The 144,179-nt window shown below is 39.5% G+C and overlaps 1 protein-coding gene and 1 non-coding gene across 2 annotated transcripts; one reads left to right on the top strand and one right to left on the bottom strand.

Moving 5' to 3' along the window:
• Positions 1-37,324: 37,324 nt before the first annotated feature.
• Positions 37,325-117,833, bottom strand: SCIN (scinderin). The gene is made up of 16 exons (XM_043872620.1): positions 117,529-117,833; positions 108,570-108,724; positions 103,766-103,927; positions 91,974-92,123; positions 66,336-66,428; positions 62,980-63,112; positions 62,488-62,576; positions 60,925-61,140; positions 58,722-58,843; positions 53,518-53,608; positions 50,967-51,137; positions 44,405-44,582; positions 43,988-44,109; positions 41,330-41,407; positions 38,771-38,831; positions 37,325-38,154 (listed from the first exon to the last, which is right to left on the bottom strand). Exons 1-16 carry the CDS (start codon positions 117,725-117,727, stop codon positions 38,027-38,029), a joined length of 2,148 nt encoding a protein of 715 aa, XP_043728555.1. The 5' UTR covers positions 117,728-117,833; the 3' UTR covers positions 37,325-38,026.
• On the top strand, positions 115,821-115,893 carry TRNAE-UUC. The gene has a single exon. It is a non-coding gene; the product is annotated as a tRNA-Glu (tRNA).
• Positions 117,834-144,179: the final 26,346 nt, after the last annotated feature.

Below are 144,179 nucleotides of genomic sequence, written 5' to 3'. Positions count from 1 at the left end.
GCATTTCCTCTCATGATTCCAAATATCGTCTCAATAATGACGACTCTAAAACCTACATCTTCTCCCTCATCTTCTAAGCTTCTCAGCTCGAGACCCACATTTCTGACACCTCATCTCACACAGCCTCCTGGAAATCCCACAGGAATCACCGACTCAGAATGCTCAAAACTGAGCTCCCACTTCCTCCCTCAAAGCCTGCCTGTTTCCACAGCTGGATCTCTTCCTTATGGAATGTCACAGCATCGTCCCAGCTGACCGAGCCAGAAAACTGTCATTACCCTTCACTCATCAAGTTTTTCTCACTCCTCATATCCAGCCATTCGTGAAGCTCTTCCTGCTGATTTACCACTTCAGTATCACTCAGGACTGTTCATCTCTCCATCCCTAAAGTTTTACTCCAGTTTATGCCATGACTGTCTCATGTCTGCGTCTGGATGGCCACCCAGCTTCAGCATTTCCCCTGCCTCCAATCCCACCCACTCCAGTACATTGTCTACACTGCAGCCAAGGGGGGCTTTCTAGTATCCAAATATGCCTGCTGGCTTCTTTGTCTAACATCTTTTACTGCTACCCCACAGGCTCCAAGGATAAAGTCTAAACTCGCTAGTATGTTTTAAGATCTTTTGCAGACCTTGCTCCTGCTTGCTCCTTGAGCCTTACTAGTTACTCACAGTGCTCCAGGCACTGTAGCACTGTTTCTGTTGGCCGTCACACCCGGCCACGTGTAAACAGTGACCCAAATAACTGAACGGGGTAGGAGGAGGGACGTCATTACAGTAAGTCCTCTACACTGAAAACTTCAAGCTGCAAACTTGCAAAGATGTAAATGTGCATTTGCATGTCCAGCTGGGTAAGTTAGTTCACGTGCCTGGCGTATATTTTCATTGCATGCATCCTCTACAAGCAGATCTGCTTTTGTGAACTTTACTGTACTGTATGGAGTACATAGTCCAGTATTTTTATCCCAAGTCCAGGATGTCTGAAAGGAAGCGTAAAGGCAGAGGTGATGTAGCTGGTATTGATAAGAAGCACCAGCTGTTGTACTCTATGACTGTACTTTTCAAGGTACTGTATTCCAAAATGAAAATATATTTTTATTTTTTGTATTTGTTTATGTATTATTTGTATGGAAAGTATTATAAATCTAATACAGTACAGTACTATATAGCCAATTGAGTTAATTGGGTATGAAGGCTAACTTTGTTGGACTTACAGATAAAGTGGACTTGAGAAATGGAATATTTCCTGCCATATAGGGGGCTTGCCTGGTGGCTCAGACAGTAAAGAATCTGCCTGCAATGCAGGAGGCCCAAGTTCAATCCTTGAGTAGGGAAGATCCCCTGGAGAAGGAAATGGCTATCCACTCCAGTATTCTTGCCTGGAAAATCCTATGGACAGAGGAGTCTAGTAGGCTATAGTCCATGGGGTTGCAAAGAGTTGGACACAACTGGGCGACTAACATATGTTACCTGCCATAGCAGTAAACAAGGATGTCACAGTCATCAGGGATTGTAGCCTTCCTACATGAGCTGATGAGCCCTAAGAGGACTCAGAAAGGAGAAGAATATCTGCTCTCTAGCAGCCATCAGACTACTGCCATTTCCTAAAGTAAGCCCTGAAGAAACGAAGCTGAGGATGTGAAAATATGGGATAATGGCTCCAGGATACCTGAGATGCATATGAAGGGGATGATTTCATTGAGCCCAGATTCTTGCATCTTCCCATACATAGAAAAGCACTGAATTCCTTAACTTGGGTTTAATCTGGTTTTCTTTCATTAACAATAATTTTTTAATGTTCAGACTACCTGCCCTTTGTTGCAAAACTTCTATATAACTGGCTCCTCCCTTCACCTTCTCAGAGCAGTTCTCTCAGGGTTACTTGAGATGCTGTCTCCTGGGCTTGAAGTCCCAAAATTCCTATAATATACAACATAACTCTCAACTTGCAGGTTGTGAATTTTTTTTTTAATTTCCCCCACTTATTTTATTTTTTATTTGGGTATAGTAGGTTTACAATATTGGATTAGTTTCTGCTGTTCAATGAAGTGAATCAGTTTTCTGTATGCATATACCTCCTCCTTCTTGGACCTCCCTCCCCCTCTCCATCACACCTCTCTAGGTCATCACAGAGCCCTGAGCTGGGCTTCCTGTAATATACAGCAGCTTCCCATTAACTCTCTATTTTACGTTGACAGATTTATGAAAGCGCTCTTGAAATGGAACTCATTTGTATGTAGGTGACTTACTGTATCAGGAAATCCAGAGGGATATGGTTCAGGGTTACAACTGTAGCTCCTTGATATCATCCACCTCCCAGTCTCCTTCTTATATCCTTTTATGCTACCACCCACAGGCTGTATATTGTCACCCTGCTTATTTAATTTATATGCAGAGTACATCCTGCACAATGTTGGGATGGATGAAGCACAAGCTGGAATCAGGATTGCCAGGAGAAATATCAAGAACCTCAGAGGCAGATGACACAACCCTAATGGCAGAAAGTGAAGAGGAACTAAAGAACCTCTTGATGAAAGTGAAAGAGGAGAGTGAAAAAGCTGCCTTTAAACTCAACATACAAAAAACGAAGATCATGGCATTCAGTCCCATGTTTTAATGACAAATAGATGGGGAAACAGTGGAAACAGTGACAGACTTGATTTTCTTGGGCGCCAAAATCACTGTAGGTGATGACTGCAGCCATGAAATCAAAAGACAGTTGCTCCTTGGAAGAAAAACTATGATGAACCTAGACAGCATATCCAAAAGCAGAGACAACACTTTGCCGACAAAGATCCCTAGAGTCAAAGTAATGGTTTTTCTAATAGTCACGTTCAGATATGAGAGTTGGACCCTAAAGAAGGTTGAGCCCCAAAGAAATGATGCTTTTGAACTGTGGTGTTGGAGAAGACTCTTGAGAATCCCTTGGACTACAAGGAGATCAAACCAGTCAATCATAAAGGAAATCAACCCTTGGAAAGACTGATGGTCAAGCTGAAGCTCCAATCCTTTGGCCACCTGATGTGAAGAGCCGATTTATTGGAAAAGATCCTGATGCTGGGAAAGATTGGAGGCAAGAGGAGAAGGGGACAACAGAGGTAGGGGACAATGAGATAGTTGGATGTCAACTATTGACTCAATGGACATGAGTTTGAGCAAACTCTAGGAGACAGGGAAGGACAGGGAAGCCTGGCACACTACAGTTCACGGGTCACAAAGAGTCCAACACGACTGAGTGACTGAACAATGTTACCACCTACAGCTTTCCTCCTTATGGTCACCTCCCAGTAACAAGATGACTGCTTCACCTTGAACAATACATTCTCTTTACAGATAGCAGATGAGACAGGAAGCAACAACTCTCTCTTTATCAAGAGAGTGTTGCAAGGAAAAGCCAATTCTGACTCCATGTTGGAAACTGTTTCTTGGACTTGCTTTTCATTGCTTTTGTTATTACAATCATACTTATTAGCTTTCCTTAGAGGACCCTGCCCCTCTGCCTAACTGTAAACTAAAGTGCCTTTGTTTAGTTCACAGAGAGATAATCTGACCCTGCCCACCCGTGAACAGAAGAGCCCTTCCAGAGGCTGGTCATTCCCTTGGAGATGTTTTACAAGACTGAAGACCCTTTCACTTCAATGCCCCACTGCCTCTCCCTCTCTATTCTGCCTTTTGACTTTAGTTCCTCATTGCTTCTTTCTCTCTGACTCTCCAAAAGCACCTAGCATACAGACCCCACAAGATAGTTATTCTGAGGCACTAGCCTGCATCTGGAAAAGGACTGGGGAAACAGTCTCTTGGAGGGCACAAACAAGACCTTGTGCACACCAGGTCCCAGGAGAAAGGAGCAGTGACCCCACAAGAGACTGACCCAGACTTGCCTGTGAGTGTCCAGGAGTCTCTGGCGGAGGTGTGGGTCAGCGGTGGCCTGCTGCAGGGTTGGGGGCACTGAGTGCAGCAGTGTGTGCATGGGACAGTTTAAAGGAGGTCCCCATTATCTTCACTACCTCCACCATAGTTTGGTCTCAGGTAAAATAACAGGGAGGGAACACAGCCTTGCCCATCAACAGAAAATTGGATTAAAGATTTACTGAACATGGGCCCCCCAATCAGAACAAGGCCCAGTTTCCCCCTCAGTCAGTCTCTCCCATCAGGAAGCTTCCATAAGCCTCTTATCCTTCTCCATCAGCAGGCAGACAGAATGAAAACCACAATCACAGAAAATTAACCAATCTGATCACATGGACCAGAGCCTTGTCTAACTCAATGAAACTATGAGCCATGCTGTGTAGGGTCACTCAAGATGGACAGGTCATGGTGGGGAGTTCTAACAAAACGTGGTCCACTGGAGAAGGGAATGGCAAACCATTTCGGTATTCTAGCCTTGAGAACCCCACGAGAAGGCAAAAAGATAGGACACTGAAAGATGAACTCCCCAGGTTGGTAGGTACCCAATATGCTACTGGTGATCAGTGGAGAGCCAACTCCAGAAAGAATGAAGGGATGGAGCCAAAGCAAAAACAACACCCAGTTGTGGATGTGACTGGTGATGGAAGTAAAGTCTGGTGCTGTAAGAGCAATATTGCACAGGAACCAGAATGTTAGGTCCATGGATCAAGGCAAATTGGAAGTGGTCAAACAGGAGATGGAAAGAGTGAGCATCAACATTTTAGGAATCAGCGAAATAAAATGGACTGGAATGGGTGAATTTAACTCAGATGACCATTATATCTTCTACTGTGGGCAAGAATCCCTTAGAACAAATGAAGTAGTCATCATAGCCAACAAAAGAGTCTGAAATGCAGTACTTGGATGCAATCTCAAAAATGACAGAAAGATCTCTGTTCATTTCCAAGGCAAACCATTCAATATCACCGTAATCCAAGTCTGTGCCCTGACAAGTAATGCTAAAGAATAGGAAGTTGAATGGTTCTATGAAGACCTACAATACCTTCTAGAACTAACACCCAAAAAAGATGTCCTTTTCATTATAGGGGACTGGAATGCAAAAGTAAGAAGTCAAGAAATATCAGGAGTAACAGGTAAATTTGGCCTTGGAGTACGGAATGAAGCAGGGCAAAGGCTAACAGAGTTTTGCCAAGAAAACGCACTGGTCATAGCAAATACCCTCTTCCAACAACAGAAGAGAAGACTCTACATATGGACATCACCAGATGGTCAGTACTGAAACCAGACTGATTATATTCTTTGCAGCCAAAGATGGAAAATTTCTATAGAGTCAGCAAAAACAAGACAAGGAGCTGACTGTGGCTCAGATCATGAACTCCTTGTTAGCAAATTCAGACTTAAATTAAATGGTCTAGGGAAAACCACTAGACCATCCAGGTATGACCTAAATCAAATCCCTTACAACTATACAGTGGAAGTGACAAATAGCAAGAGATTAGATCTGATAGCCAGAATGCCTGAAAAACTATGGACGGAGGTTCATGACATTGTGCAGGAGGCAGTGATCAAGACCATCCCCAAGGAAAAGAAAGGCAAAATGGTTGTCTGAGGAGGCCTTACAAAGAGCTATGATAAGAAGAGAAGTGAAAGGCAAAGGAGAAAAGGAAAGATATTCCCATTTGAATGCAGAGTTCCAAAGAATAGCAAGAAGAGATAAGAAAGCCTTCTTTAGGGATCAGTGCAAAGAAAGAAGAAAACAATAGAATGGGAAAGCCTAGAGATTTCTTTAAGAAAATTAGAGATACCAAGGGAACATTTCATGCAATAATGGGCTCAATAAAGGACAGAAATGGCATGGACCTAACAGAAGCAGAAGATATTAAGAAGAGGTAGCAAGAATACACAAAAGAACTATACGAAAAAAGATCTTCATGACGCAGATAACCACGATGGTATGATCACTCACCTAGAGCCAGATATCCTGGAATGCAAAGTCAAGTGGGCTTTAGGAAGCATCACTATGAACAAAGCTAGTGGAGGTGATGGAATTCCAGTTGAGCTATTGAAATAGGATTTGAAAATTAGGATTTGAAAATCCTAAAATATGATGCTGGGAAAGTGCTGCACTCAATATGCCAGCAAATTTGGGTAACTCAGCAGTGGCCACAGGACTGGAAGAGGTCAGTTTTCATTCCAATCCCAAAGAAAGGCAATGCCAAAGAATGTTCTAACTACCGCACAACTGCACTCATCTCACAGGCTAGTAAGGTAATGCTCAAAATTCTCCAAGCCAGGCATCAATGGTACATGAACCATGAACTTCCAAATGTTCAAGCTGGATTTAGAAAAGGCAGAGGAACCAGAGATCAAATTGCCAACATCTTTTGGATCACTGAAAAAGCAAGACAGTTCCAGAAAAACATCTACTTCTGTTTTATTGACTATGCCAAAGTCTTTGACTGTGTGGATCACAACAAAATGGAAAATTCTTAAAGAGATGGAAATACCACACCACCTGACCTGCCCCTTGAGAAATCTGTATGCAGGTCAGGAAGCAACAGTTAGAACTGGACATGGAACACCAGACTGGTTCCAAATAGGAAAGGGAGTAAGTCAAGGCTGTATATTGTCACCCTGCTTATTTAACTTATATGCACAGTACGTCATGAGAAATGCTGGGCTGAATGAAGCACAAATTGGGATCAAGATTGCCGGGAGAAATATCAATAACCTCAGATATGCAGATGACACCACCCTTATGGCAGAAAGTGAAGAAGAACTAAAGAGCCTCTTGATGAAAGTGAAAGAGGAGAGTGAAAAAGTTGGCTTAAAGCTTAACATTCAGAAAACTAATATCATGGCATCTGGTCCCATCACTTCATGACAAATAGATGGGGAGACAGTGGAAACAGTGTCAGACTTTATTTTTTGGGGCTCCAAAATCACTGCAGATGGTGATTGCAGCCATGAAATTAAAAGATGCTTGCTCCTTGGAAGAAAAGTTATGACCAACCTAGACAGCATATTAAAAAGCAGAGACATTACTTTGCCAACAAAGGTTCTACTAGTGAAAGCTATGTTTTTTCCAGTAGTCATGTATGGATGTGAGAGTTGGACTATAAAGAAAGCTGAGCACTGAAGAATTGATGCTTTTGAACTGTGGTGTTGGAGAAGACTCTTGAGAATCCCTTGGACAGCAAGAAGATCCAACCAGTCCACTCTAAATGAAATCAGTCCTGAATATTCATTAGAAGGACTGATGCTGAAGCTGAAGCTCCAATATTTGGGCCACCTGATGTGAAGAACTGACTCATTGGAAAAGACCCTGATGCTTGGAAGGATTGGGGGCAGGAGGAGAAGGGGACGACAGAGGATGAGATGGCTGGATGGCATCACTGACTCTATGGACATGAGTTTGAGTAAACTCCAGGAGCTGGTGATGGACAGGGAGGCCTGGCATGCTGCGATTCATAGGGTCGCAAAGAGTCGGACATGACTGAGTGACTGAACTGAACTGAACAAGAATACCCGTATCAGGAAGGCTAAACCTAGTCATAAATTTCCTGAATATCTACTTATGTATTGGGCAGAGCTCTGTCACGCGGCCCTTAACTCTAAGTCAAACAAGAACAAGTAGCTTTCTGTCTGTTTTTATACGTCTTTTAACCTAGGTGTTTTGCTACTTTGAACAAAATGAGAGCTCTGTTAATAAGAGAGAACTAAAAATGCCATTTTGACTAAATAACAGAATTTACCACAGGAAATTTTATGAACCCCTGAAATATGAAAACATTCTCTGTCAGGTCCTTTTCTCATTGTCCCTTGCTGCTGTTTTCACCTGGAATGATTTTTCGTAACTCTGAAGTGCCTGGCTAACTTCTACCTATACTTCAGGTCTACCCTAAATATCACTTCTTTCAGAATGTCTGCTTGGAACCACTCCTATTCCCCCTTCCCTAAGATTCCAAACCAACACTTCCTGTGTACTCTCATGGTGTTTGGATTTTTAAACTCTGACATAATTTTTTTTTTTACTCCCCATGCTTTCCCACAAGACTGTCTATTTTGCTCACCACTGTATGTTCAGAGTATGCAGTATACACACTCAGTATAACTTGTTGAATGAATATGAAATACACATGACTATGTTAGTGATTGAAAGGATATATATAACATATATATACTATTTATATACTTTATACATCTATTTAACACACTATACAGATGTTAGTAGTTAGAATAGGGAAAGGAGTCCAAAATGGCAGTGGCTAAAAGACAAAGAAAGGGAAAAGCCCTCGAAAATGGAACAAAAGAAAATCCAGGGACTGGAGTGAGAACCTTAGGAGAAACAAATACGCCCCCTTCCTGGCTAGGCCAATCTGCCGTAGGGCAACCTGGTTGGGGGTGCGGGGGCGGAGGAGGAGAAAAAACGTATAAAAAGAGGAAGCTAAGAGGGATTGCTTCAGCAATACATTGACCAAGAACTTCCAGATGTTCAAGCTGGTTTTAGAAAGGGCCGAGGAACCAGAGATCAAATTGCCAATATCCGCTGGATCATCGAAAAAGCAAGAGAATTCCAGAAAAACATCTATTTCTGCTTTATTGACTACGCCAAAGCCTTTGACTGTGTGGATAACAATAAACTGTGGAAAATTCTGAAATAGATGGGAATACCAGACCACCTGACCTGCCTCTTCAGAACCCTGTATGCAGGTCAGGAAGCAACAGTTAGAACTGGACATGGAACACCAGACTGGTTCCAAATAGGAAAAGGAGTACGTCAAGGCTGTATATTGTCACCCTGCTTATTTAACTTATATGGAGAGTACATCATGAGAACCGCTGGGCTGGAAAAAACACAGGCTGGAATCAAGATTGCTGGGAGACATATCAATAACTTCAGATATGCAGATGACACCACCCTTATGGCAGAAAGTGAAGAGGAACTAAAAAGTCTCTTGATGAAAGTGAAAGAGGAGAGCAAAAAAGTTGGCTTAAAGCTCAACATTCAGAAAACTAAGATCATGGCATCTGGTCCCATCACCTCATGGGAAATAGGTGAGGAGACAGTGGAAACAGTGTCAGGCATCATTTTTGGGGGCTCCAAAATCACTCAGATGGTGATTGCAGCCATGAAATTAAAAGACGCTTACTCCTTGGAAGGAAAGTTATGACCAACCTAGACAGCATATTAAAAAGCAGAGACATTACTTTGTCAGCAAAGGTCCGTCTGGTCAAGGCTATGGTTTTTCCAGTGGTCATGTATGGATGTGAGAGTTGGACTGTGAGGAAAGCTGAGTGCCAAAGAATTGATGCTTTTGAACTGTGGTGTTGGAGAAGACTCTTGAGGGTCCCTTGGACTGCAAGGAGATCCAACCAGTCCATCCTAAAGGAGATCAGTCCTGGGTCAGTCATTGGAAGGACAGATGCTGAAGGTGAAACTCCAGTACTTTGGCCACCTCATGCGAAGAGCTGACTCATTGGAAAAGACCCTGATGCTGGCAGGGATTGGGGGCAGGAGGAGAAGGGGACGACAGAGGATGAGATGGCTGGATGGCATCACCGGCTCGATAGGCATGAGTTTGAGTAAACTCCGGGAGTTGGTGATAGACAGGGAGGCCTGGCGTGCTGCAATTCATGGGGTCGCAAAGAGTTGGACATGACTGAGCAACTGAACTGAACTGAACTGAAGAGGGATCGAGGCCTCTCCTTTGGGGCCAGCCTGCCCTCACACCTCCAGGGTTTACTATCCTTTGTTTGCCAAATAAAACTCAGAGCTGTAACCAAGCTATAACCCTGGCTCGCCATTTTAAAACTTTGTTGTGGCAAGACAGAACCAAGGAAATTACACACTCCCCCAACACAGAGAGCCAAGGAATTAGAACATACTTAGAGAAAAATATGGGCTGAATCATGTGGGGTGGATCAGTTTTACTCAAAATTAATAATATGTGCTCCCTATCCCCCACCACCACCCCTATAATGTTACTGGCCACTTGCTTGGATGTGTCATTTTTAAGATGTTAGCATATGTTAGACAGATCAATGAGATTCAAAAAAGCTAGCTACTTTGAAGAAATGAATGACTAGAATAAAGATCAGGATTAAAGAATATACCAGATGATGAATCAAAGGAGAGATTCTAATATTTCTCTCTCTCTTTCTCTCATCTTGGCAATGAAAGCTTTCTAATTGGAACATAATAGTTTTATTATCACTTTATGAAGCCTTACTCATGTTTTAAACTATCATCATCAACTTTCAAATGTTATTACACATCTTCTCCCACTTCCCAATGCCTTAGCATTTAGCAGAGAGTAAACAAAATTCTGTTGGATAAAAATGTGCCAGGAAAGTGGCTGGATATGTCAAGAAGCAACAGTTAGAACCAGAAATGTAACAATAGACCTCTTCCAAATTGGGAAAGGAGTATGTCAAGTCTTGATGTAGTCACCCTGCTTATTTAACTTATATGCAGAGTACATCATGCAAATGCTGGACTGGATGAATCATAAGCTAGAATTAAGATTGCCAGGAGTTAAAAGCTATATATGACAAACCCACAGCAAGCATTACCCTCAATGGTGAAAAATTGAAAGCATTTCCCCTGAAATCAGGAACGAGACAAGGGTGCCCACTCTCACCACTACTATTCAGCATAGTGTTGGAAGTTTTGGCCACAGCAATCAGAGCAGAAAAAGAAGTAAAAGGAATCCAGATAGGAAAAGAAGAAGTGAAACTCTCACTGTTTGCAGATGACATGATCCTCTACATAGAAAACCCTAAAGACTCTTCCAGAAAATTACTAGAGCTAATCAATGAATATAGTAAAGTTGCAGGATATAAAATTAACACACAGAAATCCCTTGCATTCCTATATACTAACAATGAAAAAACAGAAAGAGAAATTAAGGAAACAATACCATTCACCATTGCAACAAAAAGAATAAAATACTTAGGAGTATATCTACCTAAAGAAACAAAAGACCTATACATAGAAAACTATAAAACACTGATGAAAGAAATCAAAGAGGACACAAATAGATGGAGAAACATACCGTGTTCATGGATTGGAAGAATCAATATTGTCAAAATGGCTATTCTACCCAAAGCAATCTATAGATTCAATGCAATCCCTATCAAGCTACCAACAGTATTTTTCACAGAACTAGAACAAATAACTTCACAATTTGTATGGAAATACAAAAAACCTCGAATAGCCAAAGTAATCTTGAGAAAGAAGAATGGAACTGGAGGAATCAACCTGCCTGACTTCAGACTCTACTACAAAGTCACAGTCATCAAGACAGTATGGTACTGGCACAAAGACAGAAATATAGATCAATGGAACAGAATAGAAAGCCCAGAGATAAATCCACGAACCTATGGACACCTTATCTTTGACAAAGGAGGCAAGGATATACAATGGAAAAAAGACAACCTCTTTAACAAGTGGTGCTGGGAAAACTGGTCAACCACTTGTAAAAGAATGAAACTAGAATACTTTCTAACACCATACACAAAAATAAACTCAAAATGGATTAAAGATCTAAATGTAAGACCAGAAACTATAAAACTCCTAGAGGAGAACATAGGCAAAACACTCTCCGACATAAATCACAGCAAGATCCTCTATGACCCACCTCCCAGAATATTGGAAATAAAAGCAAGACTAAACAAATGGGACCTAATGAAACTTAAAAGCTTTTGCACTACAAAGGAAACTATAAGCAAGGTGAAAAGACAACCTTCAGATTGGGAGAAAATAATAGCAAATGAAGAAACAGACAAAGGATTAATCTCAAAAATATACAAGCAACTCCTGAAGCTCAATTCCAGAAAAATAAATGACCCAATCAAAAAATGGGCCAAAGAACTAAACAGACATTTCTCCAAAGAAGACATACAGATGGCTAACAAACACATGAAAAGATGCTCAACATCACTCATTATCAGAGAAATGCAAATCAAAACCACAATGAGGTACCGTTACACGCCAGTCAGGATGGCTGCTATCCAAAAGTCTACAAGCAATAAATGCTGGAGAGGGTGTGGAGAAAAGGGAACCCTCTTACACTGTTGGTGGGAATGGAAACTAGTACAGCCACTATGGAAAACAGTGTGGAGATTTCTTAAAAAACTGGAAATAGAACTGCCGTATGACCCAGCAATCCCACTTCTGGGCATACACACTGAGGAAACCAGATCTGAAAGAGACACGTGCACCCCAATGTTCATCGCAGCACTGTTTATAATAGCCAGGACATGGAAGCAACCTAGATGTCCATCAGCAGATGAATGGATAAGAAAGCTGTGGTACATATGGAATATTACTCAGCCATTAAAAAGAATTCATTTGAATCAGTTCTAATGAGATGGATGAAACTGGAGCCCATTATACAGAGTGAAGTAAGCCAGAAAGATAAAGAACATTACAGCATACTAACACATATATATGGAATTTAGAAAGATGGTAACGATAACCCTATATGCAAAACAGAAAAAGAGACACAGAAGTACAGAACAGACTTTTGAACTCTGTGGGAGAAGGTGAGGGTGGGATGTTTCGAAAGAACAGCATGTATATTATCTATGGTGAAACAGATCACCAGCCCAGGTTGGATGCATGAGACAAGTGCTCGGGCCTGGTGCACTGGGAAGACCCAGAGGAATCGGGTGGAGAGGGAGGTAGGAGGGGGGATCAGGATGGAGAATATGTGTAACTCTATGGCTGATTCATATCAAGGTATGACAAAACCCACTGAAATGTTGTGAAGTAATTAGCGTCCAAGTTAAAAAAAAAAAAATAAAGAAAAACAGTTATCTCGGAAAAAAAAAAAAAAAAAGATTGCCAGGAGAAATATCAACAACTTCAGATATGCAGATGATACCACTCTAATGGCAGAAAGTGAACAAGAACTAAAAAGTCTCTTGATGAGGGTTAAAGAGGACAGTGAAAAAGCTGGTTTAAAACTCAACTGTCAAAAAACTAAGATCTGGCCCCTTCACTTCATGACAAATAGAAGGGGGAAAAGCAGAAGCAGTGACAGACTTTATTTTCTTGGGCTCCAAAATCACTGTGGATGGTGACTGCAAAGATGAAATTAAAAGATAGTTGCTCCTTGTAAGGAAAGCTATTAAAAATACAGCATATTAAAAAGAGAAGACATCACTCTGCCGACCAAGGTTCATATAGTCAATGCTATGGTTTTTCCAGTAGTCATATATGGATGTAAGAGTTGAACCATAAAGAGGGCTAAGCACTGAAGAACTGATGCTGGAGAAGACTCTTGAGAGTCCCTTGGACTGCAAAGAGATCAAACCAAGTCAACCCTAAAGGGAATCAACCCTGAATATTCATTGGAAGGACCGATGCTGAAGCTCCAATACTTTGGCCACCCGATATGAAGAGCCGACTCATTGGGGAAAAAACCTGATGCTGGCAAAGACTGAAGGCAAAAGAAGAAGGGGCTGGCAGAGGATGAGATGGTTAGAAAGCATCACTGACTCAACTGATATAAACTTGAGCAAATTTGGGGAGATAATGGAGCACAGAGAAGCCTGGTGTCCTGCAGTTAATGGGGTCACAAAGAGTTGGACATGACTTAGCGACCGAACAACAACAACAGCATCAAAATGTCATTATTCTTCATATAAGGAGAAAAATGGCAAAACTTAGCTTAGAAATTGTTGTCTAAGGATTTCCATATTGTATTTTGCAGAAGAATAAGACTCCATGCAGGTTTCTCAGGCCTAATTTTTCTTCTATGTAGAATTCTGTATCTTTTTATTAATCCTTATGACATGTATTGATAATTTAGCACATCCATCTTCCCTCTTAGGTAAACCTGGACTCCAAAATCTATATGAATTATTTATGAATTAATGCTTTCTGAAAACTGAAGAAAAATTGAAGTGTAAACTAAAAATTAAGATTGAAGAAGAGTTAATGTTTGCTAACCTCATTCTGATGCTGGGAAAGATTGAAGGCAGGAGGAAAAGGGGATGACAGAGGATGAGATGGTTGGATGGCATCACCGACACAATGGACAAGAGTTTGAGTAAACTCCAGGAGCTGGTGATGGACAGGGAGGCCTGGCGTGCTGTAGTCCCTGGGGTCGCAGAGAGTCAGACACAACTGAGTGACTGAACTGAACTGAACCTCATTCTGAGTGGGACAGTCATCAGAGAATATGCTTTGGGAAAACAAGCCATATCTCTGAATGAAATAAATACTTTAACTTCCACATTTCACTAACATGAATAATGTAAAACATTACAATGTAATACATCAAGTGATGACATTTATATTTTCAGTGAGCTGACATAATTTATAAAAACATTACTAAAAAATTAAAGAACTTCAAGGCATAAGTGAAGTTAAAAGTCTACTTGTAAATAAGCCATTACTTATTCATTCTTTCTATCTTCATCCAAATTAATCACCTGCTATGATACAAGGGAGGTCTCGATTGGGCAAATGTTTGCTTTCAAACCTAGAACCAATATTTTTCTTCTTTTCTCCCTCTAATATTACTTCTTCTCAGATTTACTGAGATATAATTGACATATAACATTGTAAAAGTTAAAGATACATTAGCCTCTTGACTTGATACACTTGAATATTGCAAACGATACCCCTTATAGCCTTAGCTAACACTCCCATGCCATCACATAATTACCATTTCTTTTCTGTAGTTAGAACATTTAAGCTGCTATTCTCTTACCAACTCTCAGTGTACAATGCAGTATCATTACCATAATCACCATGCTCTATGTCAGACCCGCAGAACTTGTTGATCTTATGACCAGAAGTTCGTACCATTTAACCGTTTTCTCCCTATTCCCTCTACCCAGACCTGGTAACCACCATTCTACGCTCTGTTTCTCTGAGTCTACTGTTTTTTTAGATTCTATATTTAAGAGCAACCATGCAGTATTTGTCTTTCTTTGTCTAACTTATTTCACTTAACATAATGTTTTCAAGATAAAACCAACATTTCTTAATTAATCATTTTGTGCACTCTCTAGGGAATAACTTTCACTTCATAATTTTGCTGGATTTCCCCCAAAGGATGATGAGGAAAGCAGCTTTTCTGATTCATACACGGCTAATACATCCTGTTTCACATTTCTATTTGATTCATCAGAAACTGAATGAGTGTCCAAAAAAACTGGGGGAAAGTAAACTCCTACATAATAGAGAGCTGCCAAACAGAAGTTTACATAATTTAAAAAGGAAGAAAGAGAAAAAGGAAGGAAGAAGGAAAGGAAGAGAGGAAGGAAGGAGGCCTCTGTGTCTCCAGTGCTTTTCCCCAAAATGTTTTTCTTTTACCTTGGCCTTTCATCTGTCTCTGAAGACCTTACTATTCAATTCATCTCTAGAATTTATCGATTAGCTGAGTCTGAGTCTGTGTTTGGAAAGATTGTAAGAGGAGTTTAAGTGAGAACAAGTTCTAAACAGCTGCAGGAAACTACTGAGAAAATCCACAAGCATTAATAGTAGCTACGTAGATTGATTCCTATTTGTTTCCTCATAAAAATCTATCCATTCTAATAGTGTTTAGCTTTTCTTTGTTGTTGAGTCATTTCAGTGGGCTATCTCCACACTAGCTCAGAGTCACTGCCAGCTCCACTGGCCGTGGACAGTCCACGCGTGTCATTGCTTTCCCACAGAACTTACTAGACCCTAGACCCTACTAGCTGAATGCATTTTGTTGTGCCTTTCTTGCTCTTTAATCAACTCTTTGTTTTGAATTCTGTTCTTTCTCTTAGTCTGTTTCCCATAAATTGAATGTGAAAGCCGTTCCCTCACCCCCTCTAACTCGGGCCTCATAAGATGACACTTCCAACTCACCTCTCATGCCAGAATGTACTTCCAACTGTGACCAATCTTCCACCAGGGGATGCAGTGCTTCTTTGTTTGTTTCCCCATCCTCACACCATCATGCTGCTTCTATGAAAGGGAGGAGAGGCTAGCAGAACCTTGCCCCACATTTGGTTTTTTCTTTTTTGTTTTTTTGCCACATTGTAAGGCATGTGGGATCTTAGTTCCCTGAAAAGGGATCTAACCTGTGCCCCATGCAGTTTTGTTTTGTTTTTAATTTATTTATTTTTTAATTGGCTCTCTAAAAAGATAGTATTTGTTTTTTTAAGGATGTATTATGACACTGAGATCAGAGACAACTGGTAAGGAACATTTAAGTGAGATTTTTATAAGCAGGAAATAAAGGCAATTTCTCTGACAAGACAGGACATGCGTATGGGTGTGTATACGTATACCAGGCTACTCATGATAGCTCATATTCAGAGATGGTTATAGATGTTCAGGAAAAGAAAAGATTTCTTCTGACCTGACCAGAGTCACTGAAGCCCTCCAGACTGATGCTGTCAGGACTTTCAATTCTAGCTGGACAACAGATGTCCTCTCCTCGTCTTCAGAACTTCGTTCCCTGAACGATGTGCCTGGGAAACTAATTCCCAAAATATTACCTTCTCGTTATCATATTGCCTTCTGGACTGTGCTGCGCTAATCCAGTTATAATCCACTGCAGCCTGGAGCAACTGCAGGTAAGCCTGGGACCCTGCCTTCTCTGGCCCCAGAGCCTGCATATTTTAGCACTACAAACGTGTCAGAGTTCATAACCCAGGACACCTCCCAAAACAACAGCAGCAGCAATGTTGTGAAACCCTCTGGAGCCCTAGCAGCCCGTGTGAAAGAAAGTGGAAGTGTCAATCGCTCAGTCATGTCTGACTCTCTGCACCCCCATGGATTGTAGCCTGCCATGATTTCTCTGTCCATGGAATTCTCCAGGTAAGAATACTGGAGTGGGTAACCATTACCTTCTCCAGGGGATATTCCCAACTCAGGGATCAAACCCAAGTCTCCTGCTGCCAGTTTACCAGGGACTAATAGACATAGCCAATACAGAACAATACCTGTACTCTGAAAACTTTGCTTTTGTTGAGTTCCATTTGATACTGAATGAGTGAAGCCATCACGAGCATCAAATACCCTCAAGTAGCGGTCTACATATGTGAAAATTCCAAGGCCGCCTATGGGATGCTCTGTGTAAAGTGGGGACTATATATTTGGGGGAGCAGCCCATGGCCAGGGTTTGCCACTGTGGCATTTTAGCCGGCCATTGTGGCTCTCTTAACATATTAAATATGGTTTAGAAGAGGGATAGTGATTTGTATTGTGACATCTATCTCCAATTAAGTAGTAGTCTAATGCATTATTTAAGCCATTTTCTTCTTCTGGATGACCATGTAGATACTTTTTCTGGATTTTTATCTCCTTCTTAATGTGTGGTGGTGTTTTGTATCCACACCAAAATGACACATGATCTCTAGCATGTCTTGTCTTATCGCCACTCCAGGCATCACCAGTTAAGGTAATCTTCTGACCCCATTGACAGGTCTGGCTCCCTGATTTATTGCTTCTAAATTTTAAAGATTGTGTTCAAATACAGCGAAGTCTGCATTACCTTTCCACTGGGTACTGTCCATACAGAAGTAGACCAATCCATAGACAAATGCAAGATCAAATGTGCTCTCAAAGAGGATAAACAGTTATGTAGCTGCCTATTTTCACCCCACTAAATGAAAAACTACAACAGCCCTGTCCAGAACACTTCATACTCTATAGCAATTACAATTCCTGTTTCTCATATTCCATGAGTTCGCCAACTTCACGGATACACTTGAGGCAAACTGTACCTAAAAGAAAAGATGTGTGCTGTGTGCTCAGTCATGTCACATGACTCTTTGGGATCCCATGGACTGTAGCCCACCAGGCTCTTCTGTCCCTGGAATTCTCTAGGCAAGAATATTGGAGTAGGTTGCCATTTCCTTCTCCAGAGGATCTTCCTGACCCAGGGATCAAAAACATGTTTCCTGAATCTCCTGTATTGGCAGGTGGATTCTTTTACCACTGAGCCACTTGGGAAGCCCGAAAAGAAAAGATAGGGTGGTTAAAAATACCTCCAGGATGGCATTTTACCCATAGGCAAAAGGCAGGACACAGCACCAAGCTATAGAGAGATCACATAAGGAGTCTTAGCCTCACCTCTCATCACAACCACTCTTTACAATCACATGTCTCCTCTAAAATGATGGAGACAATGAACCTTACTTCAGTTGTCTCCTTTCCTTATTTATCTTAACCCCAAAACTCTATCCACTATGAGCTCCATTAAGCTTAGCCATGCGAAGCAAGACTTTCCAGAAGGTATTGCATTACTGAGAGCTCCATACTCAACTGCTATTTCTAGTTCATTGGAAAGGGAAAGTATCAGGAGAAATTTTTATCTCCATAGCATCTATGATGGGTCAAAAGTCCAGCAAAAACCTACCCACATTCATCTAATCCTCTGACCTTTCTAAGGAGTTAAGAACTATTCTTGGTCATTCTCACTTCACCCCACCCAGGGCTCATCAGTCTCGTGGTGAAGAAAGATCTAACAAAATATATTCCAGTTATAGATCTGGCACAAGCTAATGCCAGTGTCAGATAATTAGAAAAACTGAAATTAGTTCATTCCTGTTTACTTGTTTACCAAGGAGTTGGCATTAGCCAGAATGATTAGGATAACATCAACATTAATCTTAATTCATGAATTATTAAAACCTTAGACTGAGTTACAGTAAATATGCAGGAATAATATTTTAATTTGGTTCTGTCTGCAATCAGTGCTGAAATGATGGAAAAGCATCTTATGATTAAGTATTGGCAATAAAGGTGTCGTTTTCATTATAATAACATTAAAGATAATCCCCCTAAATAAGATGAACTTTGTCAGGTTACCTAAAAGACCCATTTTTCACCAGAAACAGAAAATATCATGACTCCTGAATTCTTATTCTTGCACCAGGAGAAAAATATGTTAGAAATCATCATTCTGAACAACTAGAGACCAGATAAAATATATGCAAATATCACAGCCAATTATATATTGAAAATGATATCTTAATAGGAGACTTATGTTGTCAAATAATAGTCAGTTGCTTTTCATATCAGTATGAAAGAAACACAAGTTGCAAAGCAGGGGAAACAATATTTCCAATTTGTCTTCCAGTGACTGCATTAGACAAGGAAATTACTAATCAGTATCTTCAATTTTTTGCCAATGCAAAAAAGAAACTTATCACGTAAAAATTCAGTTATATTCCTTGGTGCACTTTTATACGCATTTCTGTTGGGTTTATTCCATGGAGTAGAATTTCTAGGTTACAGGGTGTGTCTGTCTGTGTGTGTGTATGTGTGTGTGTGTGTGTGTGTGTGTGTATTCAGTCAGTCAGTCTTGACCAAATCTTTTGTGACCCCATGGACTGTAGTCTGCTAGGCTGCTCTGTCCATGTAATTATTCAGGTAAGACTACTGGAGTCAGTTGCCATTTCCTTCTCCAGGGATATGTGTATGTTCATTTTAATGGAAAGTGAAAGTTTTTCAAAACCAATGTATCCTTTCATACTTTCACCAGCCATGGATGAGAGTTCCAGTAGCACCACAACCTCTTTAGTATTTTTACTTTGTACTGACAAGTAAAATATTTGATTTTAGCCATTCCCTAATGAATACTTGGTTTGAACCACTTTCTATAAGTCTAATGGCTTTTGTATGTCATTCTTGGTGAAGTGCATGTATAAGCCTCAAGTTGTCTTTTCAGGGACAACAGCAAGCTGGAATGAATGGTCATTCTACATGTTTTGACCTATGCAGCTTTAAAATTCAAACCCAGTTCAAATACATAATAAATTCTTATCATTTTCTTCCTCTTAGTTCAGTACATCTCAACTTATTATTATTTTGGTAGAAAAACTGGTTTCTTTACACAGTGATATATGCTCCCAGTGTATAGCTTTGGAAAATGACTAATATGAAAACTGCTGCCTGACTGAGTATTGAGCCCAATGGACAGATGCTTAATCTTTAAAGTTATCGTGTGTTCCTAACCATTACTGGAGGCCAAATATTAGAAAAATACAATATGGAGACAACTCTATTTACCAGGACTGTTAGAAATAGGTGGTGTGAAAATCTACTTGATAAGCTACATGAGCTAGGAGATGAGAATACCAAGAATTATGCTTGTATAAATACTGGTGATCGCAATAAATGACTCTTCAAGGTAAGGGTTGTTGTCGCTGTTCTTGTTCAGCTGCTAAGTCCTGTCCGACTCTTTGTGACCCCACGGACTACAGCACGCCAGGCTTCCCTGTCCGTCCCTAGCTCCCAGAGCGTGCTCAAACTCATGTCCTTTGAGTCAGTGATGCTACCCAACCATCTCATCCTTGCTGCCCCGTTCCCCTGCCCTCAATCTTTCCCAGAATCAAGGTCTTTTCCAATGAGTCACTGATATAATAGAGTATGTACTCTGAGCATCAGAATGACAAAATGGGAGTGGTTTCTACTAATAATAGATCTGCATCCCTGCTGAATCCAGAAAAAGGAACTTCCTTTCCTTGCACGTGATTATTTATTAGGTAAATATGCCAAAATATCACTTCCAAGGGATGTCAAAATACTAGCCTACTCAAGAACATACATTTCTCTCTCTTCCATCAGTACCCAGTGAAATGTCTTTGATTTTAGATCAGTGCCTATGTTTGATAAAAATAAAATGTTTTGGATGTATTTTTTAAAATATTACTGCACTACATATCAAAAGTTTTGAGCAACTGGTACAGCCATTAAGAGTGTATTTGTGTATCTGTGTCCCTATACTCTGATGACCACTAATGTGGTCATTGATATTTTAACATTTGCCAGTTTGGTAGATAGACAAAAAATATGTTTCTTCTGTTTAATTTTGATTTCATTAAATTATGAGTGTCATAGAACATCTTTTCCATATTGATTGGTCATTTTCATTTTTTTCTGTGGACTACCTCTTCATATCTTTTGACTGTTTCTCTATTGGACTGCTGACTATAAAGACAGCCTTCAGAATGGGAGAAAATAATAGCAAATGAAGAAACAGACAAAGGATTAATCTCAAAAACATACAAGCAACTCCTGCAGCTCAATTCCAGAAAAATAAATGACCCAATCAAAAAATGGGCCAAAGAACTAAACAGACATTTCTCCAAAGAAGACATACAGATGGCTAACAAACACATGAAAAGATGCTCAACACCACTCATTATCAGAGAAATGCAAATCAAAACCTCAATGAGGTACCATTACACGCCAGTCAGGATGGCTGCTATCCAAAAGTCTACAAGCAATAAATGCTGGAGAGGGTGTGGAGAAAAGGGAACCCTCTTATACTGCTGGTGGGAATGCAAACTAGTACAGCCGCTATGGAGTCCTTAAAAAACTGGAAATAGAACTGCCGTATGACCCAGCAATCCCACTTCTGGGCATACACACGGAGGAAACCAGATCTGAAAGAGACACGTGCACTCCAGTGTTCATCGCAGCACTGTTTATAATAGCCAGGACATGGAAGCAACCTAGATGCCCATCAGCAGATGAATGGATAAGAAAGCTGTGGTACATATACACAATGACTATTGATTTTTAAGAGTTCCATTTCAATGACAAAAATTAGTACTTTGTAGCAATAATGTTAACTGTATGTATTACACATTAATTTCTAAGTTTTTTGATTTTGGATACTATGTATGTCACAGTTTCATCTAATATATAGCACACTGTATTTTTCTTTTAATGCCTTCTGAGAGCATATGCTTTTGCTGTGATGCATACAGAAATTGTTTGTACAGCTGTGGTTTTTTCTCTTTCCTTTGGGCAGGTTAAAACTTTTGCAACAGGATTAAGTAATCATTTTAGGCTCTAAAATCATTCCACTTTATCATCTTGCCCAGATCCCATTTTTGAGATTGCCATTCAATGAATATTAACTGAGACCCAGCTATTTGCCTAGGCCTATGCTGAAATTTGAGTAAACTCCGGGAGTCGGTGATAAACAGGGAGGCTTGGTGTGCTGCAATTCATGGGGTCGCAAAGAGTCAGACACGACTGAGCAACTGAACTGAACTGAACTGAACATGCTGAAATTTGGGATGAGAAAAGCCATTAGCTAAACTACAGAAACTTAAATACAACTTACACTGAACCAGTAACCTTGTTCCTTAGTAATTTCATGAAAAAGTCTTCTTCAGACATTTTCTTCTCACTAGTCTTGAAATATACAATTAAGCTTGCAGGAGGAGAAGGGGACACAGAGGATGAGATGGTTGGATGGCATCACCGACTCAATGGACATGAGTTTGAGCAAGCCTGGGGAGATGGTGGAGGACAGGGAAGCCTGGTGTGCTGCACTCCATGGGGTCACAGAGAGCAGGACACGACTGAGCAAATGAACGACATAAGATATTAATACTTATAAATATATATATGTATATTTGTTTTGCACTCCATTATTATTCCTAGAAGTAGCTAGACGGCTTCCTATAGCATTCTTGGAGAGTGCAGGGGAAGTGCTATCATTATTAGTGCTCAGGTTAAACTGCTGTAGCAAGACTAATTTAAAAGAAAAAAAATTTTTATTTATTTATTTTTGGCTGCACTGGATCTTGGTAGCTTTATGAAGGTTTTCTCTAGTTGCAGTGAGTGGGGGCTACTCTTTGTTGCAATTTGCGGTGGCTTCTCTTGTTGTGGATCACAGGCTCTAGGAACTCGGGCCCTAGAGCACAGGCTCCGTAGTCGTGGTGCATGGGTTGCTCTGTAGCACGTGGATCTTCCCAGACCAGGGATCCAAACTGTGTCCCCTGCATCGGCAGGCAGATTCTTAACCACTACACCACAAGGGAAGTCCACAAGATGACTTCTTAGGCAAATGTCTTATTAGGTAAATGTCAGTACTGAGTCACATGGCCACAGTCAACTCCAAGTGAGGCTGCGAAATTTCATTTCTACTTGGACCACCATACATTTGCTAAAATTCTGGTGGCTTCTACGATTAGAAGGAATTAAGAGATATTGATACTAGGGACACTTGGCAGCTTTTGCCATAACCCATTTGGATGTAACTCAACTTTTTTTTTTGCTTCTTTTACCCCATGTGGACACACCTCTTTTCCAAAGGTGAACAATGTAGAGTCCAACCCAGTTCAGCTCAAAATCTAGAATTCCTATGTGATATGAAGTTCTTTCCATGAGTCCTGAGGAGGCTTCATCTGGTTCTGTGATTGACTAACTAGTAGATAACTTACCTGCCACTTCCCACAGCCCCCACATTCCCATGAAAACACGATCTACAGTAGTGCAATCGAACCAGGACAATTGCAATAAAAATTCCTACTTGGAAAAGAGAAGGATATAAATGACACAGAGAAGCTGGTCTCTAGGAATGCGGAAATCTCACTGGGCAGCAATTGCAGACTCCCCTCACTAGCCCTGGAGTGAGCTCCCTGATTACATCCTGGCTCTGCCTTCTTGGAAACCCCCAATCCACTGTCCTTTCAGTCTCTTGGCTTTGTCCTTTAGGAAATTCCTCTTTATCCATCATCCCCTGGGACACTTCTACAGAGCACACTGGAAAGCATATTCTCATTTCACTTTAGATGTGATGATAGACAAGGAGTTTCAGGGCTTAAATTGAATGCAGCCCAAGTTTCTCAGTTCCCTGCAGATACAGGGTTAGAATCTCAGGAGGCGTTTTCTTATCAGACTTTTACACACTAGACTTGCAAGTTCTTTGGCACTATAATTTGCTCAAAAAATAGTTGAGTTCTTGTCTACTCCAGGTAGATGTATGTGAAAGAAAACACAGCCAAACGCCTTATCTGTATATAACCCCGATGATGCTATATTCTCTCTCTCCCTTGAATTAACAGCAGTTACCCTGGGTTTGGAAACCACATCCTTAATCAGATTTTGGACTGGCTCACATTCATGGAGAAACCTTAAGAGAGGGCTCTAGAGCAAGGTCCTGGGTGACAAGTTTTATCTGCTGTGATTTTGTTTACAGAACCAGTTGTCTTTTCCAAGTTACTAATCCCTCAGTCAATTTAGATTAAAGGCCACCTGCTGAGAATAGAAAGGGAGTTTTACTCCCTTTTCAGCTCTGCGTCACACTGATTAATTCTTGCCTGACTCATCTCTCTCCTAGTGCATTGCTAAAAGCTGCAAGGGACAGCCAAGGCACATTAATATTCTGCAACTTTCTGAGCCCTGTTCCAGGAGATACAGAATTGGTAGGCACATGATCTGCCTTCTTAGTTACCACGGGTAACAGTTTTATTTAATGTTTACCATAAAAAGGATTACTGGCTCTTCAGTCTGAAGTATCTGTTTACTCATGCTCAGCAAGTCTGTCATCAAGGATGGGCCACGTGTGTTAGAATAGTTTTACAGTGTAAAACTCCATGTATGGTATCAATTTTTGTACTAATTAGGGTTGAAGCTGAACTGCTTTAAAAAGAGACTTCAATGGCTCTAATGAGAAGAACATTCTTTTTATCTATTCATCTTAAACAAGATTGTAACAGGCAAGCTCTGTCAGCAGCTACATGTGGCTTCCATCTCTGAGTCCAAGGTGGCTATTTGAGCTCTTGCTGTTTCACAGCCAGTGGAAAAGAGAATAGAAAAGTGGAGGACAAAGAGCTTTCTTTTCAAGGAAGTGACTAGACACCTGTCTTCATAACTCGAGAAACTTTAGCTTACATCATTAGCCTGAATTTATTCAGATGACCTTGCTGCTAGAGACACAAAGAACATGACCTGCTAAGTCACTCAGGGGGGTTTCTGTTACTAACAAGAACGGAAGAATGGATAACAGACATCAGTGGATACAGATAACACACTAACATATTTTACAAACAAACATATTGCTTGATTTTTTGACATCATTTTGCGGGAATGGTATGCATAGTTACAAACGCAGTTTTTAGCTTCCAAGTTACGAAATTATATGTTTTCAATCTACATTTCATATCTTTTGAATATTCAGGCTGTTTATCAATACCAAGTCACTATTTTTTATCTCTGTTACTTTCTGCTTTTCTTTTTCTCCTTCAAGTTACACATAGTTTTTTTTTCAAAGCTCTCTAAACTTCTACCCTCTACTTTCTGAAATGTTCAATAAAACCAAAACTTCTCACTAATGTGTTTGATGGTAGGAGACTACATACGCTAATGCAAAAGGTGAGTGAATACATAAAACAGCTGATGATATTCTTATAAGAGGTGTTTTCTTCCTTCCAACAAAGGAGGAATTCTCCCTACCACCTGAACAGGTATTGTTCATCTTATTTAGCTTAACCTGGGGCAGCAGCTCAACAGCCTTGTGCGGACTCCCACCAGCTTGGCTGCATTTTTGACCCCAGCACCCAGCTGACCACCGAAGGTCACTGAGCACGTGGATTTGAAGAAGAGTAGGCAGGCAGATGCATGCTTAACCTTGAGAGAAACTGAGGTTAAAAAACAAATGATGCTCAACATCACTCATTATTAGAGAAATGCAAATCAAAACCACAATGAGGTACCATTACACGCCAGTCAGGATGGCTGCTATCCAAAAGTCTACAAGCAATAAATGCTGGAGAGGGTGTGGAGAAAAGGGAACCCTCTTACACTGTTGGTGGGAATGCAAACTAGTACAGCCGCTATGGAAAACAGTGTGGAGATTTCTTAAAAAACTGGAAATAGAACTGCCATATGACCCAGCAATCCCACTTCTGGGCATACACACTGAGGAAACCAGATCTGAAAGAGACACGTGCACCCCAATGTTCATCGCAGCACTGTTTACAATAGCCAGGACATGGAAGCAACCTAGATGCCCATCAGCAGATGAATGGATAAGGAAGCTGTGGTACATATACACCATGGAATATTACTCAGCCATTAAAAAGAATTCATTTGAACCAGTTCTAATGAGATGGATGAAACTGGAGCCCCTTATACAGAGTGAAGTAAGCCAGAAAGATAAAGAACATTACAGCATACTAACGCATATATATGGAATTTAGAAAGATGGTAATGATAACCCTATATGCAAAACAGAAAAAGAGACACAGAAATACAGAACAGACTATTGAACTCTGTGGGAGAATGTGAGGGTGGGATACTTCAAAAGAACAGCATGTATACTATCTATGGTGAAACAGATCCCCAGCCCAGGTGGGATGCATGAGACAAGTGCTCGGGCCTGGTGCACTGGGAAGACCCAGAGGAATCGGGTGGAGAGGGAGGTGGGGTAGGGGGATCGGGATGGGGAATACGTGTAAATCTATGGCTGATTCATATCAATGTATGACAAAACCCACTGAAATGTTGTGAAGTAATTAGCCTCCAACTAATAAAAAATTAAAAAAAAACAAAAACAAAAACAAATGATTTCCCTAATATACTTAGTTCAACCAGCAGTGGTGGAATTAGGATTCTTCCCAAGAATCCTGACATCCTTTCGATTAGAGGATTAATTAAAAGACTTCTCAGGATATCATGCAGTGTTCTTTACCATTGCACTGCTATGTGTAAACAACCACACTGCTTTTAGACAAAGCAACGGAAGTCCAACAGCCTCAGTAATCTGTCAGTTACATTTGACTATTAGGGATGATCCAGGGGAGGGTCAGGAAGGGATCTGGTTCTGCCAAGGCTGAGTAATTTACCTTCTGGAAGAAAAACCATGCCCAGAAAATTGAATGAAATTACACCCATTTCTTTTGGGTCTCACTTAAAAATTATGTTAAAAGCTAACAAGTACAAAATACATTTAAAAAACCTATAAAACTAGAAATTTTAGGATCACAGAATATTTTAACAAACTGTAGGGTACTTGTAATCCTTGTTGGGAAATAGAACAAAAACTTCCATACTTTTTGTTAACTATTTTTTTCATTAAAAATTGGGGAATCATTATTCTATTGCATTTTTTCCCCAACACATTCTTCTAAGTTTGTGTTCATTTTAGTGCTAGAATATGGAATGATTTGCTCCTATGTATCATTTGTGAAATTCCCTGAGAAATATATTGTGGTTGGCAGAAACCTCTTCTCTTAAGGAATATCATCACGGGAACATAAAGAGGCTTATGTGGATTCTACAGGAGTAGTTCACCATTATATAAATTTTCTGCTTTGAGTAATTAATGACCTCTTGGGACCTGAAACATTACAAAGAAAAGAACAAAACTATAGTCTATTCAACTGTAGCTGAAAAAAACAAGATGTTATCTTTGGTGCCTTAAATAAAAGTTCATGTAAAATAATTGTTGTTGTTGAGTTACCAAGTCATGTCCGATTCTTTACAACACCATGAACTGTATCCAGCCAGGCTCCTCTGTCTCTGGGATTTCCCAGGCAAAAATACTGGAGTGGATTGCCATTTCCTTCCCAAGGGGATCTTCCCAGACCAGGGATCCAATCTGTGTCTCCTGCACTGGCAGGCGGATACTTAACCACCTAGCCACCAGGGAAGCCCCATGTAAAATACTACGTGACATTATAAAAACATGACCTTTTTGAAACACTTTAATATTCAGAAGTTATGATGTCAAATAATAATTATTCTCACTCAAATCTGGGTTGAATATTATATACCATTAGAAGCCTGTTGGCTAACCTCTCTGATGACTCACTGAGAATATTACCATTCTAGCAATGTTACTACTGGCTCTTCAAATACATAAAATTTACTACTCTCAAAAACCAAAGCTCAGGGTTCCTATGGTGGCTTAGTGGTAGAATATCCGCCTGCCAATGCAGGAGACACACGTTCAATCCCTGGTCTGGGAAGATCCCAGCTCCTGCCGGGCAACTAAAGCCGTGCACTGCAACTACTTAGCCTGTGCTCTAGAGCCCGAGAGATGCAACTAAGAAGCCTGTGTGCCTTGAGCCTAGCTCTGCAACAAGAGAAGCCACTGCAACGAGAAGGATGTGCAACTAGAGAGCAGCCACCACTCACCATCGGAACTAGAGAAAAAGTCCATGCAGCAACAAAGACCCAGAACAGCCAAATAAGTAAATATTTTTTAAAAAAACTCCAAAGCTCAAAAACGATCTTACTAAGTTAGGTGTTTAATTGTTCAAACTATTTTACTGTTGGTTAGACCCTAAAAAATTGTCATACCCACTCCCTTGTCTCCAAAGTGTCTCACCATAGGATATTTAGCAGTGTTACTCTAATTGTGAAGATAGCAAATGCCTTATGTGAACCTAGTATGAGAAATTTCATTCTGCATCTATTTGTAAGAGGGTCAGGTTGAAACCAGGTTGAAACTCTCTTGCAAGGATTAGGAAAGAGATGAAATATTGACTAGATTTTCCCCTAACTACAATTATATTTATTTTCTGTTTTAGAAATTGGAGTCCAAGCTGAAGGACAGAAGACAGTAGGAAAATGTACTGGCTTCCCAGGTTATCAGCTTTTATCCACTATGCCAACCAACTAGAATCCTGGCTTCACTGTATATCTTTCTACCCAGTGGGGCAGTGGAGGAACAACCCCCAAAGATGACCACATCTTGTCCTGAACCTGTGAATGTATTACCTTACAAGGCAAAGGGACATTACAAATGTGATTAACTGAAAGATCTTGAGAAGGGGAGATTATCTAAGATTATTCAAGAGGGTCCAAGAAAATATAAGGATCCTTATAAGTGAAGGAAGGGGCAAGAAAGAGTCAGGGAAGGAGAAATGACTGATGGTCACATGGCAGAGGGCAGATAGGGAAACAGAGATCTTTGAAGATGCTACACTGCTAGCTTTAAAGACTGAAGAGGTGACCACAAGCCAAGGAATGCAGGAGGGAGGCCACTAGAACCCAGAAAAGGCAAGGAATGGAATTTTCCCCCCAAAGCCCCCAGAAGGAATGTAACTCTTCAGCCCAATTTAGAATGCTGAACTCCAGAACTGGAAGATGATGTATTTATGCTGTTTTAAGCCACTGTATTTGGGATAATTTGTCACAGTAGCAATAGGAAATAAATATACCATGATTCAACAATATCAATTTTAAATATAGAATATCAAAGAATAGTGGAGTGAATTGCCATGACTTTCTTCAGGGGATCTTCCCAACCCAGGGATTGAACCCAGGTCTCCTGCCCTGCAGGTGGATTCTTTACCTGTATCCATATAACTTATCTTATTTTATTCTATTTTATTTATTTATTTATTTTGGCTGCACTGGTGCAGTTTGTGGGATCTTAGTTCCCTGACCAGGGATTGAATCTGTGCCCTTGGCAGTGAAAGCATGGAGTCCTAACCACTGGACAGCCAGGGAATCCCCTATCCATCTGCTAAATAATTAAATCTCGGGTACAGGGTTTCTCTGGAGAAGGCAATGGCACCCCACTCAAGTACTCTTGCCTGGAAGATCCCATGGACGGAGAAGCCTGGTGGGCTGCAGTCCGTGGGGTCGCAAGGAGTCGGACACCACTGAGCGACTTAGCAGCAGCAGCAGCAGCAGAGTTTCTCTGCCATGATGACAAGAACATATAGCAAATTTAGTTAATTAATTAAGAGCTCGCATTTAGTCCTTCATGTGAAACAACACGTTAAAAAAAAAAAAGAGGCCGTTGTCCTACCATGTGGTAGTATCTCATTTTAGCTTGTTCCCTTAAAGTTTCTCTGAAGTAACAGCGCATTTTAATTTTGCACTGTAACGACTCTACGTTAGGGATTCGCAGTCTTGACTCTACTGACATTTTAGACTAGATAGGCCTTTGTTGGGAAAGACCTTCCTGTGCATCCCTGACTTCTACCCTCTAGGTGCCGGCAGTGCTAGATGTCCCCCAGCTGTGGCAACCAAAATGCCATCAGACATTGCCAAATACCCCCAGGGGGGCATGATCGACACTGGTGAAAATCACTACTTAGGTAACACATTATTTGGGGATACATACCCCACAAGTACCCACTAGAATATTCACAAGAACACTTGGTTATGCTATTAGGAAACAGGGCTTCCCAGGTGGGGCTAGTGGTAAAGAACCCACCTGCCAATACAAAGGACATAAGAGAGGCGGGTTCGATCCCTGAATCAGGAAGATCCCCTGGAGGAGGGCATGGCAACCCACTCCAGTAGGCTTGCCTGGAGAATCCCATGGACAGAGGAGCCTGGCAGGCTACAGTCCATATAGTCGCTAGGAGTTGGACACGACTGAAGCGACTTAGCACACGCTAGGAAATGATCAGAAAGACAAAGGCTGCTGTGTCTTTGAAATCCATGTTTGTAACTAAAGGAGATGGAGAACCTCAACAAGGCAGTCTCTCGTGGACTCTCTTGGTTTTCTTCTTGCCCCACCAGGATCTTCTCATCCTCTTTGCTGCCTCTCCCTCACCTCTACATGCTGGAACATCCCAAGACTCAAGTTATCTACTCAGAGGTCTTCTTTATTAACACACACCCTAGGTCATCACATTCGCTCTTAAGCCCCCAAATGTGTCTACACACTGATTCACAGCAAATATACGTCCCCGGCCATGAATTCTCTACTGAACTAGAACAGCTAGTCAACAACTTCAATTAACTGTCCAATAGGATGAGCATCTCAAAAATAAACACATTCAGCTCCTGTTTCCCCACTCAAACCTTCTCCTTCCACTTTCCCAGCTCAGTAAATGACAGCGCCTCTGATACTCAATTCCTCACATCCTCTATCAAATCCACTATCCTCTCACTGGCTCCATATCCAGAACACATAGGAATCCAATCCTTCTTTGCCACCAGCACGATCAGCTCTGTCTGGGATTAGAATCAGTGCCTCCTAACTGGCCTCTTTTTCTGTCTTCTCATCCTGCAGTCTCTTCTCAACTCAACAGCCAGAGTGTTGCTCTGAAAATGTCAGACAAATCACATCATTCCACTAAATCCCATCCAGAGGGAAAATGAAAATGCCACGAGTTGTATATGATCTAATCTTTCTGATTTCGCTTCCCACACTCCTCCACCTCTCCATCACTCTAGTCACACTGACTTCCTCACAATTCCTTGAGCAAAGCAAGTAGCTTCTTATCCCTCTGCATAGAAAGGCCCCAACCAGAGATGTGCCCAAGGCTGTGTGTTAGTCACTAGTCATGGTTCTCCACGGAACAAAACCAACAGGACAGACAGACAGATACAGATCTCAGTATCTACTTACATCTATCTAGACAAAAAAAAAGATTTATTGTAAGTTATTGGCTCACGTGAGTACGAAGGCAGAGAAGTTCCACAGTATGCCATCTGCAAGCTGGAGACCCAGGAAAGCCGGTGGGATAAATTTCCAGTCCGAGTCCAAAGGCCTGAGAACAGGAATTCTGATGATGTAAGTCAGCCCAAGCGCAGAAGACTGACGTCTCACCTCAAGCAGTCAGGCAGAGAGAGCCAATCCGAACTTCCCCCACCTTTGTGTTCCATTCAGGCCCTCAGTAGGCGGAATGATGCCTGCCCACATTGGGAAGGCTGTCTGCTTTACCCAGTCCGTCAATTCAAATACTAGTCTCTCCAGGAAACACCTTCACAGATGCACCCAGAAATAATGTTTAACCCGATAACTGGGCATCCCATAGCCCAGTCAAGATGACACATACCATTAACCCTCACAGTTCATTCCTCACTTACTCCAGGTCTCTGTCCATATATCACCCTGGAGAGACCTCTCCTGTTCACTCTATCTAAAACAGAATTGCTCATCTCACGATCCCTGGCCTTGTTTTCCTTCATAACATGACTAATTGACAGAATACGGATTTTAACATTTGCATCTTTCTGTTTCCACCCACTAGATTGTAGCTTCACTGAGGGAAGGTATCCTTAACTCTCTACCCTCTGCTATATTGCCAGCACTAGGCTATAGACCAGGATATACAGAATGAGATAGATATATATTCATATGTATCTATCTCAGAAAGATATATATATATATATATATATAGATGTGTGTGTATATATACACTCACACACACACACACACACACACACTTCAGGATATACATGCCAGGATAGCCTAGCAAGTAGCAAATATATTTTAAAAGCAATATAGGGTTGCACTCTGTTAGGCTTCCCTGGTAGCTCAGATGGTCAAGAATCCACCTGCAATGCAGGAGATCCAGGTTCAATCCCTGGGTCAGGAAGATCCCTTGGGAAAGTGCATGCCTCAGGATATACATGCCAGGAGAGCCTAGTAGGTAGCAAATATATTATAAAAGCAATATATGACCACACTCCACTGAACTTCAAAATTGGAAAACAGTATAAAATACTTCCACAGCCACATCCGAATTGCTTTGAAAGTCACTCAGTTGTGTCCGACCTGCTTAGAAGTACTCTTCATTTCCAATCTAAAATAAAAGTAAGTATTGACTGTATTTTTCAGTGTTTTCAAGATCTAGCAAAATCTTTTTTTATTAAAATGAACATAGAGTGCCCTCTACTGTGCTATACAGATGCATGCATCTCTGAAGGGTTTTTTGGCTTTTTAAAAAATTATTTATTTATTACTGGCTGTGCTGGATCTTCATTGCTCTGCGTGTTTCTCCAGTTGTGGCTACCAGGGGCTTCTCTTGACAGGCTCCAGGGGCACAGACTTCAGTAGTTGTGGTAATATGGACTTGGCTGGTCTACGACATGTGGAACTTTCCTGGACCAGGGATTGAACCTGTCCCCTGCACTGTCAGGCAGATTCTTATCTGCTATACCACCAGAGAAGTCCTGAAGGTATCTTTTTTTTCTTAATTTTTGCTTTAGTCAGGGAGAGAACACCGTTTGAAGAGGTTTACAAAGAGATAATTTTCATCTTTGATGCTATTAGTATTTCTAGAGTAAACAGAAAAATCTTACGCTGCTGGGGTGTAGATTTTTCTTTAATGGCTATTTACCACCTCACACTGGATTTGAGGCAAGAGTAGAACATAAACAGAGTTTTTTAAGTCAGGGATGTTTTGCCGGTTATCAGATACCATGTAGGCTAAACAGCTACAGTTTTGCTGCTTCTTGCATCTGAATGAATATAAGAAGTCTCCCTGGATAACGAAGCCAGAAGAGAACTGTATTGATCTGCAGAAGGCTCTAGTAGGTATTTATCCTGGCTGCATATTGTGTTCACCTGGGAGCAGTTAAAACTATTAACACCCAGATCACTTTCAGCAGCAATACTCAAGTCTTCCTTGCCAGTCTGTGAGCCTTTTAGTTCTTTCTCTTGCCACGCTGAAGTGGTTTTCCGCTGGGGGCAATTTGGCTTCTCTCTCCCCGCAAGGATATTTGTAATGTCTGGAGACAGTTTTAATTAGTACACTGGCAGGAGGAGGAGGAGAGGAAGGGGTTACTGGTCTCTGCTAAGCAGAAGCCAGTGATGATACCCGTCATCCTGTAACACCCAAGCTCCCAGAGCAAGAATTATCAAAATGTCCACAGTGTCAAGACTGAGAAACCCTGCCTTCTCAGCCTGGGTAGGAGCTCCAGAAATGGAAACAAACTTCTGGACTTCATACCAGTCTTAGTGGGAAAACACTTGGTCTTCTGCTCTTAAATACGATGTTGCTTGGTGGTGCTCAGTCATGTCCCACTCTGTGACTCTGCGTACTATAGACCCATCAGGCTCCTCCATGGGATTTCCCAGGCAAGAATACTGGAGTGGGCTGCCATTTCCTTCTCCAGAGGATATTCCCAACCCAGGGATCAAACCCACATCTCCTACATTTGCAGGCAGATTTTCTAGTGCTGAGCCTCCTGTACATACGATGTTAGCTATAATTTTTTTTTTTTATAGATTCCCTTTTTCACATCAAGGAACTTCCATTCTATGCCTGGTTTGCCCACTTTTCATTATCAGTGATTGATGAATTTTATCAACTACTTTTCTGCACCTATCCAGATATTCATACGATTTTTTTCTTTTTAGTCTGGAAATATGGAGATTAATTTTTAAATGTTAAAATGGGTTCCTGGGATAAAACCCATTCAATGTAGATTCAACGTGATACATTTTAAAGACTTTTACATCTATGTATGGAGGAATACTGGCATATAGCATTCCTTTCTTATAATTCTTTGTTTAGCTTTGATATTAGGGTAGTACTGGCCTCATAAATGGGTCAGAAAATGTTCTCTCATCTTCTATTGTTGGGAACAGTTTGCACAGAATTGGTATAATTGTTTTTTCAAATGCTTGACAGAAGTCACCAGTGAAGCCCAATTAGACCTAGGCCTTTTTCTGCCAGAGAAGTTTTAACTATGAGTTGTTTTCAAATGTTTGATAGAAGTCACCAGGGAAGCCCAATGAGACCTAGGCCTTTTTCTGCCAGACATTTAACAATGACTTCAATTTCTTTAGTGAGAGAGAGAGAGAGAGAGAGAGAGAGAGAGAGAGAGAGAGAGAGTGTGTGTGTGTGTGTGTGTGTGTGTGTGTGTGTGTGTGTGTGTGTGTGTGTGTGTGTGTGTGTGTGTGTGGCTCAGCGTAAAGAATCTGTGTGTGTGGCTCAGCGTAAAGAATCTGCACAGCAATGCAGGAGACTGGGGTTCGATCCCTGATCTGGGTATTCTTGTCTGGGAAACCCCATGGACATAGCGGACTGGCGGGCTATAGTCCATGGGGTCTCAAAGAGTAGGATACAACTCAGCGACTGAACAACAATAATGTGTTGCTACTTAAGTTCTGTTTCTTCCTGAGTTAACTTAGTTTCTGTCTTCCAAAGAATTTGCCCATTTCATCACTGTCAGATTTATAAGCATAAAATTATGTTTCTTATTTTCTTTTCCGTGTCCACAGTTTCTGTGCTGTAACCCCTCTTTTATTCCTGATATTAGTATATATAAATATAAATTTATATTTCCCTCCACTTTCTAATAGTCTGCATTGTTTTCTTCTGTTTCCTTTAGATTTAATTCACTCAGTTTAAGGTGGAAGCTTACATCATTGAGGCCTATTTATCTAATATTAGCATTTAGTGCTATAAATTTCCTTTTAAACCCAGAGTTAGCTGTATCCCACACATTTTAATAGGCTGTATTTCAATTTTCATTGAGATAAAAATAATTTGTTTCCCTTGTTATTTTTTCATTTATCTGAACATTTGCAGATTAGAAAGATATCTGCCTGTTATTTCTATTTTAATTCCATTGTAATTAGAGAACACAGTTTGTATGACTTCAATACTTAACATTTGTTGAAATTTGTTGTATGATCCAGAATATTTTCTCTCTTGGCAAATAATTTAAGTGCCCTTAAAAACCAGTTATGTGTACTGCCAGTGTTGGTGGGGGCTTCCCTGGTGGCTCAGATGGTAAAGAATCCACCTGCAATGCAGGAGACTTGGGTTCAATCCCTGGATTGGGAAGATCTCCCGGAGGAAAGCCTGGCAACCTACTCCAGTGTTCTTGCCTGGAGAATCCCCATGGACAAAGGAGCCTAGCAGGCTACAGTCCATAGGGTTGCAAAGAGTTGGACACAACTGAGCGACTAAGCACTTTATTGGTGAAGTGGTCACTACACATTAATTAGGTTAAAGTGGCTGAGAAAGCTGTTCAAATCTCTAGGTTCTTACTGATTTTCTTATTCTATCAGTTCTTGAGAGATTATCTCCCCATTACAATGGAATTCCATGTTTTAGTCTATTATTTTCAGTTTCATTTTCACATTAAAATTTTTGGACCATATGGATTTATCCAGGCATACACAATAAAATGTGGATCCAACCTTTTCTTTTTCTTCTTTTATCACTAAAGTATTTCATTATTAATATTTTAGGTAGTACAATAAGGATGGTATTCAGGAGAGACTGTTTTAGAAAATATACAAAATACATAACATACTTTTAAAGTATCTAACATGTATTTAAAACTAAAAAGGGAGAAATCACAATGGGAAAAAAATCTAAAAATAGAGCAAGAAAAAACATTTTGAAAATACAGTTTTTAAACTTCAAGATGTGCTTCCTTATATGCAATGAACACTACTATTCTTTTCTTTCTTTTGACTAGAATTTAATCTCTCTGAGTACTGTATCCAGCACAGAAACTATTTTGAAGCCAATTCTAGGACATTCTTGCAAAACAAACAAACAATGCTCAGACACAAAACAATAGTTCACTTTACATAGGTTCTTTGTTTCCTGGTCTTTTGTTCAAAGTTAATGCCATGATCCGATTGCTTATTTGAAATTTCTGAGCAAGCTACTTCAGAAGTAGTAAATAAGAAATACTTATTTCTGGCTAGTACTTGACTTTCCTGGATTCACTAATGTTCTTTCCGGTCACAAATTTCACACAAAGACCAGCTTGCTATATTTTTTGAAGCAAAGAAAGGTCTGTAAAGCATTAGCTGAGAGCTAAATTTGTTACAGTTTTTCAACCCAAAAATCTTTGAGGAAAATCAGAGACAATAAAGCAATCTAACCTTTCATATTAAACATTAATAAGCAATGGCTTCATTCTAGAAAAATAGAAAATATATCATGTAACTTTTATATTTATTAATTCGGCTGTATGAAATTGCATTTCAAATCCAAAAGACTAATTTCCATATGTGTTTACGTGTAATAGGAGTTTTAAGGCTGCACAATGTCACAGATCGACGGCCCTGCTATAATCCACCAAATGTTCTTTTTAGAAATAGACTGGTTCCCCTGCCCTAGGCTGACTTCACACGTGTTGCAGGCGTTTCTTCTCCCCGCCACATCAGTTTTGGGTGTGAAATGCAAAAAGGAATTCCCTAGCTCACCTTTTTCAGGTAATTTTTACAAATCCTCTTTATCCCCGCTGTCCACCAGCAGCCCTTCAATTGACTACCGCAGGACTGATGATACCGCAGCTGATTTTGCTGGTAATTTCTGTGACCTCCCAGGGTTTTGTCCTTCCCTCAGGGCTTGCGTCGATGACCCACCTGCCTCCTCACGAATTGCCATCCCTGCCTCCGAGTGCTTGCGTTTGGGATTTGCAAAGTCATGTTTTCACAGTGCAGGCTTAAACAGCTGGGTCTGTTAAGGGGAATGTTTTGTAGTCCAGTGGTGACCGGAGAGAACCCCGAGGAATCTCCCCGCTTTTTCAGGCTTCAGACCCACCGTTTAGGGAAAGCTCCCACCTCCGGAAGCAAACCAAGCTCTAAGCCTGTAAATGCCTCACAGGTTAGGAAATCCAAACCTAAGGACAGCCAATCACAATCAACCAGGCTCCAAGCTGTAGCCAATCAGCAGTCATTTCCTTGCTTTCTTGCCACCTTTTCTCCATGAAAATCTCTCCCCAGTGCTCGGTTTGGCACTGATGGATCCAAGAAGGTTTTTGCGCAAAAAATATTCTTAAAATGGTTAATACCCTTCTATTTATCTTTTAACAGGGCCTGGGTTTCATTTGCACTAAGATATTTAACTCTGTAACGATGGAAAAGTTTAATTCTAACTACTTAATGAGTTTTTAAAAATTAAATTCATATTTATTTATATATAAAAGTATTTTAACCTTAAAGTTGACCGTGTAATTAACTCACACATCACACTTGAATAAAATGTCACAACATGTCACCGTTTTAAAGATACGTATTTTAATGATAAAAGACAGTATTAGTGAAGCCTTTTTGTATATATCTTTTGTGACGTTAAACATGTACTGTCAGATATATAGATGTATATAAAAGTGGTTAAGAATATAAATCATTTTGTCAAGAAAGAGCTGTGCTTTCAAAGCCTTCTTAAAAGGCCATAAAGGTAAAGTTTCTCTTAGGAAATGACGCTTAGGAGTTAATAGTATCACAGTTACATCAGCTAAAGAAGGAAAATAACAAACTTTTAAAACCATCTTAACAGAAATCTTACTGCAAATAGGTGATTCTTTTCAACACAACACATAGAAAGAAGAATAATCTCAAAGGCAGGTATAAACTTTCTTCCACGGTGTATTAAAAAGTAGGAGTTTGGCTAATGGCTCCTGAATTGTAAAAGTTGCTGACAAACTCCCCTAGACTGTGTAGTTTTTCCTTTTTAAAAAGTCATATAAAAAGATACGTCAGCATCCAGCAGAGCTAATATTGGTCCATAAGAAAAGTTATAAAAATATTAACATAAGAAAATTCCAGTTTAAAAGAAATTTCAAACCAATTCTAAGCATGGAAAAATAGCCATATGGCTGAGGTTAATTTTATAAAGTCAAACAAGCTCCTCCCCCCCCCAAAACAGCAATGGGACAGCTGCCCCATTATATTTGGTTTTTTCCTACAAAAATCAGTTTACCACCTGCTGGAATCCCAGCCCAGGAACCAGCCTGTGAAAGTAGGTGGCTCATGACCCTGTTTTATGATGACAATTGGCGTCCTCTTGTCTCTTCCAGAAGGATCAGTCTCAAGGTATAATTTGGCTAAAAAGAGGTTAAAAAACAAATTCGGTTAGTTTCAACTAAAGTAAAATAACTAAAGAATGAAAAAAGCCTTCCAATAAAAGTAGTAAATTTTCATGGGCCCAAAGTAGCCAATGCTACTCCATTTGAACAATTCCTTATTATTTTATCACATCTGGAATGTGCATGTCTCATTATTGCCTGAAAAAAATTCCAAACTTTATGGAATTATCCTTACAGCATAATTATTCTTTACTTTGCAATAATGAAAAAAAAAAAAAAAGCACTGCCAGAAAGAACAGCATTCCTCAAAAGGAATTTATAAAAATCTAGATTATCAGAGTTATGGAACTTTTACTATTTCCATAATTTAAAAAAATGAATTTAAAAGTCTCCAAATAAATTGATATAATTATATCCTAAACTAGATAACAAAATATAATTTTCTTGTTCCTATCCTGAAATTCTTCAGTTTTAAAAAAATTCCATTACTCTTTAGTTCTGAAGGTGAAAGCTAAGATTCTTCTGATTCTTCTCAGTTTTGATATCTGGTTTTGGAGGATGTGGTGCAAAGAGAAATCAGGATCTTAACAACTGTTCAGAATTATGTCCTAATTGCCCACGGGATCCAGCTTACCAGACTTCAAAGATTCTGCTTTCTCAACTTCATTGGCATCTTTTCCAATCCAAATAAAAATCTGCAAAATGAAGCAATAACAATACTCATAATTTTGGGAGTATAGAGGCAGTGTGAGCCTTATTCAATGTGCTTCTCATACCATCTCCCTTAATCTTCGCAACAGCCCCAAAGTCAGGCTTGTGGAGATGCAGGTGCAGAGAAGTTCCGTTGCTCTCCTAATGTCTACACTTATTAAGAGGGACTTCCCTGGTGGCTCAGACGGTAAAGTGTGTGCCTACAATGTGAGAGGCCCGGGTTCAATCCCTGGGTCGGGAAGATCCTCTGGAGAAGGAAATAGTCAACCCACTCCAGTACTCTTGCCTGGAAAATCCCATGGACAGAGGAGCCTGGTAGGCTACAATCCATGGGGTCGCAAAGAGTCGGACACGACTGAGCGGCTAAACTTTCACTTCAAACTTTCACACTTATTAAGAGATTCCTGGAAAAAAAAAAAAAAGAGATGCCTGAATTTGTATCCAGCCAGTTTGACTCCAGATAGCACATTCTGGTATTTTATGTTTACATAGTATTTTTCTAGTGTATAAAGTGAGCCTTCCTGAAAATAACATACTGGCTGGTTTCTTTGCACACACGCTCCTGGGGTGTGTAAAGCAGGCATTATTCCCATACTTTATCCTGAGGGAGCCACATGTAGCTTGTTCACGGGCAATCCACACTCCCTTTAGGAACCCCTAACTTAAACCTAGTCTTCTCCTATGTTACGGTATCCGGTCACACTTTGGTAAAAGCGTTATGTGTGTGTGAGCTTAGTCGCTCTTTGCAACCCCATGGACTACAGCTTGCCAGACTCTTCTGTCCGTGGGGATTCTCCAGGCAAGAATACTGGAGTGGGTTGCCATGCCCTCCTCCAGGTGATCTTCCCAACCCAGGGATCGAACCCACATCTCCCACGTTGCAGGCAGATTCTTTACTGTCTGAGCCACCAGGAAAGCCCAAATATTGTTTAGTATTTAAATACTGATTCTTTAAAACCTGATATAAACTCTGCATGCATCCTTCTTGTCAAATGTAGGTTGTGTACTTCAATGATGAAAAATTCTCCTGAATTCCCTTATATTTAAATCACTTTAAGATCACTTGTTGGCAGAGAAATTTTGGTCAAGTTGGTTTTGATTATATTCTAATTCGTACTGAAAGTGCCGGAATATTTGCCTGCAGGCACAGAACAAACCATGACCGCACAGCTGAGTAAATAAATAGTTTAAAAAAAAGTGAAGGGGAGTACAGGAAATATTCTAAAGCATCCTTGATTATGCAAGCAACAGAGCCGACTACAAATGGAAAAGATTAAATTCTTCTGAATAACAAAACTTTCTTATTTTGTAATTCTTAAATACACAAAGGTGTTTTATTGACATGAGGTTTTACATTTCATATCTAGAAGTGGTCCATTCACTTAGGGAGAATCTATGACCAGATCCCAAATTCAAATATGCTAATTCAAGACCAAGAAGCTAAAGTATAATATAACTGAATGATTTAGTGAGTAAGAACAGACCTAAGGATAACAAATCTCTGTGGTTGACTAAAGACTAGGCCTAATTCAGGGACGTGCTTTATATTTGTTCTATATTTATGTTGCTCCTAACAAATTTAATTTTCCTTGTCACTATTCTTAATTTGCTGCTCTTTAGTTGATAAATCATGTCTGACTCTTTTGCGAACCCATAGACTGTAGCCCTCCAGACTCCTCTGTCCATGTGATTTTCCAGGCAAGAATACCAACGTGGGTTGCCATTTCCTTCTCTAGGGGATCTTCCCAACTCAGGGATCGAACCTGTGTCTTCTGCATTGTCAGGCAGATTCTTTACCAGTGAACCACCAAAGAAGCCATTATTAGTTTACATAGAGGTTAAAAGAAAACGACTCTCAGGTATGATTTCCCTGGTGGCTCGGACAATACAGAATCTGTACAAAGAATCAGACGTGACTGAGCAACTAACACATAACACATCGATGTGACATACAAAATCACCATTAATTTGCTACAAACAAAGATATATATATTAACAGTAACGTATTTTAGTGTGTAGATTCAAAAGTATTCTGTTTGTTTCTTCTCCAGGGGAGAGGTCTCCTATGACTTCTTGTCGGACTTCAAGAGAAATTCTGAATATTTCAGTCTCCCTGAGGCATTGCAACCCACTAATGCGTTTATTACTTAAATGTATGAATAAATAAGAATGAATGAATGTCTGAATAAATAAGGAACAAATGGATCTCACAAATAAATGAAAAACAGTTTTTTGTTGTTGTTTGTTGTTTTCACCTAAAACTAGACAGCCAAAGATGGATAGCCATGGAATTATTTCCAGCTTAAGAAAACAACTTGCCATATGCATTAGTTTTATTTTTGCCAAACTGTGGAAAGTTTCTTATAAACATAGCCTAAATCCATGGGTCTATTTATTATTAAACTTGCCATTTCTCAAAGAAGGTTGTATCAGCTCCCAACTATAAGCACACTCTCTCGCTATGAACAAAATACAGTTTTACCTGTTCCCAAGCATCTAACAGCATGACATCATCTTCTGCTAAATCATCCTGAGTGAATTCTCCTGGAACCTCTTCAATCTGAAATAAAAATAAAAAAGCTTTATAACCCAACAGTCAAGCAGTGATTTTTCTAATATAAAGGATACAAATGCTTTGTATTATCTGGATCATAGAGGAAAAAAAAGTTTGTTAGTCATTTTTTCCCTTCCCTTCGGGCAATAAAGACTTCAATAATTGTTTATCTATTTAATCATGTATCACAAACTGAGGCTATCTTATTTAGGGAGGAGAGCACTTAACATGAAAATTGCGTATGGCTTTAGAGAGGCCATGCACAAGCAACACAGCCGTAGTTTCCTCTACTTTCAGATCCTAGTGACCAGTTGCTCCGCTGGTTTCTGTTGCCTTCCTAGTTCCTAAAGACATTTAAGTTTATGATGCAGGTATTAAATCTTCTTTCATTTTGTAGGTAGGTCAATATTATTTTAATAATATCAACAGGTCTGGTCATGTTTAAAAATCAATCATTTTCAATAAAATATTACAACAATATTCCATAAGCAAAGTGTCATTATTTTTATTTTAAATGGGTTAAATTGTGCTCTCCAGAGCTAACATTAAAGGGTAATGGGCTAGTTTAACAACCCAATACCAGCAGGCATTCATTAAAGTTCAAATTTTTGAAAGAATTCTGCCTGAGACTCCCCCTAATCATTAGGAAGGTGGTGATAGATTGGATTAGGGTTTGCAGTTCTTCACGTCTCCCCTCTGCGTGTGACTCCGCAGGTGAAGCTCTGTGGCCTTGGCCGAGTCACATTAGCCAACGGGACTCAGCAGGGCCTCCTGTGCTCCGGGGCCCTGTCCACGGATAAACAGGCATGAACCTAACCTGCGGCCCCTTGAGCATGACAATACCTGTTTGTTGTAATCTGATGGTATTCTGAGATTGCTACACAAAAAACAAACACTAGCCATTTACAGAGGGCAGGATGTGTTTATATGTCTTTTTACAGAAGATACCATGCCAGGCACCGCTCTAATTCTTTATATGCAACAACCAAGATAATATTCACAACAACTCTCAGAAGTCGGTACTAGGATCAGCCCCATTTTTCAGATGAGAACATTATAACACAGAGAAGATAAGTGACCAGCCTAAGATCACACGGCCAGGAAGAAATATCACCAAGTAAGTGATATCGAACAGGCACACTGGTTCTAAAAGCTGTGCTGTGGACCAACAGACTCTGCTGTCTTGTATGAATCTACACGTCCAAAGCCTGTTTTCTGATGATGGTAATAAGATCAAACACTGGTTAGCAACACCGCTTTTCCTTAAAATGTTAAGAATTAGAGTTCCAAATATCAAACAAGAAAATGAATAGGTGTAAAGAAAAAAGTGTATTTCTCTTAAATAGGTGAATGACAAAAGCCAAAAACTAATAGATTTTTTTTAACCTAAGAAAAAAGCCTAGGAATTATATTTGTAAGTATATATTTGCATATTCATTTTTGTAAAATATATCTTCATTGGAAACAAGCATGATATTTATAGCAATATTAGCAAATAATACTCTTAAGAAATTCGAGAGGCTCACACTGAAGAAGATGTTATTTGGATGTGATACCAAATAACAGTCAAAAGAGTAAAACAGATTTCCTGACAACAGATTTATAAAATACAGGGATTTCCTGCAAAGTAGATGAACAATTGTGGTGCCTAACAACCTAATATTTATCACAATTCACCATTTAAATCTTTAATCTTTAGGTCGAATCACTTGTAAGCTTCAAGTGTGTTTCACATATGAGCAGTTTCTTCTTCAAAGCGTTTTATTTCAAGTATGCAATGTACCTGGAAAAATATTAATTTTCATGTGTGTGCTCAAAAGTAAAGCTTGTATTTACCAAGACATGGTAACCAAATCTTTAGTTCAAATTTTATCAGCAAAGAATTTGTTCCTTAAATGAAAAATTTACAGAAAAACCTAGTATGTCAAATGGAGAAAGCAGAATTTTTGTGATTAAACTGAGATGAGAGGCTCAGCCCAGGATATTTCAGAGACCCACAGAAAATCACTCTTATACACAGATACTTTTACTTCGAATTGCCTTGAATTCAAAGCTTGTGAATGTGACATAAAATATTCCTGTTGATTTCAGCTCACTTGCAGGTGTGTGCAGAGCGTTCTGTGATTTTGCTCAATGATCATAATATTTTCATAATGTTTTTCATTCCATCAACATGGTGAGACTTTTTACTCCCCTGGGAAACTGAAGTGTAAAATTTTCCGTAGTTTGATCAGAGAAACCACGGTTGCTGCCCACCAAAAGTGCCAAATTATTAAATTAACAAATCCAGCTATGTGCATATGCATACAGCAATAACCACATGCTGAGACAGGTGCAAAGTAGCTGGTATTTTTAAGAGCCACTTGATTTATATGGTACATGGCAGCATTCCCATGCTTTCCCATCCATTATCATTGGCTTTTAAATCAACCCTGTGTGGAGCAAAGATTGTCATCTGTGGTTTGCAAGTAAACCAAAACTGGGAATGGGAATAGGGATGTCACTGGAAAGAATCAGAGCAGGATCAGAATGCCTCCCCTTCCCCCTATTGTTCGGTTCTACCCCATAGTTTCTCGGGACACTTACAATGAATCTTCCAGTTTTGTTGGAGCAGCCGTAAAGCCGAGGGGGATGGTCTTCAGCCTGGGATTCGAGCAGAGGGGAGGTCTGGTAGTCTTTTTTCCCTCCAAGGGAATTCCAAAACTCCTCTGTGGAAAACACACTGAGTTAACCTGTGCATTTTCAGGAGCATGTGGTCAGTATTGCTGCATAGAAACGAATAACTGCATCTCACCTCAAGTTCATTCTTAAGTTACTTAAATATAGCAGGAGAGGTTACACAAATATAGCAGGTACCATCACCCATAATTGCAACGAGTGAACGGGTTTTTAATGCCCTATAACCATTACAAAGTTCCTATTTATAAAAAAGATAAATTACGTGATAAGCAAGTACACCAAATGTAAGTTCTGGCTCGTGTCCTTGGCCCCATCTGTACACACCTGGTTCCTCGCCTTCCTGAATCGTTGCAGTTTTGCATTTGAGGACACTTGCCACGTACTCTGCTCCTTTCTCCTCCTCCTGTGTGGCGCCTTTTCCTACCCAGATGTAGCCATTATTTTGTCGCAGTTTCAGGACAAAAACATCATTGGAATTCAGTGAATTTGCATCAACATCTACCTAGAGTATGAAGAAAAATAACACGATTTAAATTCATGGCTGGTCCCTCAGTAAAGATGCCCAAGAAGCTGTGCTGGTGCCAAACCACCTACAGACTTCTGTCTTGATCCAGGAATTAATTCAAGGGGCACTAGGACACCGCATGTTATTGTTGTTCAGTTGCTAAGTTGTGTCCAACTCTTTACGACTCCATGGACTGCAGCACACCAGCCTTCCCTGTCATTCACTACCACTGGGAACTTGCTTAAACTCATGTCCACTGAGTTGGTGATGCCATCCAACCATCTCACCCTCTGTTGCCCCTTCCTCCTCCTGCCTTCAATCTTTCCCAGCATCAGGGTCTTTTCCAGTGATTTGGCTCTTCACATCAGGTGGCCAAAGAACTGGAGCTTCAGCTTCAGCATCAGTCCTTCCAATGAACACCCAGGACTGATTTCCTTTAGGTTTGACTGGTGTGATCTCCTTGCAGTCCAAGGGACTCTCAAGAGTCTTCTCTAGCATCACAGTTGAAAAGCATCAATTCTTCAGCACTCAACCTTCTTTACAGTCCATCTCTCACATCCATATATGACTACTAGAAAAACCATAGCTTTGACTAGACAGACCTCTGTTGGCAAAGTGATGTTTCTGGCTTTTAATACGTTGTTTAGGTACAAAAAACTTTTCAGAGCCAGGCTTCAACACTACATAAACCGTGAACTTCCAGATGTTCAAACTGGATTTAGAAAAGCCAGAGGAACCAGAGATCAAATTGCCAACATCCACTGGATCATCGAAAAAGCAAGAGTTCCAGAAAACCATCTACTTCTGCTTTATTGACTACGCCAAAGCCTTTGACTGCATGGATCACAGTGGAAAATTCTGTGTGGAAAATTCTGAAACAGACAGGAATACCAGACCACCTGACCTGCCTCTTGAGAAATCTGTATGCAGGTCAGGAAGCAACAGTTAGAACTGGACATGGAACAACAGACTGGTTCCAAATAGGCAAAGGAGTACATCAAGGCTGTATACTGTCACCATGCTAATTTAACTTATTTGAAGAGTACATCATGAGAAACACTGGGCTGGAAGAAGCACAAACTGGAATCAAAATTGCTAGGAGAAATATCAATAACCTCAGATATGCAGATGACACCACCCTTATGGCAGAAAGAAAGAAGAACTGAAGAGCCTCTTGATGAAAGTCAAAGAGAGTGAAAAAGTTGGCTTAAAGCTCAACATTCAGAAAACTAAGATCATGGCATCCCATCATTTCATGGCAAATAGATAGGGAAACAATGGAAAACAGTGAGAGACTTTATTTTTCTGGGCTCCAAAATAATTGCAGATGGTGACTGCAGCCATGAAATTAAAAGACGGTTGCTCCTTGGAAGAAAAGCCATGACCATCCTAGACAGCATATTAAAAAGCAGAGACATTATTTTGCCAACAAAGGTCCATCAAGTCAAAGCTATGGTTTTTCCAGTAGTCATGCATAGATGTGAGAGTTGGACTGTAAAGAAAGCTGAGCATCAAAGAATTGATACTTTTGAACTGTGGTGTTGGAGAAGACTCTTGAGAGTCTCTTGGACTGCAAGGAGATCCAACCAGTCCATCCTGAAGGAAATCACCCTGAATATTCATTGGAAAGACTGAGGCTGGAGGTGAAACTCCAATACTTTGGGCACCTCATGCGAAGAACTGACTCATCTGAAAAGACCCTGATGCTGGGAAAGATTGAAGGCGGGAGGAGAAGGGGACGACAGAGGATGAGATGGTTGGATGACATCACCAACTCAATGGACATGAGTTTGAATAAGGTCCTGGAGCTGGTGATGGACAGGTAAACCTGGTGGGCTGCAGTCCATGGGGTTGCAAAGAGTCGGACACGACTGAGCGGTTGAAGTGAGCTCACCTAGGTACCACTAGGTAACTGCTAGGGGTTTAGAAACATTAGAACAGGAGCATATATTGCTGGGTCACTGTAAGGCTCACCTGCCTGCATAATCCTCTGAGAATAAAATGAGGCACATTCAAGTGATACATAACAAGGATAATATTCAAAGAGACCGCAAAAAGGATGATGGCCTATAACTGATATTTGGAAAGAGGATGTAATATTCCCAAATGACACACATAAAGCACAGTGTTCAGATTTTCTCTCCCCTACTAAAGAGGTTTGTCAAATAATCAATGGGACATCTAAAAATCATAAAACAGGGAGTGAGATTTAATGTAAGAAAATACTGTACCAGAGGTTGACGAAAAGCTTCTCCAGGCTCAGACAGAAAAAGAATATTTAGAAGGGGTTAAAAGCATAGCACTGACAAACCCCCTTCCTTTTAACCAAGATGCTGTGGACACCGTCTGGGATGAGCCACGTGAGCACAGTTCTGGTCCGTGTGGCCCAGAGTGAGTGAGAGACGCCTGGTTGAGACCAGACTCCAGGCTGAGGATGAGCCTGAAGGTGGAGCCTCGGGGCAGCAACAAGGCACGTGCAGTCTCAGGCTCGGGAGGGAGCCTGCGGTCCTCGGATGGGCTTGTGTCTGTAAGCTCGTCATTTCGTGTCTCTGCCTGGTCTGAGGCCCTCTGGACACACGTCTGTGTGACCGTGTATGTGTGACTTTCCACAGGACTCCATGTGACGTGTGCTAGCAGGGAGATGAAGAAGGACGAGGAAGCAAGACTGCGATAGGGCAGCCACGAGGGAGGAGGGGTTCCAGCGTGTGGTGTCCTGAGGCCAAGTGCAGACAGCCCATCGGGAAGCTGCTCCTGATGCCGCTTGGCCAACCGTGTGGAGTGGCCAGAGGGAAGCATCAGCGTGTGGAACGCTGGTCTTGCCCAGGTTCATCAGACCCCTGTCCCCAGAGACAGCACTGGAGGAGCAAGGAAGCACTGTTGGAAGTTTTCAAGATGTGTCCCAGGTATTGGTCACACCCAGGGGAATGGTTATCATCCTCTTTCAGTAAGACGTTGGCCCCATGGACCAAGCTCGAAGGGATCCATCAGATGTGATGATGAAAACTGATAGGAATTGTGACTCCCAATTCCTAATCCAAATGTCTCCTTGTTTTGTGTGTGTGTCTGCTTTCAGTCACTCAGGCATGTCCAACTCTTTTTGACCCCATGGACTGTAGCCCACCAGGCTCCTCTGTCCATGGAATTTTCCAGATAAGAATACTGGAAAGGATTCCCACATTCTACTCCAGGGGATCTTCCTGACCCAGGGAATGAAGCTGCATCTCTTGCTCTCCTGCACAGAAAGGTGAGCTCTTTACCAACTGCATCACCTGCGGAGCCCAAATGCCTCCTTGCTGGTATAGAGGAAAGAGCGTAGATGATGGAGAGACAGGTGATAAAAGGCCCATGCCCAGACTGTGTGAGGTCAGCGTGGAAGTTCCACAAAAGAACCTTAGAAAGCTTTAGCCTCCCAGGAGATGAAAACAGAAAGCCTTATCAATAGTGTTTTGACTGGTGCATTTCAGAGAGGCTAGGAATGCAAAGGTTCGTTTGAGAGGCTGCAAGAAAAGAAAGAATCTGCATCACAAGCAGCTCACGATGCCTCATAAAGAAGTGTCCACTGGGAAGAGACCAGGACTGTTCTGATTCTTCTTGACTCTTCCCTCTGAAATCAGATGAGAGGGCCTGGAGATGAAAACTTCACTTTCAATTTGACAGATTAAAAAATCAGTCATAATTGAACACATGAGAATCTAGGCACAGAATGTCGTGGATGAGTCAATACAGAACGGCATTTAAATTATACGACTAAATGAGATCACTCTGAAGAAGGCCAAGACAGTCCTGGAGAGCTCAAGAGCTTCGAGGACAAGCAGAGAAGGAGAAGTCAGCAACTGGGTGGGAGTGAAAACAACCTTCAGAAGGGTGACCCTCAAGTGTGGCAGAAATCCTGGTAAGTGTGGGGTTTCAGAAGCCTAGTTAAAAAATTGTGTTTTGAGAAGACAGAAAAGAGCAACTGAGTCAAATGCTAGAAAGAGGTTGAAAACAACAGCATCACAGAAGAGAATTTTAATGGCAAAAGGTAGGTCATTGACAAACCAGATAAAACCCATGTGGGTGGTGTGGCGGGAAGGGACGGCTGAGCGGAGTGGCTTTTGACAAAGGAGGCTTAGCATAGCAGGGACAGTGAGGGGGCGAAGATGACTCAGAATAAGGAGTGCAGAGAAAGGATGTGGTAGCCGGGAGGGTCAGAGTCAAGAGAGTTTTTAAAGAAAGGATGGAAGTGTTTTCAAGGCATGTTTGTGCTGCAGAGTAAGTAATCCAGAAGAGAAGAATAAATCAGTGATATGAAGAGAAAGGAGATGACTGCCTGCAAGAATGATGAACTAGAGTTAGGATGAGAGCATCGGACAGAGAAATCCAGGGAAGTCCTCAGAAAAACCCAGGACAGGGGACCCAGGACAGAAGTCAGTGGCGGGGGATGGGGGCAGATGGAATTTGGCCTGAGACAGGAGTCATTTTATTTATGTAATAAATATGTATTCATTTATTTACCAGTGTATTAGTTTATACAAACATTATTATTTTTATTAATGTATGGATAGCAATATATCAATATTAATGTGTACCTTAGTGTTTATATGTAAATTACTACTATGTTTATTAACTGTTAGCTATCAATAAATTAACAACTGAAATTGATTTCGCAAAATAGGCAAGAAGGAGAATTCTATATACAGACGCAGACAAGCTGGTGATATTGGAGGGGAGTAGATAAGGTAATCGGGCTTCCCACGTGGCTCCAGTGATAAAGCTCACTCGCCAATGCAGGCGATGTAAGAGATGTGGGTTCGATCCCTGGGTCAGAGGGCATGGCAACCCACTCCAGTATCCTTGCCTGGAGAATCCCTCGGACAGAGGAGCCTGGTGAGCTACAATCCATAGAGTCACAAAGAGTCGGACACGACTGAATCAACTTAGCACACACGCGTGCAGATAAGGTGGATCTTCTGGGATTATTTTTATATTCTCTGTGAACTCAGAATCCACTATCAGTAGAGAACTGGGATGTTGGAGATGTGGGGTGCGGGGGTTGTGATGGGTGCAAAGGGTTCGTGGATTCAGCCGTGAGACTGGAGAATTGCTGGAAGAAATGGGGGCTAAAGGGCAGGAGACATTTGTCACACATTAGATGCTTGAGGTGCTAAAGCTATCGCCAAGGACAAGGTCTAGTACAGGACCACAAGTGTGAGATGAAGTGGGGTCAAGATAAGACTGCTAGATGAGAGGAGCCAGCGATGGGGACAGTGAGACAAGAAAGCCATCAAAGAAGAAAGAAGAAGGGGGCAGGACCCTCGGCTCAGCGGACACAGGAAAGAGGATGGAGGAGGGAGACGGATAAGAAGGAATGAAGTCAATGGGGCAAAAGTGAGCAAGGAGGGGAGTCTGCCGTCCCATCCCTGCTCAGTCGGCATCAGGGAAAAACACAACTTCCACTCGAGAGGGCTGTATGGGCCTCTGTGACCTCAGAACACAGAACAAGAAAGGGGGCAGCTCAGAGGAGAGGCTCCAAGGGGAGGGACGCTGTGACCCACCTGCTTTTAAGGGCTCATCTGAACAACTTGGCAGAGCGGTCCAGGTTTGCGGACATACAGAGAGCACAGGGCAATTAGGAGATTTGGGAGACCCGGCTTTCAATAATGGCTGAGGGGATGGGGTGAGGAACTGTGAGGAATCCTCCTTGAAGTCAAAGTACTCAGCCATCCAAAACCCTGGGCCCACTGGCCTTGCCCCACACCTGGCGGGCTTGGGGCCTGACACCGCGATCTGGGGCTTGACTTCTTTCATAGCTGCCACTCATAGCAGCTCGTTCGGCCAGCTGAACTATGCCTCTGGTCCAGGGTGGCAAAGCTTGCTTTCCATGTTCGCTTACATTCGTGCAAATAAGGGCCTTCTCTCTTAACTTCCCCAGTGTGGTCACCGGACCATCACCTATGATCCATCCTCCCCCAGGCCTTTCAAGACAGAGCTTAAGCTGTCTTATGCCTTCAACAACTTGATTTGTTACATTCTTCTTCTTCTGTATATAATTCAATTTATTTTTAACTGAAGGATAATTGCTTTACAGTACTGTGTTGGTTTCTGCCAAACATCAACATGAATCAGTCATAGGTATACCTGTGTCCCCTCCCCATTATTCTTAAATCCATTTGTTTTGTTACAATGTGGCTGAAAAATACGAGAGGCCTGGTATCTGATTAACTTTTTAACTTTTTACTTGATTCTCCTGCTTTTAGTATTTTTAATGGTGAACACTGGATAAATTATAGCAATGAAAGGGGTTTACTTGCCACTTTTTTTTAAAGACTAATATTGGCTGATGGCTCGGGTCCACTGGGAAGTCCATGAGCAGGGCAGGTTTTATAGACTGCGTGACATTACCTCCACAATTCTGGTGATCGAAGCCAGGTTTCTTCGGACTTGAAAGAAGCGTGTAGGGGGGGCTGGCGCCTGACCTTCTTTCTTTGATGTTCCGTTCTTGTAAATAATGAGCGGTTTGTCTTTGAACAAACTCAGCAGGTGAGCAGGTTCTTTGCCTTGGGAGACTCGAATCTGGGGGCAGAGGGGATAAAGAAATGTAATAAAGAGGGCAATGAAAGAAGGCTGTATTTCCAAAGACGTCCTTACTTTTCTTTTCGAAAACAAAATTAAAAGTAAATAAAAAGTCAAATGCAGGAGGAATGATGATTAACAGAAAACATAGGTTAATAATAACCAAGCACAGCTTCCTTGCTGACTTAGGAACCATTCGTTATTCCAGATACAGCACACTGGGGCGGGGGGAGGTGGGTACAATACCACATTGCACTGTTTTCTGCTTCTACACTGCACCACTTGCATCTTAGCACAAAGATGTAAAAAAAAAAAAAGAGTAATTTGTATAAAAGATGACAAGGATAGCACTTCGTTGTTTTTCACTTTTGGAGATGTAGATGAACACGTGTGAACATGTTAGTCACTCAGTTGTGTCTGACTCTTTGTGACCCCATGGACTATAGCCTGCCGGGCTCCTCTATCCATGGGATTCTTCAGCAAGAACAGTGGAGTGGGTTGCCATTCCCTTCTCCAAGGGAACTTCCCAACCCAGGGATCGAACCCAGGTCTCCTGCATTGCAGATATATTCTTTACCATCTGGGCCACCATCATAATCTAGGAGTGAACAAAGATTTCAATCCAAACATCAAATGCTGGCAAAATAAACAGAATAGACTTTTACTTTTTAACTTACCTATGGAAATGGTAATAGTAGATTTACTTAATATAATCATTTGTCAGGATAAGGAAATTGAAGAAAATAAATGGTAAATGACTTAATTTCATCTATTAGTTTAACAGTCAGATACTGGATTAGACATGAATTGCCTATATTTTGCATAAACTATTGATGCATTTATTTACATGAAGAGTTCAAATTTTGTGTCAGTCTCCTATTTTTTTCAATTACCTTGCCTTTTGCAAAAATTGAACCACCTCCCCTACCTTGGTCTGGTTTTTTTTTTTTTTTCCAGAAACCAAGTGAATGAGAATGCTGAAGTACACACCATCGTGGGGAGGCCTACGGAGCAGTGAAAGTAACTCCACAGATAACCTGCAGTTAGCAGACATTTATTTAAATAAGCAAGTAGCCAATTATGAAACTGTGTTTTGAGTCACAACCCCAAAGCTTGGGGCAAGGTTAGCTAAGAGTACCTAAAACTCCTGTTGGCTTAGCATTTCCCATACCACTGAGAAAACCTCAATTACCGGATGGAGAGAAAGAGGGCTACTGATTAAAACCCATTCTCCACTGTGAATGAAAACAAGAAAGAAAAAGGGGAATTCCCTGGCAGTTCATGCTTAGGACTGCACTTCCACTGCAGGGAATTCAGGTTCGATCCCTGATCAGGGAACTAAGATCCCGCAAGCGACACAGCAAGGACAAAGACAGAGAAAGAGAGAAAGGTAAATTGAAAACTTTTCAGTACTGTTAATAACTGTATGAAGGAATGTTTAAAATAGCGATTTTATTTATTGTAAAACTCTGCCATCTAGTGGTAAAACGAGGCATTATGATTTCATTGTTAATTCAGGATTCAAATGGTTGACAAATTCATTCATTGGGTGTATTAAATATTAGTAATTAACTGTGAAATTTAGAATTTATAAGGCACAATGCATATCTTCAAAGTTTTGTGTCACTTGGTAAGAACAGTTGAAAGATTGATTAAATGACATTGATGATGTCAGTTCTTAGATATATTTCATTCAGGAAATGAATGTAATAAATAGTTCATGGGGAAGTTCACAGATAGTTAAGTATATTTAAAGAATTTAATAATCTTGTTAACTTGTTAATTGACAATTAACAATGCTAGTTTGTTTTTAAAAATTAATATGCATCTTTAAATTTAAGTCTAACTTGCTTTATTTAGGAACTAAAAACCAAGATGGAAAGAAAACCAGCTAGAAGACCAGATTGGACCTCCACATCTTACATATTATGCACTAAAGTATCAGACTTGCTTTTCTAATTAATTATTACCTTTGAACCAGGTAATAATTTAGATAGAGATTTGATTTATAAAGATCTGAAATGTATAAATATTTGAAAACTGGAAAGTGATCAGCTGGAAGTGATAACTCAGGTAGAACGGTTTTAATACTTAGTAACAAGAGGCTGCCATTGATCTCATATGATTCTAAAGGAAAGATTCTTTCGGGCTCTAAATCTGTTAATAGCCAATTTTTGTTTCTATTTTTAAAAATTTGTCCCTCTTTTCCAGAATCTGAGAGAACAAGTATGGCATGAGAGTAGGAATATTTAAATTCTGAAATGAAAAAAAGGAAATATTTAGAAAGTGTCAAATCTGCATCTCGACGTGGGAAAAGGGTTTTAACAAGACATTGGGCTTGCAAAACTTGTATGAGTTTAGGGGGTAACAATATCCCAACCTGCACAGCCTGTCCCCCAAGGGATCTATCCAGCTGAACAGTCAGGAATGCGGAGGTTGTCAGCTCATCCCGCGTGGCATTTGCTCCTTGCCTGGAGGAACCAAAGTAAAACAAATTAGCTTGTATTTAAGTTTTAAGATCTTCTAAGGTAGGCATTTCAAACAGAAACTTGAGTTATTATGAAAGATCAAGAAGAAACCTTGATGTTTTGACATTAAAAAGCCATAGATGCTATTGTTTTTTAAAGTACTAACACTGAGCCATGATCTCGCCTATGTATTGTTTAGAACAACATATCACAGATATTTTTAATCTCCATTTCAAGGGTCCATTTTTAGTTCCATAATAACTTAGCTAAGTTGTCTATTCTGTCTGATTTCAACTTGGAGCTGCCTATTTTGGGAAACAATCTCAACAGTGAAAATAATCCATTTGAGTAGTATATGAGCCACATCTATTGGGCTGGATACTAGAGGCACTTTATTTTTCCATGACTATTTGGTGAGCATAGTAACAAATGTGTGGACCCAGCAATGGAGGGGCTTTCCAATTGGCTCAGTGGGTAAAGAATCTGTCTACAATGCAGGAGACACGGGAGACGCAGGTTCAATCTGTTGGTCAGGAAGATCCCCTGGAGGAGGGCATGGCAACCCACTCCAATACTCTTGCCTGGAGAATCCCATCAACAGAGGAGCCTGGCGGGCAGTCTATAGTGTCGCAAAGAGTTGGACACGATTGAATCAAGTGAGCACACACACACACACACAGGCAATGGAGAGGCCCCCATTTTGTCATTCTGGTCATTCTTTAAAGGAATTATGAATAAAATGGTAAGAGAAGCTAAAGTATCAGTGACCAGAGAGGAGTCAATAAATCAGTTCATCGAGTTCATTGGTAACTTCTCTTTCTAGGATAACTTATGGCTCTAACTCCAAACACTGGCTTCACCTACACAACAGCCGCCTCTGGGAGATCTGCTTGTTCGATGACTGTGGGAGGGAAAAGCCAGTGAAAGCAATGAGCATTGTTTGTACCCAATCCTCCTGTCTCTATATGACTGCAACCTAGCAGGAAGAACACCAATCTTGGAAACGGATTTCGACAATTAATTCTATTCTTTCTTCTGAAGGTTTGAGAGTGACCTACCTATTCCATACCCAGAACCAGATGAACAATAGGCTCCCAACCTGGACAACACACACACACCACACATACATACATACATACACACCACACATGCACACATGCACACACATACCTCCCAGCACTGAATGTAGGAAGCATGTCTCATTTATCTCAGAATATTTCATTGAACCAACAGAGTCAAATGGTTGATATGAAAATGTACAGTGGGGTGAAAAAAAAAGGACATGCTCATGTCAGACATACATTTAAAAAAATAGAAAATGCTTTCCATAATAAGGGCACACATGAAGATATAGTCTTTTAGTGCAAGTAGCTGAAATGCTTCATGAGCCTGTCACACTAGCAAACACTTCTGGGAGCCGCTGGAAGCACCAGGTGGGGAGGAACACAGCTGAGGAAGCAGCAGGGTCTGTTATCACCTGTCCTTTATTCCCTAGCTCAGCAATTTCTTGGATATTTCTTCATTTTCTTTTTTTTCTTCAGGAAAACACCAGCTAACAGACAACATCACTAAACTTTTGTCATCATTTTATTTATTTATTTTCTTTCCTGGAGTATTTCAATCAGCAACAGTGAAAACCCTCAGCAAACTTCTGCCTTCTGACACTCTTAATAAATATTTCACTGTTTATCTCAAACCCTTCTTCCTCTTCCTGTCAAAGTGACCACGCTTCCACCCACACAGATTCAAACTAATTTGCTTTATGGATCCGTGACCCAGGCAGTCAAGGACTGCACTGCAATCAAGACCATAAGAAAATTGCTCTTTGCCTCTAACTTTGAAATCCTGTGCTTAGAGGGAGAAAAGAAGCTATCTACTTTGATATGATTTCTTTATAAATCGGTGGTACTTGTTACTCATTAAAAATAAATGCTGCATGAAAATGGAATTTACTGCTTTAAGAGACTCATTATCACTACTGATCAAAGTTTGTTTAATTTCAATTACTTGACATTTCAGAGAAAAGATCACCGCTGAAGTTAGTTTTCTCTTGTCATTTTAGAGTATCAGTAGTTTCAGAAATAAAAAGACAAATTTGTGTATTCAGCAGTGATTTCATTCAAGTTTGTCACCTTTAACTCTGCCTCTTGGACTTAATCTATTCATATCCCATGACTGAAATGACCACATAAACTGAAAAGTTGTTTAGTTTGAAGCTAGTCTTCAGGAGGCATTTTCTAAATGCCTCCTCACTATGTTTATGGAAGGTTTCAAAGTTCTGCAAACTATACATCAACAAAACTGACAAATTTAACATCTGTGCTATTAAACGACCCCATGGATTGTAGCCCGCCAGGCTCCTCTTGTCCATGAGATTTCCCAGGCAAGAATACTGGAGTGGGCTGCCATGCCCTCCTCCAGGGGATCTTCCCGACCCAGGGATCAAACCCAGGTCTCTGGCAATGCAGGCAGATTCTTTACTGTCTGCATTCACTAGGGAAGCCCAACTAATCACTTGGCTGCTTCTCATTCACTGGTTTTATCTTTTGCTTCCTAACTTTGCTCATGCCATACACCATTACTGATAGATTAGAGCTAGGAACACCTTCCTATTTGCTCTCATTTCTGCTCCCACTTAGAGGTCACTTTTAGGAGTCCTTCACCAATAACCTAGCAGTGAGCTTGAGTGTCTCTTCCAGAGATCATTCAGCCTCGTTTTATCTTAAGCCTTCATACTTCATTGAAATGGCTGATAACCATCCTTCTCTCTTTAAGTATAATTCTTGGGGAATGTTTTTTTCACCATTGTATCTTTAGTATCTAGCTCAGTGCTTGGCATACAGAAAGTGCTCAATGGACACTTTCAAATGATTTAAAGAATAGCTTTTACATTCAAAATTTATAACCTGATTTAATCTGTCTTATCTATATCCACATAGTTATTTATGTGGATTGCAAATTGCTCATTCCTCAAAACATTCTCTTGAATTACTTATTTAATCTTTCCTGTTTGATCTAAGTGCCACAATTATTAACTATATTTTTTACATACCAAAAAGAATTTAGAGGAAGACCAAGAAACAGAATGTAAAAGAAAAGCTTACTCAGAATGTAAGTAATGTAAATTCATTATGTACTTACAATGAATTTATCCCTACAGATGCCATGCTTTGCACAGATACTTTTCTGAATTAAAACTTTAGAAAAGGAAATTGCTTCTACCAGGGGATAGCTGCAGACAGGCCTTAAAGACAGCTGCAGGTCAGGGTGTGAAATGTCGCTTCACCCGTTACAAGAGTTGTGACTTTGCGTTAAATTATTTACTCTATCTGATTCCCCCTCCTTTTATATCTTTTGAAAATTACCTGATTGTGAGGAAGAGAGATAATACATGGAAACATCTAGCATTTTGCTAGCACAAAAAAACTGGTTGCTATGAAGATGGCATCTTAAACACAGAGCTAAAGAGCTAAATATATTCATCTTTGACAGGATATGATGCGACTGTGGGGTCAGAAATGTCTCTGAACACAGGGGTTCTCATTAATGCCATGGTGTACATAAGAAACTCATGAGTCCCGCCAACTGGGGGTCTGATTTATTTGGTATAAAAAGGGCACCAGGTATTCAGCTTTGGGAAAAATTATCCGGGTTAGTATGTGCAGCTAGTGTTCGGAGCTATTGCCTAAGGCAGTGCCTGTCAATCATTAAAGTGATTCTGAATCATCCTGAGAACTTGTTAAAACACAGGTTCCGCTTTAGTAGGTCAAAGGTGGGGCCTGATATTCTCTATTTCTAACCAGCTCCCCTGTGACGCTGACAACCCTGGTTTCCAGACCACCCTCGGGGTACCAAGAACCCATGGGGTGGGGACAATCATCTCATCTCCTGATCTTGGTTAAGCTCAAGGCACTGGCCAGTATAAGGGGGAAGTGGTCACACTGTGAGGACAGATGACTCTGTCATCCGGTGGGACACTCACCATAGAGAAAAGTCAGCTTATCAGCAGACACCTGAGTCCCTGTCTATTCAGTATCCTCACTGAAGACAGCTACCACCACGTAGGCAAAGGCAGGATCCTGCGTCATCCTCACAACTTCAACCTACACCTCTCAGCTTTAATATCTTTTTGGAAAATTCTTTTCTTTTCCTCAGTCTTCTCAGCAATATTCCACTTTATCTGATCTCACTTCATAAATAGTCTGAAAATCCAGCATCACGTGATTTGCTGCAGAATCCCGTCCCTTTGGACTAGTCCAGCATGCTCTGTGTACTTCACTTACTCGGTTGGACGTTCCCATTGGCACTGACTCTAAGTCAACTTGAAGGCGAAGGTGTTAGTTACTCAGTCATGTCCTGAGGCTTTGCGACCCTATGGACCATAGCCCACCAGGCGCCTCTGTCCATGGATTCCCCAGGCAAGAATACTGGAGTTGCCATTTTCTTCTCCAGGGGACCTTCCTGACCTGAAGATCAAACCCAGGTCTCCTGCATTGCAGGCAGATTCTATACCATCCGAGCCACCAGGGAAATAAACTTAACCTTCAATTAACTCAAATCATTATGCAAAAAAAGGATAAGAAATGGAAGCAATAGTATTTTTTATTTAGTACTGCTATGAATTTCATGAGGACAAAGAATAAGGATGAATCAGTTTGAGATCTCCAGAGTCTGAAATAGAACCATAAATTATATACATGCCTTAGAGTATCTGATTCATTGAAATGTTGCAACTCCAATCAGGATGAGCCTCTGTGAATTTTAACTTATTGTTAAAATGTACCTGATGCTGGCCAGTTGGAGTGTTGTTAGCTTTCAAAGGAGAAAAGTTATTCAACTACATCTCCACTAAATGAACACTCCCCTTCAGCTATCAAAACCTTTCTCCTAAATTAGTAAGGATGACTGTTATCTAAACTGCTCATGGACAGCAGCTACAAAAACATAGCCAAAATCATACTAGAAGAAAATACGACATTCTTGTTATACAAAGCTCACTAGGCTAAATTATAGGATAATTTTTTATCCCACATTGCATGGAATTTAATGAAATTTAACTCTGGAGCAAAATGTCGCCTCTACAAAACTTGAGATTTTATGAAAGAGGGAAACTTACCAGGTGTAGATAATCTGTCCTCTGGGATAAGTGTAAAGTATAATGTAGCAGTCACCACCATAGAATTCACCATAGGAGTTTCGGTCAATTTCAACCCTACCGTTGTTTTCTACACGCCAAATCTAAAAGGAATAAATATGTGTCTCAAAATAAAAATCTTCTTTATCTAATAATACTTCTCTAAGGTTTAAAAAAACATTTTGGTTTAGATCTGTCATTAAAAACCTTTTACTTTTCTAACTAGTTACAAATCAAGCAACAGGAAGACATTTTTGTCAATCTGGTTATTGACTTCTTACACGCTTATAGTTCTTTTATACTTTTTTCTTTTACACCCTTTGTAGTATTTATCTCAGTTGTGAGCCTGTTGGTTAATAAATAACTATTGTTTGATTGATCAGTGAAAATAACATGACACTCGAGTGAAACAACAAACCGAAATAGTCATCTCAGAAATACATCTCTTAACTTATGTAAATTTTTCATCAGTTGGGAGGCAATTTTTTAAAACTTCTCCTTCCCTGTGCTTTAAGGCATGAGACTGTTTTTTTCCCAGGTAAGAGTGGCAGATTGTGACCAAACAATAAAAATGCCAACTTGCATGACTTCTATTTTCAAAATGTGCCATAAGACTGACTAAGATAGAAGCAGGCAGAACTAGTTACTTTCTATTTCCTCCTCCTCATCACAAGCTAAAGATACTTTTAACTAAAGGTTAAAAGTTGGAGAGAGGAGAGTTGTAAATGAAATGGGAAAGTAACACATGAGTGAGAGATCGCAGACACTGCCTGCATCCCGGGGAGGCTCAGGATAGATCCTCTGTTTTGAAATTGAAGATGAGCAAGTGGAGTGGAGCAGAGCAGTGCTTTCAGAGAGCAGCCTTCCTGCTCCATCCCAGAGGAACAACGGCAGCATGGCTCGGCTAAACCCAAAATCCTAGAGAAAACCCTGGATGTCAGCTTCCCAGGGTGGCATGGGAGGACATCTCAGAACACTACGCTCTGATGCAGCCAGGACACATTTGGAGCTGGGCATCCATGTCCACCACGGGGCTCTCTGGCTGCGCTGAGCTCCAGAAAAGGATGTCTGAGCAGGACACAGACTCGGGCCCCAAAGCTGATAACCCTCTGACAGCGGCCACAGGAGGCACTTCTCTCTTTGCAGTCCCCATAAGCCCTGCCCAGCTTAGACTCACACCTGAAGCCTTTGAAAAGGGGAAAAACACCTTCTTAAATCTCTTACTATAGACTTTGGTCTGAGCAGTGTGTGATAAGCTCTGGGAATGAAGAGATAGATTATTCAATTTCTTCCCTCAAGGAACGACAAGAGGTCTGGGAGGAGAAATCTCTAAGTAAGTGAACAATCCTGTGGTACTTCTGCAATGAATCTGTGAAGAACATGACTTCTGGCTTGAGAACAGAGAGAGACATTTCAGTGCAGAGAGAAGTCTCTTCAGAAGAGATGAAGCTTGTGACTTAACTGAGTTACAGAGGAGGAGTGGGAATGTCACCCAGATGGCGGAGGGGAGGAGCCCTCGAGGCTGTGGAAGGCCTGGGAGGCCCAGCTAAGGATGGATGTTCTCAGGAAGACTGTGGAGAGCCACCAGCATTCTCTAGGACAGAAGCGATCTTACACAGTTCCCCTTAAGTTAGACGACTCAACGGTAGACCAAACATGAAGAGATTTTAGTTAGGCAGAATTCTTAGGTGGGTTTCAACAGTTTTTGTCAGAAAATGGCAATAATCAACAAATTCATTTTGAATACTCCAGAAACATCTGTGAGGTTGGCATGTAACACAGAATTTGCCTTTCTGAACATCCCGAAGGTGCAAGGGAAGGACAGACTTAAGTCCGTGGAGCTTTCGGAGCAATGTACCCACACTGGCCAAGTCTATTCTGCAGGCTTGGACCAGGAAACAAGATGGAGGCAGCTGGGTTCCTTGGAGGCCTCTAAGGTGATTAGGTGATCTCACACAAATTACCTGGCTTCTTAGAATCTCAGCAAACGCACTATACACCAGGACTGAAGGTCAGACAACGTCGTCTTCCAACTTTCAACTACCTGGTTTAATATACAGTCTTGGATAATCTTTATTAATCATTAAAATGCACATTTTACAATGTGTAGCTTCCTGAAGTTATATTTCCACATAAACTGGCATAAATGGGCTTGACAAACAAATAAAGAGAAATATGTAAGTACCTCCACTTTGCCAGAACCATCATCCACCATATGATGCTGGGCTGCCATCTGTGGAGAACTGTGCAATTTTGAGGCATCAAATGGAATTTGTTTTATTTGGGCCACTTTTTCTGTGACATACACTTTCCCGAAGCCATCACTCTGATCTCTATCTCTCCAGTCCTTAAAGAACTGTTTGAAGATTGGTGTTTCACCTCCTTCTGGAAGAACTTGAATCTGAAATGTAAAAAATTATTACTATTATTAGTTCAGTGGGTAAAGCATCAGACTTTTAATCCAAGGGTCCAGGGCTCATGTCTCTGTTCAGCTGCTCTGGTTTGGGCTTCCCTTGTGGCGCAGTGGTAAAGAATCTGCCAATGCAGGAGACATGGGTTTGATCTCTGGGTCAGGAAGATCCCCTGGAAAAGGAAATGGCAACCACTCCAGTATCCTTGCCTGGGAAATTCCATGTAAAGAAGAGCCTGGCAGGATATAGTCTGTGGGATCGCAAGTAGTTGAACATGACTAGTGACTAAACAATAATAATTATAAACAGAAAAATAAGAGGCCAAAGAAAAACATTAATCTAGTTGTGGAGAAAAAACTAAGGAAATGCAAGGAGGATCCTTTTTTTTAAAGATGACAAATGCAAACTTAGAAACTGGAATCCTTATATGAATGCAAAAGGAAAAGTATCATATATGAAGCTAAAACAATTCAACCCTGCTTTTTTTCTTATAGCTAAAGTAATCGCCAATGAATGTGGATGTTTGAGAGAAGAATCAAGTCATTTCATATGTTACCATTACAGTCAAATAAGTTTGACTGTTTTTCTATATTATGTTCATAGGAGGCCCATGACCTGAAAGAAATTATCTCCTTGAGCTACTTTTGCCGGGACATAAAAATGAAGAAAAAAGATGAAGCTAGGAGATTCAGAAAAGAAGAGCAACTAGTCAGTGTCTAAGTTAATCTCCATGAAGGCAACTATTTTCCGGGCATTCAGTTCAGTTCAGCTGCTCAGTCGTGTCCGACTCTTTGCGACCCCATGAATCGCAGCACGCCAGGCCTCCCTGTCCATCACCAACTCCCGGAGTCCACCCAAACCCACGTCCATCGAGTCGGTGATGCCATCCAGCCATCTCATCCTCTGTCGTCCCCTTCTCCTCCTGCCCCCAATCCCTCCCAGCATCAGGGTCTTTTCCAATGAGTTAACTCTTGGCATGAGGTGGCCAGAGTATTGGAGTTAGTCCCTGTTTATACAACTTGCTCTAAGGAATAACTGATATATGCTCTCAGTTAATTCAACTGTGCTTGACCATCTGGACTTAAAGCCTGTGCAGTTAGTGAATGGGCTTTTTATTCTAATCACAGAGTCCCATGGAAAGTCTAATCTCCTATTTCTGCAAAATTCCATCCTCCACAGAGAGTTCTAGGCGCACAGCACATAACCCTGCACGCACATAGGTAAGAATGACGTCTGTGTGTGCTTTTTTGAACTAAATTCGCTCATAAGTTTTGTGGTGATGTCATGAGCTCCCAAATTTAAAAATTTTTTCCTAGCTAGTTCATTTCCATACGTACTTGGGTATTCGTAGAATAATTCATTTGCCCTAGGAATTCCTCAGCAGTCTTCATGGCAGCCTTTCTCTCCTGGGGATTAGCATCTTTACCTAACATGCAACATAAATGAAAGAGAATTTTAGAGGCAAGATATTACATCATTAAGAGATACTTGTGCACCAAAAATTAAACATAATTAGAATTTAATTTAACTACAATACTGAAAAATGACAAAAACTTCCTAGTATACTAAATATGTTTAACAATATTATAATATACAATATATAAAAAAATTCTATTTCTAGTGCCCAAAGACTTTCTTTTACCCCATCATCCCTGGTAAACAAGGCTAATAGTAAGAAAATATGGTTTTGATGTCTGTATTGTATAGATCATGCAGAGAGGTAAGCAATTTTTTAAGTCAGAAAAGATGTTTTATTTATCTTTCTGAAGAAATACATATAAATCTGAAGTATGTCAACAATGCCAATGGCATTTTTTTTTTTTTTTTACCTTTCCATACAAAAATCTGTTTTGCAGCACCATGGTCCAAAATGAAGCATTCTTCAGACAGAAGCATCGCCATGGAGAAGGGGTTTTCTTCTGCCACCAGACTCACTTTCATGGAGCCACTGGCATCTGAAACCTGACATGAAAACCATGAGCTTACTTGAGGATGATCAGTGAGTTCTAAACTGTGATCGTGGTGACAGTTGCCAACACTGTACATGTAATAAAAACCACTGAACTGCACACTTTAAATGGATAAACTATATCATATGTAAGTTATATCTCAACAAAGCTATTTCAAAGAAAACAAAGACAAAAAAAATCCCTCATGAACCCAGTTATACCTTGGAAAAGATTTTCTCAAAGCCCTTTAGCATAAAAGTACTACTAATAAAAAGCTAAGTTTCAACACAGAAAATAATAGTGATAATAATCATGGATAAAGTTTGTTTCAGTTTTTCACATATACCAGGCGCCACACAATGAACTTTACATGATTATTTCTTAGTCTTTATAAAAATCTTTGAAATAGATAACCTTGTACTCATCACACACACAGAAAGCTGAAGCTTAAACGTTCATTCATTCAATATTCACTGAGTACTACCATAGGCCAGACACTGTGGTAAGGAAGGCATTGATGCATTATAGCTTATGCTTACAGACTTTTTCAACATGGAGCCTGTAATCTCCTTAAATACTTTGTATAAATTATCAAAGTAAATCTCATGTCACAAATAAAACATCGTAAAATAAAACTTGTGACATCTATGTCACAAGTAAACTTACCGAGACTTCCGAAGTTTAGAAACGGCTACAGAACCTTTTTTTTTTTTTTTTTTTAAAGCTGGAGACTTACAGCTTACAAAGTCTTAACAAAATTTCCTAGGTTAGAACTCAGTTTTTTCAAGGCCTGGTAGGCTGCAAGGTAATCCACCTGGGCACTTGTTAAATATGCAGATTTGAGGGTCCTCCCTAGATGAGTGGTGGGGTTTTACAGCACTGCGGTGGGGTTTGAATTCTGTATTTTTAGAAACCACCCTAGGTGACTCAGCTTCCTAGCCCTGTGTTGTGGCGTTAAGTCATTTCAGTCGTGTCCAACTCTTTGAGATCCTATGGACTGTAACCTGCCAGGCTCCTCTGTCCATGGAATTCTCTAGGCAAGAATACTGGAGTGGGTTGCCACGCTCTTTGCCAGGGGATCTTCCCTAGCCAGGGATCGAACCTGAGTCTCTGATGTCTCCTGCATTGTCAGGAAGGCTCTTTACCACTAGCGCCACCTGGGAAGCCCTGTTCAGCTAGTCCTAATTATTTTCAGGACAGAAATAGAAGTATGCAATACATGATACACCCACTAGAGAGAGCATTGACTCAAGATTAACATGTGTGTGTTAGTCGCTCAGTTGTATCTGACTCTCTGAGACCCTATGGACTGTAACCTGCCAGGCTCCTCTGTCCATGGGATTCTCCAGGCAAGAAATGTGGAATGGGTTGCCATTCCCTTCTCCAAGGGATCTTCCCGACCCAGAGGTTGAACCCTGGTCTCCTGCATTGCAGGCAGATTATTTATCAACTGAGCCACCAGGGAAGCCCCAAGATTAACATGTTCATGCTTATTTCTTTACTCTCATGATGCTATCTGAGGGGAGAACAGCTTTATTTAACGAGGTGACATAAAAGGTGTTTGTTAAACTCTTGAAATTGGGTTTTAGAAACCCAATTCTAATTATAAAAATAATAAATATAAATTAAAATAAATTTGTTTTTAAAAATAAATAAATAATTTAATTAAAAATAAATAAATATAATAAAAATGAAACCCAATAATAAAAAATAAGCAGTCACAAAATCTTTAGAATAACAATTTCTGTGTGGCTTATATTAAAATTATCAGCATTTAGGAGTGGTAAAGACATTTTCCTTTGCCGTCTAGAAGAAAAGAATCTATTTCTCCTTTCTTTCTACAAAAAAGGAAGTTATTCTACACAAGACAGTAACTTGAACTTCATTTAAAAATCAGTGTGTCTGAGCTAGCCCATTCGTTTAAAGAGCAGAGACTAGAAGTCCTTCTTGTCAGAGATGAGAAAGGGACTCAGTTCCACAGGGAGACTGTGGTCTGCTCCAGATCATGTGCTTGGAAAGTTACAAAGGGAGGGAATGCCTAACGGATGCCATGTGACCAGTCTCCTCACCTGGTACATCGTGTGGATTTTGTTATCCTCACCAGCAATAAAATCATAAAACTGTGGGTTGGAAGGAACCTAGGTAGTCTTCCAATTTAATCTCTCTTTCTTCAGATAAGAAAACTAAGGCCCAGAATGGCCGTGTCTTGGCCAAGGTCACCCAGGCAGTCCTTCCCACAGAGTTAACATGGAACTAAGTCTGCCAACACCCAGGACAGTTTTTACCTTTTTTCCTTCCAGCTGTTTGATTTGATAGCCTTGCCCTCTTATAAAAATAAAGACTTCATGATAGCTAAACAGGATATTTCAAGTAAGGTCACAATTTTATAGCTCATTAGGATTTCATAAGAAAAAGCTTACCGTCTTTTTACTCTATGAAGGAAACACTTTATTGACTGCATTGTACTGAATGTAAAATATCAGGATATATTATTGCTGGAGCGATGAGCAGCGGCTGCAAGGAGCTGGAGCGGCAAGCGGCCAAGAGAGCTACCCCACGTCCAAGGTAAGGAGCAGCAGCTGCGCTTTGCACCAAAGAATTGATGCTTTTGAACTGTGGTGTTGGAGAAGACTCTTGAGAGTCCCTTGGACTGCAAGGAGATCCAACCAATCCATCCTAAAGGAAATCAGTCCTGAGTGTTCATTGGAAGGACTGATGTTGAAGCTGAAACTCCAATACTTCGGCCACCTGATGCAAAGAGCTGACTCATTTGAAAAGACCCTGACGCTGGGAAAGATTGAGGGCAGGAGGAGAAGGGGACGACAGAGGATGAGATGGCTGGATGGCATCACTGACTCAGTGGACATGAGTTTGAGTGGACTCCGGGAGCTGGTGACGGACAGGGAGGCCTGGCGTGCTGTGGTCCATGGGGTCGCAGAGTCGGACACAACTGAGGACTGAGCGGAACTGATGCAAACTAGTACAGCAACAGTATGTATAATTTTTTAATTTAAATCACAGCAAATTATTTGTTATTTTTAATAAAAAATTTTAAAGTAATAGAAATAGGAGTTTTAAATAACTGTGTTAAAGCACAGAACAAATTCTTCCCACACACTTCTCTTTGAGGGCAACGAGGAGCATTGTCATCTGTGGTAAACAGTCCCTCCCCAGCAGGTCTCCCCAGCACCAACCTGTCCAATAAAAACAACAGAACTTCCTACCAGTGAACTCACCATGTAGAGTTTAGCCATTTTCCTATTAGTTATATCTGCTTTGATGTCATCATCATCTTCTCCATCCCTAAGCTCTGGCTTTTTCCCTAATACCTGGAAAAAAGTGTACAGATAAAAAGATAAAGACCTCTCATTAATGGTGCAAAGTTTTAAAAAAAGATTCTAAAGTCATAGATTATAAAATATTAGCAACTGCAATGACGAGGCTCAGACATTTCTCACCAATCACACTAAACTGGCCTTCTCCCACAGGTCAAATCAATTTATAGCATTAAGTAAACAAACACTGCGTTTGCTGGTGATGTGAACTTTCAAGAAAGAGAAATCCCAAACTTGAAAGTGTAGGTCTCCGTAATTTTGAAAACTAGTAGCAATTAATTAAAATATGAGTTCTAAGTTCAGCTGTGCAACAAAATATCTTCCATAACCTCTGCTTCTACAAGCAATCTATAGGTTTTATTAATTTATTATAACAAGTCTTGGTCAAAATTACTCTTTGAGGGTAGGGTACTATTATTATTATTGATATAGGCCAGGCTAGATAAAATGTCAGTTAATCATATCATGCTTTGCTTCCTGCTGCATTTTTGACACAGAACAAACGAACATCAAATGAATGAATGTGCTTATGTACTCTTCGCACACCTGATGCAATCCAAAAGTTTAAGGAAAACACTTGGTAGAAAATACATTTGGATCTGCTCTGAATTTCTGTACACTAAAATATCCCCCAAAATGCCTATAAAGATGTTAATTAATGAATTTAATTAATTGACATAAATATCATAGTATGTTAAGAACAGGAATCAAATATAAATTTATTCAAAACAATGAGTTTTATAACACAAAGATATAAATTCAAGTTTAAAAATGCAAAGATGCTACTCATTTAGATTTAATAAATATTTAATACACAATGAGATTCCATGCATAATGTGTTTTACAGTCAGTATTCTTTACAAATATACTGTATGAAAATACATACTACTGAATATCAGACAACAATAAAAATTTATATGAATTCTAATCTATGCATGAGTATGGCACAGTCTCGAGTTTAGAAATCTACTAAAGACTTATTTTCCTCTGGGACTACGCCCATCTTTTTGCTTACACAATGATGCATAAAATCCTTTAATTATTGGACATACTAAATGATTGCAATATAGTTTTTCTTTTTTTGCTAAAAGTAGGATCAAGACAAAAGTTAAAATGCAACCAAATTTGCTTTTTTTTATAACAATTTTATCTTGGTTAGAAATATGTATCCCTTATAAGAGCAGTGAAAGATGTCATATACCCTTTTGAAGTTCTACTCCAATGAAGACAGTCGTTTGGAATCAATAGTTTGGGATAAGGACATATTTAACACTGAGACATCTCCCAGTGGACTAAGTAAGTCTGAGATTTGGGGCATACTCTTAACTTTTCATTTTCAGACCACAGTTCCATATTAGCTAAGGATCTGTTTTATTTTTATTTATTTTTTATTGAAGGATAATTGCTTTACAGAATTTTGTTGTTTTCTGTCAAACCTCAACGTGAATCAGCCATAGGTATACATATATACCCTCCCTTTTGAACCTCCCTCCCATCCACCTCCCCAACCCATCCCTCTAGGTTGATAGAGTCTCTGTTTAAGTTTTCCTGAGCGATACAGCAAATTCCCGTTGGCTATCTATTTTATATATGGTAATGTAAGTTTCCGTGTTATCTTTCCATACCTCTCACCCTCTCCTCCCCTCTGCCCATGTCCATAAGTCTATTTGCTATGTTTATTTCTCCACAGTTGCCCAATAAATAAATTCTTCAGTACCGTTTTTCTAGATTCTGTATCTATGTATTAGAATATGGTATTTATCTTGCTCTTTCTGACTTACTTCTCTGTATAATAGGTTCTAGGTTCATCCACATCATTAGATCTGACTCAAAGGTGTTCCTTTTTATGGCTGAGTAATATTCCATTGTGTATATATACAACAACTTTTTATCCATTCATCTGTTGATAGACATCTAGGTTGCTTCCATGTTCTAGCTATTGTAAATACTGCTGCAATGAACAATGGGATACACGTGTGTTTTTCAGTTTTGGTTTCCACAGGATATATGCCTAGGAATGGGATTGCTGTGTCATATGGTGGCTTTATTCCTAATTTTTAAGGAATCTCCATACCGTCTTTCATAGCGGCTGTATCAATTTACATTCCACTAACAGTGCAAGAGTGTTCCCTTTTCTCCACACCCTCTCCAGCATTCATTGTTTGGAGACTTTTGATGATAGCCATGATGATGGCCTAACCCTAACCCTAACTCTAACCCAACCCTAACCCTAACCCTTAACCCTAATCCTAGCCCTAACCCTAACCCTAATGATGATGGCCATTCTGAGTGGTATGAGGTGATATCTCATTGTAGTCTTGATTTGCATTTCTCTAATAATGAGCAATGTTAGCATCTTTTCATGTGTTTGTTAGCCATCTGTATGTCTTCTTTGGAGAAATGTCTGCTTAGGTCTTTTCCCACTTTTTGATTGGGTTGTTTGGTTGTTTTTGTTTTGTTTTTTTTTTTTTGGTATTGAGTTGTATGAGCTGCTTGTATATTTTGCAAATTAATCCTTTGTCAGTTGTTTCATTTGCTATTATTTTCTCCCATTCTGAGGGGTCTTTTCACCTTGCTTACAGTTTTCTTTCCTGTGCAAAAGTTTTTAAGTTTGATCAGGTCCCACTTATTTACTTTTGCTTTTATTTCCATTACTCTAGGAGGTGGATCTTAGAGGATCTTGCTTTGATTTATGTCATAGAGAGTCCTAGCTACAGCAATCAGAGAAGAAAAAGAAATAAAAGGAATCCAGATCAGAAAAGAAGTAGTAAAGCTCTCACTGTTTGCAGATGACATGACACTGTATATAGAAAACCCTAAGGATAGTATCAGAAAATTACTAGAGCTAATCAGTGAATTTAGCAAAGTTGCAGGATACAAAATCAATACACAGAAATCACATGCATTTCTATATACGAACAACGAAAAATCAGAGAAATTAAGGAATCAATCCCATTCACCACTGCAACAAAAAGAATTAAATATCTAGGAATAAACTTAGCTAAGGAGACAAAAGAACTCAACACAGAAAATTATAAGACACTAATGAAAGAAATAAAAGATGACATAAACAGATGGCGAGATATTCCATGTTCCTGGGTAGGAAGAATCAATATTGTGAAAATGATTATACAACCAAACACAATCTACAGATTCAATGTGATCCCTATCAAATTACCAATGGCATTTTTCACAGAACTAGAACAAAAAATTTCACAGTTCATGTGGAAACACAAAAGACCCCGAATAGCCAAAGCAGTCTTGAGAAAGAAGAATGGAGCTGGAGGAATCAACCTTCCTGACTTCAGATTATACTACATAGCTAAGGATCTTCATTAGCCTCTCAAAGGACTAGAGGGCCTCCCAGGTGGTGCTAGTCGTAAAGAATCCACCTGTCAATGCAGAAGACACAAGACACACGGGTTCAATTCCTGGCTGGGGAAGATCCCCTGTAGGAGGGCATGGCAACCCACTCCAGTATTGTTGCCTGGAGAATCCCAGACAGAGGAGTCTGGCAGGCTACAGTCCATAGGGTCACACACACACAGTCGGACATGACTGAAGCAACTTAGCATACACTCATGCACAGACTGTAACATAGTTGGAAATTGAGTCCAGGAATTTACCAGAAACAGGCTTAACTCCAGAGGTACAGAGAGGCTATCTGTTGTCCAGTATCATTTTAAAATTCAGTTCAATAACCAAGCATTTTGCCCAATATCTGACTGGGACGAATTTCCAACTGCCTGAATTGAAGTGAAGTGAAAGTTGCTCAGTCATGTCTGACTCTTTGTGACCCCATCAACTGTAGCGACCAGGCTCCTCTGTCCATGGAATTCTGCAAGTAAAAATACTGAAGTAGGTTTCCATTCCCTTCTCCAGGGGATCTTCCCAACCCAGAGATGCAACCTGAGTCTCCTACACTGCAGGCAGATGCTTTACCATCTGAGCCAACAGGATTCCCTAATGACTCAAATTGTAAAAAAATCCAATTGCCTGCATAACCCTTAAAAACTTTACATCTTTCCTAGAAAGAAAAAAATACTATGTTCACTTTATCAACGAGGCCATACATTTTGATCTCTGAAATAACCTGTAAATACAGCTTTTCTTTTTCTCAATAGGTAAGATAATGTCTAAATTTAAAACACTCATTTTAGGTTTCTCAATTGATGAGCATTTAGCTTGTGTAACTCTTTGTGTGTGAAATAACATGTATCAACAATCTAAAGAGGAAGTGAAACAGAGAAATCTTATCTGAGAATGCTCCTTGAAAGTTTCACCTAAACCAAGATCTGCCATTCCAGCTTGGAGTCCCCACTTTCCTTCAATTATTTCCTGTAAGTTTCCACTTAAAAGTACCACCATCCTCTAACATGCTCCAAACTTAACTTTATCTTTCCACAAAACTGACCATTCTCCACCCGTGTCAGTGAATCTCTATTCCTCTCTCCACCTGGACTTAAAATCATGACATCAGTTTTGAATACCTGCTGTCTTTCATTTTGAATCTCTTAGCAGCTTAGTCATTAAATTCTCCCTCTTTACCGATGATGTTGAAAGTCTCTGATTCCTGTCTATATTAACCTCCACCCTAGTTAAGTTCTTCATCACTCAAGTCACAGGTTAGGCCTACTCCTGTCAATTCCCTCCTTCCTTCAGTGCCCCATTCATCTTTTCATCCAGAAAGTTATTCTTTACAGTGGCTGGAAGACTCCCTATTTCACTTTACTTCAGTGTTTCAAGAAGATGACTCCAAATACGATTTACATCTTTTATCTGCAGTAGTGATTCTTTTTGTTTGTTTGCTTTATTTATTTATTTATGGCTGTGCTGGGTCTTCACTGATGCCCAGGCTTTTCTCTAGTTGCAGAGAGCAAGGGGCTACTCTCTAGTCATGGTACACAGACTTCTCTTGTGGCTTCTCTCATTGTGGAGCACAGCTCTAGGGCATGTGGACTTCAGTAGTTGCAGCTCCCAGACGCTAGAGCACAGGCTCAGTAGTTGTGGCACACTGGCTTAGCTGCCTCAAAGCATGTGGAATCTTCCTGGAGCAGGGATGGAACCCATGTCCCCTTCATTGGCAGGGGGGATTTTTTATCATTGAGCCATCAGGGAAGCGGGGCAGTAGTGATTCTTAAGCTTCAATGTGCTCAAGCAGCATCTGGGTAACTTGATAAAATACAGATTCCCAACTGCCAGCTATTACAGTGAATTTGAGGTGAAACCCAGGAATCTGCAGGATTCCCAGGTGGCACTAGTGGTAAAGAACCTGCCTGCCAGTACTGGAGCCATAAGAGAAGTGGGTTCTATCCATGGGTTGGGAAGATCCCCTGGAGGAGGGCATGGCAGCCCACTCCAGTATTCTTGGCTAGAGAATCCCATGGACAGAGGAGCCTGGTGAGCTATAGTCCATGTGGTTGCAAAGAGTCAGACACAATGGAAGCGAATTAGCACACGGGCATGCACCAGAAATCTGCAGATGATTCTGAATTGGATGCTACTGACAGAGCCCCAACTCCTCTGAGATGATTCTGAGTTGGATGCTACTGACAGAGCCCCCAACTCCTCTGCTCGGATTCCAAGGCACCTCCAGAGGCTGGATGTAACGTACTCAGCATTATTTCCCAGCATCTACCAAGTAACCTCCTCTAATCAGGCTGATATTTTTCCATGTTCCCTGGCAGCTGTGCACTTTCCTTCCCCAGGGCTGTACTTAATGCTGCATGTAACTCACCTAGGTTGACTGGGTGTGGCAGAAGCAAAACCAAACAACTACTCTTTGGTTGATTCAGCTAATTATAATTAGCACAATACTGTTCAGCATAGTAATAGCTACCACTTACTGAATGTCTCCTATGAGGCACACATAGACACATGTTAATTTCAACTTTATAAGAGCTCCTGTGAACCAGATACTGTTATTTTACAGAAAAGGTCACTGATACCCAATGAAGCAAAGGGATTGTTTTACACACTGCTACGTGTTGAGGCTGAGATTCTGGTTGTTGTTCAGTTGCTCAGTCATGTCTGACTCTTTGTGACTCAATGGACTGCAGCACACCAGGCTTCCCTGTCCTTCACCATCTCCCAAAGTTTACTCAAACTCATGTCCACTGAGTCAGTGATGCCATCCAACCATCTCATCCTCTGTAGTTCCCTTCTCCTCCCACCTTCAATCTTTCCCAGCATCAGGGTCTTTTCTTATTTATTTATTTTTTTATTAGTTGGAGGCTAATTACATCACAACATTTCAGTGGGTTTTGTCATACATTGATATTGAGTTGGCTCTTCGCACCAGGTGGCCAAAGGATTGGAGTTTCAGCTTCAGCATCAGTCCTTCCAATGAATATTCAAGGTTGGTTTTCTTTAGGGTTGACTGGTTGGATCGTCTTGCAGTCCAAGGGACTCTCAAGAGTCTTCTCCAACACTACAGTTCAAGAACGTCAATGCTTCAGTGCTCAGCTTTCTTTATGGTCCAACCTTCATAACCATACATGACTGCTGGAAAAACCGTAGCTTTGACTATACAGACTTTTGTTGACAAAGTGATATCTCTGCTTTTTAATACATTGTCTAGGTTTGTCATAGCTTTACTTCCAAGGAGCAAGTGTCTTTTAATTTCATGGCTGCAGTCACCGTCCACAGTAATTTTGGAGTCCAGGAAAGTAAAATCTTTTATAAGGTTTCTCAGGAGAAAGGTAAGGTGGTCTGGCATTCCCATCTGTTTAAGAATTTTCCACAGTTTGTGATGATCCATACAGTCAAAGGCTTTCAAGTAATCAGTGAAGCAGAAGTAGATATTTTTCTGGAATTCCCTTGCTTTTTCTATAATCCAACAAATGTTGGCAATTTGATCTCTGGTTCCTCTGCCTTTTCAAAACCCTGCTTGTACATCTGGAAGTTTTCAGTTCACATACTGCTGAAGCCTAGCTTGAAGGCTTTTGAGCATAACCTTCCTAGAAGGTACAATGAGCACAATTGTGTGGTACTTTGAACATCCTTTGGCATTGCCCTTTTGGGGGGACTGGAATGAAATCCGACCTTTTCCAGTCCTGTGGTCACTGTTGAGTTTTCCAAATTTGCTGACATATTGAGTCACTTTCATAGCATCATCTTTCAGGATTTGAAATAGCTCAACTGGAAATCCATCACCTCCACTAGCCTTGTTCGTAGTTAACACTTCCTAAGGCCCACCTGACATCAGACTCCATGATGTCCGGCTCTAGGTGAGTGACCACACCGTCATGGTTATCTAGGTCATCAAGACTTTTTTGGTACAGTTTTTCTGTGTATTCTTGCCACCTCTTCTTAACCTCTTCTGCTTCTGTTAGGTCCTTACTGTTTCTGTCCTTTATCATGCCCATCCTTACATGAAATACTCCCTTGATACCTCCAATTTTCTTGACATGGGATATTTTATACTTGTCTGAGACTGATGATTTTATTTCTTTGAAAATTATCCATTAATGATAGTACCCCCACTTGTCTAAACACCATGTAGTGGAATGCATTTATATATTTATTGCTTTTTATTATGTTGCATGTATTCAACTAAAACTTTTCAAGTGCCTTAATGTGCCACACTTAATATAACCAACGGTTATACATCAGTGTGTACCAGACACCTTTCTAAGCACTTTACATTTATTACATTGTTTCAGATTCATAACAAGCTATGAGGTGGCACTTTCAATATCCCATTTTATGCTTGAAGAAACAAGTTCATGCAGCTAGTAAATGACAAAGTCCAGATTTGAACTCTGACTCCAGAGTATGTGTTCTTAACTAACAGGCTGTGCTGACTCTCCTAGCGATGTCAAAAAGTCTTCACTTAACTGTTTAGGACTTGTCGTTGGAGATGAAGCAGAAGGAGTTTCATAGCAGAGATTGTATATTTCTATTTACTGTCATGTTTACTTCTCCCATTCTGATCAGAACAATGCCAGCAAATACACCGTGCAGCACTCATGCTATGCACAGTGGGTATGGTACGCTCCCTTCCTCTCCACAGAGCTTCCATTTTTCTCCAAGTCCTATCTGTCTACTCCCCTTTCCTCTTGATTCTGCCTATGCTGTGGGCATTAAAGGCTGAAGGAGAGAAGTTCTTCCATCTATCAGTGTTGTGGGAGCAAACAGCCCTTAAAAAAAGATAAACAAGCATGAAAGAGCTACTAAAAAATGTAAAATAGTAAAACTATGATTTTTTTTATTCACATAATCATCAGAGGTTAGGAAAGAACTGACAATATCCAGTGTTGGGAAAAATTCAGTATTCTAAAAGTATTCCTGAGAAGGAACATTCTTCAGAGTGATGAACAGTAACAAAAGCCTTAAAAGCATGGCCTATCCAGCCTACTCTGTTGACCATATGTCTCAAGATATGTGAAAAGTCCACTAAACACATATCCTAACACAAAAAACCCATCTGTTCACCTTCTGAAAGTCACAGCCACCCATAATTCCACAGCATGTTTCTCTGTATATATATAGTTTAACCAGGTATGCTACTAAATTATTAAAAGCAAACTTTATAAATTAAACTATGAATGGTGGCCACTTCTTTTATAATTATATTTTAAGGATATGGAAGAATATTTAATAAATTTTCAGAAAAATGCATGTGTGGCATCAACAGTGCTTGTGTAACGTTTTAAAAAATACAGGTCAGAGATAAGAAAGAGTTCCTCCACCAACTATGTCTATTCACACTTGGAAAGCAGCTCTGCTCACCTCTATACCACTAACACTGTACTCTATTTACTCTTATATGTAACGTAAATCATGTCAACATATGCATATAAATACACATTAAGGAATAAGACGGCTTTTCAAATAAATGACTTGGATAGGGAAAAAAAAGGATGCCTATCATTTGATTCAATCCTTCTACTCTAGTAGTTTATTCTAAGGAGATAATTAAAATGTATGCAAAAAATTAACCTGATAAATGTTCACTACACTGTTTTATAATATTCAAACCACCTAAATTGATGCTTTTGAACTGTGGTGTTGGAGAAGACTCTTGAGAGTCCCTTGGACTGCAAGGAGATCCAACCAGTCCATCCTAAAGGAGATCAGTCCTGGGTGTTCATTGGAAGGACTGATGTTGAAGCTGAAACTCCAGTACTTTGGCCACCTCATGCAAAGAATTGACTCATTGGAAAGACCCTGATGCTGGGAGAGACTGGGGGCAGGAGGAGAAGGAGACGACAGAGGATGAGATGGCTAGATGGTATCACCAACTCGATGGACATGAGTTTGAGTAAACGCCGGGAGTTGGTGATGGACAGGGAGGCCTGGTGTGCTGCAGTCCATGGGGTCACAAAGAGTCGGACACGACTGAGCGACTGAGCTGAACTGAACTGAAATGCTCAGCATGGAAGGAACTCATTAAATAAATTAGGCTATAGCAATACAGTAGAAAACTACACAGTCATTATAGTATGAAAATTATTTGATGATCAGGAAAATGTTTACAACATTTCAAGTAAAAATTTAGATTTCAAAGCATTGTCTACAGTATGAACTCTTTCTTACAAAAACACTGAGCTGTGTATGTGAAGACAAAGGCTAGAAAAAATCTGGTAAATCTTTTTTCAAAGGTGGGACTTAGGGTAATACCTTTCTCTATTATGACTAATTCAAAAATTTCAACAATAAACATCTATTTTTCTTTAATAAAACTATAAAAACTTTTATTTAAAAAATGCTGACATCTCGTATTTGTTTCCCAGTGGTAATTAATTACTCCAGTTTAAGTACCACTTCATTTTAACTTTGTGATGGTGGTTTAGTCGCAAAATCGTGTCTGACTCTTTGTGACCCCGTGGACTGTAGAGTCCAACAGACTTCTCTGTCCATGGGATTTCCCAGGCAAGAATACTGGAGTGGGTTGCCATTCCCTTCTCCAGGGGATCCTCCCAACCCAGGGATCAAAGCCAGGCCTCCTGCATTGCAGGCAGATTCTTTACCAACTGAGCCACCAGGGAAGCCTGACTACCTTAGGCTTCTGTCTCAGCCTTATTCCTTCAATTCATCAAAGGATAGTAAATATTACTGGCTCCCTAACAGCTCTAGGCATTTTGACGAGAGAAGCACTTGTTAATGTAAAGACCTAGAAGGAGCCAGCAGGGGCCCAGGGTTCTTAAGTTTTCAACTAGGAAATGAAGTAGCTCCAAAGATCGCAGGGACTAGTTTGTTACAGATAGGATGTGAATACAAAAATGGGAGTATCTGTATCTTTTCCTCTGTTTTATCAGTAACATAATGGAAACACTTAACAATGCAAAACACTGCTCCAAATATATTAAAGAGGTTGGAAATTTGTGGAAATACAATTTTGTGTTTTGCCTAGACTTTCTTTTCTGCTGTTTATTCTTTGCATTCAACAGAAGCTCAATTCAAAACAACTCAGAAGATATTTATATTAAATTATTAAAGCAAACACACAACCCAGCTCTATATTCACAATCCCCTATCTTCAGAATTTCTAGGTTTTCATGACCTGTGCCAAGACCATCCTCAGTGTCTTGTGTGTTTCTTTTGTAAGATCCACTGCAACTTTGTTTAAAGCATAAGTTGGCCTATGTGTAAATTTGTTTTCTTAGAAAGAAGGATCAAGCAGTTAAGGAAAACTTTGCTATACTTTCATAATCTTTACTGACTTCTCACATTTACAACTGTCTTTATTTATTTTGAACCTTTTAGCCAGAGCCATCTATTTTGGATAGAAAATTCCAACATTTGCAATCTAGCTCATACAAGACACATTTTCCCTCCTTTGACATTCAACAGAAACGTCAAGATGCTTGGACACTTTACAGTAAGAAATTGAAGTAAATAATAAGAAAAGAAGAGATAATTATATGGCCTGGAAGAAGAATAGTACATAACTCAAACTCCAAATCACCTGGGATAAAAATTATCTACACTGGTGTCAAGTGCTACAGAGTTAAACAGAGGGTCTTACGTACTTCTCAACCCAATTTCATCTCAAGATTAGGAAAATGAGTTAGGAGTGTGCCTTAGGCCCAGGTCTTAAAAACACTGAAGCAAGGATGTAACTAACCCCTGGAATTCCAACTCCTACTGCAGTGCTTTTAAGAGAATGAGACATGGCATTGTTTCTGCCTTAATTATTTTACTGTAAATGGCTCTGCTGCTTTTTTCACTAAATACAGAGTAAGTTTCTGCATTCTAAGAGCTAAAATTTTAATTGCTCAGTAGTTTTTGTGTCTTATTTCCTTTCCTTAACTGGAAAAAAGATCAATACAGTGCAAGCATATGGCGAATAGAAAGAAATTGTTCAAGTGAAGTACAGCCTCATAGTTATGGTATATTTACTTACTTAGAGACAGTTTATGTCTTTGGTAAGACTAATATTTGGTAACAGGGAAGAAACACTCATATAAAATGACAGGCAATTCTGAGAAAAGTGGCACCCTCCTGTAGCCAGCTCCACCTAATATGGAAACAGTCCAAACATTTGCCCTCCTGCTGTCTCTCACTGATGGACTTCCCCACCTCTAAAAGACCTTTAGCCCTTTACTGAAAAGTCATATAAAGGGTAATTTAATACATCAAATGGTGGTTAAGGTATTTTAGACTGAGGGGGAAGCGTGTGAAATACATGTTTGGATAAAAGGACAAAAGTGAAATGAGTATCTACAAGAGAACTTCATTTCATTATCTCGCTCAGGGCGGTCCAGTAGAATTTTCTGTGACTATAATGTTTCATATCTGTGTGATCCAATACAGTAGTCACTAGCTACCTGTAGCTACCGAGCACCTGAAATGTGGTGAATGTCACCAAGCAACTAAATTTTAAGTGTCATTTAATTTTAGCTAATTTAAATCAAAACCTAAATAGCCACTTGTGTCTCACATGTCAAATACATGCTTCATTTGATAATGTAGCTCAGGAGGATGCAAAGAATGCTGTGGCCTAGGGGAACTGATCATGACGGAGACCTGTATTACTGTAACATCCACATTTTAGAGATTATATTTGGGGGTCAATGTCATGAGAAAGTTAACTCATAAATTATTATAATATAGAAAGCTAATCCACAAATTACTACTACATAAAGCTAACATGACTTTCTTTAACATGGAAGCATAACTCCCAAGTTATTAAAATATATAAGCCAGAATGTCAACTTGTTAAACTAGAGCAGCTGTTTTCCGCTGACTGCATACTAGAACCACCTAGGAGTTATGCTAAAGAACACTCAAGTCTGAATCCCAGCCCTAGAGATTCTGAACAAAGCCCCGGCACTGTGTATTTGGAGAGACCCTGGGCTGGGTACAGTGATACAATTTAAACCTTCAGTGGTATCAGCTTTGTTAGCATGGCTCACTCAACCATCAAGACAAGTCTGCCGAGCATTTCTGACTTTCACATGCGTGCGGGCTAAGTCACTTCAGTCGTGTCCAACTCTTTGCAATCCTGTGGACTGCAGCCCTCCAGACTCCTCAGTCCATGGGATTCTCCAGGCAAGAACACTGGAGAGGGTTGCCATTTCCTTCTCCAGGGGATCTTTCCAACCCAGGGGTAGAACTCACATCTCTAATATCTCCTGCATTGGCAGGTGGGTTCTTTACTAGTAACGCCACCTGGGAAGCCCATATCTTCACAAAAAGAATTAATCTTGTGGGCAAATTAGCATAGGCTGGTGGTCTGGAGGTTGCCCTGGGTCAAATCTTAAAGATTCTAGGCTTTCTGCTCCTTCTGGGGATTATTAAACCTTTTTCCTGTAAGATCTCAAACCCATTTGGACATTTCTACCTGATCAGTGCTTGAATAGGCACTTTCATCGTTGACCTTTACGGTTCCTAATCTTTATGCTTCACAATGAGCACCCTCCAACCTTGTCTTTTTCACAATTCCTTCACTTACTAATATTAGACAATCTGAGCTGGATGGACCCACAACTAAATGACTCTGTGACCTTATTCTCATATTTAAAATGGTATAATAATTAATACCACTCATAGTTATGATGATGATTAAATGAGGTAAATAAACCTGACTTACATATAACACTTAATCAGATTAAGTAGAGTTTATGACAAGAGAGTTGTGAAAATTTCCTCTTTATCTAATTCAGAAAATTCCCAAGCACCAACATTTAACTGAGCAAATTCAAAATGGCTTTCATGTATTCTGAGGTGCTTGAAAAATATCTGCCTACCTTTTATACTCACATTAAAACAGTGTATTTTCTTTCAAAGAAAATGTCCACCCCAATTACCCTGCACCTAAGGCCTCTACAGTATGGATGAAAGGTTGCATGCTGAGCCTAAGTGATATAAAATAAAGGGTCAAGCCAGCCTATTGAGCACAAAAATTGTGCTGCAAAAGCTAACACTTTCAATACGGAATACACAAAATAGGTATGACTGTCAAAAATGCGTAACAAAATTTTGGAAGATCAACAGATGTGAGTCCCATCTCTCTGCATGTTTAAGATCTGCCATGGAATGAAAATCTGCCATGATGTGTGAACCACACACGTCCTATTCCCAACCCACGTGGGCAAGTTACATAGGCTCTCCCTGACTTACTTTCTTCATAGAATGAGGATGCAGAGATGCTACTGGTGTTTTGCCCGTCTCATCTGGGTCTACCCCCAGACTCAACAGCAAGTTAATTCCTTAAAGTCCAAAGCCTTCTGCTCTCTTATCTGATGGCATGATCTGGCCACGAAGCTGTACCATACCCACACACAAGGCAGCTGGAGGCTCTGGGGAGCTAATACCCAAGGGATAACCCTCAACCAATGAGGGATAAGAGTTACCGGCTAAATCCTGCAGCCAGCTCAGCCTTCAGTGGGCCAGTTCTCAAGTGTTTTCTATACAGTTTCTCAGAGGGTCCCTCTGGGACTAGGTCCCAGTTGCCTGCAGCAGTAAGTAACTTACTAACAAACTATTGCCTCATTTTACTCCTACTCCATGCTTCCAGGATCATCTTCCAAATAACAATCTGCTCCCAAGTCCTTTTCCCCGAATAGGCATTTGAGGAACCTAAACCAAGACAGGGGATAATAAATGTATCCACTTCATAGGGTTGTTTATGAAGTAAATGAGACGGTAACAGGCAGGAAGGCCAGGGGTCTCCAAACGAAGGAAATAGGCTGCAAGTGTCAGACATTTTTTATCTCTCTCTTAAGTGGCAGGAGGAAACAAACTAGTGATATATTTTTTCCCTTCTCTATACAAATTTAAAAAGGAAGTTCTTCTTAAAATACTGTGCTGCCAAAATGACACCCGGTTCCACCTGAAGTTAACTATTCTCAAACCTTGAATTAACCAATGAATTTTTCTTATGCAAATGTTTGTCTTAAGCTATGTTAATATACTATGTTAATATACTATGCATTTACCCCAGACTCTGGTTCTGCCTAATGGCTCAGAATCAACTTGACAAACCAGTATGTTATACTCAGACACTGTTCCCCTAATCTATGTAAACGAAACTATTTGTATGGTAATCTGCCTTTCTACAAGATTCAAGTCAACCATTTTATGGCCCAGGATGACTCATCTGGTGCCAAGATTATCCCGAAATACATCTTCTGGATGAGGGGCCTGGTGCCATTCTGAGTTTTAAGACATTCCTCTCTTTCATTAACAGACTGCTAGTGACTATATAACATGCAGCTAAAAACTAGCAGGTGGGTATTCTTTCTGCCCCCTTTTGATGTCTATGTCAGAAGCTTTCTCTATCTCCTTTTTACTTTCCTAAAACTTTATTACACAAACACTCTGAGCGATCAAGCCTCGTCTCTGGCCCCGGACTGAATTCTTCTCCTCTGGAGGCCGAGAATCCTGGCGTCTTTTTGTGGTTCAGCAACAACCTTTCATAAACTAGCTTATCTATGTACTGCCCATACAAGAATGCCAGTTGCAAGTAGGCCCTGGATGTTTGTCCTGGGGCTGCTTGTTTTACCTCTTCTGCAGCAAATAAAATCCATGACAAATTTGTTTCTTAGGTTATTGAATTTTTGTGTCCTTGATAAGAAGCACTTGCATCACCTAAAGAAAAATGCAGCTAGAAAGAAGAAAAAGTGAACAGAAAATTCAGCCAACTAGTGAACCATTTGCTCTTACCCATGTAAAGGAAGACAAGATGAAATTAGTATTATATATTTTAATATTTAATTTATAAAATGAAAGTCAGGGAGTTGTGAATCACTGAATCTCAGAGATCTGGCCCTTTGATATTTGAGTCTGGCTAATTCTTAGCACAGGGATAAGAAGAAATCTCCTGAAACTGCCAAAAGAAATATAGTCTTACTATCAGTTCTTTTTTACTATATATATGTTTATATACACACATATATATAATCACTAATATCACAGCAAACATGAGGAGAAATATTACTAATAGAGAAACTAGAAACATGCCATTCTAGTGTAATATTTGTGTTAGTTTATCAGTTCAGATATAGGGAAGAGCCACCCTTCCATACAGGCCATCTGTCATGAACTGCTTTATCCTATTGATAGGACTTATCACTCTTCCCTCACTTTAGCTACAAACTAAAGGAGAAATTACCTCATTCAGAAAAGCTTGCCAAGTAGTATTAGCTTGGATTGACTATATAAAGGTCTTATCAGTAAGGTCACAAATCTTTATGTTGAACTTTGGTGTGATAAAGTAAATTATTTGAAAAAATCATCTTCTTATGGTTAGCTATACTTTTACTATATTTCTTATCTTTGTTCAGAATATTTCAACTGCCCCCAGTGGATGAACCAATGAGGAACAAAGCGGGTATCCGAATTAAATACTAGACAGGGCTTTGCTGGCGGCTCAGAGGTAAAGAATCCGCCTGCAGTGCTGGAGACCCGGGTTCGATCCCTGGGTCGGGAAGATCCCCTGGAGGAAGAGATGGCAACCCACTCCAAGTATTCTTGCCTGGAGAATCCCAAGGACAGAGGGGCTTGGCAGACGGCACAACTAAAGCAACTGAGCACGCATCCAATAAAAATATTCATTAAAATAAATAACAAATGAACAGTGCTTGGCACATAAAATAAGCTATCAATAAATGGTAGATACAAGGAGCTACAGCAACTGTAGTGCTCTTAGAGGCATAACCTTGCAGCGTGCCCTGCTGGTCACTATAATTCTGTTGATTTGGCATGTGTACTAAGCATCATTTACCGTAAAGCAAAATGGGGGATAATTGAAGTGTACTGCAGCAGAGAGAAGAAAAGGAGAGATTTCCATTTGCTGGTACCTCTGATACTTCCTCTCTACTTAATGTGTAATGTGAGGATTACTCTAGAGAGAGTGGCAAATATTTTGAATCCTCTTACCTCAAAAATCTTTGAATGGTAAACCCATAATGGACCACGTGGCCCTCTAACAATGTTATTTCAATCACACAACACGTTCTGGTGAACTTCTCTGGTGTGCCAGACACCACGCGACATGACTAGGAAATTCCAAAGTACGTAAGACATTGTTCAATTTCCCAAGAACTTAAAGAGGCTGGAAAATAAAGGAGGGGTAAACAAGGAAGCTAAAGCTACTGGGATAGCACACAAAAAGAAGTGTACGTATCTAATAATTACATTTCTCTAACAAAACGTTTTCTGTTGTCTCTTAGTGTTAATATGTTTACTGTGCCTACTGACCAAACCAGTATCTTACACAACTCAGATTTCCATCCTCACAAGCATGAAGTTGTGACTAACAAGGAATTAAGAGGGTGGGAGCTGCTTCCCAGGTGCTCAGACAGTAAAGAATCTGCCTGCCATTGCAGTAGATGCAGGTTCAGTCCTTGGGTCAGGAAGACCCCCTCGAGAAGGAAATGGCAACCCACTCTGGTATTCTTTCCTGGGAAACCCCATGGACAGAGGAGCCTGGTGAGCAAAGTCCATGGAGTCACAAAGAGCTGGACACGACTTAGAGACTGAGCACACACACAAGAGAGCAACAGAAACTAATTTAACGAGTGATGTGCGTGCGGGTGCATGTGGGTGTGTTACAAACCCCCAAGACAACTTTGTGTTTTACATGTAGGGAGATCAAAATACCCATGTTTATTCCCTGACACTAAAAACCTGTGGTTTTTATTCTTATTTATACCATTTCCCTATAAATCTTTAGACCCTTTAAAAATACTACATACTCGTTGTTCCAAAATTGTCATGAGGGGATTTTCAAAATAGCTCCCAATTTCTATTAGTGGTACTTCTTTGGTTCATTTGACACTATTCTACAAAGATAAATGGGGACTGATACACTTAATCAAAAATCACCCCCAGAAAATAAAGTTTTTCTATTCTCTGTGGTATTACTTTCAAAATGATCAAGCTTGATTCAAATATACAATATTATTTTAGTTAAAAGATTAAAATATAATCCCATATAAATCCAGTAAACTTAAGATTATGCTATGAAAGCAAACGTTTCCACAAAGAAGCTTCATGGAATGTCAACAGAATTATATATTTGCAAATTCCAACTTGCTTTTTCATCTTTTACTTTATGTGATAAAAATGTATGACTATTCCAGTGCTTAGATTAAACATTCAAAAGCATTCCTGCTTTTACTTTCTGTAAATTCAAATCGTACAACCTTGAAAAGCATTAGTACCCCAGCCTTTAATGTAAAGTATTGGAGAAAAATAAACAAATATAGGGGGTGATTTCAAAAATAAAGCTCTACATCTCTATAGTTTCTTAGAGCTCATAGAGCATATTACTTTTAACACAGGCATCAGGAGAGGCAGCACCAGGATTATTGACAATGGCCATGCAAAGTGGTCGAGGTTAGTGGCCAGCATTGATATGCACTAGAGAGTGAGAGGAGAGGGTTTTGGACCCTAAAAGAACAAAAATAGAAATGGTGTCCAATTTTACTGAACACTAAGTGGGGAGTGTCTACTGAACACTAGACCTGGGAAGGAAGATTTTACAGATGGCGAGACCCAAATGTAACTCCTGGGGACCTGCACATTTACAGAATCAGTTTTAGGCATCAGCTATCTATTTCTTCCAGTACTAGGTATTCTTACTTGGAGAACACACAATCTACCTAACACATGGGAAGGCAGACAAGTTCAAGGCTAGGTTATCACTTTCCAGGAGGTAAGTTGTAACTATCGATGTATAGAAAGAAGACTAGCAGAATATATAGATTATGCTTATCTAAACACTAACTGCTCCTATATCAATGTTGTCGGTTTTAAAAGTTAACCAGTCATGTGGCTTTCTTCATATCTTCACCAACACTATCGTCTAAAACACAGGAAAGTTTTTAAAGCAATACTATCCTCTATGCAACAGGAAGACAAATGTGATTGGTTATCTAGTACCTCAAAGTTCGCAGTTAATTGTATTAATTATCTTCATATTAACGAGCCATGAGTTAGAGCTGTGAAGTTTACAGATAATAAGGCAGTACCGCGCCCTCAAGGAATTTAGTATAGCATCATAATTAAGATGCAAATTTCACTGGGCAAAGTACTTTGGGGAAATATAACTAAAATTTTACTCTTTGCCTAAACAGACATCTCTAAAGGATAATTTAAGAAACACCTCTACAATTCAACTCTAGATTTTACTTACAAGATACTCAGATCTTAAATATAAATATCCATCATAAATATCTAATCAACTTGTCAAAAGAATGACTGAATAAATTTTCTTATTTCCAAGCAATTATGACTTATAATAACAAGATGAATACAATTACTATATGGGGAGATCCTCTAGAGATGATCTTATATGCTTTTGTCATGCAGTTTAAAATACTTAAGTTTGGGAGGGATGTATTGGGAGTTTGGGGTTAGCAGATGCAAACTACTATATACAAAATGGATCAACTACAAGGTCCTACCGTATATAGCACAGGGAACTATATCCAATATCCTGTGATACTGGAAAGAATATGGAAAAAATGTATTTATAAGCGAATCACTTTGCTGTACAGCAGAAATCAACACAACATTGTAAATCATCTATACTTCAAAAAAATAAATTTAAAAAAATACACTGTTGGTGGGAATGCAAACCAGTACAGCCGCTATGGAGAACAGTGTGGAGATTTTTTTAAAAAACTGGAAATAGAACTGCCATATGACCCAGCAATGCCACTTCTGGGCATACACACTGAGGAAACCAGATCTGAAAGAGTCACGTGCACCCCAATGTTCATCGCAGCACTGTTTATAATAGCCAGGACATGGAAGCAACCTAGATGCCCATCAGCAGACGAATGGATAAGGAAGCTGTGGTACATATACACCATGGAATATTACTCAGCCATTAAAAAGAATTCATTTGAATCAGTTCTAATGAGATGGATGAAACTGGAGCCCATTATACAGAGTGAAGTAAGCCAGAAAGATAAAGAACATTACAGCATACTAACACATATATATGGAATTTAGAAAGATGGTAATGATAACCCTATATGCAAAACAGAAAAAGAGACACAGATGTACAGAACAGAATTTTGGACTCTGTGGGAGAAGGCGAGGGTGGGATGTTTCGAGAGAACAGCATGTATATTATCTATGGTGAAACAGATCCCCAGGCCAGGTGGGATGCATGAGACAAGTGCTCGGGCCTGGTGCACTGGGAAGACCCAGAGGGATCGGGTGGAGAGGGAGGTGGGAGGGAGGATCGGGATGGGGAATACATGTAAATCCATGGCTGATTCATGTCAATGTATGACAAAACCCACTACAATATTGTAAAGTAATTGGCCTCTAACTAATAAAAATAAATGAAAAAAATTAAAAAAAAATAATATAAAATGCATAAGTTTTATCATGAGAAAGCTTTCAACTTCTGGCGGTATCACTCTGACCATGCTTTCCAGCATTTGAGGACCCTCACAATCTGTTCCTACTCTTGGACTAAGTTTTAGATTCAGTGCATGCTCATCTTCTCAATCAGACAATAAAAATATAGCCTCTGAACTTGATTGGGAAAAAACCTGGTGATCAATAAATACTGATTGACTGAAATATCATATGACACTCTAATTTTCTTTCCAGTTTTCCCTTTTAATCCAAAATTTAAAATAGTGATTGTACATATGACTTTCCAGGGAGCCTTAGTGTTTTTTATAGACGCAAGAAATCTAACAGTTCAACAACACAGCATCTGTTCATAATCCCCCTGTAGGATGTTTACTGCCAGGATTCCTTCATTGGCATGTACAGTGATTATGGGCTAAACAAGTTCATTAAATTACACTGAAAAAAACACTCTTTCCAGGTTAGTTGCTTTGTTGTTGTTTCAAACTACTTGCCCCTTCTTTTTGCTATCTACCCTGTAGATAGCAAGATGCTGACTTTTTAAAAATGAAAGTCTGTAAAACATACTGATAAATTATTCATCTTTGCCATTCTTCCTCAAGGGACTTTTAGCCTCCCTCCTGATGTTTAGAGAATGGGCAGAACCAACAAAGAAAGTTTGAGACCTTCGGGCTAGTGAGATATTTGATTTTCCTTCACATTCACTGATTATTTTAAATCGGAAAAGAAAAAAGACCACGAAAAAAAGCTTTACATAATTTATAGGCAGCTTTTCATGGTAAATATGCTTACAAAGAGGAGAAAACCAGCACAGAGGAAATGCGACCCTAGTTATAGGCTTTAATTAGTTCTGCTTATAGTATTACTTTCATTATTTAGGCATATGACTTTTAAAAGTGCTGAAGATACAGAGAAGAGGCTGACCACACATCCTGTTTCCCCAGAGAGTTCTTGTTAATGCATGCGATGTCTGTCTGGTTGGCGCCCCCAGTTTCTCTCCAGTGTGTTTGGTTTTGAAGGATGATAAATGTATGATCATCCTAGAGATGAGCCATATGAAAATAGTGTGAAAATATTACAATACTGTGATCAATAAATAGTTGAACCACCTCTAAATAAACATCAATTTTTCAAAAGACTCTCAGAAAAATTACTTTTCATTATTTTCTGTGTTGATCACTTGAATGTGTTACAAAGACATGTTCCAAAAATTCAGCATTGAATATGGAGTCATGACAATTGCATCATTTAATTGGTTGAAAAGTCCTTGAGTTGAAGTCATTACCAACCTTCATATATAGACTTTCAAAATTTTGGGATATAACTTTTAAAAATTCTCATTAAAAATGAGTCACTTAAAAGATCAATTTTAGAAGATATTCTGAAAGATTTTTTAGATTTTTTAGAATCCTCTAGCTAAGCCAACAGTTGCATTAGAATCTCAGAAAAAAAAAGTGGCATTCCATCATCTTAAACAAAGTAACCTTTTTTTGTCCCTGTGCTATGGCCACTTTGGACCATTTTTGCCAAGTCTGTGAACCCCTACTAATGAATGTATTTTTAAAATGTTTAAAATAAAATACTATTACAATGAAAATCAATTATATTAGAATACAACCATTAAAAAAATCAAAATATATGTTAAAAAACAAACATGATAAAGTAGTAAATAAGCTCCTTCATATACTCATTACATAATATTATTGACCAGCAAGTCTAGTAACTGCCATAATTACCAAATAGTGATAAGCATAAATGATATTTTGAAGTTGTTTGCAATACCCATAGTGTGATCTGAAAAGTCACAGGTTCTGCTTGTGCTACTGTTGTTTATTAACTACATTCACAACTGGAGAAAATTTTCATGAAGAGCTTAGTGAAAATGAAACTGTGATTTTTTTCCCAACCAACTTCATGAACTTTCTGAATTCTATTGTTACAGGTACAACATTAAGAAGGCCTAGAAGTCAAACTAGTTTATCGTAAGTGCATACTTAATTCATCAAACAACTACTTACCCAGGTAATCAAGCTACGAAAGAACATTTCTAAAAATGAAACTTCCCAATGAATGCTTTTTAACAACAAAAAAAGAAGGCTTCCACTGAAAATTCATTTCAGATCAGTTGTGAGAACTGTTGATCATAACGCAATATACATTGAAATGTACTAAATAGAAACAAAATAGGTATTTTCTAGGAGTTTTTTTAGAAAACAAAGATCCCCTAAAGCACACACAAAGCATTTTTATATTAAACAGTATGTCCCTTATTCGTATCTCTAATATTTTAAAATCAGTTACATTTTTACAAAATTTTTTTCCTCAGATTTGCATTATCTCGTTTTAATTTAACAGCATCACACAGTCATACTTAAGCTTTTATTTCTCAAAACTTTGAATGAAATCCAACAAGCAAAGACATCAAAAATACATATGTACAGTTAAGGCCCTCAGCCTCAGCAGCTTCATTCTCTGGAAGAGACTAAAGTGACTGGTAATTAAACATGTGGAATCACAGATCATTGGAACCTAAAGGAACCCAAGAAGCCAGTTTGTCTAACCCTGACTTTACTAATGAGGACCCAGAGACAATGAGAGGTTAAGGGACTCCCAAGATGACATGGAGAAGCTAGCCAGACAGTTAATGCAACACGTCCTCCAGCTCCCAGCAAGGACCAGTTGTATTCCCCGGGCCACTTCTATCAAAAGAGAGCTATTGAAACAAGGGGCTACAATCAATTAGAAATACATCTTATTTATCGTTTTTGCTTCTCAATATAAGAATTAGATAACTTAAATGATGATCACATTTCCAGAAGAGAGGTCTTTAAAAAATATGAAAAAATGAAGAATTTGCTATAAATAGTTTCAAGGTCTAATTTATTAGTAAGGTAATTTTGACTATTGAAAACCCAGGTAAGCCATTCCTAATTTTATTTTTTCAGATGGTCTTTTTTCTCTGATTATAAAAGGAATCCATTATAATAAATTTTGAAAGCACAAATGAAGAGGAAGATAATAAGAAGCCATATATCCAGAGTCCAAGACATCATTGATAATGTTGGTAATATTTCAGCATATTTCTTTCCAGATATAAATGTATATATGAACATACAGCTATATGATATAAACTTTCACATTAATATAATATTACACATAAAATTTTACAGCCTATCCTTTCTCTTAGCATTATACCAAGATTATCTATCTTGAATTATCTTTGAATTCAAATCATTTCCAAAACATTAATGGGAACTTTGTGTTTAGTGGTTATTAAAGTAAAAAAGTTTAAAGACACTATAGTCAATAAAATGATTCCATTATATAATTTTCACTTACTGGATTATGTGGCCTAGCATTGGATCAGGTAACTCTAACGCATTAAATTGCTCTAAATAAAAAATATTAAAAATATATGTTTATAAAACTGTCTTTAGAAAAATTTAAATGCAAATGGCTAAAATCTTTGGGGAAAAAGGTGTAACATCCTAGGAAATTAGAGAAATGAAAACTCAAAGAGAAAAGTGGGAAGATTCAAAAAGGTACTATGGTAGGAAATGCTGACAGGGCTCTGTAAAGTCATGAAGGAACACAGTACTTAATGCAAGGAAGCAGCAATAGGTACAGATATTTAGGGCCTAGCTCACATAGGAATTCAATAAATATTTGTTAAATAAATGAATGGCAATCAGTTTACCAACATATATTTAGAGAGTTGAATAAGATTACATCCTTTGACTGACAATCTTATTTAAGGGAATATATACAATATATGACCAGTGCATTCTCTTGGCAAAATTCTATTAGCCTTTGCCCTGCTTCATTCCGTACTCCAAGGTCAAATTTGCCTGTTACTCAGGTGTTTCTTGACTTCCTACTTTTGCATTTCAGTCCCCTATAATGAAAAGGACATCTTTTTTAGGTGTTAGTTCTAAAAGGTCGTGTAGGTCTTCATAGAACTGTTCAACTTCAGCTTCTTCAGCATTAGTTGTTGGGGCATAGGCTTGGATTACCGTGATATTGAATGGTTTGCCTTGGAAACGAACAGAGATCATTCTGTTGTTTTTGAGATTGCATCCAAGTACTGCATTTCGGACTCTTGTTGACCATGATGGCTACTCCATTTCTTCTAAGGGATTCCTGCTCACATTAGTAGATATAATGGTCATCTGAGTTAAATTCACCCATTCCAGTCCATTTTAGTTCTCTGGTTCCTAAAATGTCAACATTCACTCTTGCCATCTCCTGTTTGACCACTTCCAATTTGCCTTGATTCATGGACCTAACATTCCAGGTTCCTATGCAATATTGCTCTTTACAGCATCGGACCTTGCTTCTATCACCAGTCACAACCACAACTGGGTATTGTCTTCGCTTTGGCTCCATCCCTTGATTTTTTCTGGAGTTATTTCTCCACTGATCTCTAGTAGCATATTGGGCACCTACTGACCAGGGAAGTTCCTCTTTCAGTATCCTATCATTTTGCCTTCTCATACTGTTCATGGGGTTCTCAAGGCAAGAATTCTGAAGTGGTTTGCCATTCCCTTCTCCAGTGGACCACATTCTGCCAGATGGTGATTGCAGCCATGAAATTAAAAGACGCTTACTCCTTGGAAGGAAAGTTATGACCAACCTAGATAGCATATTAAAAAGTAGAGACATTACTTTGCCAACAAAGGTCCGTCTGGTCAAGGCTATGGTTTTTCCAGTGGTCATGTATGGATGTGAGAATTGGACTGGGAAGAAAGCTGAACACTGAAGAATTGATGCTTTTGAACTGTGGTATTGGAGAAGACTCTTGAGAGTCCCTTAGACTGCAAGGAGATCCAACCAGTCCATCCTAGAGATCAGTCCTGGGTGTTCATTGGAAGGACTGATGCTGAAGCTGAAACTCCAATACTTTGGCCACTTCATGCGAAGAGTTGACTCATTGGAAAGACTCTGATGCTGGGAGGGATTGGGGGCAGGAGCAGAAGGGGACAACAGAGGATGAGATGGCTGGATGGCATCACTTACTCAATGGACATGAGTTTGAGTGAACTCTGGGAGTTGGTGATGGACAGGGAGGCCTGGCGTGCTGCAGTCCATGGGGTCGCAAAGAGTCGGATACGACTGAGCAACTGAACTGAACTGAACTGATACAATATATAGACTCAGGTACTCACTGTAGTTTTCTTAAAATAGAAAAACTGTTCATAACTAAATGTTCAGAACTGGTATACTGATTAAGTAAATGATAGAGATGTAAAGAGCCATATAGACAATTCATGTTAATTTAACAACTGTACTAAAATTATAAGTGCCCTACCTATACTATAATTCTTAGTTTAAAATGATTGAAATATTTAAAATATTGGTGTATTTAATCTCCTGGTATAAGACTTTATTTCATTAATGAAATAATTAATTTTAAAATTGAAAAATATCACTACATTAAAAAAAGTTGAGAAGCTCAAATAAATATTATTTTTCTTCCAAAATATTTTCTTACAGTCAATCTCAAAGGTGTTGCCCACCTATCAGTCCTTGAATATCACAGAAGATCAGGAACAAGGCTTCCTTTGATAGTCGTTCCAATGGTGGGAAATACAGTCGTGATCCTCTGTTCTCCTTAGTACCATGACTTAGAAAACTCTGACACGTCCTCTAACCTAATCTTAGCCTATCAGAGATGTTATTAAATCTAACACACAGACTCACACGTACAGCTTAGAGTGGCAAGCTTTTAAAAACCCACACAACTCATCATACCTGTATAAGCTGTGATGGTTCACTCCCTTCTTCTACCACAGTTAGCTGAGATCTTCCTTTCCTTTCATTGTCCCGGATGCCAATGGCCACCTGGCTGGCCTTCAGACGCTCATACTTGTTACAAGAGGATCCACACCATTGGTAAATTACCTAAAAGAAAGAGACAGACCTTTTGATCCCAAATATGTGACAGACATTCAGCCCTGGTATAATACACGCTGTGATTAATTAGGAAAAAACAAAAAGGCATAAAAATAAAATTATCCATTGTTGAGGTATATATAATTTGATATATTTAATTTATACCTTATTGTGTATCCTGTTGCTTTCAGTTAGCATTATAAAGTGAGAATTTTTAAACATAGAAAATATAAATATATATATCAGCATTCTCTGTGTATATAATCCACAAAGTACAATTTATGAGAGCAAATTTATAGAAGTTATATAAATTTAGAATAATAAATCTAACATTCTTCAGAAAGTTAGTCAAGAATCTATTACAGTGGTAATATGATCTTGCTGATCATAAAAAATGATATATCACTTTTGTAAAGCAATTTAACAATCTTTACTGAGTCATAAAAAGTTAAACCTTTGACCCAGTAATATCACTAACTGGAATTTATTTTAATAAATTATTCATAAAGAAGAGGAAAAAACACATGTACAGGGGTTTTTCACAGCTGAGATTTTTGTAAATTGAAAAGACATTAAATATTCAACAATAGGGTAACAGTTATATAAATTAGGATATATAGAAAAAATACTTATATATAAAATTATACTTTAACAGAAACTTAAAAAAATGGAAACAGAACAGCAGTTTGATAAACAGTAAATCAAATACATCACTTGCTATGAATATTACAGTGTATATATTTTGGACTTAGGTACAGTGTTCATAAAGTATATAGTAACAAATGTAAAGTAACAATAAATGTCATTTTCTCCATTAAATGTGATTTAACACAAGAAAGAAGTTTAATGGTACCCAGGCTGGTGGGATGTGGGAGTAGGTATTATCACACACTATTAGGGTGACAGATACTAAGACAGGCTCTTTTCAAGGGCAGTTTGGCATCACATCAAAAAATTACATGTGCTTTTAGAATCAGGACCATTTGTAGGAATCTACTTTACAGAAATATTCAGACACCAGATGCAAAAACAAAGAAACAAAACAAAATGCCCATTCAATAGGGAAATCACCATAAAAATGTCATTATGTGGATACTACAGACTATCCTTCAGTGGTTAGAAATCGAGGATAATGTTTAAACACTGATGTTGAAAATATCCAGGTACATCGTAAAGACTTAAATAAAACCACACAATAATACAGTTCCATTTAATTAGATACAAAAATATAAGCTGTTTCTGCCTTTGCAGGAAAAAGATTTTTAAAGCTACACTATCTCATGGGGAGGGGCACATATTTGTAGAAAGAAAGCCTTCAGTTTTTACTCTGTCAGTATTTTTTTCCCTTTTTTTTTTTTTTTAAATAATGTCACTCATTTATTAAGTGTTTATTAGGAGCTAGATGTTGGGAATAGAGATGAATGAGTGAAAACTAGCTAGGAGAGACTGACATGTAGATAACTAAGGCTAGTAATATGTTTGCACTATTGTTGGTTTTCAGAACGTTTCCATACATATTTGTCTAGTCAATCTGGAGAGGAGGTTGCACTGTGGTTAAGTGTAAAGGAGACAGACTTTAGCAGCCATTTACTATGTGACTCTATGTTTGCAAACTTTCAAAAGAAGGAATGAATTAATAATAGTAAAATTAAACAGCACCCCCAAAATCAGAGAAACGGTCTCTTTTCTCAGAGTTGTTTCTTAATTCAAAGATAGCTTACTATTGCCTAACATTTGGCAGGCTCCCTCTCTGTGAGGGTGCAACTTCAAAGCACACAGGCCAATAACAGTTTCTCTAACCCCTTAAGCTGCACCTCCACTCCCATGTTCCTTATTCATCTGCTCCACGTTCCTTTTCAGGCATAAAATGTAACTCTTAGGAATTTATGCCTTCATAAGATGTAAAAGAAAAAGGGACTGTGCCTTGCAACTCCTTTCATTTCAGAATCTGATCTAGTTATTCAACATGGTTAAGGGAGTGGTTTTTTTTCCTTCTGTTTTGTTGTTTTTGTTTTGTTTTTTTTCCTGTTTTCTACACCTGGGCTTCTGAATATGAGACTCACATTTAGAGGCGATTTGAATACCAGGTCCACGTTAACAATTACAAGCAGTGAAAACAAATGGTTCCCAATGAGCAGCCAACACCTAGTCACTGAGCATTAAGATCCGATGTTGGAGCAGGATGGTGGTTTTTTTTTAATATGGATACCTGAGCCTGCCCTTTAGGGACTCTAGGCAACTGCATTTACTGACACTCCCCTGATAATTCTAAGCATTAGACCAGGGCTGGAACATCTGCTGGTCTCTAGGAGCACACCGCACCTGGCAGGTGTTGCAGGGAATCTATCATTTCTAATCACCCCCTGAAGCAAAGTAGGCTACTCTGCCAGGACGCTTAGGATCTTAGCTTAGGCACCTTTTTTACCTTATTCCACAATATTTTGCAATTGATTTTTTTCTCAGTAGATCTGAGAGAACAAACTTTTAATATTTACATTACAGTGAAATATAAGAAGTGGATAAGAAGTTAGCTCTCAAGATGTCTCAGACTGCTAGCCACTTTCATTACTGATTTGCTCTGTATTTTTATATTCATCCAATAGATGTTTATATTCTCCCTACTTTAGTTTTATAAGTGACCTCTTATCTACTTCAAAGAGATTATATAAAATCACACTAACTGTAAAGAAATCAAACCAGTCAATTCTAAAGGAAATCAGTCCTGAATATTCATTGGAAGGACTCATGCTGAAACTGAAGCTCCAATACTTTGGCCACCTGATGTGAAGAACTGACTCACTGGAAAAGACCCCGATGCTGGGAAAGATTGAAGGCAGGAGGAGAAGGGGACGACAGAGGATGAGATGGTTGGATGGCATCACTGACGTGATGGACACAAGTTTGAGGAGTTGGTGACAGACAGAGAAGCCTGGAGTGCTGCAGTCCATGGAGTCACAAGGAGTTGGACACGACTGAGCAACTAAACTGAATTTTTATTAATGTTTGTAAAGCATTAAGGAAGCCTGGTAAAATATGTTTGAAAATGAATTATAGTTAATGATAATTTTATAAATATTATTATTTAACATATAATTTTATAATATTCCTTGGACCCCAAAATATCTTCTATGATATTACTTTTGAGTTTTTTATGTGCAGTATAAATTCACAGATAAATTTAGTTTTAGAAAATATTCCTCACCATTGCTTAGGGAGCAGTTTCAACATTTAAAATAGCAAAAAAATATATCTAGGAAAAACTCATAAGAATAATAAAACTTTTAAAAATGAAGTTTTCCTTTTAACTCAAAGAAGACTAAATCATCAAAGAAAGCATTGCCCAAAAAATTTCTTATTGAGCATGAAAACAGATGTTGTATGTTATGCTTACTCTTTTATTATTTTCACCTTATTTTGTGATATTTCTAAGTAACATAGCTTATTTATTAGATTTAATTTTCAGTGGTTAACTCAGACAAGAAATGCAATAAAATGTGGACTTGAAATTGCTAAAAGCCAGAACTGTTTAAAAAGTTAATTGAAAAATAAAAATATGTTAAAGTTAATAAAAAACCCTTTTCATTCAACACTATGTTTTTTATACAAACACAGTTTGTTCAGTCATGGACATTAAAACATACTTTAAATTTTAAACAGAATTTGAGCAATTCATTCAATTTGAGCAATTCATATTCTACCACGCGTAGGTGATGTGGTAAGACATCTCATTAACAGAGCGCTACAGTGATGAAATGCATGCGTGCACTTCTATTAATAAGCTGCACTAGCCCAACACACACCCTATTCAGAGGCAGTTGGTTAAAACTACTTCACCACTCTGCACATGAGGAAACTTTGTACTCAACTGGCCCCATGCTTGAAAAACTCCCCTATAATTCAACTGAACCTTTTTTTAGAGGGCAAGGGCTAAAAAAAATAAGAAATTCTGCACAGAGCTAAAAAATATAACTGATGTGATGGGTTGATGTGTATTCTTAAAACAGAAAAAGTTCTCACTATAATTTAAATTGTTTTGATTATAATACTGAATGGGAGTTAGATAAACTTTCTGTAAATCTGATTTAAGTGTACTAGACACTGAAAATTATAAAGCAAATACAGTTTCAGAGGCAACTATTTTACCTAAGGAATTTAATAATTCAACACTGAATGTTACATTTTTGGGGGGAAAGGACATAAAAACTCCCTATAAATATGGAAATATCCATTCAATTCAGACTGAAGTCCACTTAAATTTTGGCTGAAATTTGCTGATGAACACCCTCTAGTAGAAGTTTGTGAAGCCACAATTAGCTCTTAATGTACAAACTATTTAAGGAAAGTAAAATTATTCTGGATAGTTGGCAAAGGAAGAAATAAGGGAGTAAAGACAGTTACTGGTGATTAGTTTGGACCACCAGTAACAAGAAATAAAAGTAAGTGAGTGGTATTCATAGAAACAACCACACTGGGGGCAGACCAGAGGTTTCTAAAATTTCTTCTAAACTACATGGTCAGAGCTAACAAGTCAAACATCGAAGTGTGGCCAAACCTCATTCGGGGACAGGAAATAAGAACAGAAATAAAACAATGGTTAATGATGCTCTTGAAGGGAGGCAAGATTTCAGAAGCTGAGTTTAAAGGAACCCTCCAATGATGGTGACTCATAACATGGGCAAAGAACTCAGCATGGACTTGCTCCTTTTTCCAAGCTATTTATTCTAAATACATCTAAAAGTTTATAAAAGCTGGGGGTGGGAGGAACAGACCTCTTACTCTCCTTGCTTCTATTGGTTTTATGTTTCCAGTGCTTAGTTTTCCCTTTGTTGTTGTTTAGTCACTAAGTCATGTCTGGCTCCTCTGTGACCCCACGGACTGTAGCCCGCTAGGCTCCTCTGTCCATGGAATTTTCCCAGGCAAGAATACTGGAGTAAGTTGCCATTTCCATCTCCAGGGGATCTTTCCTACCCAAGGATTGAGCCCGTGTCTCCTGTATTGCACGCAGATTCTTTACCCAAGGATCAAACCCATGTCTCCTGCATTGCACGCAGGTTCTACCCATGAGCTACCAGGGAAGCCCTAGTTTTCCTTAGATCTAGTTAACCAAATATAGAAGTTCATTCAGATACCCCTCTAGGTGGAAGGGTCTTTAAGCATTGCTTAAAAAAAGATATTAACTTGCACAATATTTCCAAGAATCTCCATTTCTTTAAACTTTAAAACATGATTTTTAGTTTTTGGATAAACAGATGTTCATTTCTATTCTATTTTGTTGTTGTTTAAAGTCAAGCTACCTCAACATCCTTCAATGACATGCATATGTGTTTTTAAAAGCATCTCTGACTGAAGGACAGAAGATGGATGCAGAGGGTGTGGATGGTCTCAGAAAGCTGGGCGACCAGAAAGGAGGAATTGCATGGGAGGTAGGGAGGTAGGACAGAGCAGTGCTGACAGAGAAGCAGAGGAGAACAGAGGGATATTTGTAAGACTAAAGTCTACAGGGATGGTCAATCATGCCTTTGGATGGGTTCTGGAGGACAGGGAAAGGGGGAAATGACGTGGACAACTCTAGCATGGCTGCAGCAGTGATGTCATTTATCAGGAGCAAGTGACAGCTTTTGGAGCAAACTTTTCATAAGAAGAGAAGGCGAGGTTGTGTTCTACTCAAAGCACCTCGCAAATCAAGGAAGTCTTATAGTCACATTTAAAATAATTTCCGCCGGCCGCATAAGTAGGTGACTCAACTATTTTTAACCAACTTATTTGTTCTCTAGACATATGACCGTGAACTTCCCAGCACCTTTAGACATTTCCCATATTGAAATGGGAATGTTCAATAACCTGGGGGTGGGGCTTAAAAAGAATCTACATCAGGACGTCCTTGGCAGTCCAGTGGTTAAGATTCCTCACTTCCAATGTAGAGACGTGGGTTTCATCACTGGTCAAGGAACTAAAATTCCATGTGACATGTGGCACAGCCAAAAAAAGTTAAAAGGTTAAAAAAAAAGAACCTATACCAAAGGCCCATTCCAAAACCTTAAAGATCAGAATTCCAGGAATCAAATCACAAGTATCAGTACTCTTAACACCTCTTCTAAATGATTCCAGTGTGAAACCATGATTGAGAATTAAAATATAATTCCTAATACCTTGAGAGACATCTTTCTTAGTGCCCTCATCCATTCCCCTACAGCAAGAGTGTAGCTCTATTCCAGAGCTTCTAGCATTCTACCTGACCACACTCTGACTTGCGTATGCTTTTGTCTCTCTCCACTTCACAGCACCTTGAGGTCAAAGGCTATCTGGTTTTCATCTTTATAATCCAAACACCCAACACATGCTAAGAACACACTAAACGCCATTCGTACTTTTACTATAAATTCTGTAAATACTGTAAAATCTGTAAATTCTACAGATTTAAAATTAGGTTGATCTTTCCCATTTCTCTTCTTGTTGCCTGAAGGCTCTCCCCAGTAGATCTAGTGGAGTACTCTGGAGTAAGGAAAAATGTATCCAGCACAAAGAAGATTCTACTCAGTTTTCAGTTTTAAAGTTAGCCTTCTTAAGTCATAGTAGAGACAAAAGTCTGAAAGCCAACAAAATGTTAATTTAAAAGAAACTTGATTTTGCCAGAGTAAAGGGTTTTGCAGGGGAGGAGTGAGGATGTGGTCTAGAAAGCCAAATCTGTATACCAAGAACCACGGGCTTGGCCTCGGGACTTGAGTGCGCTGCAGGAACCCCCGAGAGGGCAGCAGTGTGAAATGGTGTAAGACTAGTTTCGTCAAAAGGTAGTAGGTCATTACAAGCGAAACATTACTAGGAAACATGACCAGGTGCAATGAATCTTTGAGAAGAGCTTGGTAAACTTCTTGTCCTACATGTTTGTCATACATTTATCCCAGATGCTGAGCATGAGAGCAGAAACAACTCTGGACAGCGTCCAGGCAGTTGGATTAACAGGTATTGGCAACAACTTGAATACACTGTTCCGGAAACTTTTATGTGGCGTGGGAAAAGCTAAGCAGAACGCCTAAGGGTGGGTACAGCTGTGGCTGACAGAACCAGGAAGGGTCTTGCTGTGGAGATGTGGGCATCTCAAAAGACCAAAGTGAGGATACTTTCCAGCAAATGGCTTAGTATAGAGGTCAAAGCCCAGCACTTAAGATTCAGTGAAATGTCAAGGCCTCTAGGAAGGTTGGAGAGGAGGGAGGCTGAAGATTAAACCAGACTCACACTTTGATCGGCAACCCTGTCCCCATCCCAGGCCATGACATTCCATACACTTCCTCTGGGATGGGGGAGGGGGCGGGTGGGATAATCTGATGTGCTTTAATGACAACAACGGCAGCACAGGAGGCAAGTAGAAGAGTTTTACTCTTCACTGGGTTTAGCAGAAGGCATTGATGCTCATAGGAAGCACAGTTTCAAAGAAACGGTGGTCAATGAGGAAGTGACTGCTTTCTCGAAGCAGATGACTGACTATGAGAGAGGGCGGGATAGATTATAAATAGCAAGGCAGTAAGCCAATATTGCATAACTGACCAGATAAGTTAATAAGGGAACAGAACATGCAGAACATCATGATTAAAAACCCACCACCGCAATTACCCTTCAATTTAAAGTAAATACATTTTAAAGAATAAATGAAATGGATAACCAACAAGAGGAAAGAAAAGAAAAACTCAGCACAGATTCCTACTTTTCTGAAACCTAATTCTCCACTAGTGGCTGGCTCTGATATACACTTAGCTAACTTCAGATCCCAAACTTTGAGAATATGGGCTTTTTTTCATTATCACTCACATTCTCGAGCTACTGATGCTCTGTTGCAATATTAAGCTGTGATGTTATTAATTTCTACAAATTCCTCATATCTTTAAAAATAGTGGGTGAGTAATGATTTATAAATTCAGCAACATACATATATATTTCAGAAGCATTTTTCCAATAATTCAGTAAATTCCAAATTGCTGAAATCTAGCCATGTCTCATTTACTGAAAATACACTAAATATGACAATTTATCCAAATCATCCTCTAAAATGATAATTATCTTAACTTCCAAAGTGAGTAAATGAATAATTTTACAATTTCATGCTTTAGGTTGAAAAGATTACGCTGTCATGTCTAGGGAATATTTTGTCATTGTTGTTGTTCAGTCACCCAATCATGTCCGACTCTTTTGCAACCCCATGGACTATAGCCTGCCAGCCTTTTCTGTCCATGGGATTTCCCAAGCAAGAACTCTTGGAGCGGGTTGCCATTTCCTTCTCCAGGGGATCTTCCTGACCCGGGGATCGAACCCTCATCACTGCACTGGCAGACAGGTTCTTTGCGGCTGAGTCGCCAGGGAAGCCCCTAGGGAATATTTACTGTAGTCAAATCCTATCACACCAAGTGTTACTAAGGTATATTCCACATCACCTTAATACTAGTGATTGTTTTTTATCCAAAAAAAAAGCTCACTTCCCTCAAAAACAATCAAGATACAGGATTTAGGTTATGCCCATAACCTTAGTGTTGGCCATGTGGCTTTAGCTGAATGACAGCTTTAGATGTTCAACCTATCTTCTTCATACCTGGGTCATAAAACACACGAAGTAACAGCACTGGCTTCCCTTTGTGCCCACTAAAGCAGAAAGTGGTCATGAAATAATTAACTCAATAACTGCTATTAAAATATTATGACAGAGGTTTTGATTCCATTCTTCTTGGTTGACTGTGACACACCCCAAAAATAAAGTCCCCAAGGTAATTGCAAGATCTTATCACCTTTTAGAAACTTTTGGCGACATACCAACTGGTTAAAGGTTAGTAATATAAACACAGGTCATGTGGGTGTTTGTTCTAAAATACTTAGGAATTCAGAACTTGAATCCTACTAGGATATCCCTGGGAGTGGTGGGAAAGTTCCACAACATAAGAGGGAATCAGCTTCAAGTATTGCTGCAAGAAAATCACCCCAAATGTCTCCAACCAGCCACGAGAGCAGGAGATAACTTGAAAGTCATTGAAAATATTAACTACATAGAATAAAGAAAATTTACTATTAAACAGGTCAATGTCCTTGAACCTTATTATAGAGATTTTGTCCCTATGGCATGAGCCTGGATTTGTGGGGAATATTCCTATGGCACATATTACCTATGGGAAGACAGCATGTTACCAGAGCTATAATCCGTCTAGCACAGCATTGAACTATGCAGTCCATTGTAGAAACTCAATACTTACTCAATAAAATAGTAAGCAATTTCATTGTTGTTTAGTTGCTCAGTCATGTCCAACTCTTTTGCAACCCCATGGACTATAGCCCACTGGGTTCCTCTGTCCAAGGGATTTTCCGGGCAGACTACTGGAGTATGTTGCCATTTTCTCCTCCAGGGGATCCTCTGAACCAGGAATCAAAACTGCATATCTGTGTCTCCTATACTGCAGGCAAATTCTTTACCACTGAATCACCAGGGAAGCCAAATAATTTCATTACTAATACTAATCTCAGTAGATTCTAAGCCAGATTAGACATAATCTATTCTGAATTAAGCAGATTCTGAAACTGTTGCAAGATACTCTGTTATAGAGCCACATCATCTTCTATACTACCAAGTTCACTTTGTAGAACGTAAAGGATGTAAACTATGAATAGAAAAATTCAGGTCCTGTCCCAGATCGCTGCTCAACCTGCTTTAACGCAAGTGACTTGCTCACATCTTCTAAGCTGGTTTTTCCTTGAAACTGGGATGGTAACTGCCATTTCCAGATATGATTGTGTGTCAGACAGGACTGAATCACCATCAGCTGAGATCAGTATGTCACTAGAAACCACAGTCAAAATGAAAAAAAAAAAACCCCAAAAAACAAGGAAGTTAAGGCTCAAAGAGGTTAATGACTTGCTCAACATCAAAGAGTAGACAGTTGAAAAGTTCAGTTGAACACTATTCATGACAAAGAGATTACTGCACTTATAAAGCAAATACATTATATATAAAAATTTTTTTAGGAAAGAAACATTGTCAAATAATGGCAATGAAGAATTACATTATCAACGGAAAGTGCTTATGGACTCCAGAGTACATCTAATAAAATACCCAAATTTATAGATGAGAACCTGAGATTATATTCAACTTGATGAAAACTGAGGTCCACTTTTTCCATGAACCATATCACCTTATATTTAAAAATACTTCATAAGTTATAAAGGGATAAAGGGCTATAAAATATAAGTAGTTAAGAGAGAAAATTAATTATTGTACACTAGCTGTGAGAGATTCCGAGTGCTATGACTGTCTTTGGAACTGCACAGCTTAATACACCTGATCATCTATTTATATGTCATGGCTTTGCTTGCTGGTGAGTGGAGAGAGAGGATAGTATCTGTTTTCTGCCTAGATATGAAGGTTAGGACTTAAGTCTGGTTAGGGCAACAGGATAGCATCTAAAGTTGGAAAGGACATTTCCACGAAATTCACTGTGAAATACAGGGCAAGAATACTGCCATTTTGCATGTAGATGTCTCAGTGTGACACTAGGAACTGTACTTTGGGCATTAGTAGCATAATCTCAACTGTGCACACAGCTAGTATGATCTCAGACAGTCGGATTATACACTAGTAGTAATAAAAGTAGAGGTGACCCTAACTTAGAGAACCCAAGGAAGTTTACAATTCGGGTCATTTTCCAAACCATTTATAACCTTAGCATATTTAATTTCTGTGCTCCTGCCAGCTTAATACTGCTCAGATTGAGCTTTGGGTAGTTCCATTTTTAAATTCCTTGGTGTCACTTCTCTCTACATACATGAAATAAACTCTTTGACCTCTGACTGATGCTCTTCCCCAACAGACTGCCTAAGGAGAGGCAGTAAAACAAAATACTTAGGTAGGAATCACTGTTCCCTGGTGGCTCAGTGGTAGAGAATCCACCTGCAATGCAGGAGACACAGGTTTGATCCCTGGTTTGGGAAGATCCCCTGGAGAAGAAAACGGCAACCCTGCCTCTGCACGTGGTTCCCAATAGCAGGAAATACCCTTTATTTCTACCTTTTTCCTTCTACTTTTGAAACGTTACAAAGTTTTGATATTGCCCATCCCACTAAGATAATACTTGCCATCTGTACTTGTGCCTCTTCTTCTAACAATTCTGAGAGAATTAATAAGTACGAAATAGTATTATGTGTGTGGATATATGGGATATATTAATATTTGTTGAAATACTTTCCCTACACTCTTCAGGCAGGTTATTTACACTCATCCTACGTCCATGTTAAATTCTAGAATCTTTGCTTCCTGGGGGAATCAATTTCCCCCTCAAGCAATGTTTTCCCACACACATTTCAGGACAAAAATAATTAGAGGAAGCTCTGTTCAAGAAGAAGGGGAAATATATTAAGAATTATTCAATTTCTGTTCTATGGTAGGAAGAACTAAATCATTACTCCATTCTAATTAAGTTTATCAAAAGAAATAAAAACTTCTGAAGTTTTATGTGTCATTTAAATACTTGCCAATTAGTCATATGATATGACTGCATCTCACGTAGCCATAACCGCTCTCTAGCGTGTAGAAAAAGTGATTATCTTCCACAACACATACATCTGATTTGATCTGAAGACAATTTACCTTCCTCTGGACACCTCCAGGTAAGCATAAAACTTACAGTGCCAAGGTCAATGATGAAGCAGTCACCCTTGTTGAAACTGTCCCAGCTTAGGGGAACTTCCGTGGCCCTGACGACTCTCCGACCTTTCACATGCAGGAGCCTCTGAGCAGTCAAGTCATTTGTAAGCACATGATGGAGTCCAGATGCCACACCTCCAGCCTGATCAGTGAGAGAAAGAAAACAAAACAAAACAAAACAGATGAGGCTTTGACATGGCAGCTTAGAAAACTGCAGTGTTGGTGCCAAACTGCTTGCTAGACCAAAAGAAAACAGCCAAGTGCGTGTGAAAAATTAAATATGCAGAAGAGAATTTCCAACAGGCAAATCAATAGGTAATTGTTTTGTTTTAGGCTCTTTGTCCTTCCTATTTTAACCATTCCAGTTAATACTGCAAATATTTACTGAAAACCCTCAGTATATAAAACCTGCTACATAAACAGAAAAGAGCTGTTATTCTTTTCCTTTGGGAACTAATGATTCTCAAAGCAGTGAATGCGAAGGCAGATAAGGATTTCAGAGGAAAAGGTAACAGGAGGTTAGAGAGTCAGAGGTCACAAGCATACACGAAGAGGGCCCGGGAACCAGGCAGCCTGAAATTCCCACAGTCACAGCCTCAAGACAGAGGAGGGACCTGAGTGCCTGCCAGGTATGGGCTGCTTCTAATCTTAGTCCTTGATTTTACATTAAATAATCACCTGTCTTATTTATCTATTTATTTAGGTAAAAATGGTTTACAAAACATGCCAGGCCTAAGTATTTACAGTCTAAATTGGTTGCATACCCCCACCGAAACAAAAAGAAAATCAAAGTCCAACCACAGTGAACTAAGAAATGGGGACAAAAAAAGAGGAACAATATCAAGCACGTCTTCTTGCCTCATTTGAAATTAGCTTTCAGCTTTTTTAAGCTTTTCATTATTTTCCTGAATTAGTAAAATGTTAGGGACAATAATATTTATTTACTTCCATAATTAACTATGAGGTAATGTGCAAAATAAAGGTACAGTGGAAATAAATCTGTTATTTATTGATCAAAATCCTCCCATGATAATATGGAAAGAAAATTAGCAGTAGAAGTCTATATGGGACTTCCCCGGAGTCCAGTGGTTAAGACTCTGCTTTCCAATGCAGGGGTGCGAGTTTGATCCCAGGTTGGAGAACTAAGATCCCACATCCTTGGGGCCAAACAACCAAAAATATAAGACAGAAACGATATTGTAACAAATTCAATAAAGCCATTAAAAATAAATGTTCCACATCAAAACAAAATCTTTAAAAAATGAAGTCTACTAAATAATCCAGATTTCAAGTTTATTACATCAATATATACAATAAATCCAAAGAAAGAGGTCAAGCTTCATATATAATTAGTAGCACATTCTTTAAATTTCCAAATGACTTTTAGACTTCTCTGCTTTTCCAAAAGGCCCTCATGAATATAAAGGTTTTATTAGTATGGGCTTAAATGTTGACTTCAGGATAACTATCACCACAAGCTTTTACAAATGCGTAATAATTTCCCAGTTCATAATTTTAAAAGGATTGCCATATTTCTTGACAGCACAAAGTATTATACAGTAAAGTTTTTCATCTACATATTACTATGCTTGGCCATTTTAATTTTTCAAAATAAGAATTATACTGTGATCTGATAACAAAAAATAGTGTAAGAACACTGTGTTCTGAAAAAAAGTTATAAAATATAGAGTTGACTTAGGCTGAAAATAAATATATAATATTAGGATTTCATACAGTGAACTATCAGAGTGATATACATAGTCTGTGAACATTTAATGGCATTTTTAAAATTAATTTTGACTCTAATAATCGATGCCAAAAATGAACAAAAAACTTAAGTTTCATATATATCCATATAAGAAAGTAAGTAATTCTTCTGTGAACATTGCTTGAATGAACCCTAGAAACTCCCAGTCTCCTTCTACCTACTTTAGAGAATGAAAGCGAGGCGGATGATCTGCTAAACCAAGGGAACCATAAATACAGTTTTACTGGCTGACAGATGTCTAATTGTTGCTACTTACAATCACAGTTGGGGCTGGGTCTTGTTCAAGCTGGAAAAGGGGCTTAGCCAGAGATATAATAGAAGGAAGCAGTAGTAAGTAATTAACCCTCTATAACTCTTCCCCAACTCCCTATAAAACCTCACAGAGAAAAAAACCACAAGTCGATTAAATGACATGGGACAGGGGAAGATGGTCTCAACATTTCCTAGCTACATCTTTACACGGCATATGGCAACTAAATGTGACCACTGCTGACTTGGTAATGGTAGACTTTGCCAAGTTTTACTCATTTCAAATAGACACAATATCCTTTTCAAAGAGTATTCCTAAATAAAACATTTATCCAGACATTTGAACCATTTACTTATATTGAAAGCATCATAACATCATGGTTACTAGCTTTAGGCACTGGAGTCGGTCACCCAATTCAATCATATAGCACCTATGAGACCTTCACAAATTCGCTCTCTAAGCTTCCATTTACTTATCTCAATAGGATGATAATGATAGGAACTGTACTACAGGGCTGTTTTCTTCAATTAAATGAGATGACACACATGAAGTGCTTTGTACATCCCTAAAAGCATGAAATTAAGTATAACATAATAATCTTTGCTGTTCTGGGTGGTAAAATGATCCCTGTTTCCACATCTCCTATCAAGTCTAGCTACAACTACACATGTTACCATCTGGTTAATGTCACTAATGATAAGATAGTAAACTGTTTTTTTTGCTGATAAATTTGACCTCCATCTGCAAATATCCTCTTTCTAAAAAATCCTGATTGGTGCTGGTTTTAATGTTGACAATTAGAAGACAATTATTCAATAACTATAAAATTACTTTTATCATGTCCACTTTTAAATATGTTTCCAGAAGTTTGATTTCAGAAGACCCACTAATACCAGAAGAATTAATAATAGCATGAGTCTCAAATGATTGCATATGCACTATAACATACACATTTTTATCATTTAATCTAATCCTTATGACACCTACACAAGAAAGCTGTTGTTACCCTGTTGCACGTTTGAGGAAACAGCACAGAAAACCTGTTTTCCTGAAGCAAACAAGCTACATGTGACAGACATGGGTTCATAACCAGGATGATGGTACAGTACAAGCATTTAGTAATACAAGCCCCAGCTTACTCTAAATCTTGGATTCACTGATATACAGTATATTTCAGGATCATTTGACATAAAAGTAACTCATATGAATTAAATAAAAGGCAATAGTTTCCTATTTAATAGTCTCTAGACTAGAGAGAAGTCGGAGAAGGCAATGGCACCCCACTGCAGTACTCTTGCCTGGAGAATCCCATGGACGGAGAAGCCTGGCAGGCTGCTGTCCATGTGGTCGCTAAGAGTCAGACACGACTGAGCAACTTCACTTTCACTTTTCACTTTCATGCCTTGGAGAAGGAAATGGCAACCCATTCCAGTGTTCTTGCCTGGAGAATCCCAGGGATGGGGGAACCTGGTGGGCGGCCGTCTATGGGGTCGCACAGAGTCAGACACGACTGAAGTGACTTAGCAGCAGTAGTAGCAGCAGACTCAAGTCAGAATTCTAGTTTTGTAGTTTACTTCTGAGGTTTTAGGTCTCCACAGGGCTAATATACTGGAAGGGTAGGGTGGTAGGGTCTCACAGAACACCTGCTGAAGCATGTTTGATTTTTAAAAAGATTGTTTCTGGGGTGTATGTAGGGAAGGTATTCCTCACACTTTAACTGAACATTCTCAGGGGCATGGGGAATAATGAAGGATAGACAATCTGTAAGGGTCACTGAGAGAATTCCAGAAAAAGCTATCCTTTACTGAAAGTTGCCTTAAAAGATATAGAGATAGTTAATTATCTGATATTTTACTTGTTTATTTCCAAAGTAAAGTCATTTGATGATGAGTTTCAGGCCAAAACACATAAACTCTGTGAGTGTATGTGTGTGTGTGGGGGGGGGGGGGGTATGTGTGTATACCAGTGTATGTGTAGGAGTTTGCAAGGCTGAACCACACATATGTTCAATTCAGTGGTTTCATTTGTAACATTTCTAACATCAAACTAAGCTATTTGGGAAATGTACGTATAGTTCTATGTATTAACTGAAGTTATAATTGTTATAAATACTGGATTCATACGTTCCAGAACAACTGAAATTCCTGAGTCATGGGTTATTTGTAGCAAATTCAGCGATTCTTTAGAATAGCAAAAAATAGACACTATTGATGCCCGTGTTGCTTATATTTACTTAACTTCATTAAAAATTAACCTGCCAAATGAGATTAAGTCAGAATGTGTCACACATTATACCATATATTCCACAAACATTTATCCAGCTACCTATTATGTATCTAGAGAGTCCTGGGGATATATGAGTGAACAAAATAGATTAAAATGAAACCAAAATACCCTGCCCTCTTGCTGAATTACTTCACTCTGTGTAAGTAGCATTGACACATACTACCATGTGGAAAACAGCCAGCCAGTGGGAAGCTGCCGTAGGGCACAGGGAGCGCAATCCGGTGCGCTGTGATAAGCTAGAGGGGTGGGATGAGGTGCGGGGGCGTGGAGGGGAGGTTCAGGAGGGAGGCCGTGTGTATTCTTACGGCCGATTCACATTCTTGTATGGCAGAGGCCAACACAATATTGTAAAGCAATTATCCTCCAGTTACAAAAAAAAAAAACACCTGCCCTCAATGAACACTTATTCTATCAAGACATGAGGTGTGGATGGATAGGAAGAGAAAGGGGGTCATAAAACAATTCGAGGGAGCTGCTTACCTTGTATTTCAGACCTCCTCTAAAGTAGCCAACAAAATCCGTAGACTCATAGCCTTGAAGTTCTCTGTTCTGCACAGGTTTGCCACCCAAATAGTCATCCATCTGAACAGTAAAGATGGCGGCCGCTGTGCTTTCATCCTGAGTACACTCCTTCCCTGAAAGAGCAAATGACAGTATCTCATTTGTCACCTGAGACACAGGATTAAGGCAGAATGTCTGACAAGAAAAAACTCAGAAACTGTCTTTGAAATATATACCAGTACCATAAACTTATGTATGAATTGTTCATCTTCAACAGAACAATCTTGCAGCAGAAATGATGCAATATAAAATACTATTTTGCTAATAACTAAAAGAATTGCTCTGTATCTGCTTTCCAGTTCTTTTTTTAAAAAAAACTTTAAAAGAATCACCACTGTCCAAATATGTTCAGCTTGATATAACAATATATTCCAGTAGGATTCAGATTCATTTGGTATAGTCGATAAGATCAAGCTGTCAGAACATTTTTCAATTGTCTTAGCCTTTCTCAGCATTAATCTCCAGGTTTCCAACATGTCAATATATTAATATTTGTAAGGAATACAAACATCACAGGCCAGAACTAAACAACACTTTGAGGATGGGAAAATTAATGTAACTTGACCTTATCCCTATTTTTTTTTAAGTATAAAGGGTTTTTTAATAAGTATGTATAACATAGGCATAATTAAGTCATTAAGTTTTTAAGGAATTTCACGTGTTCTGATTCTTTCCACTGCCAAGCACCTTAGTTCCTCCAAAGTCATAATCTTCAAGATAAAATAGCCCTTTCGAAAAGCTCAACTCACAGCTCACAGTCAGTCCATAGTTCTTTTAGTTGGGCTTCTCTGACTCCAATGGAACATGGTCACCCTTCAAAATTCTCCACATGTAATCTTTGAAGTCCAGTTTTCTCCAGCAATTTACTGTAGTACCATGTTTAAGATCAACAGATGGATCTGTCTGGTTTTGAATTTGACAACTTTAAAAACGGGGCTTCCCTGGTGGCTCAGTGGTAAAGAATCCATCTGCCAATGCAGGAGGTGTGGGTTCAATCCCTAGGTCAGGAAGATCCTCTGGAGAAGGAAATGGCAACCCACTCCAGTATTCTTGCCTGGGAAAACCCACGGACAGACGGCCTGATGGGCTAGAGTCCATGGGGTCACAAAAGAGTCAAATACAACTTAGCAACTGAACAACAACAAAAATGTATTAAGTTCAAATCAGATTTACTCCTAAGCAATAAAATCCTAGAACAGTACAGATTGTTGGGATATGCCAATACTTTTTCTTTTAAGTCCAGACACCGTGTTCTCAAGATAAACATGAAGATCGCTTCTAGGACTACAGAGCTGATAATTTCCCTTACATCTTAAGCTTTCCCCTATGTTTGAGTCCCAGTGTCCCCACTTCATTATCTTACTGGCATCAGATAATATTCTCAGAAGGAAAAGGGAGAATAAAAGAACCAGCATGCTCACATCTTTTGAATGTTAACATATGCAGTATTATCCTGGGAATTTAACATACAACACACATTCAATTTTCATAATTCTAATACAGATCTGATCCAGGCAACCTCACTGAGGTCAAAACACCAATTCTTAAGACCCAGTGTCCTCAATGTACACAAAGATCAGAACCAGGACAGTCCTGAGAGGACCTCAAAATTTATAAGACATTTTAAAACTTTTACTATTCCTAACCTGTGTGAAAACCATTAATGATTCTAGAAATAATAGCAGCTAATATACACTTATAGCACCCTTGCTATGGGCCAGACACTGTGCTAGTGTTTTACATTAATGATCTGCTTTAACCTTCAAATGACCCAACGTAGCTGAAATCATTTTCTACCATGTTACATCAGAGGACACGGAAGCTTAGAGAGAAAAAGTAACTTCCCTGAGGTCATAAAGTTGACCTTTGGCAGACACAACACAGGTTTCTGTGACTGTGAGGCACAGATCTTAGAAACTACGATACTAGTTGGCAATTTTTATACTCAGACTCTCACTAGCAGTAAAATTTTGAGGTGACTGGGGAATGTAATTTTCCTCCCTGGATAATTGACACATAAATGTTTAGGAGCTCTAACAATACTAGAGTTCACCTGGAACCGCAACTAGGAGTATTCACTAAAGTTGAAGAAAGGAAGTCAATCAGGTATATTAAAGAAAGAATTGAATTTATTTATAACTCCTCTCTTACTCTCAAAGAGGACCGGTGAACCATCTTCTCAGGGAAAAAAAATCAGTCGCTACGTATCAATTTTATGAACTCGATGTGGTCAAAGGAAATTACTTAACACACATAAAAATCACATGCAGTTTTGCAGTCTGAAAGGGCTCGAGTGTCATCTTCTGTCCACTTCCCCAACCACAAATTAGATTACCAATGAAGGCAAAGATGTAGATTCTACACGGAGGCTTTAGGAGGGAAACTTAAATCAACCTTAATATGAAAGGTGTTGAGGATGATGCATCTGATACACATATTTTTACTTGAGAACAAGTTGAAACCTGAATTTCTTGAGGTAGATACAAATGGATAGGTATCTGATTAATGTATGAACTGGAAGTAAGTTAATTAAATTATCCTATAACTTGTTGATGCTTATGTACTGGGCTTCCCTGGTGGCTCAGACGGTAAAGCGTCTGCCTGCAGTGTGGGAGACCCAGGTTCAATCCCTGGGTTGGGAAGATCCCCTAGAGAAGGAAATGGCAACCCGCTCCAGTACTCTTGCCTGGAAAATTCCATGGACTGAAGAGCCTGGTAGGCTACATAGTCCATGGGGTCGCACAGTCAGACACGACTGAGCAACTTCACTTTCACTATGTACTGTGCTAGGCCAAGGAATGTCAGTATGAGTAAATCAGTCTTTTTAAAAAGGCTGAAAGATTTTAATGAAGCCAATACTAGCCTTTGAATATAAAAACTAGTATCAAATTCAGTTATAGCATGAGGAAATTCTCGTTAAGTGTTCAAAAACTCATGAGTGTTCTTAATGAGTTCTTATGACTTCATTTATTTTTCCTGTGCTGATTTTCCCAGTGCCGTTCATGTTATGTTGTTTTATGTTATGTTATTTACATTATATTGTGTTATATTTTATTTGTAAATATGCCATAAGTTTGTTTAGTCTCCAAGTCGTGTATGACTCTTTTGTAACACCCATGGACCGTAGCCCGCCAAACTCCTCTGTCCATGGGATTTTCCAGGCAAGAATACGGGAGTGAGTGGCCAATTCCTTCTCCAGGGGATCTTCCTGACCTAGGGTTCTAATCTGTGTCTCCTGCACTGCAGGCAGATTCTTTACCACTGAGCACCCTGGGAAGCCATATGCTGTAAACTTCCTGAAATTTTTTTGAGGATGTGATGATTTTATATATAAAACATAATAAAAAGAGAGGTTTAATGACTAGGTTAGTGGAATATCCACTCATGATAAAAGCTCTCGGCAAGTCTGGAATACAGAGGAAAATTCTCAACTTAATAAACAGCATCTTCAAAAAACATAAAGCTAACATAATTTTTAATGATCAAGGACTGAATCCTTTCCCCCAAAGATGGGGAACAAGGCAAGTACTCTTACTGAATATAACACAGGAAGTTCTAACTATTGCAGAAAGGTAGGAAAAAGAAATAAAAAATATACAGATTGTAAAGGAATAAAACAATGTGTCTATTTAGAAATGACAGGATGATCTGCATAGAAAATCCTAAGAAAAAAACAAACCCTTAAGAATAAATGCATTCAGCATGATAGCATGATAAATATTAATCAATGACAAAAAGCAGTCTCATTTTTATATAGAAATGATGAACGTGCAGAAATTGAAATTGAAAGCACAATACCATTTTCAGTCACTTCAAAGAAACTGAAATACTCAAGAATATGTTTAACAAAACAAGTCATGATCTACATGCTAACAATTACAAAATGATGATAAAAATCAAAGACCTTAGTAAAGACAGTGTTCATGAATTGTAAGTTTTGTAGTATAGTATAATAAATATGTCAATTTTCCCCAAATTAATCTATAGACTTAATGTCATTCTTGTCAAAATCATTTCAAGGTTTATTACAGATTACATGAGTTTGTTATAAAATTAATGTAAAAAGGCACAGTCCCTAGAATAGCTAAAACAATCCTGACAAAGAAAAATAAGGTAAGAAAACTAACTCTATCTGATATTAAGTTTTCTTACACAGGCATAATAACTAATTAAGATAGTGTGGTATTGGTTGAAGAATAGACAGATGGATCAACAGACCAAGTTTCCTCCAATGGAACATTTTGTAAAACGTTAGTATGGATAGTTCAGTATACTAAATTAGTATACTATATGTATACTAATTCCGTATGCTGCTGCTGCTGCTGCTAAGTCGCTTCAGTCGTGTCTGACTCTGTGCGGCCCCATAGACGGCAGCCCACCAGGCTTCCCCATCCCTGGGATTCTCCAGGCAAGAACACTGGAGTGGATTACCATTTCCTTCTGCCATGCGTGAAAGTGAAGTCGCTGAGTCGTGTCCGACTCTTACTGACCCCATGGACTGCAGCCTACCAGGCTCCTCCGTCCATGGGATTTTCCAGGCAAGAGTACTGGAGTGGGGTGCCATTGCCTTCTCCACTAATTCAGTATACATACATTAAAGTATAAGTATATAAGGACAGGACAGCACAGACTGCCACAACCAGCATACTGACAGTGATACAATCCCCTTACATCTCTCGTATTTCCCCAATCTTACTTGTAGTCATCTGCATTTGTACATTAGTTATATATAATTTTATCACATGTGTAAATTTACATACCCACCATCATAGTCAAGACACTGTATATAGTTTCATCACCAAAAAATCCCTTATGGTGCCTTGTTAAAACTCCACCCACCTCCCACCTGAATCACTCCTTCCTCACCTCATCCTTAACCTCTGGTAACAATGAATCTAGATTTAAAAAATATTATGAGTAGAATCATATAGCATGGGACCTTCTGGCATTGTTTTTCTTCTTCCCATTAGGCATAATTCCCTAAGGGATTCATCTGACTTGTGTTTGTCCGGAGTTTGGGGCTCTCATACAGAGTGATGTCAGAAAGAGAAAAACAAATATCATATATTAGCACATATATGTGGGAGCTAGAAAAATGGTATAGATGATCTTATTTGCAAAATAGAAATAGAGACAGAGCCATAGAGAACAAATGTATGGACACCAAGTGGGGACGGAGAGTGGGATGAATTGGGAGATTGGGATTGACATGTATACACTATTGACACTATGAATATAATAGATTACTAATGAGGACATGCTGGATAGCTCAGGGAACTCTACTCAGAGCTGGGTGGTGATTTAAATGGGAAGGAAATCCAAAAAAAAGAGCATGTGTATATATATGCATGTATAGTTGATCCACTTTGCTGTACAGTAGAAATTAATGTAACATTGTAAAGCAACTATACTCCAATAAAAATTCATTTAAAAACAAGTTTGTTCCTTTTTGTTGTTGAGCAGTAGTCCTTGGTATAGATGTGCCCTTTGTTTAATCAGTAACCTGTCGACAGTTATGTGGGCTGACTGAAATTTTTGTCCATTCAAATAAAGCTGCTACGACATTAATGTACTGGTTTTTCCATGAATATGAAATTTCTCTGGATTAAATGACCATGAATGCAACTACTGGATCACATGGTAGTTGCATGTTCAGTTTCATAAGACCCTGCCAAAGTCTTTTCCATAATCTCTGTACATTTTATATTCCACCCCCACCACAATCAAGGTATAAAACTCCAGTTTCTCAGCATCCTCCCCAGCCTGGGTATAAGTTCTTTGTATTGTATGTTGTATACTGTCGCCCAGTTTTTTGGATTCACAGTGCCTTGAAATAGAACCCAGCACAGACTAGTTGGTAGATGCATTTAAACTACTAGGTGCAAAACTGAAATCTTTTCTTCAGGAAGAACCAATGCAACAACTTCTAAATTACATGCAACAAATGCTTACTTTGTAAAGGAAATAAAACAAAAAAATAATCAAATAAAAAGATCTGAGATATGCAAGGGTATTATGGAAAGACACTGAGGGAGAGGCCAGGGAAGATAAATTATCTTCTGTTCTCCTGTTTTGGGTCCCACTTCTTCCTGTTTCCCTTTTCCTCCTCTCAGCTGGCCTGTTTCTAGGCTATGCCCCTTCTCATTCCAGGCTGCTTTTAACTCTATTCTCCTTCATCTTCCTCTCAACTGACTTCCTTTAGTCAGACTTTCTCTTCCCTTGAACTTCCAGCTCCCCTCTTGGAACTTTCCCTCAATCTGTTTATCTGAATAAACCTCATGAATTCACCCAAATTTAGGTCTAATGGTGTGCTTGTGCTCAGTCGTATCTGACTCTTTGCTACTCCATGGACAGTAGCCTGTCAGGCTCCTCTGTCCAGGGGATTTCCCAGGCAAGAATACTGGAGTGGGTTGTCATTTCCTCCTCCAGGGGATCTTCCCAGCCCAGAGATCGAACCCCCATCTCCTGTGTCTACTGCATTGACAAGGGTTCTTTAACCACTGTGCCACTTGGAAAGCCCAAATTTAGGTCTAATTATATCTACAGGTCCTGCTGGCTACTGTCCTCTAAACTTTCCACATTTCCCGTGAGTTTCTATCACACAACCCCTCCCAATTCCCCTCATCTGCCTTTTTTTCCATCAAGGCTTTTCTGCTTCCCAGTGACCACAGGCACTTTGTGTCTCTTTCCTGGTGCTCATCACATTTTACCTGTGTTCTATCACTTCTGTTTTATTGCATCATTGAGATTATAAACTTTCAGGGAAGTTTCTTAAGATATTCGTACGCAAAAACGCCTTACATAGTGCTGGACACATTGAAAGTTACTGAATTAACCTATTAATTAACGCACTATTAAGTCCAGTGTTTATAGATCTTTAAGATCATAAAATGTTTCTGCCCAAAGCATTTCTATTATATTTTTTGAAACTGATGAACTAAATCAGTTTAGTTTCTCTTCCCTTTCTGAAGTCTGATTCATTCATTCATTCAGCATAAGAGTTAACTTGAATCTATTATCCCTATGAAACACGGTGCCTAAAGAACTTATCTAGATAAGAAAGAAGCTACAGAATTAAAACAATTGTATAGGTTCTGTCTTACCCAGGTAAGCTCTCTAAGCACTGTGTTTTGTAGGGTTTACCTATGGAATTAAAACAATCGTGGGGCTTCCCTGACAGTCCAGTGGTTAGGACTTGGTGCTTTCACTGCCATGGCCCCAGGTTCGATCCCTGGCTGGGGAACTAAGGCCCCACAAGCTAAACTGGGTGGCCAAAACACAAAACAAAACAATAGTGTTTAAAGCTCATTTGGATTCTTCTGACAAAGTCAAATTTAATTATTATCTGCAGCAAGATATGACTTTCTCATTTTAGTTCACCAAAATGACAAATGTGGCATTTCAGACACTTTTACTCTTTGCAGAACTAAGTACTGAACAGAAAGACCAAGGTGAAGGCATTACTATTCTATGTGGCATCATTCATTCATGAACATAAGTTATACATTAAGATTTCAGTGGGGTGATTCTTGGTATAAAACATAAACAGATCACTGTCTGTGATAAAAGGAATAGTGACATTATACTGGAAACCCACAATGAGTTTGGATCTCAGCCTCAGCCTCCTCAAGCAGGCACAAAATTTCAGTATCAAATAAATGTTATAATGAGACAGTCCTGTCTCCCTGTATGGATTTTTCATTTGAGTGTTTGCTCCAGGTGGTGGCTAATATTGAGAACATCACTTCTCAATGTTCTCTACCATCTTGCTTCTCAAAATCTTCAAATGTTAGGAAGGAAAAATGACTTTCAGGGACTACAAAATATGTATGTGTGTGGTTTTGTGTGTTTTCCCCATAATGAATAAAACTAAAAATAAACACAGTCTAGGAGAGGCAAGCTGATTCTCAACGGAGGCAATAAGGCTCAGATAATCGGTGTGTTGTTAGACGGGGTGTGCCCACTGGCACAGGATCTCAGAGGGAGAAGTTAGACATTCAGGATGTTTACGAGTAAAAGTAGAAGGTGGAAAAAGTAGAACACACAAGCCCCAGTGTCCTCAGAGCCCGGCGCGGGTGAAGCCCAAAATAATTACTACCGATGAAGGAGCTGTTTTGTTCCCACCTGTGTTCTTGCTCAAACACATAAGTAATAAATATAAAAATAATCATTATAAAGCGACTCATCTAAATACAAAATCTGCCATAGAAAGTTATTTACTTTGTATTGATAAGGCGGCCAGCATCCTAATCAAGAGGAATTAATTTCTGTTCACCAAAGATGCAAGCAGCGCGGTGCAGGCTTGGAATGTGATTTTTAAAGCAGCCAAGAACTTACTTAATCGTTGCAATTACTAGAGAACGCTAAGCTGAGTCCAAGGCTATACATACATATATAATTTTTTAAAGGACTTCCCGCGGCCGCGGCGAATGCCCACAAACTTGTTCGACTTCATCTCCTCGCTGACGGGGAATCCAGGACTGAACTTGTCGGAAGGTGAGCCTAACTTGGCCAGCCCCAGGGCGCGGCTGGCAGCCGTCCTGGGAGGAAACGGGAGTTTGGAGACTGGAAGGTGAAAGGGGGAGAAGCTGGAGGAACCAGCTGCAAAACCTGGGGGGTGGACTCGACAAAGGTCAAAGCGATGGAGGTAAGACTGCTCCCCCTCTTCGCCGCGCCCTGCGTTCGCTGCGGCGTTTGCAGGCGCGGACTCTCGCGAGTGGAAGGTGTCCAACCCCAAAGTTGGAGGGGGCGCCCCCCGGGGCGCAACCGGCGCGATGGGTCTCCAGGTGGGTCCAGCTAGCGCTGCCTTCCCCCAGCCAGCCACTCTCAATCCCCGGGCGGCCGCGCCCCTCCCCGAGCCGGCCCCGCGGCACCTTACCCAGCCAGAAGTGCAGGCGGTAGGCGAAGCCCCGGCTGGCCTGCGTCGTGTGGAGCACCAGGTAGGCATCCCCGACGTAGAAATCGCCGTACGCGCTCTCGGGCACCGGCACCAGCTCCAGCTTCTCAATTCTCCAGACCTGCAGCCCCGCCCGCTTGCCCGCGCGGGCGAACTCCTCGTGGTACAGCCCCTGGGCCATGACTCGGGCACGCGATGTTCCGTGGAGTGGACGTAGGATCTCGCTGACCTGGGAGTCGGACTGAACTCAGACCGACTGGAAAGACCCAGGTCGCAGCGGTTTTATAGGGTTTGCTCCGCAGGACGGGAGGGGGGGCAGGGCGGGGATGATCGGGGGCGGGGCCCCCAAACGGGAGGGGCCAAGTGCCCAGGCAGGCGTTGCTAGCCAGGAGGCAATCCCTTCTCAGCCGAAGCGCAGCATCCTGTACCAACCTCCTGCGCCCTTTCCTGCAGCCCGAAGGGAATCAGAATCTCAGAAATCGTAGAGATCCTGAGGGAACTTACTGAAACTCCAGGAAATACGTCTTCCCAGGAAGGACATTTTCCCTGGCAACAGATGGAGGAGATCAACAATTAAAACTGTTTAGTGCATCGTTAAAGGAAAAAAAAAAAAAAAAAGGCTATCCAGGTAACGATTAATCATCAACTCCATCATTTTATCTGCCAGTCCCTCCATCCCCGCTGGCCACAGTTTCTCTCTGTCTTGGTCTTCCCGATTTGAAACTGCCATGAGAAACAGCTTGTCAGTTTTCTTGGAAAGAATGAAAACCTGGAAGGACAGCGGTCTTACCCGGGGGACAGACCTCTATAAGTCTTCAGGGGTTCAGGGAGCTGTGATTAACCTCTTTGCCACCTGCTTCCTTTACCAAGAAAAGTTTTGGGGGAAAAAAAAAAGCAGCAATCCTCTTGGGGTGTTCTCAAGCTGGGCTGTTTGTGACTGTGGTATTAGATACTTAGCTTACCGTGTGAGTTACCTCTTACAAATGCTTCAGGGTGCTGATCTTATTGTCTTCCCTACAGAGTTTGCTTTTGTAGCATGGGCAAAGCACTGTAAAATACAGATGGAAGTTTACTCCTTATTTTGCATTCATTTAACTGAAGCTGATGTGGCAATTGATTTTATTGTTATTGAGAAAGCAAATTGCTCAGGATGCAGAGGAAGAAAGCTAGTTTTTATGCATGTACATTTTCTGTCACTGTTTTCCAAATTACAGGCTTCTCTGGAGGTCACTAATTACATACAATTTGATTTTTCCTTAATTAATTTGTTTTGAAGTAGGTATTACATGACCATGGTAAAAAATTCAAAAGTATAGGTGAGCAATAAAAATGTATCTCTATTTCAGCTTTCACCAGAGGCAGCTGAGTTACCAGTTTCTTGTGTATTTTTCCAGACATATTTGATATTCTTTCATCTACAAGAATATAGATAGCATAGTAATTTTATTTTCTAACAGAAATGGTAACATACACACTGTCTGTAACAACATATCAAAATATCAATACCCAGTACTCATAGAGCCTCTTCTTTTTACTGACATATGGTATTCCATCTTATAAATGTACTGTAATTTATAATGTTCAAGTTCATAGGTATTTAAATTTTGTCTATATTTTGCTTACACAGTGTTGCAAACATTTCTTGCAACCAACCATTCTTGGTTCTGAGGCTTTAGCAACTTACTAACTACAGCAAGCCTCAGGTTCCTCATGTATAAAACGGGAAAATAATAGTTTTCACCTTGAAGACTGTTATTTAAATTAAATGCACAAGTACCTGTGTCTGTTTGAATGTTCTTTGGCATTGCCTTTCTTTTCCAGTCCTGTGGCCACTGCTGAGTTTTCCAGATTTGGTGGCATATTGAGTGCAGCACTTTCACACTATCATCTTTTAGGAGTTGAAATAACTAATGTGGAATTCCATCCCCTCCACTAGCTTTGTTCATAGTGATGCTTCCTAAGGCCCACTTGACTTCACATTCCAGAATGTATGGCTCTAGGTGAGTGATCACACCATCATGGTTATCTGGGTCATGAAGATTTTTTTTGTAGTTCTGTGTGTTCTTGCTTAATATCTTCTTAATATTAAGAAGATCTTCTTAATATCTTCTGCTTCTGTTAGGTCCATACTGTTTCTGTCCTTTTTTGAGCCCATCTTTGCATGAAAAGTTCCCTTGGTATCTCTAATTTTCTTGAAGAGATCTCTCGTCTTTCCCATTCTATTGTTTTCCTCTATTTCTTTGCATTGATCACTGAGGAAGGCTTTCTTATCTCTCCTTGCTATTCTGTGGAACTCTGCATTCAGATGGGTATATCTTTCCTCTTCTACTTTGCCTTTTGCTTTTCTTTTCACAGCTATTTGTAAGGCCTCCTCAGGCAGCCACTTGGTCTTTTTGCATTTCTTCTTCTTGGGGATGGTCTTGATCACTGCCTCCTGTACAAAGTCATGAACCTCTGGCCATAGTTCTTCAGGCACTCTGTCTGTCAGATCTAATCCCTTGAATCTATTTGTCACTTCCACTATATAATCGTAAGGGATTTGATTTAGGTCATACCTGAACGATCTAGTGGTTTACCCTACTTTCTTCAATTTCAGTCTGAATTTGGCAATAAGGAGTTCATGGTCTGTTCCACATTCAACTTCTGATCTTGTTTTTGCTGACTGTATAGAGCTTCTCCATCTTTGGCTGCAAAGAATATAATCAATCTGATTTTGGTATTGACCATCTGGTGATGTCCATGTTAGAGTCTTCTCTTGTGTTGTTGCTTCCAGATGTTCAAGCAGGATTTAGAAAAGGCAGGGGAACCAGAAAGCAAATTGCCAACATCTGCTGGATCATCAAAAAAGCAAGAGAGTTCCAGGAAAACATCTACTTTTGCTTTATTAACTACGCCAAAGCCTTGGACTACGTGGATCACAACAAACTGTGGAAAATAATTCAGGAGCTGGGAATACCAGACCACCTGACCTGCCTCCTGAGAAATCTGTATGCAGGTCAGGAAGCAACAGTTAGAACTGGACATGGAACAACAGACTGGTTCCAAATAGGGAAAGGAGTATATCAAAGCTATATATTGTCACCCTGCTTATTTAACTTATATGCAGAATACATCATGTGAAATGCCAGGCTGGATTAAGCACAAGCTGGAATCAAGATTGCCAGGAGAAGTATCAATAGCCTCAGATACACAGATGACACCACCCTTATGGCAGAAAGTGAAGAACTAAAGAGCTTCTTGATGACAATGAAAGAGGAGAGTGAAAAAGCTGGCTTAAAACTCAACATTCAGAAAACTAAGATCATGCATCTGGTCCCATCACTTCATGGCAAATAGATGGGGAAACAGTGGAAACAGTGAGAGGCTTTATTTTCTTGGGCTGCAAAATCACTGCAGATGGTGACTGCAGCCATGAAATTAAGACGCTTGCTCCTTGGAAGAAAAGCTATGACCAACCTAGACAGCATATTAAAAAGCAGAGACATTACTTTTCCAACAAAAATCCATCTAGTCAAACCTATGGTTTTTCCAGTAGTCATGTATGGATGTGAGAGTTGCACTGTAAAGAAGGCTAAGCATCGAATAATTGATGCTTTTGAACTGTGGTGTTGGAGAAGACTCTTGAGAGTCCCTTGGACTGCAAGTGAAAGGTTGCTGAACCACAAAAGATGCCAGGATTCTTGGCCTCCAGAGGAGAAGAAGTCAATACGGGGCCAGAGACGAGACTTGATCATTCAAAACTTTTGTGTAATAAAAGTTTTATTAAAGTATAAAAGAGATAGAGAAGGTTTCTGACATAGACATCAGAAGGGGGCAGAAAGAGTGCCCCCTCCCTAGTGTTAGTAATGGAGTTATATACTTTTTAATTAGTTATTACAGTGAATCAAAAGAATGTCTGCAGGTTGTAAAGACCTTACTAGACCCAATCCCATAATTTACATTTTAAGATTACAGGGTTAGCCAGAAGGCTTTTTCCCAGAAACTGTCCTCAAGCAGGATACATTATTGTTATATAATCCTAAGGAATGTAGAGGAAAATAAGTTTGTCCTTTCCTCCTCCTTGAGAATCCCGGACCCCTTTCTCCTTGGGGACCCCTAGACTTCTTATCAACCTGCCTAGGAAATGACTCTCTCATTCCCCCCTTTTCTTTTAGGAGAATTATGTTGCCAAGGGAAAGGGGCATTGTTTTCATTCCATAACTGCTTCCTGCTATTTAGGGGCATAGTCCCTAAATTGCTGAGACAGCATATTCTCCTAACCCTCATATTGAGGGTCTCTGTTCCAGGGGCCCCAAGTAATAGTTGGTGGAGGTTGTGGCACTTGTAGGAGCTTGGACACCCATTTGTAACTTAAAAGCTTTCAGACAGTTAGAAACAAACCCTATTTTACAGTTATAGATATAAGGCAAAATAGTCATTAAACCAAGTTAAAATCAAAATTAAAAGTCACATTATGTCCATAGTTACATCAGTCCATTTTAGATTGTTAGATGTCATTACAGAGTTGAAGAGAATCCTTTCCTTGAAGTGGAGATGACCACCACGGGAAGCCTTCCACTGATGAAGAGGGGAGCAGTTAGACCGATTATGAAATGCAGTGTAGGAATGAGTCCAGGACAGGAAGGCATTGTCTTGAGGGTCAATGGCAGACTCAGGACTTTTGGAGTCAGCAGAAGTAGGCTCACATAGATTATCAAGCCCATCTGAAAAAACAAAGTCAGAGCCTAGAAAGTGAAGACATAAAATGACATCGCTTGGTTCTGGTCAGGGTGCCACCTGTAAACTCAAGTGTGATGCACCCACGAATCAACTCCTGCCACTCTGACAGCTGTGGGAGAAGAAAGAATAACCTGGTAATTAGGGCCTTCCCAGAGGGGCTTGAGAGATTGGCCCCCAGATCCCAATGTTTTATCAGGACCTCGGCTCCTGGCTCAAGTAGAGGTTTGCTTGACTCAGAGGCTGGGTCAGGAGTCACCTCCCGGAGTTCCATTAATGCCTGTTGAAAAGCTGAGAGCTGAGTTACATAATTAGTTAATCCTAAGGCTTTAGGAAAACTTTTCCATTGAGCATTTTCAGGAATTATTAATCATCCATCCTCTGACTGTAACCATCCTTTATTAGTAATTTTTGCTCCTCTTTTCCCATATCTTTCTAATTCTTCCTCAGTATGTTGTGGTTTTTCCTGTTCCACAGGACCTGTCCAGATCAAGGGTGTCTGCTGTGAAGGGGTTTTGCAAAATGCCGCTTTTCTGGCTTGACAGTCCACCAGCTGATTATCTTCTGCTACTTTACTCCCATCCTGGCTGTGCCCTTTGCAATGCATAACAGCTACTTCTTTAGGACAATATATAGCAGTTAAAAGTCTTTTGATCTCTCTGAAATGCTTAATAGGTTCTCCTGTTGCCATTTTAAACTGTCTTTCTTTCCATATTGCAGCAAGAGCCTGTAAAGTCAAAGTATGCAAGCGTACTTAGAATCAGTGTAGATATTTATCCTCTGCCCTCTGCTTAACTCTAGAGCTCGGGTCAGAGCCACAGCTCTGCTAACTGAGCACTGGTTCCTGGCCGGGGGCGGGGTCGGGGGGGGGGGGCAGGAAACGGGAGATTTTGCTTCTAAAACCTGTTCAGCCCTCAGCACGGCGGCATAACCTGCTTTACGCTTCCCATCCCGAACAAAAGAACTGCCATCTGTGAATATTTCCATGTCAGGATTGTCTAATGGGGTATCCATTAGATCTTCCCAAGCTGCATAGTTTAAAGTTAGAAATTGGAAGCAATCGCGATCAGGTGTTTCATTTTCCTTCTCAGGAAGGAAAGTGGCAGGATTTAAATTTCCACAAACTTTAAAGCTTAGTTATTGGATCTTCTGACAACAATGACTGACATTTAAGAAGCCTACTGTCTGTCATCCAAGTATTAACCTTAGAATTTAAGATTCCACTCACATCATGAGAAGTCAGTACAGTAAGATTTCATCTCTAATTATTTTTAAGGCCTCAGGTGTTAATAAAACCATTGCCCCAATTACACTTAGACAATGCGACCTAGTGAAATGAGGTCTAATTCTCTACTTAGATAAGCAATAGGTTGCTGGTGAGGCCCTCGGGGTTGTGTCAAAACACCCAAGGCCATACCTTTTCTTTCAGTGACAAACAAATTAAATTCTGACCCTGTGGGCAAGCTCAGAGCGGGAGCTTTCAGGAGAGCCGTCTGAAGAGCCTTAAAAGCCTTTTGAGTATCTGGAGACCAAACCAGTTTGTCGGTTTGGGCCTGCTGGGTCTCAGTTATAAGTTTATATAAAGACCGGGCAACTTCCCCATAGCCCGGAATCCAAATGCAGCAGCAGCCTGTGATTCCTAAAAATCCTCTCAATTGTCTTAAAGTCATAGGTAGAGGAAGATTTAGTATAGGTTTATTCCTCTCGGGGCCTATGGCCCTAGTCACTTCTGATATGATTAGGCCCAGATATCTAACAGATTGTTGACAAAGCTGAGCCTTTTCTCTTGATGCCTTGTAACTGCAGCTTGCCAGAAAGTTTAAGAAATCCTCTGAGGCTTGTGAGCAAGCTTCCTCTATCTCAGCACAGATCAAAATATCATCTACATATTATAGCACCACTGCTTCGGAGCTATTAAAGTATTGTAGATCCCGTGACAAACTTTGCCCAAATAGGCAAAGTGGACTGGGCAGTGGGCTGCCCAGACAGTCCACTATGGAAGCGGATTGGGAAGAAAGTGGGCCAGGGGCTTCATTAAGCACAGAGTAATTTGCCCCAATATCTAAAAGGAAATAGACGGATTGGCCCCCCACAATTGTTACTACCCAGGGTCCCTCAGGTCTAATTAGGACGGGAGCTTGTGTGGGGACACCTGGGCACCTTCAGTCCTGATTGTCTTGAGAGTCCGATCCCTGAAACCTACACCTCTCCTCCAGTGTGGTCCTTTGCAGACGGGACATGGAGCCAGGGGCGGCTTAGATGCCTGAGGGCAATCCCGCTTGAGGTGCCCCTCCTTTCCACAGTAATAGCAAACTCATCCCTTTTCACCTGGGTCCCTCTTGGCATTTTTCTCAGGCTGTTTAAGAACAGTTTTGACAGCCATTACAAGGGCTTCCGCCTGCTTCTTTGTCTTTTTCTGCCTTTCTTTCTTTTCCTCATATTCCCTACCATAATAGGCTGTTTGAGCCAGTTGCAACAGATTATCTAAAGATTTGGTCCATACGCCTGTTTTAATAGTTTACGGCAGATATATGGAGCCGTGAGTGAGTGAGCAATCTATCTTTTAAGATCACTCTTCCCTCTTCACTTTCAGGATCAATCTCAGTGAATCTGAGAAGGGCTTCTCTCAGTCTATCTAGGAATTTACCAGAAGCTTCCTTCTCCTGTTCTGTTTGCCACTTTGGCATAGTTTAAAGTCTTAGCACACACTTGCCTGAGTCCTTCAAGAATACATCTGACAAAATGACTGATCCCATCTTCCTTTAGCCTTGTTATAGTCCCAGTCTGGTTCTATTGTTGTCACCACGCGTTCTGGGAAACAATCTCACTCAGAAAGACAATGCAGATGGTGGACACTGGCAGGCCCAAGGCAGAATCTTCTCTTAGCCAAGGACCCTGACCGGCTTTTGTGAAAACTTTATATACCCTAAGTGTATAAGGTTCCCTGAAACTAGTCTGAACAAAGGAAAAAGAAAGATACAATCAAAGTTAACCTGCAATCATATGCCTTAAGCCTATATAGTTAACAGTGGACAATTATCAATAGGCCTGTGGTCATACCCCAATAAGCATAATAGAATGTATGATTTATTTTGTTACACAGATAATTAGGGTATTCTTTTAGGCGACTGAGAGTCTAGGTAAGAGCCCTGGGGCTCTTCCTTCGGGGTGGGTGGGAGGGGGGCTGGTTTTCCAGTTGACATGTCGTTTCCATAGATACTGGGCATATCGCTCAAAGTCCGCAGTCTGGCCCCAGATGGAGTCCTGCTTTCAAGACAGAGCCTGTTCTGTTTGCTCCTTCGCTATAGTTGGGACCGCCTGATTCCCGGTGGGGAGGGCGGCTATCTCATTCTCCCTCTTCCCTACTGATTCATTACCAAGCCACTCACCTCCACAAGCAACAGCATTCCCCCAAACTCAACTTTTTGAGTCAGGAGTCAGTATTTGTCCCAAGATACATATCACATCCTTCCATGTAAGGTCATAAAGCAGAGTAATGCCTTTAAAAGCTGCTCTAATATATTTTTCTGGGTCCTCTAAATAGTCTCCCAGATCCTCCTTGATTCTTTCTATTTCTTCATATGAAAAGGGCTTATTAACTCTCATAGACTGATTATTTCTCCTGGTGGGTGCTTCATGAAGAGGCAACAGCTTGTGTGGCTGTTTCTCAGCCTCTCTGGCTGCTCTGTGCATATGATCCCAGGATAGATTGGAGAAACCTGCTTTTCTTTATCTCTTTGTCTCCTGTCCTCCATCTCATCCTGTATTTCACCGTTAGTTTTTGCTCTCTGAGCTTCTCTTACTTCGATTGTCTGAGTTTCTATGGAAACCAGAGTAGTCTGAGGTTGTACTGAGACAGGGGTTGTTTGGACCTCTACTTGGGCCGTTTGACTCTCAGTTTGGGTTTTTACCGAGACCAAAGCAACCCTTCCTGGGGATGCTTCCCTGACTTTCAGTTTGCTCAGTTTGGAGCCAGTAAGGGGGCAAAATAGGAGGACAGAAGGGAGCTGAAGGTTTCACACCCAAATCTATATCCTTAGGACATAAGTCTGGCATACCTCGCAGAGAGAAAAAGAGCAACACAAATGCTACTTCCACCCATTTTCCTTGTTTTCTACAGAATCAGTCTAATTGTAAGACAGTATTATAATTAAGAGACCCTCCAACCGGCCACCGTTCGCCATCCTCCAATGGATACCATGGCCATGCAGTATCACATAGGAAGATCAGGTGTGTCAAAGGAGTGAAGCTGGCATTGTTAGCGCGAATCTGTAAGAGAGAAAAAAGCGACCAGCGCCATCTTTCTACCAGAGGCATCCCTCCCTGCTCTAGATGGGGATGTAGACAGACCTTACACCGAAGTTTTCCTTCCATGGTTGGACTTGGTCTGTCCCTTACCGACACAGGCGCCATACTCGCCCCTCCTGGTTCTACCACTAAGGCGGGGTGGAGATGCACCGGGGGTAGACCTGATGGCGTCCTGGACTAATGTCCAGTTCCTCACCATTAAACCTTGCTTGCCTCTGATGCCATCCCAGGTGCAATCAGAATAACCTTCTGGAATGCCTCCCAAGCTGAGACCGCTGGGGGAAACATTCGTCACCTGAGTGCATGTGCACGACCCTGAGTATATTCTTGACCACAATAAGACCAGTGCGGACATAAACCTGAGATGTTCCTTCCAAGCGTCACCACACCAGTATAAGAGACAGCAAAAGAGATGGTGAAGGGCTGGCCAGTGAGGAAAAAGTGATTTTGTCCTCGAGTTATTAGGGCCAGTCCTTCCAGTTCATTCCCACAAATTCCATAGAAAGAATGTACAAGGAGTTGGGACAAAAGCCTCTGGAAAGCCTCTTCTGGTACACTAAAAGCTAGTGTTCCAGAGGAAGAAACCCATTGCACTTCCAATCTGCATAACCTTTAACCTCAGAGATGCTCCATCCAGCTTCCGAACTTTCGACTCCTAGCGAGGCGAGGCACTTCCTGACTATCAACCCAAGTCTGGGACCTAAGTAACAGTACATAGTAACAGCACAGATCACAAGTCCCTTGAAAGTCTATGATCCGACAGATAGGTTAGTATTCTAATTCCCAAGGAGTTATGAAATGGTCAAAGAGACCGGAAAGTTTGAGAAAGGAAAGTTCAGTCCACACGCTTTGCCCATTTCTAGTTGGACCCTGAAGGAGACATTGGGTGCCTCTTGGCATTGGCAGGTCAGTCTAAACCCCCGACAGGTTTCTGCCATAAGCTGTATGAGGTCACCGCGGAACCGCAGAGCAGGGCTCCTCACTTGCTTCATGCAGGGCATGTCATTCATTCACACAAGCACACCGTAGAGTTAGTAAAGTACAGCAGAAAACGTGTTCAGTAGGAGAACAAAGAACTAGAGCTCCAAGCATCCTTACCTTGTCCTGAAGGATCCCGGACGAGCCCCCAAGATGAAAGGTTGCTGCTGAACCACAAAAGATGCTGGGATTCTTGGCCTCCAGAGGAGAAGAATTCAATAAGACCCCCAGACTTCTTATCAAACTGCCTAGGAATTGACTCTCTCACAAGGAGATCCAACCAGTCAATCCTAAAGGAAATCAGTCCTGAATATTCACTGAAAGGACTGATGCTGAAGCTGAAACTCCAATACTTTGGCCACCTGATGCAAAGAATGGACTCACTGGAAAAGACTCTGATGGTGGGAAAGATTGAGGGCAGGAGAAGAAGGGGACAACTGAGGATGAGACGGTTGGATGGCATCACTGATGCGATGGACATGACTTTGAGTAGGCCCCGGGAGCTGGTGATGGACAGGGAAGCCTTGCATGCTGGAGTCCATGGGGTCACAAAGAGTTGGAGAAGATTGAACGACTGAGCACGTATGCACATTACGCGGTGGTAAGCTTTCTTTTGCTCCTCTAAACTCCTTCTCCATCCTTCTGCACCTTGTAGCCTTCCTTTAAGACCAGACTGCATGGCCTAGAGCAATTGGGCCTCAGTGTCTTCTGGCTTAGGGGCTGCTTGAAAATCAGAGGAAGAGGTGAGTAAGGTCAGAGTATTTATTTCATCGACTTCCTCTACCAAAAGTCCCTGTACTTTTAAAGACAAATAACTGACTTTTTCTCTCCTTTGGATTCAAGCAACTGTACCCTTAGGTGCACTATCCCTTTTGGTTCCTCTGTCCTTCTACTAATATATGTAACCTCTAAAAAATTAATAATATGAATTTTTCTGTTTTGTATGTGCCCTCTGTCACAGATTGAGATCCTAATTGCTAAAAACTATCAGCTACGTTTTTTTTTTTTTCCTAACACAATGTTAGGTAGATATGAGAAGGCTTATTTTATAAATGAGGCAACTAAAGATCATGGAGCTAGTGAGTGGCCAAAGGAGAATTCAAGCTCACTGTGTCTAATTCAAAAGCACATGTTCCTTACCAAACCTTATTCTTTCAAGACAAATTATTTGGCCAAGATTTGTTCATGTAAGTACACGTTGTATTTTTTTTTTCTTCAGACTTGTCCAAGAGAACTTCTGATCTCACATGTCTCATTTAGCACTAGGAAGTTTAGCTTTGTCACTGAGCCGTTACATGTCTTGGTTTTCTTATCTGTAAAGTTAAAATCATTTGTTCTCTTCCTTCCTTTAGGGGGGGAAAAATATGAAAACTGGTGATCTAGAATTAAGACAATTTAAAAATCAGAGTTATCACTTTAGTTCAGTTTCAGTTTTAGTGATAATTCCTTTCCTTCTAGTGAAGGAATTCCTCTTAATGATTAAATAAAAATGAAAAGAGATAATTTCTTTTTATTGAAGAAATAAGAAGGAACTTTGATGGATAAGTGAAATTCCCTCTTGCTTATGCAGGCACTAGGGTGGGCTTCCCAGGTGGTACTAGTGGTAGAAAACCCACTTGCCAATGCAGGAGACATAAGAGCAGTGGGTTCCATCCTGGGATCTGGAAGATCTCCTGGAGGAGGGCCTGGCAACCCACTCCAGTATTCTTGCCTGGAGAATCCCATGGACAGAGGAGCCTGGTGGGCTACAGTCCACAGGGTCACAAAGAGTCAGACACGACTGAAGTGACTTAGCACACAGCAAGTGAGGTACCTGCGTGGGATGCAAAATTTACAACGGCACCAAAAATATTCAATAATCAAGACAAATAATATTTTAAGGCAGTGTTTTTTAAAATCAAGATTAATGCAAAAAATTATTATAAAAATAGCAAAGTTTAAAATAAGGACAGAATTGTTAACAGTGCTAGATGGGACCATATTGAATGCTGAAACAAAGGAAAAATATACTGATCTTCCTTTACTTAAGATTTTGATATTTTTGTTTATTGTGGGCTTTTTGCATTGTTGTTGTTCAGTCACTAAGTCATGTCTGAATCTTTATGCCCTCGTGTCTCATTTTTCTTGTCTGTGAAATGGGAATACAGACAGGAATCCTTGTAAAATTGTTGTAACTATTAAATGGGTTGTTGATTGCAACCCCATGGACTAGACTGCCAGGCCCCTCTGTCTATGGGATTTCCAGACAAGAATACTGGAGTGGTTTGCCCAGCCCTCCCCCAGGGGATCCTTCCAACTCAGGGATCAAACCCACATCTCCTGCATTGGGAGGCGGATTCTTTACCATTGAGCCACCATGGAAGCCCATTAAATGGATAAGTAAATATAAGCCTGCAACAGTGCCTGGCATAAACTCAGCTGAGATTGATGAATGGTTAATTCACTTCTCCAAATCCAATCCTGTAAGAATAATGTTTCTAAGTCTAGTTCAGATAAGAACTGTCCATTTCCTGTACAAAAATAGGTCTCTAAAACCGGATGTCAGTTTTTTTTTCCAAGTCTTTATTTTCTCTTTGTCTTTCTCTCTCTCATAACCTAGGTTCTTAAAAGTGATTATTTTCTCCTCTTCATGCTATTGCCCTTCTTCCACTATCCATCTATTGAAGTCTCACCATTTCTTTCAGGTTTAATTGAAGAAATACATCTTCGTTGTCACTATACCCTTGGCATCTCTAAATTTCAGCAAACTCTCTTTTCCTAATGCTTTTGGTATGCTCTTACATTATAGCAACTACCACACTCTGAATCAAGTTTTCTCTCACAAGACTGTAGGCTCACTCAGAGACGAATATCTCATTATTTTATCCTCTGACCTTATGGTAACACATGCTGAAAATGTGTGGTTAAATAATTGATTTTGGATTAAATTACATTTTTTTTTGATCAATGTATCAATCCTCTCTCAGTCCAGATAAAAACTACCAAGGTGGATAAGTTTTTTTGTTTGTTTTTCATGTTTTACTAAGAGTCTAAAGATCTGAGGTATGGGGCCTTGATTGATTTCAAGGTCCTTGTTCTTCTAGGATGTTAATGCCCAAGGGGAAATGACACATAGTTTAATCTGTAAAATAAATAGCAATGTGAAATAATATAATTAATTCATTGTTCAATTCACTGGGATGAGCTAGTAAAAGAAAAACCAAAAAGTTGTCTTCAAGTGGCCTTCATTCTCCAAATCATAAAATCTCAGAGTTGAAAGGCAGCTAATTTTATTTCCATTACTGATGCGTGACCACAGAGTTGTTGAAATTAAACACATGTGAATGACAGGATGTATATACTTTTTTCTCAAGTAGAGGAAAATGCTTCATCTTATTTTTTGTTTCCCTTTGACTAAATAATAAAAGAACATAATTAAAAATATATCTCTTTTACAGGCAATCCTGCTAAACTCTACCAGCATGTTTGATTTACCAAATGAGTTCAGGGTTTAAACATGGAACCTGGAGTCAGAAGATGTGAGTGTTGTGAAGACTGAAAGAGGTAAAGTATGTCAAAACCTCGTGAACACAGTCAAAGAACATAGCTAATAATCAGCCTGGATTCTAAACCCCAGTGCTTTTCTAAAGCAGGTGATCATTAAAAGTGAAAATGCACTCTAAGGAAGTGTATTTCCATCTCTCCTGTCCATATCAGACAAAGCAGAACTCTTAAAAAATTCACCTTTCTTTCTTTTTTTTAGATCAGTCAGTATCTAAGACTTTATCTTTTACCAGTTAGTCAGTTTAAAATTGCACATAATACTATAACTATAAAGGCATGTTCATGGCTCAATGCTACAGTAAAGGTTTTATTGGTCTTGAATGTCTGCAGTTGGGACAATTTATTTCTTGTAAACTTATTTACTACAGTGGATTGATTCAGTACTTTTCTGTGATTTTTTGTTATATATAAAATCATTTATTATTGTTATTATATAGGAAATAGCTAACCCATATGAGATTATTGAGATATCATCATTACTTTAGGAATTTACATATTAGAGAATGCACATGACCAAAATAAGATTGAGAGTCCAAGGTCTTACAGAAATTTATGATCTTAAAATTAAAATTTTTGTTTTAGGCTTATTTTTATGCAAATAGGGGTCTGAGGATGATTCTAGCTTTAAAACTATGACAGCACTGAGGATAAAGTTGCTTGAACAGGTTTTTTTTTTTTTTTTTTGCCTGATTTTTCTAAATATATCTATTTACTAATCATCACAATGAACGTTTTATTTAGTTTTGTTTGTGTGTAACTCTGAGTTTACCATCTTGGGAGAAATAACCTAAGATTTTTGAGAAATACATCAACAATTATTTAGGGCATTTGAATGTGAGAACTGTGATCATAGAGAATAACAGAAATCAGACATGATCAGATCATCGTTTTCTTGTACAGGTACTTGCAAAAGTAGGGTTAATTAACTCACCTAAACCAAACAGCAGATTGCTGAAGAGTTAAGGCTTGACTATGCCCTTCTCACTGACCAGAAGCCACTTCCTTTAGCTAATTCTCTTCTTGACTCAGAACCTGTTTATATGAGTTTAAATTGAGCAATCTGACTGGTAGTCCTTTTCCACTTAGATTTTCCTTTATCTCAATATTCTGAGGTTTCCCTAAAATCACAGGGCTCTATGAACTACTGAAATTGAGTGGAAGGATTTTTGTTAGATGTTTTATCTTATATATTTCAGAAAACATTGTATTCCAAACCTGGCAAAGGGAGCTTCACCTCTTCCATGTCACCCAGTCTCTCTCCTGAAATGACCAAGATTCAAAATAAGTCATTCAATAACTGTTCACTAGACACTTGGAACTCATGCTTCTTGCTGAGGCCCACAGAGGAAAAATGGAAGACAATTTCCCTCACCAAAGAAACTCTGGGGCACTGGGACACTTGGAGGTCTTATAAAAAGATGGCAGGGTTCTTTTGTTTTTTTTCTACTATATTTATTGTGCTTTTTCTGATTATAATAGTTACATATGTTCATTGAAGACAATTTTGAAAGTACCAATTATGAATGAGATTAAAACAATCCCTAATCACACAACCTAAGGATAAGTTCTGATAATATTTTAACCAAAAATAAGATCATGAAATGAAACTCTACATTTTGATATGTAGTTTGTTTTATCATCTCTAATATTAATACATAGATCTTTTCACTGGGCAGGTGGAGCTGAAAACAACATAGAATTTTCAAAAGTCGTGTCCTCACCTTTGAGAAACCCTGATTTGTAAGGCATGAACAAATCATGTGTCATTTTAGAATCTTTGAGAATATAATTTTATCTTTTTTTATTTAAAAATTTATAAGAGAGTCACACTCACCCATAATCACAGCTTTCTTACTCTCTATTTTGACAAACATTGTATTATTTAAGAGGTGAATGCCCATCTGGCCCATTGAAGTCCACTTTGTAGAGGACACATTTTAACAACCTGATGCACAATTTTTTCAACTTTTTCATTGTTAGAGACATATCCATGAATCATCTTTATGACTTTCTGTCTATCCATCCACCCATCTCTATGTAGTCAGTGGTTAAAAGCACAGTTTGGACTCAGCTGTCCCGGGTTCAGTTCCCTGCTCAGTCAATCTGAGCTGTGTAACCTGCGGCACCTCAGTTTTCTCATCTCTAAAATGGGGGTACCAAATGGTAGGATGCTGTGTGGAGTAAATAAGTTAGTATAGATAAACTTGAAAAAATTCTTGGCAGAGAGTGAACTCTCAATAGATGCATATTATTATTCACATACAAACACATATATTCACATACATATTTCAACCAAAATGGAGTCTATATTCATATGTAGTTTGCTTGAAAAATTATTAATAAATTATAAACATCATTTCAGGTAAGGATACATAGAACCTTATTAAAAATAGTAACTGTTTTGTATTCCATTGTATTAATATACCATTTCCCAATTATATACTTCTACTTACTTTCAACGTTGAAGGCAATGGCAACCCACTCCAGTACTCTTGCCTGGAAAATCCCATGGATGGAGGAGCCTGGTAGGCTGCAGTCCATGGCATTGCCAAGAGTCGGACACGACTGAGGGACTTCACTTTCACTTTTCACTTTCATGCATTGGAGAAGGAAATGGCAACCCACTCGTGTTCCTGCCTGGAGAATCCCAGGGACGGGGGAGCCTGGTGGGCTGCCGTCTATGGGGTTGCACAGAGTCGGACACGACTGAAGTGACTTAGCAGCAGCAGCAGCAGTTACTTTCAAAAGCATTAATTTAAATAACATGTCAATAAACAACCTTCCATATGTATTATTCTTTATGCATGTGTCACTATTTCTGTAGAAGAGATTTCAAAAGTGGGATTTCTAGATCAAATAATGTCTACTCATGTCTATGTATTGATTTGAAAGATAATATATATCATACATGAAATTCTTATTTCTAAGCTTTCTATTCCATCTACTGATTTATATATTCATTGCAGCATGCTTCTTTTATCACAACATATATTTTCCTTTAATTTCTGCTATGGTAGGTCCTCACTATTTTCTTCAAAACTTTCTTATCGATTCTTATATATTTGACACATAATATTAAGAATCATTTGAACATTAAACTTTTAAAATGACATTTATTGTTTTCTTTATAATGTTACAAGAAATACATAAATACATAGAGATTAACAAGAACCCATAATGCCCACCCCATAGAGATAACCATCACTAGCATTTTGATGCATTTCTTCCCAGTGTCTATGTATTTTTTCCATTTATTTTTATTAGTTGGAGGCTAATTACTTTACAATACTGTAGTGGTTTTTGTCATACATTGACATGAATCAGCCATGGATTTACATGTGTTCCCCATCCCGATCCCCCCTCCCACCTCCCTCTCCACCCGATCCCTCTGGGTCTTCCCAGTGCACCAGGCCCGGGCACTTGTCTCATGCATCCAACCTGGGCTGATGATCTGTTTCACCCTAGATAATATACATGTTCTGATGCTGTTCTCTCGAAACATCCCACCCTCGCCTTCTCCCACAGAGTCCAAAATTCTGTTCTGTACATCTGTGTCTCTTTTTCTGTTTTGCATATAGGGTTATCATTACCATCTTTCTAAATTCCATATATATGTGTTAGTATACTGTATTGGTCTTTATCTTTCTGGCTTACTTCACTCTGTATAATGGGCTCCAGTTTCATCCATCTCATTAGAACTGATTCAAATGAATTCTTTTTAATGGCTGAGTAATATTCCATGGTGTGTATGTACCACAGCTTCCTTATCCATTCGTCTGCTGATGGGCATCTAGGTTGCTTCCATGTCCTGGCTATTATAAACAGTGCTGCGATGAACTTTTTTTTTTAACTGAAGTATAATTGATCTACATTACTGTTTGTTTTCAGTACACAGCACTGTGACTCAATATTTCTATACGTTACACATGATCACCATGACATGTCTAGTTATCACCTGTCACCATCAAAGATATAACAACAGAATTGATTATATTCCTCTTGCTGTACATTTCATCCCCATGACTCATTTTTTTGGTAACTCTCCACTTACCTCACAATTTCACTCATCCCCCCAGACCCTATCCCCTCTGGCAACCACCTGTTTGTTCTCTGTATTTATGAATTTGTTCTTTTGTTCTATTTGTTCATTTTTTAGAATATTCTACATATAAGTGAAATTACACAGTATTTCTGTCTTATTATTTCACTTAGCATAATACCTTCTAGGCCCATACATGTTGTTGCAAATGACCAGATTTCATTCATTTTTATGGCTGAGCAGTATTTCATTGTAAGCATATATACCATATCTTCTTTATCCATTCGTCTTTCGACACTTAGGTTGCTTTGATAGCTTGGCTACAGCAAATAATGTCGCAATGAACATAGGTGTGCATATATTTTTTGAGTTAGTGTTTTTTTTCCCTTCTTTGGAAAAATACCCAGAAGTGGAATTGCTGGATTCTATGGTAGTTCCACCTTAAATTTTTTGAGGAACCTCTATGCTGTTTTCCACAGTGGCTGTACCAATTTACATTCCCATTAACAGGGCACAGGGGTTCCCTTTTCTTCACAGCCTTACCAATGCTCATTATACTTTTTAAAAATTGATTTTACTTATTTACTTATTTATTTTTGGCTGTGTTGGGTCTTTGTTGTGCTTTTCTAGGCTTTTCTCTAGTTGTGATGAGCAGGGACCTCTCTCTAGTTGCAGGGCATGGGCTTCTCATCGTAGCGGCTTCTTTTGTTGCAGATCACAGGCTCTAGGGTACACCGGCTTCAGTGGTTGCAGCACGTGGGCTCAGCAGTTGCAGCTCCGGGGCGCAGAGCAGAGACTCAGAAGCCGTGGCGCATGGGCTTAGTTGCTCCATGCCCTGAGGGATCTTCTCCCATCAGGGATCCAACCCTGATGTCTCCTGCATTGACAGGCAGGTTCTTCACCACTGAGCCACTGGGGAAGCCAAATGCTACTTATTTGTTGTCTTCCTGATAATATACATTCTGACAGAGAATGCATTCTGCATTATATGAGATGATATCTCATTGTGGTTTTGATTTGTATTTTCTTGATGATTAATGATGTTGAGCATCTTTTCATGTAGCCATTGGCCATCTATGTCTTCTTTGGAAACATGTCTATTGATTTTAACATTGATTTAATCTACTATGTTGGGAACATGGTATAATCTTGGCATTTGGTCATGTCTTGGTTTATAAAAATCAGTATTATTTCAGGATTAAAAAAAATTCCTATTCCTCAATCTTTTGTAATTAAATATATGATACATCTGCACTGCTATATGTAAGCAATAATAGGCTCATCTTCAAGATTAAAAGAATAAAAATGATATATCAATAGATGATATGAAAGGATTTGATAACATTTAAAAGTTACTAAAAGGTTTAGAATAATATAGAATGATTGGAAAGTGTTTCTTAAAATGTAAATAAAAGAAAAATAAAACAAGATACAAATTAGGATTGGAGAAGGAAATGGCAACCCACTGCAGTACTCTTGCCTGGAGAATTCCATGGACAGAGGAGCAGGACAGGCTGTGTAGTCCATGGAATCGAAAAGAGTCGGACACGACTGTGCAACTAACTTTCACTTTCACAAATTAGTCTCTTCAGATTTGACTTTTTTAAATCGTAAACGAACACAGTATTTTGTGTGTGCCATGTACTGTTTAAGTGTTTTTACAAGCATTGCCAACCCAGTCATGCAACAATCATATCAGAGGGGTGCTACTACTATCAGCTCCCCCCCCCTTTTTTTTTTTTTTGGCTTCACCGAGCAGCATGTGGAACTTCCCTAACCAGGGATTAAACCCATGTCCCTTGCAGTAAAAGGGTGGAGTCTTAACTACTGGACCACCAGGGAAGTCTCATCTCCCTTTTCATGAGACAGAAACTGAGATAGAGGTGGGATAAGAAATTTGTCCACAGTCACTTTTGTAATCGGTGTTGAATTGGCATCTGAACCTAGGCTATCAAAGTGCTGAACTCACCATCTAAACCACAGTGATCATCCCGACCTCCACCAGCGTCAGTACTAACATGTGCTGTGCTTAGTCGCTCAGTTGTGTCCGCGTCCTTGCGGCCCCATGGACTGTAGCCCGCCAGGCCCCTCTGTTCCACTGGGATTCTCCAGGCAAGAATACCGGAGTGGGTTGCCATGCCCTCCTCTAGGAGATCTTCCCAACCAGGTCGATGGCACTGCAGGCAGATTCTTCACCAGCTGAGCCACCAGGGAAGCCCATGAATACTGGAGTGGGTCGCCTGTCCCTTCTCCAGGGGATCTTCCTGACCCAGGAATCGAACCAGGGTCTCCTGGATTGCAGGCGGACTCTTTGTCAGCTGAGCTACCAGGGAAGCCCTAAGACTAACATATCCAGGTCCTAATCAGGGGGGTAGCATAATTCATGAAGAACAGCAAATTGATTTGACATGTATTTGGATGTACCTCAGCAAGACTATGGTTGTTTGTTTTTTTTTTTTTTTAAGACTATGGTTTTTAAATTTTAGAATCAAAGATAGTCAGAGTTGACAGGAACTTGGAGGAGTATGCAGTTCTTAGTTCTAGGAAATAAGACATAATTCGTAAAAGTAATCTAAGTACAGAATAACATAAATATTTTTTTAAAAAGTATTCTAAATAAATGTCAATAAACTTGAAATTCAAAGTAAAATTATATTTCTAGAAAAATGTAAAATATTAAAATTAACAAGAGAAGAAATAAAAATTCTTAATTGACCAATACATGTTAAGTAAACAAGGCCCCTTAAAAACCAAAAACTTTTCTTCTATAAAGTACCAGGTCCAAAAAGTTTTATATGTGAGTTTTACCATGTATATCCTCTATTGTATACTAATATATCTAGAAAGGAGGAAAAAAGAAAAACTGCTAAAATTATTTCCATGAAGCAATTACAGCATATAAACCTCAATAAGGGCGGTTCGAGAAAATAAAATTACAGTTCATTTTCACTTATGAACATTAACACCATATCAGATCTAAATTTTTATCCAACCAGGTAAAAAATGAGTTCTGTTTAAAAGAAAAAATAAGATAATCTCAATATATTAAAAAAAAATAAAATCTCTTTATGTCAACATTTTTAGAAAACTAGGTAGCTTTGCGAAAAGGGAACTTTCTTAACCTAATGACATAATAATAAATTATAGCAATAACATATCAAGTGGGAACATTTTAGAAGGATTTCATTTGAGACTGGAAAAAACTAATAAGAAAAGGCAATAGGAGCCCTAGTATCTCAGTAATGCTCAAGTGGGTACAGGAAGTCATGGACAATACAAGACCAGAAAAAGAAATAGAAGAGATTAAGAACTGCTAGAAAGAATCAACACTCATTATCTGCAGACGCTAATTTGACAATTAAAAGTTTAAGAATCCTACTGACAAACTGATAGAACGAAAAAGAAAGTTTAATAAGATTATGAAATGGTTAGAATAATGTGATACAAAATACAAAGTCAAAAGAATTAAATATATATAAAATTGGATGTGACTATGATTTCTGAGTAGAAAAAGATTTCTTAATACCAAAAGTAGCACAAAATATAAAGGGAAAAATTGATAGCTTTGACTACATGGAACTCAAGATATGGCCTTAAAATAGGACAACAAAGATAAAATTTTAGATGCGGGTAGATTGAGTGAAAACCTTTTAATTTCTGTAAATAACTAAGGATATCAAGAATACATGCAAATAAAATAAATGCAGCAAGAATTAAGTCAAGGAGCTTTATGGAAAAGTAATGTAAAGATATGGAGCATATACAAAGAATGCTTATTTGGGCACTCATTATTAATTGAAGGAACTACATAAACATCCAGTATTTGAATGTCACTATCACCGACTCGATGGGCATGAGTTTGCGTAAACTCCAGGAGTTGGTGATGGACAGGGAGGCCTGGCGTGCTGCGATTCATGGGGTCGCGAAGAGTCAGACACGACTGAGCGACTGAACTGAACTGAACTGAACTGAACTGTAAGTGCTTTTAAAGTAAAACTGTTCTGTTCTGACCTTAGAGCAACTCCATGATCTAGGCATCATTATTGTCTCCTTTTCCAAATTAGGAAACCAGGAACAGGCAGTTACACAAGTATTTAGGGGTGGAATGAGAATTTGAGGCCACATGTGCTTGCATGCTCAGCCTCTTCAGTCTTAACCAATTCTTTGTGACCGCATGCACTGTAGTCCACCAGGCTCCTCTGTCCATAGCATTCTCCAGGCGAGAATCCTGGAGTGGGTTGCCTGCCCTCCCACATCTCCCACTGCTCCTGTATTGTAGGCAGATTCTTTACTGCTGAGCCACCAAGGAAGCCCTGAGGTCACACACATAACCTCTAAAACCGCTATGACTCCACTGCTGTTACACCATCAGGTTGTTAAAAATTAGAAAGGTAACATCAAAGGCTGGCAAGGATGCGAGGAAATAATCTCATATAACACTGAGAGGGGCAGTTCTAACACAATGTAACCATCTCGAGTGCAGTCTGGCAGTACTGAGTGAAAACTGTAGGCATATTTGTTGTGCCCCCAAGTTCACTCTTGGGTGTGGACTCGAGTGATGTTCTTCACAGATGCTCAAGGAGACATGTACAGTGATGCCTATCAAAGTATATTGTGCTGGAAAAAGTTGGAGGCAACCTAGGAGTTAAAAAAGAGGTAAATTGCTTTTAAGTATAAGTAACATGTAGTGTATTAATATGCATGAGAGGAATCCTTATGCTTGAGGCAATGATCAGCAGGGAAAAGAGCAGTGTCAGCAGATTTCATAACTAGGAAGTTGAACAGAAAAGTAAGAAACAGAATGTGATGCCAGTTGTGCCAATAAGAGCATATCTACATTAACAAAAATACATTTCATGAATACTCACATGACAAATGACCGCAAACCCCACGGAATGTGGATTGGAAGAGTGTACATCAACTGCATGTGAGTAGGAACCTGGTGGGGTTTGGAGGGGGTTGATGATGAAGAAATGAATGAGAAAAATAATGAAATAAAACATAAAAGAGAGAAGATGCACTGGTTGACAATAAAAATTTGCCAAGAATATAATCAATTCAATTCTGTGCACTTGAGATCCCAAATCCCAAAGCAACCAAAAATAAAAATAGCAACAAATTTTTAAAAATCTACCCATCTATCTATATACCTATCTATCCATCCATCCATGCATCTATTCATCCATCTATGTGACTGAGTTTTTTAAAATGTTGGTATATCAATATATAAAATTTAGATCTACTCTAATAAAAATTATGTAGTGTTTTAAAGAAATTCAGGGGCCTAAAGAATAGCACAGAGAGAATTATTGAAGATGAATATAGTGATTCTTGTTGCATTTTTCCTATAGGTTCTTTTAGTTTGTGTGACAGAAAGAAAAATGTTTAACACAGGAAGTGTTTCACATGAATTGTAAAACCTGGGTTACTTATTTACTATTTTATTACAGTCTGGTTTAAGAATGTACAGAGAAATACTTGTTGCTATAACCTGAAATCGTTCACCCTTATATCCTGTGATTACAAAAACATTCAAAAAGTTAAGAATTACATGCTTTATATTGCATTTATGTTGGCCTTCTTTTTTTTTTTAGTTTCTAAGCTTATAATGACCCAGAGAACATATTTGCTTAAAGAGAAGGCAGAAAAATGGGAAAAATTCTTTTCCTTTCAGCTACATTCTTTCCAGTGGTCTTAATCACTATCCTCTTGCATTCATGGCCTTTGTTAAGTAGTGCAATATTTAATCATTTAAATCAGGGCAATATTACAATGTACATATTCCTTAATAATAAGAGGTTAAAAAGATAAAAGCATCTCATTCTCATTTAGAGATGTAGTAAAATATTTATGAATAAAACAGCACAGTGTCTGGGATTTACGTTGAGGTACACCAGGAGGAAAGCAAGGGAAGGTTAGAGGAAATGAAATTGATAAAGCGGTAACAATGTTGTTGAGTGACAGGAATATAGAGGTCCGCTATTCTCTTAAGTCAATTTTTTGTATAAGGTTTAGATTCTTCTATTATAAAAACTTTTCTTCTAAAGATTTTAAACTTGGGCTTTGTAAGGTTTAAAAATTCATCCTGCTATAATTGCATTCTGAAATATTTATGAGATGAATAAAGCTCTTAGCACTGCACGGCTAGATACATTTGGAAGAGTTTATACTCTCAGTCCAAAAGGCCAGCCGCCGCATTCAGGATGAAGCATGGCCTGACACATGTCTCCCATTTCCAAAACAACTGGCAGGTGTGGGCTGCTTTTCCATATTTGAAGTAAGCATTGGCAAGATTTCTTCCTCTCCGAGTTTATGTGGGGCAGCTCCTGGCTGTAAAAATTGCTTTCCCTCTCATTGAGCAATTTCAAAATTTAACTGTCAAATAATAAATATTTATCATAATCAAGTAGCTTTGCAAAGAAAAAGAAAGGGGTTTCGTTTGTTTCATTTTTTGTTTGTTTACAATTTCCAAAAGACAGTACAGGGAACAATTTCCTCAAAAGATTTTACTAACCTAAAATTTGTTAGTATGGATATGGTTTAAATTGATAAGTCATTTGCTTTAGGGAGAATTTTCTACACTAAAATACCCATTGAAAATTAGTGACATTTGGAAGTTTGTGATAATTAAATATTTTAAGTTATGAGTACTAAAATCTGAAGGAGACTGTTGAGACGCTGATGAAACCTCTGGAGGTTTCTGCCAAGCAGTCTTTCCGATATGACAGCATAACTAGTTGGCTTCTTTCTCTTTCAGATGTGGTTACCAGAGGTGGTGAGGGGGTAGGAGGAGGGGAACTGGATGAAGTTAGTCAAAAGGAACAAAATTCCATTTGTAAGATAAATAACTAGGGATGTAATGTATAACATGATAAATATAATTAACCCTGTTGTATGTTACATAAGAGAGTAAATTCCAAGAGTTCTCATCAAGAAGAAAATTTTTTCTTATTTATTTTGTATCTATATGATGTATTCATGTATTCATGTATTCATGAATATGATATATTCATGTATCTATATGAGATCATGAATGTTCACTAAACTTATTGTGTAATCATTTTATGATGTATGTAAGTCAAATCACTATGCTGTATACCTTAAACTTACACAGTGGTGTATGTCAATTATATCTCAATAAAACTGGAAGGAAAATAGAAATAAATAAACTGTAAATAGCAACGCCTATGTATAACTGCCTATGAAGACTTTTTATAAACATATTTGCTGTACAGAATGATATAAAAATGCAGCACAATTGAGTGATTCTAAAAGTTGTCCTGAAATTCCCTGAAAGAGACAATTTTTTTTTTCTCACTGGAAAACTACTTTCCGTGAGTTTTAAACTGCATCTGGTTTGAATTAGCTTTGGAAATCACTGCTGTGTTTTTCTAAAGTAATGCTGGATCATCTCCACATGATCCTGATGATGGCATAATTTTATTTTGTTTTGTTTTTGATATTCACTTCATTCCTCAAAACTTTCACAAAGAGAAATGTAAGCAGCAGGTTAGTCCTGGGCCTTTACCTATTCTTTTTTTTTTTGGGGGGGGGGAGGCCTTTACCTATTCTTAATGCAATTGTTTGACTATTGATCATAAGCACAGGAGTAGGTCCATCTCTAGCTCACCATTGTTATACAACTGTATGCAAATATAGAACATCTTCTCTCACCGTTTTCAACTCAGTTATCAATATTCTCACCAACCTCAGAATTAAATCAATATTCTTGTGGTGCTGACATAAAGCTTCTCATCACACAGTGACAGTATTTTCTTCAAAAGCTATTTCTCACCTAATAGGACCTTAATATTTTAAAATCACTAACCTTCCATCTTATTCAGTAGAGGTATCAAAGACAGATTTCAGCTACAGATTGCTGGAGAAGAAAAGGAGCCAGGGCCTTTAAAAAATGCCCCAGAGCTCTCAAACTGCTCATGGATGACTCAGAGAAGAGAGGCTAGGGTCCTTGGGAGCCTACAAGACCATGTATCAGGCCATGTCGGTGGTCTACTGTCTTGTTTCAGGCCAAACCTATTCAGAGAAGTTTAATGAAAGGTTTAAGAGATGTGGGTTCTGGAGAACAACTGTTGAAATCAATTCCAGCTCTGTCACCTAACTCTGTGATTTGGGCAAATTGTTTGTGGTCTCTAAAAAGGGAGAATACTACTCTAGCTCATTGGATAGTTCTGAGGATTAGTTAAATGAATCCATGTAAAGTGCTTAGGATAGCGCCTCGCAAAAGGTAAGGACCTAGTAAATATCAGCTGCCATCAGTCATCCTCATCATCACCATCATTATAAACACCCAGACTGAAGCATGTATAGATATAAATATGTAAGTATGCATGTACACACATGCATACGCATACATATAAATATGCAATACATCCCAAAAGAGTATAACTTTTAGTTTTATCTTACAATTTTTACCTATCATGTATTAGTTTTTCAGGTGAGTACATGTGTATTTCATTTAAAAACTGCCATCTTGTAACACATTATATTGATGCATTATATTTTGCATTGGTGTACCTTTAGTTTTCATCTTCCAGGTTTCTTGGTTTATAAATAATACTTAAAGCTGCAGTGTTCTATACATAACTTTGTCTATAAAGAGCACTCTTTCTGAAGAATAGATTCCTAGAAGTGAAAGTGATTGTTCAAATTATATATGTGTATATATGTGTGTGTGTATGTGTATGCTATAGCAGCATGTAGTCTTTTAATTCCCAGACCAGAGTTCAAACCTGCATCCCCTGCATTAAAGCTGAGTCTTAACCACTGGACCACCAGGGAAGTCCCTCAAATCATATTTTTAGTTTTTAAAAAATTGATTGATATTCTAAAGTGTTCACCAAGTATATTATGCCCACTTTATATTAATGGTTCTAAAAACTGTTCACTATCCATTTCCACAGACCCTAGCCAGTACTTAATGCTCTTAATTATTATAAATCTACTGGGTATGATATTGTATTGTATTTGGTCTTCATTTGCATTTCCTGGCTAAGAGGAAAGTTGAGCATATTTCCTTATATTTATTGGC

This window comes from Cervus elaphus, chromosome 18, assembly GCF_910594005.1.
Source record: "Cervus elaphus chromosome 18, mCerEla1.1, whole genome shotgun sequence".
Taxonomy (NCBI): domain Eukaryota; kingdom Metazoa; phylum Chordata; class Mammalia; order Artiodactyla; family Cervidae; genus Cervus; species Cervus elaphus.
The sequence above is the reverse complement of the archived record's forward strand: the minus strand, read 5'-3'. Positions and strand labels throughout refer to the sequence as shown.

Excerpts from the sequence above, each read along its gene's own strand:
- SCIN (XM_043872620.1), bottom strand. The coding sequence starts at position 117,727 with ATGGCCCAGGGGCTGTACCACGAGGAGTTCGCCCGCGCGGGCAAGCGG. Across the intron at positions 63,113-66,335 it reads AAATGGCTAAACTCTACATG|GTTTCAGATGCCAGTGGCTC; the intron begins GTGAGTTCACTG and ends TTTTCATGTCAG. Across the intron at positions 44,110-44,404 it reads TCAGGAAGGCGAGGAACCAG|AGGAGTTTTGGAATTCCCTT; the intron begins GTGTGTACAGAT and ends TGTTTTCCACAG.